This window comes from Ceratotherium simum, chromosome 17 (assembly GCF_057802395.1).
Source record: "Ceratotherium simum simum isolate JZ-2026a chromosome 17, ASM5780239v1, whole genome shotgun sequence".
NCBI classification, from domain to species: Eukaryota; Metazoa; Chordata; class Mammalia; order Perissodactyla; family Rhinocerotidae; genus Ceratotherium; species Ceratotherium simum.
This window is the reverse complement of record NC_141916.1, coordinates 25,588,919-25,710,814: the sequence shown is the minus strand read 5'-3', so window position 1 is coordinate 25,710,814 and position 121,896 is coordinate 25,588,919. Positions and strand designations below refer to the sequence as shown.

Genomic DNA, 121,896 nt, shown 5'->3' with positions numbered 1-121,896 from the left:
TGCCTGAGGAAAGGGAGAGAATCCAATGACCAGAAAGACACAGTGTGCCTAAGTGGGAAGAGTCCATCCTTTGTGACCAAACCCCTGAAAAAGACACATTGGCCAAATGTCTGTGACACCTTCAAGTGGGCCCAGTGCCAGCCAGCTGGGCTTCTCCCTGGCACTGAATCCCAGATGCCCTTCTCTGCCCGTACCCTGCACTTGCCTGATGGGTAAGGTGGGGAAAGCTGAGGCCAGAAGAGATCAGCCCCTAGTGGATGGAGAGGTGTGTGTGTAGGGGGAGGGGTGAGAAGATGCAGTTCCACGGAGCTGCCCCTTACGAGGCTGAGGTATCTGATTGTGCTCCAGCTTTTGATGTGTTTCTTTTCCTGGACAGTACTGAGTGTTAGCCATGCTGTGGGCTCATGCTGCCATGGTCTCCCACCACCACAGCCTGACGACATCACAGCGGGTGGTGGTCTGCTGAACACTGCAGGGCTTACTCGATTGAGAGGTGAGTCTTGTGTGAGAATCTCCTTTTCTTTACAGCATAGGAGCAACCTGACCCACCTCAGGGTCCAAGAGGAGACAGAGCTCTCTCAGCATCTCATCTCCTGGGGCAGCTCGAACTCTGCAAAGGCCCTGCCTCCATGGCCTGCCTCTGAGGTAGGACTGTTGAGTGAAGAGGAGACATTGTGCGCCCACCCTAGTAAGCTGGGGGTAGGGGTTTGGGGCTAGTCCTGCTTTCGCAGGAATCTCCCATTTTTTAAAACTTTGTATTCTGCTACTTCTGTAGCGTAGAATCTAGTGAACCATACTGGCTGTAGCTTAAAATATATTTCAGATTTAATATACTAAATACTTTGTAGGATTCTGAGAAGCACCATTTTTTTCAGTTATTTCACTATCTGAACAAGGTCAGAACCACCATTCTAGTGTTTTTTGATTCATAAACACTTTCACATGTAGTAAACTGATGAGGATTTTATTCTCCTTTTACAGTCAAGGGCAGGAGAAGTTATAACTTGCCTAAGGTCATACAGCTGGAAGTGGCAGAGCCAGAGATTTACCCAAATATTTCAACTCTAAACTCAGTGTTCTAGGAAGAAGTGGAAAAGTTTGGTGGTCATTCAGAATTAGGTTCAAATCCTGAATTCAGCACACGTTAGCTGTTTGATGTATGTGCAGTTAATGTGTAATGTGATTGTAATGGGTAATGTGTAAAATAACTTTACAAAAAACTTATGAGAAAATTCAAATCCTAGTTCAGTAGGTTTTTCCTGTTTTTCCCTTTATCCTCAGTGGCTACTATCTTCCATATTGGTTCCTAGGACTTCTGCTTTGGAGCTATTTTAGAAAACACCTTTGAGGTTCATAAGGGGTAGTTAGTAAGGGGCAAGAAGCCTGTAGGGTTACCTCCCCCATGGCCACAGCACAGCCCAGGACTCAGCTCTTTGGCTGCTGCACCTGGACCCATGGGAACTTTGACAAGAGCCTTTAAGTGGAATGAACCTGGTAATTCAATTTTTCTTCTAGGAACCTAGATTAATTAAACATAGTTAAGACCTTGTCAGCTTTGCTTATAAGACGTTCAGAGATTCCAGACTATGATTGCTGCCAGTAGCAGCCCTCTGAAATGTAGAAAAAAATCTTACTTTTCATCCTGGTAATTGGAGAGAAATAACATGACAGAGGAAAATAGCTTGCCTTCCACATATTCTATGCAACCTCCAGACTGTGCAATCTCCAGACTGTCTGCGTAATGAAGATAAAGCCAGCTTGAAGCATATGCACCGACAGGGAAATAACCATCTCCAAACTTCTTTTTCATGCTTTAGTTTAACCTCTGGCTCATCAGAATCCCAAGCATTACCAAGCCTCTTTAAAGTTCCCAACTCCAGTGAGCCACGGTCTTTGGAGGGATCATCCTTTCAGGAATCCTTGCCATGCTGGTAAATGAAAGAGTCAGAAAAAGGAAACAACACTGTGCTGAGTGGGAAGACTTCTCTGTTGACTGACCTGATAAATTCAGTTCAGTCTGCACAGAATACTGAAGCTGGAAGGAAACCTTTGAGATGGTCTAGCACTCTCATTTTACAGAAGTGGAAACTGGGTCAGAGCACTCCACCTGCTGAGTTAATGAGAGAGGTGAGTCTTCTAACCCAGATCTCCTGAATCCTGTAGTCCAGTGTGCTTTGCACCACTGCAGGATCCGCTTTGTGGTGGATTTATATTAGACTAATAATCATCTTTTCCAGTGTCAATTGCTTGGTTCATTTATTTAAAACACTCAAGTAGCATTTAAGAGAACTGGTTTCATATTCTGAATGGTACTGTTTATATTGCTGCAGTCAAATGATTTCAGAGAGTAGATTGTGAGTTACTTCTAGAGTTGGCATAACAGCACTTTGTGCACATACACCAGTAGAGAGTGAAATTTCCTTTGCAAAAAGAAAAGTTGAGGCTCAAATTGATCCCCAAAATGGGAATACTTGACCAGCTAGCTGAGTCTGTTCAAAAAGAATAAATCAGCTCTAATCCTGTGACTAAGTCTCTATGTACCCAACGTGTTACTTTTCCTACACACTTCCTTCCCAAACCATTTTGTGAAAGCCATCCTTAAACTTTATTCCCCCGGAAAAGTTTCTGATTCTATGGCCTTGGCAAAATGTGAGCTCAGGGGTGCAAAATTCAGTTTGCTCCTGCTTATTTCTCCTTGGCTCAGTTTACCTGGAAGCCTTCCTAACATGTTTGAGAGTTTGCAGAGAACCCATGTGACTGTACAGGAGCGTGCCTTCTGCTTTTAGATAGTTCCAAAGAATGGCCCGAGAATCTAACTAGGCAATTTGACTAATTAAAAAGGATTTTTATCATAATTGTGTTACTAGAACTGAATTGATAATGAGGCTCAATGGAATTTTTTTTTTGATCCCAATAATTTTTTTTTCTTTGTGCATCCAAAAAAGGTCACATTTATATCTATAAACAGTAATTAGTTGTGCCTCTTAGGGCACAGCTAAGGGATAAGGGAATCAGCTTCAGGCTCAACTTATAACCCATGTGTTGGAGACTTGCTGATGGCAAGCTCATTTTGTTCCACGTGTTTCAGAAATGTTTGAATTAGTTGCTAACATTTAAAAACTGGGATATTTCACAAAAGTTCAAATTCTTGGCTTCTCTGGAAAAATCTGAAGGTCTAGCAACACTGATTCTCCTTTCCTTGGCAGTAGTCAAGTGTCCATTAGAAAGAAGCTCAATAAACCAAAGTGTGCCCACACTATGTTACTAAGGCCTGCACTGAAGCGCTCTGGGCACTCCTGAACTACGTCCACACCAATACTTCCAGGTCCCGTCCTCCAGGACTAAGTTGGGCAGGGACGCGTGCACACATGGAAATCTGTTTTGGGTGCCCATTCCAATGTTACTACCCTTTTAAGAAGGCCCATGATTCCTGTCTAAAGTGCGAGGGTTAGACAGCACATGATATCTCCTTTCACTTCTGGTACATTTTATTTAACTCAGGAAGTAGAAAGCAGAGTGTCAAGAATAGCAAATGCATACACAAAACAAATCATTTTCTTTTAATGAGAGCTAAAAGGAGTTCCTATTGACATTCTATCAGCATCACTCCGTGGGCCTTTTAAGCAGAATGTTCTCCAATTTGATCTGAAGTGAGGAAAATGCAACCATTAGGGTTCTGCTTCACCCCTGTAGAGATTAAAGGCAGTGTTTTAACATTTGATATTTATCTTGGGACCAAATTTTAGAGTTTAATAAGAGTGCAGGGTATCTGGTCATTCACTAACTAAATCTACAAACACCTTTTAGCAACTATATGCTTAATTTTCTTGCCTACTTCTTTACAAGACTACAAGACAGTGCTTCCCTTTCTTCGTTATTGTTATGTAGTCGTCTTTGTTAATGCTACTAACCAAGATTTAAAATCTTTAAAGTTTACGTTATTATTGTGAATAAATATTCCTGCATGTCCTTAAACCTTTGGCAACCTATATAACCTTTACCTAAGGAAATGAAAAAATAGGGTGATTGTTGCCAGAAGCAAGAGCAACTAATCTTTTGAGAATGACTTGGAAACTACTGAGGACAGTGACTTCAGCTTATACCTGCACTTCTCCAGGCTAAGTATTACCTGTTTACTATTTGTTATCCATCCTTTATAAGCAACACATTGCAGCAGTCTTTTCTAAAAGGATGCCTACTCTTTGCAGCATAGGTTCTGAAAAGGTCTTCAAAAATCAAGAAATTTGCTAATATGTGAGTCGTGATGGAACAAGCACTCTCATACATCGTTAGTGTAAATGTAAATAAGAATTTCTTTTGGAGGAAAATTGGTGATATCCACCAAAATTTTAAGTGCATAACCTTGGTCCCAGTAATTATGCTGCTCAGAATGTATGTGCACGTGTGGTAGTGCAGGATAACGTATCCATGAAGAAATTCAAGTCCATCACTAAGGGGCTGGTTAAGTAAATTATGGTTTATCCAAAAGTGGAATATTATGCAGTCATTGAAAGAATGAGGTAGACCTATATGCACTAACGTGGAACGTCCACATATAAAGCGAAAAAAGCAAGCCTCAGCGTGTATAGTTTGCTACCATTTTTTAAAGAGATACGTTACATAAATATGCTTTGAACATCTGATGGATACACTAGAAATGGATAACAGTGGTTACCTCTGGGGAGGGGAACTGAGGGACTGGGGATGAAGAGTAGAAAGGAGATACCTGACTGTCTTTTGTTCTCTGAATTTTTTTTTTTTTTTTACCATATGCATGCATTTCCTTTTCATTGCTGATATGTTTTTAAAATGAACCAGACTAGGGAAATGATGATACAGTTATTGAGTAAAGAGCTCTCTCACCAGTGGTGTGTTTCTGAAGGGGCCCTGTCTAGCCCTAATACAAAGCCTTGACTATCCAGGGATGGGTATAGGGGACGCTGTAGACCACTGGTTTACCTGGATTCCTGTTCCTCCTCCCCACGGTCTAACAGCTTTTCCCCATTCTGGTCAATACGGATGACTTTACCTCTGTGCCTCAAGTCCTATTTCCCACCTACTTGTAGGGGCAAGTGGATATGCAGGAGTCACATGGTGGTCTGCTAATGGGAGAAGAATGGCAAAATAACCAAGGAGCAAAACGGAACTTATCTGGATGTGTTTGCAAAGACTTGTGTTCAGAAAGGTAGTTTGTTATTTATTAACCCTTTATTAAATACCGTCCTAAAGGTCCAAGACACTACTGTGACCTTAGTTAGGACTGAAATGTATGTGCAAGAATGGCACATATCAAAATATAAGCTGATTAGTTCAAATCCAAGAAAATTTGAAATAGAACCTCATATTAACTTGATGTAGTCAGTGGCACAGCATCCTCTAATTTAAAGATTTTAAAAGAAAAACATAACTAGAAGGCCCAGTTTTCAAAATTGCTCTTACAGGCGAACAAATTAGCTGGAAGATAAAAAGGAATGACCTCTCTGCAAATAATATATCTACAAAGCCCTCTGACACAAAAAGCAGATCCTTGTAGTTTTGGTCTCTTCCTAGGAGATAATCACCACCTTGCTAAAAATGGGAAAGGCACCCCCTTCCCCCAAGGGGGAAGAAAAACATTCACCCAAACAGCTTCTACTTGTTTTTACCATATATTCCAGGGGTATGTGTGGGTTTTTTTGTTTTTACATTTATACAGTTTACATTGCTTGACCCATAAATAACACTTGTAAGATTAATAGGGCCATAGTTTTAAAGAGTATTTACATAGCCCCACCATGCATACAGAGCCTTGTTAATATTGAAAAATCAAAAAAATTGAACTTTCCATCACTAGGCAATATAAATTTGACCATCTAAACTTATAAACCCTGACTAAAATACAAGCAACCATTTCATCCATAAATGCTGTTTCTGGTTCCCTAACAAATCTAGCACTGCAGTGTAACAAACATCTTGCAATTCAGGGATATAAAAATATCAGCTTTAAAATCTGAACTGTACAGTATGTACATTAATATTTGCACCATTAAATTAGGAATACACTTAAGTCTATGAAATACTACATTATAAATAGCAATGCTTTTTTCAATCTGTAGCTGGAGCTAATACAATACGTTTACCTGGCTACTGAGGACTGAAAGGGGCTGAGGTGGCCTCGCACGATGGGAAGCACAGTGTTGGCTGGGTCAGCGTGACTACGTGCATGCTGCACAACCAGACTGATCAGGACCTGGGCCAACCTGGCGTAGACGAACAACAAACACTATTGCTTTACAAAGGTGGCTGAAGTTCTCCATTATCTGAAATCAACACCCCTGTCCAATCACCTCATGAGAGTTTCTTGAAGATTCTCGAGGATTCTCTTGAGGACTGGAGACCAAAGCAGCTATATAAAACTGTAATGCACCTGACAGGCACAAGATGTTATGTCAACCTGGCGCCATCCAAGGAGGGTAAACTGGAGCAATCACACCTTCCATATGTTAATGTGACACTGTAAACAGCCGTTGGGGTCTCATTTACATGGGCAAAGCACTTTAAACTATTTTAGCAACCTTCCTATGGAAGAAAAAAGATGATTCAAGATGGTTAATGGCTAAGTTTAAACATGATCACCAGCTACTAGGTTAAGAAATAATACAGTTTTTGCCCTTGTGTCCCTTTTTCTTCTTAGATTTAGTTGTCCTCTGACCAAGATGAGGAGTAGGGAGCGCAGAAGTTGGACTAGAAAGGTCATCTGTATAGTAGGCATATCTCTGTGGCCGGGGCTGAGGAATTGGTTGTCCAAGAAAATAGCCTTCTTCTTCTGAGTCGGAGGAGGAGGTGGAGGAGGAACACCAGGAATCATCCTCCTCACCGTAGAGTCCCAGAAACCTGTGCACTCCCGGGTTCTGCAGGGCATAGTCGGAAGTGGCATGGGCATACTGTCCGTAGAGATCGGCATTCTGGATGTATGCTTGGATCTCCCGGGCACTTTTGTTCTGTATAAATTTCTCATAGTTATCAGGGGTGTAAAGCCGCAGTCTGTCCTTGGGAGAGTATTTTCTTTCTGTAACAAGGTTCAGGGCGTTGTCAGAGCGGGACTTCCTGCTTCTCCTGCGGCGATGGTGATGAGACCTGGATCCCCTCTCTTCAAAATGGTAGACCCGTCTCCGAGTCCTCTCACTCATTGGAGGCTGCCGGATTTCGATGTTGTCGTAGTTTCCATTGTCAATGACGTCATCTGAAAACTTGACTTGCTGTGGTCTGGACTGAGACTTGGATCTTCTGAGCACTGGCAGATGTACTGGTTTCTCCTCAGGCAGGATTTTTTCTGGACACAACTCTGAACTTAGACTCTTCAAGGACTCTGCGCTCCTGTGCAGCATGGAAGAGTTCAAAGTCCCCATATTGCTCATTTTCTCACAATCTTCTGCTTCCATTTCCTCAAAGTTTTGCAGAGAATATAACGATGGCCTCGGCTTGCTTTCTCCATCCACTGAAGCCCCTAGAAGAAAAGCCAAGACAAGATGTGATTCTCAATAATCCTAATATTCTGACAATTACTACAAACAAGCTACTGAAAGAAGCATTTCAAAGATAAATCTCCCAAATTTCAATATTTGATTCACACTCACTATGTAAAGCCAAGGTTCATATATACTTAATTGAGAAGAGGTATGAATTTTGTTATTGATACAAAGGCATAGCCTGTCTTATCAGCCCAGCTGTTTTGGAGCCAATTATAGCATATGGCATGAGCGGCCAATGTGTAAAAGCTCTTCATAAAAGTCCCAGCATTAGTTTATTAACATGACACGTAGAACTCCTGCCTCAATCCATTAAAGCCAGACTGCTTCATTTGAACACCTCCCAAATCAATCCCTTTCTTTGCATCCATATGGCTACCAAGATGGTCCTCCTCTTATGGTTGGCAAACCACAGCCCAAGGGCCACATCCAGCCCACAGCCTATTTGTGGATCAAGTTTCACTGGAACACAGCCCCTTCTATTTGCTTACATACTGTCTATGGTTGCCTTCTACAATGACAGCATTGAGTAGTTGCAACAGAGACTATAAGGCCCAAAAAGTACTATGTAGCCTTTTTCGGAAGAAGTTTGCCACTCACTGCCTAGACCTTCATCCAGTCCTCTTCTCCTTCAACCCATAAAGCGATACGCCACTTCCAGATTCATCTTATTTTAAAACTTCTCAAAACCGATATTGCTCTCCTTTGTTATAAATAGGGCCCAGGCAAGGTAAGATAAACGGACATAACCCAGCAGACTGTAAATGACCGTAGGGAGTGGTGCAGACTCTTGTCTACTGGAAACTACGTAACTTCATACTTGCTAAACAGAACCTGTTTTTCAGCCCATTGTTGTCAAGAAATGTCAGCCCTAATACTTTATGCGTACCCAGTGATGTCTATTTTTGATATTAAATGTTAAAACACCTATCAAGGCCTGGCAAACAGGAGGTACTTAATAATTTAGTCTCACCCACCATTCCTTGACTCCCCTTTGTTGTAGATGTGATCTTTGACATGTCCAACAGAAGCCAGGAGGGTAGCTGTCTTATCCCTCCTTGCCACTGCAGCCCCTGGCACAGGGTCATTCCTGGCTAAGGGCAGCTGCTAAAGCCCTTCCTGTCTATATTACAGCAACAGAACCTTTATGAACAGGCTGGATGTCATTTGTCTGACTATAAAACTAGCCATGTAACAGCATGTACCCAAAGACTTAATTGCAAATATGAGATTCAGAAGGGCTGGCTTCTAGGCTCAATCTTGCCTTTAAAAACTCATGTAAAGGGGCCGGCCCAGTGGCACAAGCAGTTAAGTGCGCACGCTCCGCTGCGGTGACCCGGGGTTCACCGGTTCGAATCCCGGGTGCGCACCGACACACCACTTGTCGAGCCATGCTGTGGCAGCATCCCATATAAAGTAGAGGAAGATGGGCATGGATGTTAGCCCAGGGCCAGTCTTCCTCAGCAAAAAGGGGAGGATTGGCAGATGTTAGCTCAGGGCCGATCTTCCTCACAAAAAAAAAAAACCATGTAAAGTTGGGCGTTTAGCCTCTTGGTAACTCAAATTTCCTCATTTGTAAAATGCAGTAATAACTGTATACAGCTCAGGGTCATTTTAAGGGTGAAGTGGATAACTGATATGAATGTGCTTTGAAAACAAAGTGAAATTACGGTATAATCTGGGTAAAAAATAGCTATTAATAGCTAAAAATAGCTTAGCTATTTTTGAGCTATCTATGGCCACAGGGCAATTCAGGAAAATATAAAAAGTGTTATGAGCTTATCAAGGGCACATGCTGATTTTCGTATCTTGAAATTCATATAGCATGATCCAAAGAGTCTAGTGTCTTTCAGATACAGATGCAGACTCCATTACCCAGATAAATCAATTTCCTCCTCTTCAAAATAGGGATAATAAAACCTACCCTAAAAGATTGCACTGACAATGTATTTTATATATATGCATACACGTACACGTTTGTTTTGCTATAGTGTCTGGCATTTAACTGAAACTCCTTCTTCCTTCCCATAGTCTACAGTTTTAAATAACATAGCCCCTCCTGGTGCTGAACTGTAATTTTTGGAATAAACTTTTTAGTGGCTCCTTTTTCAAATATCCCATAATCCCTGGATTACGTACCTGTGATATTAGACAAAGCCAAAGAATCCATGGAATCCCGAACACTTTGCTCTGGTTTCAAGTCTGACAGACACTCCAGGGAATCCTCATACCACTGTGTTTGATCGTGATTATATCCCGAAGCTCCATGGTCCAGATCTAGTTCCTGGAGCCTTCTGCTGCTTGCAGGGCCTGGGTGGCTGCCATAAGCAGAATCGCCCAGTCCATCTTGTGACTGTGCCCAATACATATCAGATTGGTATTTTTTACTTGCGAGGCTCTGGTTATTTTGCTTTAATTCAGTCTTATTTTTAACCATGTTATCAGATATCCAGTGCTCACTGGCTCGAATATCCATCTCATTGGGCTGCTGCTGAAAGAGGCTTTTATCACCAAACTTGAGGAGGAGCTGCGTCATATAATCTTCATGCTCAGCCCATTCTTCAGGGTCTTCCGGGGTTTCGTGCTCTACTCTGCCTTTCCAAAATTCTTCATTGACAAAACTTGCTCCTTGCCCAGAGAGACTCAGATCCTCCAATTTCCGAGAAAGGGTGTCGTCAGCATTGCCTGAAAGGCCAGGAAACTTGTAGTTCAGAGCAGGGGACAAGAGGAGAGACTGTCTACACTGATCCGCTGACCGACTGCTTTTGCCCATCCGGACACTTCTTCTGGAGTCCCTTGATCGGGCTGACTGAAATGCAGAGTCGGAAGAATCAGAGGCATGGACGTCTTCCCCAAGGCTGCATGTTTTTGAGCAATAAATCTGACCTTGTTTGGGAAGGAAGGGACACCCCAATAAAGAGGCTTTACACTGGGCACAAGAAAAGCACGCTTCTGTAGCATGCCAGTGCTGCCCGTCGTAGGTCATCTGTGCATGGTCAACACCTGTTTTAAACAAGGATAGAATAACAGGTTATACAGTTCAATGCTTGAAACAAAAGAATAACAAAGAAACAGAGAGGAGAAAGACTCTGGGCATGAGGGAAGTCTCAGAGGTGATGGAAATGTTCTGTATCTTGATACGAATATGGGTTACACCGGTACAGTTAATTCTCATTATTCGCAGATTCCGTATTTGTGAATTTGCCTACTTGCTAAAATTTATTTGTAACCCCCAAAATCAATACTCGCAGAGCTTCCAAGGTCATTTGCAGACATGTGCAGAGTGGCAAAAAATGTGAGTTGAGACGCATGTTCCCAGCTGAGAACAAAGTGGCACTCTGCCTTCTGTTTCAGCTCTTTATGTTAAACGAGTGACCAGTTTAGTGCCATGTTTTTTCACATTTTTGTGCTTTCTCTTGGCGATTTTGCTGTTTAAAATGGCCCTCAACCATAGTGCTGAAGTGCTGTCTAGGGTTCCTATATACAGGAAGGCTGTGATGTGCCTTACAGATGAAATCCATTAGATAAGCTTTGTTCAGGCATGAGCTATAGTGCTGTTGGCTGTGACTTCAATGTTAATGAATCAACAATACATCTTTAAATAAAGTGTCTTTAAACCAAAACGCACACGAAACAGGATTATATGTTGATTGGTTGATGGAAATGTTATGACCAGAGGCTCGCAGGAACCTAACCCATATTTCCCCTAGGAGCAAAGGTTCAGTGTTCAATAATTCAGTGTTCGTGGTGACTTTACAGAACGTGACTACCACAAATAATGAGAATCGACTATATATCCATTTATCAAAACTCATCAAATGGAAACATTTAAGATCTGTACATTTCACTATATATAAATTATGCCTCAATAAAAAAAAAAACAGTGGACAATCATAGACAGACTAATGGATAAGTGACAGCAGACAGGCTGGGCTATGGACTTACCAATATGCTCCCCACAGGTTTCACAGTACTCGGCATACAGAGACTCAAAGCAGCCACAGCAGAATGGGCGGCCGTCCTTCATGATGTACCTCTGTCCTCCTAGGACTGTTTCACACTCAAGGCAGCAGAAGTGTTTCATGTGCCAATGGCGACCCTCAGCTTCAGTGCACTCATCAGCAAAAATTATCTTTAAAAAGAAATATGAAACCACAGGATGAAAGAAAATCACTGTGAGCTATTTTAAAGGCTAAGTAACTGCAATTTCAGAGCAACTGACACTAGCTGTTCAAAAAAATCACTTAAGATACCTAACCTTGTTTCTCACAGGCTCAAGCTTAAATCTAACTTGATTCAGCTACAAAATAAGAGCAGAAATTTAAAATGTTGAAAAAAACCCTAAGTGTTTGCTTAAACTTCAAAAAAACAGAACAGATTTCTACATTGGAGCTAATTCATTCTGTCATATTTTTGCTCCCCAATCACACTTTGTTGGCATAATCTTGCAAAGAATACATTAACAATGAAATAATTTAGTGGTCTGTGCATGTTTTAATAGAAAGAAAACTCACAAAAACGTGGGGAATCAACAGTTATAGCTATCCCGATACTGGATCATGTGAACAGCCCTTGTGTAGATAATGCTTTGTTTGACCTGATGGCCAACTCCAGATTAAGGACTTTATTTTTTATATTTTTGGTTTCAAAAGAAGTTCAAATAGCACATCATTGAAAAAGCTTAAAAAATAAATAAATTTATAAAAGTATCAATGGAAAATTTACTGTCACTGATTGAAGGAGACTAAGGAGATATAATAAATAAATGCAATGAGTTACCCTGGATGGGATCTTGGAAGAGAAGAGAGACCTTGGTAGAAAAACTAGGAAAATCTAAATCAAGTCTATAGTTAATGGTATTATACCAATGTTAATTTCTTAGTTTCAATGCCTATACCATGGTTATGTAAGATGTTAACAACAGGGGAAACTAAGAGAAGGATATATAGGAACTCTCGATAATACCTTTGCAACTCTTCTATAAATCTAAAGTTACTTTAAAATAAAATGCTTAAGGGAAAAAAAATTTCCTTTCACACCACCATCCCTTCCCACACGCCCCAGGGTAACCACTGTTAACTTAGTGTATGTCTTTCCATATAGTTTCTGAGTGTGTACAAATATGTATACAACTTTGGTTTTTTCCTCCTTTATTCAACAAAAACAAGATCATTTGCTACATACTATTGCAACTTGTTTTTTTCTCACGATCCATCAAGGATATCCTACTTTTCAAGACACAAAGACCCCTGCTGCCTTCTCTTTATTAGCCACATCTTATTCCATTGCATGAACGAATGTACAGGGTCATCTTAAAAATATACAAACACAGCACAAGCAGGAGATATTTATATTTTTCTTAGGTGTGAACAGTGGAATATTGGCTTACTAGAAGCTTATTTTTTCCAGTGTTAAGGGATGAATTTTTTTTTACCTCATCACATGCCGAACACCGTGGCTTGAGCAGTTCAGCATGGTGCCTGCCACAGTGAATTTTTCCATCCTGATAGAAATAGATGAGGTCCACCAGCAGCTCGTTACACGTGAAGCAGACAAAACAGGATGGGTGCCAGCATATTCCAGGGCCGGCACGGGAGGCAAACACTGCAATTTCACCTCCATTTATCTTCAACCCACACTAAAAACAAAAGGATTTGAATTCAAAATGATCCTTTTTAATGACTGGATTCTCAGCCTTTCCCACTTCACACTAAATCCCAAATTTGTCAGGAAAGCTTTTATTTTTGTCCCCTCCTGTTAGTGATTAAATAGCTCTTTAATGCTGGATTATTCGTGATTCTCAACTGGAAGGAACAGGCCTCAGATACACCGCCCCACACTAGACTGACTGTTCTAAGAACGGTTTCATCTGATTCACATTCAGAGTGGTTTTCCTGAGCCGGCCTCCTTTTGGATAGATTCCTATCCAAAAAGTATTCCTATCCAGAGTTTCCTACTCTGAGAACGGCCAGGAAGGATCTGAATGTCTTCAATATGTCTCCGTGTTTTTTGAACACTAGGTATACCTAGCATCTCCCTCCATGCCAGGATCCTACGAAAGGCAGGATTTCCTCCAATGTTTACAGAAGGACAGACTTCCTCCCCCGTCATACACAGCAATGTAGCCAGTTATAAACATGAATCCCCATTCAATAAAAAGCTAAGTTGCCTTTCTTTCTCTTAGTTTTCAGAGGCTTTCAGGGCCCACCCTGTGTTAGCCCCGTAGGCTCCCCCCAACTCACCCCATCCACACCACTCCCACAAGCTACTCATCCTAGAGAGGGCTACCTGCTCGCACACAGCATGCATGACCGCTCTGGACAAGAGTTTAATCGTTCCTCTTCCAAGCGCTTCCTTCTTCCGCTGAGCACTGAACACCTGCAATTCTTTTTTCTCTTCTTCGCTCAATGACTGGCAATACCGCACCTTCACAGAAAGGGAAACAGAAGCACCACACTGGAGCGCAGTCTACCTTACCGATTCTTTTTTTCCAGAGTTAGAGTTTCGGGAATAAAACAGCAAGTTTAGCTGGCTTGGCCCCTGAATCTCCAATTTAAAAATGACACCATACTTTTGAAATGACACCAAATCTTGCAGCCTCTCTAGCAAGAAGGAAATGCTATTTGAAGGAGCAGTCTTTATTTTTTAAAAAAATATGAGATGTTTAAACACTTATCAGCAGAGACACTAAAAACATATAAGACATGAACCTTTCCACAAAAGGCTTAAACTTGTGAATTGCCACTTTCACTCTACATTCTATGGGCACCCAACTCCCCTGCAGGCTTGAACCACCATGAAGCGCTGACTCTAGATGAAGGGCAGGGAAAGCTCAGGAATCTGTGGCCTCCTGATCACTGGAGGGTGGCTGCAAACACTACAAAAGCCCAGTTGTGTTAAGTTTATTGCACTGACACCCTTTTCTCTCTTAAAGAACGGAAAGCTGTATCCTCCAGCCAAATTTTAAATGAAGAAAGGCAAAAGAGAGCCTGAGCCAGTGAAGAGCTGGGGTTTACAAGAGGCATCTCAATGCTTAGTGCATATGTTTTTTCCTAATGAGCCCTCTTCCTGTTATTTTACCTCATTATCATGTGGTGGCAACTGGTACAAAAGCTGTTTAATTCGATGTTTCTCTCCAGGGCTGTTGACATAAGGAACCTTCTCCTCTGGTAAGCAGGCAAAATAGAGCTGGATCTGAGCGAGAGACAGAGAGAAGGACATCAGCAAACAGAAAGTGAACAACGTAACTTATATTCGGCCTTAAATAGTTACCTTTCCCTTTAGGTGCAGGGTTTGGCCTCTTGCAGCTAATGAGAAGACCAGCTGAGCCAACCCAGCAGAACTGCAAACCTTCAGAGAGCTAGCATCCAGCTGCTAAATTGCTCTTCAGGAATGTAAGTGGTAATGACAATTAGGGGCATCATAAATTATGCACCATAAAATATGCACATTTAATGCTACCATTCCCCAGCCACTCTCCCTGGGGTCAAGAGAGTCTGGGTGAATGCTGCAAATGACCACACAGGCTGTGTGGCACTGTCCAAAATCCCGCCACTACACCAACACACCGAATTTGCTCTCTGAATTTTACATGTTACAAAGACAAAAGCTGTTTTGTTAAACTCTATAAACTCCCCCTTATCCGGTTCTCTCAAGCATCAGCTTTCTTTGCTTCCATGGGTGTTATATTTTCTAAATACCTGGAGTCAATTTCCCCAAGGAAACTGGAGGGGAGCCATAATGAGCTATACTCAGTTCATTTTGAAAGGAGAACTCAATTTTTGTTTTCATTTTTTCCTGTTGTATTTAAAGGACTATCCCTTAATGAGTACTGCAAAGCATACTGCAGTGCTGAGAAAGAAGGAAAGTGATTTAAGGAAAAAGAGGGGAGATTAGGGAGATTGGGGCCTATCTGCTTCTTAGTATCACACAAACCTACCCACCCTAAGCTTCAAGAAGGGATTCTCTCTCAAGTAGTTTGTCAAAATATTGCTTTCCTAACTGCTGTGCCCGCATTCCACACTGTATCAGCTACAGAAGCTTTTACAGTTATAAACACTTACTGAACACCAGCTACACGTGTGCCAGGGATTGTGCAAGGCCCTGGATGAATAAGGAGCCACTATTCTCAAGAGTTGCACCATACAGGAAACAAGCATAACTCAGAAGGTGCCAGCTGGGTGTGCAGTTGCTTCGATTCCAAACCATGCCTTGGCCCTTGTGATAATTCCTACCACCAGCAATTTTTAACAAGTTCATCATTATAAGGACATTGGGAAAATAAAAATAGGCATATAGAATGTTCTCATCTTCCTTAACAATACAAACAAAGCACAAAATTAGCTCTTTAATTTTTTTTCCAATCCACGCTGTGTGGTGACAGACTGTTTTATGTGCAAGGTTATCAAAGGTCAAATGTCTAAACAGTAACACTTCAGACGATTTCTTACAGCTCTGCGTTTTCTCTCTTCCAAAGCAGAAGTGTAGCTGAGAACTCGCCTCTTTCCTTTTATTACCTTTTTATTGTTACTGAAGTTTTTAAAAAAGTCGATTCCTCTCATTCTCTCCAAAGGGACTCATCAGAAATCCATATAACATGCATGTAAGTACTCTGGATTTCATTCATTGGAGCAATATAGGGCTTCTGGATCCATGAGTACAAAAGTGATTGAAAGCTTCCTTTGAGAAACTAAGCATGACCCTAAAAAGCAAAAATTTAAAACTATCCAAAGTAGAGCGAGGACTGAGGAGGGTAGCAGGTCAGTGTGGCAGTGATGTTCTACAAATTTTTTTTTTTTAATTCTTAAAAAATCTTAAATCATGTTGAAAAACAGAAAACACGGGATGATTCGGTTCCTACCTGCTCTGGTCTAAGGCCTGGGGGGACCCAGGCATACTCCTCCAACGCACAGCCAGAATCGTCATCTGATGTGGAACTTCTCTGGCACCCAAAGGCGAGTTTGCTCATTTTGGGCTCCATCTCCAAAGGCATAACAATCAAGTGAAAAGCCTTTTTCTCAGTCACAGGACATCAAACAACGGCTGCTTGGACAAAATAAGAAAAAACAAAGAAATTAAAAACCTGAAGATGTTCCTCTTACCCTCCACGAGCTTGTATGGAATTCTTGTTTACACAGAGCTGGACCCAGGGAAAGTCACCAAATTACTAGTGTCTCAACCCCTAACCCCTAGGCCCACTGAAACTTAAAATCTAGGGCTACACAATTCAGAAACAGTCCCCTGACCAGCTCAGCATTTCAGAAAATGCCCCCAAAACTAGTTTAGTTCCAGTTGCCTTTAAAAGGTGCCTCTTGATGCACTGTTCATTAGAAAGGTTCTCAAGAAAATTGCTTTGACTTTCTAACTTGCCCACAGATGAAACCCCTGTGAAGTCGTGTGAGATGGCACCTCCTCCTGCCTTGCCCACTACTATGGGCCGTGAAAAATGGCTCCAGGGACCCCACTCTGCTCCCCCATGTTTCCTATCAGTTTTCCCAACGGAGGCACCACTGCCTGCACAGACTGGGTTCACTGGGCCAAAGTGCTTAGGTTTCAGGCTTCTGATAAAGTTCTGAGAGGCATTAAACTCAGTTTACTCACTGAGTAGAAACAGCACAGGTAAATCCTTACATAGCACATTAAATCCACAAGCCTTTACTATCAATGGGCTAAAGTCAGCCAGACGTTCATGAATGAGTTCCTTCAACAAAAAGTAATTGAATCCAAGCACTAGGTTAAAATAAAATGCAGCTTGGTGACTATTAGTGCTGAACTGTGTTCTTAGCAGGCCTTCATGGAAAGGTTATGTGGTACCTACTGTGTGACGCGCTATCAGCCTGCTGTTGGGCAAAGATGTAAATCCTGCTCGGAAGGAAAAGTCTTCTCAGGTGAAGAGAAGTGTCAAGACAACAGTCCCTGCCCTACAACCCAGGAGCTTTGTCACCACCATTTATGTTCCTTCTAAGTTCCTTCTGATTCTTAAATCATCCCTCATCCCAAGGCACTAAGAAGAAATAAAGATACAAGACTTTCAGAATTAGATGCAGCTTTTTATATCTGCCCCTTTTCCTCCCAAGAAAGAAAATTACAGATAATTAGTCCAACGCATTTTAGAGAAAATAAAGCTCAGGGAAGTTAAATGACTTGCCCACGGTCACATAGCTAAAAGCCAGAGACTAGTCACACTACGTGCCTGACCCATCAGACTTCCAGAAATTATTCTGCCTTAACAAATTCTCTTGCTTGCTGAAACAAGTAGGAAAGGCAGAGAAACCTGAATATTTTCAGCCTCAGACGAAGTCATTTTTCAGCAACTATCTCATTGCAACTCCAAATACTTATAGTATTAGAAAATGTTACCTATTACAATCTATGATTATTAAAACTTAGTTTTTCTTTTATAAATCAAAGGCAATAAAAAATTCAAGTCATAACAGTTCACCAGTGGAAGGCCAAACATCCAGTGGCTGTAATCTTTATTAGCAGTGGGAGCAATGCCACACAGTAGATATTATTCCAACTAATAAATTTAACTTTCATTCACCCTGAACAAAAAGTAAAGATGACCTCATTTCCTACACTACCATTGGGAGGTTACGACCTTTTAAACAAGTCATCATTTCACACAGGTGCAACTCATTCATGTCTTGACTTAGACTTTCTAAACACAGGCACATTCCTCTTACCCCTCAATAAAAAAGGATGTGTTAATGAAAGTCACAAAATTTCTTGGATCTGGTCTTTCCCTTTTGTTTGCAAAAAAAACAACTCCCACATGTCAAAGGAAGAGAACTAGAGGTTAAGAATTTAATTAGTAACTCAAAAACCCCCACCAGGAGAACAGGGTGCCTTCAGTGCAATTTAACCTGAACCATGAAATATGCACCTCTGTTCTTTGCCAAATCCGGCTGAGAAGGGAGACACTAAGGTACTTGCTCTACAGAAACTTACAAAGAACATAAATATTAAATAGAACCTAAAAACTAAATGTCACTATATTATAAAAGAAAACACTACAAATTAAGACAAGCGATGGATTTTCCAAGCTAGCACAAAGATGCAGATTGCTGAAGATCTGAATTACTTTTACAGCTGTATTCCTTGATTAGCCTTTTGTGAAAAATGTACAGTAAATTACTATCCTAATCAAGGTAAATCAACTTGAGCACTAAATGCCACGATCCCCCTCCTCCCAATCATCTGGATGTCCTGGTCACATCTCCAGCCCACCACTCCCACACATTCATTCCAGCCCTTCCACAAACGACACTGAGGACTGTCATTCATCAACAACGTGAGGAATATGACTGAGGGAACACGAGTAACAAAGTTATTTTTATCACAAGCACGGCTTTCAGTTTCATTTGTTGGCACTCTGACAGCTAAGCTACTCCTTCGTGCCTAGCCTGGCATGATTAGTGTGATGACATTTAATCACCATATCAAGCAACCCAAGGAAGGCCTAGCTCGCTTAACAGAGGGGGAAACTGAGCCTCAGAGCGATTTGCCACAGGTCAGCTGCCCAAGGTAACTTAACAAGCAGTGGCCTTAGAACTGGGCCCACTTGTGATCTTAAACCCCTACAGCCCTGCACCGCCCCCTGGAGGTGGAACCAGGTTAAGCCAATTCCTTTTCTTTGGTGAACTAGCCGTGCTACTGCACCACAGACACAAAAAATGATACAACTGATGGGAGACAGTCTGCTTTACCCAGAGGAGGCATTTCAGGGAGAACATACAGTCAAAAAGGATTATAAAAACTCAACGGCCTCATAAGCTGTTGGTTCAGAGTTTATTTTTTGGAGCAAGCCTCTCTTTTTCTATCACAAGAGAATAACTTAAAATGACAAACCATTACATTTATTAGCAAGTTCTCAGAGCTGACCAAAAAATAACACTAAAAAAGTGAAAGTTACAGGGCCAGCCCAGTGGCGCAGTGGTTAAGTTCTTGTGCTCTGCTTTGGCAGCCCAAGTTTCGCAGACCTACACGCTGCTCATCAAGTCACACTGTGGAGGTGTCCCACATATAAAGTAGAGGAAGATGGGCACGGGTGTTAGCCCAGGGCCAATCTTCCGCAGCAAAAAGAGGAGGATCAGCAACACGTTAGCTCAGGGCTAATCTTCCTCACCAAAAAAAAAAAAAAAAAAAAGTGCAAGTTACATAGCATGATCTCCACTTATCAGGCTGTGGTAAGAGATGCAACATCACCAGTAGCTACTTTTTCTTGATAACAAAAAAACTTGAATTTGGGTCTTTCTTTTCTTAAATTACCTGTACCTGTCAGCAGACCCAGAGAGTATATTAAGTATATTACTGTCTCATACTGTGTTGTATGAAAGCAACTGACAGCTAAACAGGGTTCTTACACTTGTAAAAAGTTCAAACAATAAAAATGATAAATAAAAATATGATCTCACAAATATCCCTTACACAGGTATTTACATTACTACATCGTATTTGCTTTGACAGCACAAAAGAAAGAGGGGGCGGCTGGCCATTCCTTATGCTCTGGGTCATGATGAAGGGTCTCCCTAATAACATGTCAACGTGACTGTGCATCGTCTGCCAAAATACCACCTTTTAGGCCAACATGAAACCACGAGTGAATTAGATCTAATGGAAAAATTCCATTAATTTCATTTCCAGGCATTGTCTCTTAAGGTTGATCATGTGAAATAGGGACACATCAGGTTTACAAGTCAGTTGAATCATAATGAAATAGAACTCTTCAAAGTCAGCTTTATGATACAGACTGAAACATTTTTTCAAGTTTTGGGTTTTTTTTTTTTGCAGAATCACACTTAGACGGACAAGAGTGGCACTGTCCTGTGCCCCAGGTTTTATTTATTTTGTATGTCATTTACTTATTTTTCTAAGTTTTTATTTTGTAATTTCAAACCTTAGAAGATTGCAAGAAGAGTAAGGAACTCCTATGTAGCCTTCACCCAGACTCATCAACAGTTCACATTTTGCTGCATTTGCTTTATCATCATCATCATCCTCCTCTTTCTGACAACATACACACACTTTTGTGGGAACTATATAAGTGTGTATTTTTTAGATTCTCCTAACCACAGTTATATTAAACATGATCTCTTTTAAAAAATTTATTAAAAAAACCCAAAACTATGTGCAAGATATCATGTGAGATGCTGGAGATAAACAGAATAAAAAGCCAAAATAACTCAAACCAGTATTCTGTGATTATTCTGACGCAGGTTTATTGTCCTGGTCTTGAAATGCTGTCATAAACGGAATGAACTTAATCACACGTGAATGACAATTATGCATTAGCCAATTGTGTGCTAGGTTGGCCCCTGTTAAGGAAATCAATCAGTAGGGGCCCCACCTCTCCAATGTCTCTTTATAATTCTGGATGTAAATACATTGCATCATGCAGGGAAAGTAAAATAGTTTTTATGGATGGGTTTGTTCAGGCTCCAAACAGAGTCTGACTATTAAGGAAATGTGCAGAGGAAGCAACCCCTTTAATAGCTAGCAACGCCATCAAAGCTGGCACTGAGGTCAAGCACAGAGAAGTACCTGAACTAAACTCTAGCACGCTGTGAGTGATTTACAGATATATTTTGAAGAGAAGACTAAAAGCCGACTATACAAGTCAAGGAGAGAAATGAGTAACAACCAGAAGAAAAAAGCATGGACACAAGGGAGGGGGCAGAGAAGCCTGTGGTTGGGTAGAGAGAGGTGAGATACTCTTTTCCTAGAAAGACAAGGATTATGGTGGGAGTAAGTCCAGGCAAGCCATGCGACAGCAAGTGAAGAGTTCCATTTCCCTCCTTTGTCCTTTCTCTCCCTTCTTCTTTCAAAACAGTTAAGCAGCCACTTCTCACCCTTTAAAAAGACTCAAAGACAAACAGCTCGCAGATGTCTCACTTCTCAATCATCATATAATTGTCAAGAGAACATCTGACCCAAGGGACAGAGCAATACTCAGGGAATGGAATCTGGTGCTCTGAGCATTCAGTCAACTCAGCCCTGAAGTCTTCATGCCTTTGACAAGGCACCACATATCTTGGGGCCTGGTTCTTTAAAAACGCCCACTATTTTCCTTCCAAAGACGCTGTAAGGACACGAGTTTTAAAGAAGAAAAGAATTACATGAATATAATGAGTTAGTGTTACTATCGACATGTACCAATTGGCATTCTTACTTCCACTGTCACTACATAGATTTTCTTGAAGCTGATCAGCAACGTCTGGAATAAGAATATGTTAATAAAACAGACCAAATGTTGACATGTGAGTTTCATCATCTTTTTGAGCTGGGAAGGGGCTCTAGCTTCCTGAAGGGCAAACAATTTTGCCAAATTACTGGCCACCATTCCCAGTTCTCTTGGAATCAGCTTCTAACCATTCCCTACATAAAACCTTTGAGACCAGCACACATAGCATGCATGGGTGCACACATGCATACACACACACACATACAGTGTTTGTAACGGTCTACGGAGCACGGCAGGGTCTTTCCAGTTGTCCTAGGTAGAGCAACAACTGTGAGCACCCAGTGTATGCTTGGCTGTGAGGTGACACTTGGTCCTCAAATTAGACGGTGGCCTCATTCATCCAACACAATGATGTAATGAGGGGTTCCTCATGAAATTTACTTTCCAGATTCATTCACTCCATTCATTCATTCATCCTTATATTTAAAGACCATTACTGGGCCGGCCCCGTGGCTTAGCGGTTAAGTGCATGCGCTCTGCTGCTGGCGGCCCAGGTTCAGATCCTGGGCACGCACCGATGCACCACTTCTCCGGCCATGCTGAGGCCGTGTCCCACGTACAGCAACTAGAAGGATGTGCAGCTATGACATACAACTATCTACTGGGGCTTTGGGGGAAAAATAAATAAATTAAAAAAAAAAAAAGACCATTACTGAGCAGTTCTGGGAGATATCAAGAAGGCAACTGACATTTATTCCATTAAAAGCCGGAACTTAAAAAAAAAAGTATCCAGTGTGATAAAAATGTTTCCAAAATCCATTATATATTTCCTTGCTTTCTTTAATGGTGGTATGTGTGTAAATTATATGTGATTTAGTCTTTGGCTGATTATTTGTTTTCATTTTGAGTAGAAAATGAACAGCAGAAAGAACACTGGCTTCAGGATTCAAGGAACAGGAGTTCTAGTCCAGCCATCCAGCTGGCTGTGACGTGGGAACCTAGTTCCCCAACTAGAATACGAGGGGTTCAGGGCTATCTCACAACGTAGAGCTGATGTTCAGAATTGCATGGCCCCACAGCATGACTTTAAGATGGTTGACAAACTTTTTATAGGTTTTGTTCTCTCTGCCCTCATGATGTTTGGAGTCCTGCTACTTCAGTCTCTTCTTAAGTAAGTGGCCATTTCCCCTTTGTTCACAACTGACAACCTTCAAGTCTTTTTTAATTTGTTGCTTTCAATATTCTGTAAATTAGGCAACTACAGTTTGAAATTTGTCTAAAAGTACATAGAACAATTATGCTGTGGACAATGGCTTAAGCCTTCCTCCAACAAGCACAGTAATCACTGGTTAAATAAGATAACGTACGGTACGTGAAGGTGTTACTCAAGCTAAAAAGCAGCTGTATGCTTTTGCTATGCTATTTTGGTCATCGGGGGATCATTTATTTTCTACTGGGCTGTAGCTACATCCAGGATAGCTAAGGATTATTATTTTGATTGACCTTGACATATATATAAATGAGCCTTTACTAATTTTCCCTACAAAGCTTAATAAGTCAGCACACTATATGAAGGTCCAGAGGCAGTCAAGAGTCAACAGTTTCACTGGAAGGCAGATTCTTCCAAAGAAGCAATAATAGATGGCAATGGTAGCAGAGAGTAAGATTTTCAAGAATTATACACATCAGGTGGAAGACTTTGGACTCAACCCTACAGGCAATGGGAAACAACAAAAGGCACGTGAGTAGGAGGGTGCCACTCCTGGTCTTAAAATATGATCGTGATGCTCAGGAAAGAGAAGAGGAACCTGGGAGGGGCCTAATAGCCCACTGTCACCAAGAGAGCCTAAACATGGTGGCTTGGGGAGAGAAAGTAAAAAGAACAAATAAGAAAGGAGACAACTGAGGCAAAAATAGTTTTGAGTCTTAGGTGATTGAAAGGCCATATACCAATATGGAAATACTCCATAGGCAAGTCAGAAGGGGAGTGAGGATTTGAGGGGGTTGAGGAGAACAAGTTCAATCAGATACATACTGAGGTTAAAAAAAACTGTACCTCAATTCTGGTATGGTTCCTATTATTCATCATTTTCTTGGACCAAGTCACCAAATCAAATCAAAATCATGCAAACAGAAGACAGAATAATTTTCAGTGCCTGCCAAATGAAGTGTAAGATCATACCCCTAATTACAAATACTTTTCCCAGTGTAATTCCACTCTAGTTCCTATGTGAAGACTACCATGGCATCGTAGGGTCTCTATGAAAAAGTATTTCTTGTGTGAACATGCCCAGGGAAGTTAGAAATCCTTTGATCACCAAAACCCAGAACAGATACTGATTTGTGAAGTCAGTTGGGCTAACATTCCCTAACATTCCGTAGGTGTCCCCTGCTGCTAAGTGCCATCCAGTGGGCCACAAACTGCTTAACAACTCCTTTGTTAAACTGCTTGTTAACAAGCCCTTAGTACCTACAAGATGCAGATCACACACACCCATTCAACGGCTACTCTGATTCTGCCAGGCTAAATATGCAGGTGAATTAAATTGAACTACAGACTCATTTGGTAGTAGAGAAACCTGTTACACTTCCCTTCTTTTTCAACACACAAAATACACCACCCTAACGGATAGACATATTTCTTTGTTTATGGTGTCAACTTAAAACTTAAAAAAAAACCCCAGAAACCTAGAGAAGTCATAGGTATAAAAACCATTACAATCAAGATTTGAATTTCACAGTAAAGAGACACTCAACTGTTACCTCTTTAAAGTTGTCACACACCCAAAGAGCACTCAATACCTATTGTCTGCTAAAGACAAAAGTCATTGCCAACCGAGCCCAATTCCATTTCACTCACATTGAAATGAACTGGAAAGATAACTGTAAAATAAAAACATCATCAGGTATCCGGAGATATTGTTTGGAAACATTCCTTTACTAAAAGTACTTCATACCAGCAATTAGCGGCATTAGGCCATGTGCCCTTTGGCACTTGCTCTATTTTCCAGGTAAACCTCCATCCAACTTGTACATTTTCGGACAGCTGAGTGGCCTGTCACGTACCATCCAATTGCCAAGAAGCTCTCCATTTTTCCAAGAGGAAGTGTGGTGCTCTGCGGGGTTTCAAAGCATTCTAATTTCATGCACAAATACATTCCACGACAGTAAGACAGACTGCTTAACAAAAGGAGGAAACATGATGACAAAGCATAGTCCTTTGCCAGGGCGACGCTTTTGGGGTTAAGTGATTTGGCTCTAAACTAGGATAAAAAGACAAAATCCCAAACGCACGCTGTGGTGTGAGGCGGACCTCGCAAGTCGCTGTTCTAATGAACTCACTATTTTTCATAACGGGGGACGCAGGTATTTTCTCCAAATCGGTTCCAGTCAGTCTCCTATTGATTTTTTGAATTTCTATTTTCAACGGCGGCCCAAGGAAACGGCAGCCAGACTTGACTCCAATGTACACACAGACTCAGGTTTCACCCCGTCACCTGTTGGCTCCTGAACAACACTCCTCTTTGTGAAACCTACAGCACTCGTTGGAAACAAGTTTCCAGAGAAAACACTTCAAGAAAGTGTTTGAGAAGTCACAAGACTCGAGTTGTAAAAACAAATTCCACACATAGCCTGGTTTATAGTGACACAGATTAATGTGAAAACCTGAGCTTTTGACAAAGGGGTCGGGAGGGGAGCCGGGGGGGAAAAGATGGCACCCTCGTCGGAAAAATTCAGCTGGCTAATTCTAGATACAGCTGCAGTGATGGCTGTCGGGGCTCCCCTGGGTCAACCCAGGCCCGCATCGCGAAAAGCCACCTTCGAGCAGGCGGCAGCGCCCCCTGCGCCCCGCTGTCCCTGCTCTCCGCGCGGCGGCGGCCGCTCGAGCCGCGAGGGGGCGCCCCGGGCCGCGGGTCGGACCCGGCCCCCTGCCCCTCTCTGCCTCCCCGGCCTTCCGTATCCCGAGGCCGAGCTCCAGACCCAGCGGCCGGGAGCGAACCCCTCCGCGGCGCCGCTGCGGGGCCCGCAGAGAACAGCCCCCCAACCCCAGGGGACAGACGGTGGCCCTCGAAGCCCCCTTACCCACCTCCAGAAGCCAGCCTCGCCGCCTGCCAGCACAGCGTCACCTCCAAGGAACAGCGCTCACCCCGCGGCTGGACGGCGGTTCCGAGCGGCCGCCGGTCTATGCCCCAGCTCCCGACGAGCAGTCCCCTCCCCGCGGGCGCGCCCCGACACGCGCACCCCTGCAGCCCTGGCCGTTCAGTCCCCGCCGCCCGGCTGCCATCAAGCCCCGGGACGCAGACAGCGGCTCCCCACCTGCGGCCGCGGGCAGCGGGGCCGAGCGCGGCCTGCAGCCCCTCCCGGCGCCCCCGCCGGGCCCCCCGGCGCGCACTCGCCGCCCACCCGCTCTGCTAGCCGCCGAGGCTGGGGACCCCGCGCAGTCCTCGAAGGAAAACAGGGCTGGGTGCCCTCCTGCTCACCCTCGCCCACCCATTTCCGGAGCAGACCCTAGCGGGCGGGGACCGAGGGGCGGGGGCGGTAAGCTCAGGGCCCCATTACCCCGCGGCCGGCCGCGCCCCCCGTCGCGGCGCAGCGCGGGCCCCGCCCGGCCGGCGAGGGGTCGGCCCCCCCGCCCCGCCCGCGGTGACGCACTCCCCCTCGGGCCGGTCCTGTGGAGCCCCTTTCGGTGCAACGCGGCGATTCTCACCGGCCGCAGCTCCCTAACCAGCCGTGCGGGGCCCCGCAAAAGGTCCTCCAGGTCTCCGGAGACCCTCCGTCCCCGCTAGCGTCGCCGACTCTGCTCCCCCGTGTCTGAGTCGCCTCGTCCAGGCCCCCGCATCCCCCACATCCCAGCTCTGCGTCTCTCCAAGATCCTCCACCGCGGAGAGAAAACCCCCGTCTCCGCTCTGCGCCGGCAGCCCGCCCGAGGCCGACGATCTTCAAAAGTAACCAGAGCTCGTATTAAAAAGTAATTATTTCGCTTTCTGCCGGTCCCACCCTCCGCGGAGGGCGGCGGGCTGGCCGCCCGGCGCGCGATCCCAGCCCTGATCGGCTCCGTGCTCCCGTCCGCAGGGGAGCCTGATCTCGCCGCTGCCCGCTTTCCAGGAACTGTCACTGCTGACCGTGCCCCTGGCAGGGCTCCACGAGGTCCTGCGCGCACGTTAGTCCTCGAAAAGTTACCCACCCACTTGGCCAGCCTCGTGGCTCGAACACCTACCTCAGTGCGCCCGCTCCATTCCCGGGAACCCTAGTGAGTGGAGCGGCTGAGATGCCAAGACCCCATGATGCTTCTGTAAACTTCCCCCTCCCACAGGTGCACGCGCGGACCACAAAACGCTGGGGTAATATGCAAGCCACTTCTTAAAGAAATCATCTCCACTCTGCCCATAACAATGATGTCAGCAAATGGCACGTTTAACCAAGTTCTCACTTGGAAGGGCTCATTAGCATATGAATTCTCTGCTTAGGGCTTCTCTTGCATTTCGGAGAGATTCCTACTGCTTAGCGCAGGAGATTTATTTTTATCAGTAAATAACAGCAAAAGAAAAGGAGCCAGGTCACGGGATGCACTTAAGTACACGAACAAGAGTTTTTATAAATAGGTTAAGTGAATATCATTATTCAAGCAAGAATTACGCAAGGCTAATCTTGTTTCTGAGCAATTTCTAGGTACACTAAGAGAAAGCGAAGCCTGGCATTAGTTGTCTACAGAAAGGACCAAGGGACGCAAAAGTAGGACCTCAAGGCAAGCCCAGAAAGAAATGATAGATTAGTAATAATCCACAGCAGAGGTCTGAATCTCTTCTGAACTACAAATTTTAATTTCTACTGCAGCCTCCTTATCACAGGTGATAAAATGCCAAGGCAAAGGAGAGAAAAAGATGCGATATTTAAGAGCTTTGTCAATTTATAAAATGCAAGTAAATAAAAGCAACTTAAAATGGTCACCTGTTCCCACCTTTTTTTTAGATTAAAAAAAAATCCTTGCACCATCAGGATCCCTTGGGAGTGATCTGCAACATATATGTTTCTACAGTATACAGCTGAACAATAGCCCATTGGAACTGTGATTTAAAAATACAGAAACGAGTTGCCATAAATAGAGCAGTCAAGTAAATAACTCTGTGGCCAATGTCTGTTATCTTTGCTGCAAAGCAAGGCAGCTGAGAGGCTTCTTTTTTTTAAGACACATTTTTAAAGTGGCAGAGACAAAAAAAAAGTTGTGGCTCTGCCAGTAGACTGGTTTGGAAACACTGATTCAGACAACAAGATTTGTAATTCAAATAGACTCTGTTGGCCAATATAGATTCGTTTTGAAGACAGTTCCCGAACGTTTCTAACACTGAGCTCCTCTAGCCTTCAAATTGTGTGGGGATTTGTGGGAGGATGGGGAGAGGACTTCAAAGGTTACCACTTTCCTCTGGGGAGCTGTGAAATTAACCATGAATACCTAGGTCAGATTTCCTTTCCCCCATTTCATTCCCTTTGGGCTTCCTCAGGGAAGTCATCAGCTGACAGTATCTATAGGACAAATGTGCAATCAGTTATTGATTTAAATCAAACCACAAACTATCATATCATTATGATCAAGGGACTATCAGTAGCCAGTGCTTTAAGCCAAGCGGATCCTTTTTGAAACACTTTAAGGAGAGCTACACATTAGCCAAGGCCTCAGAACCCTCCCAACTACCAACCATAGCAACACTTATCAGTATTAAATGTCAGCCATTGTAAGTGTGCTTCCTCTAAGGCAGTAACTTGTAAATACCATTTGTTATATTTTCAACAGGCACTGTCAGCTTTATTGCCTATTCTAAGTGTTTTTAGTGATGAAGCAGTTTGGAGAGAGTTAAAAGCTTCCTACTAATGTTCGATCTGAATGCAATAGACTTCAGTCTGGTCTGAAAGGCATTATTATTGTTAAGGGTGAATTTATGCAGCATGAGGAGCAAGGCACCCAACCAGCATCCTTTTGTTTCAGCCAGGTGGAATATTCATTGCTTGCAGATTACACTTCAGAGGAGGCTGAGAAAGGAAGCCCAGAAATTCACAGGACTTGGTTCCCTCACCCTATCCTGGCCTCTGCTCTACTGTCACCTCCTTAGAGAGGCCTTCTCCAAGGCCTCCAATTCTATCACCCTTCCTCATGTCTGCGCTCTTCATCTTCATCGCACTTAGCTTTGCTTCATCTTCATCGCACTTAGCTTTGCTTGACGTTATATGTCTATTTGTTCACGTTTGCTGTCTTTGTCCTCCCTGAGAAGGTGGGGACCTTGGGGATTCGCTACTGTAGTCTCCGCACCTAGAATCATGCCTGGCATGTAGCAGACAAGTCCAATCTACATGAGTTAAATGAATGAATGCCTTTTTGGACATTCTTCTCAGGCCCTCACAGCTATACCATACCTGTACAAGTAACTCCGTTTCTAACCTAAAGCCAGACCGAACTGCAGTGTCCTAATGGAGGAGACTATGATAGAAAAACAGAAAAATGCCAAGGGCAGAGACATATAGAGCCAGCGTTTGTTTGACAAATGCCAGCCAGCTCTACTGGGTCTGGAAGAAAGAGATAAAGTACAAAATATGAAGCAAACCTTAGTGCCATTCCTTGGTTCTCCTGGGATTTATACTTAGTGACCTTGAGGTCTTTTCTGCTCCTGGCCTCTGTTTTTTCATTTGTAAAACAGACCTGCTTTTTAGTTTTAAGAGTAAGAGTTGCTCTTGGTCTCAGACATTTGGAAGGATTCGGAACTAAATGCCAGCAATCTAGGAAGAGTCTATTTAAATGATTGGATGTCTTGAAGTTTCTTAATAGAAAAGAGAGATGGAGGGCCCTAACAGTCATCAAATGACACCTCACTCACTAAATTTGAGGGGCAGTTGGCACATGTAATGTTAAGTAGGGTGACAGCTTCAGTCTTCAATGACAGCATAGTCTAGGACAGCAGTTTGGTTGTTCAGACCATGGGTTGTATGACTAGAGATAAGTAACTAAAAGAATCGCAAATAACACCTGTCTGTAGGATGTAATTTCTAATTAAAACGGCTTTTAAAATTAAAAAAAAAAGAATCACAAATCATACAATTGTAGAGTTGACAACATCCTGTGGGATCCTATATCTTGTCCAGATGAATAAATGAGATCCAGAGAAATAATCATAACAACTCCTCATGCTTGTTACCAAATTCATTACCACTGAAAGTTTACGTAAAATGTTTTTCTTTCCTGTTAATTTTAAACATTTCTGTTGTACATCAGATTGGGCAATATACTCTGGTGGGTCACTGAACATTTGCAAATTCTAGCTACCATTAGCTGAGTCTGTCACACCCCCAGGGAAGGGCCCCAAGGCAGATATTAGATCTTCCCAGAGTTAACAGACATTATGTTGTTTTATAATAGGTTGCCACTTCTCTAGGTCTCCAATTACTTTCTTTCCCCTTTGATTATATTTAAAGCAGTGTGATTAGAGAGCACTGGTTCTTTAACATTTTCTACACCCAATCCCTCTTTAGATTTACTACTCTAATCCTCCCAGCCATCGGTTCCCTCCCCCAACTCCAATCTCCTTTGTGAGTGAGGCAGATCCTCCCTTCCAAGTACCCTGACACATTAGGTTTGGAGTTAGGAAACTTAAATATCTATTCTTTGTCAATTACTAGCTCTGTGACATTGGGATAAATCTTTTCTCTAAGGTATTAGTTTTTATCACTTCTAAAAAAGCTAGTGTTTGCGCTAGGTCAATGGTTAGAACTTTTGAGGAGGGAACACAATCCATTTTTCAACTAAAATAGGAATTTCAATATAGAAACAGATGAAAGCGAAACTGGTCTGCTGAAGCTCTGAGTTGGTTTCTTTCCAAACCCCTCCCCAAACCCCTCCCACAACTACCTCCCTTGCCCCCCATTCTTCTAAGGTGGCCCTCAGGCTCCTCCATCTCAAACTAGATGCTCCCAGAGGCTCCACCAGTTCTAATATTTCCTGACTCCCTTAAAACTCAATAGCTGGTTACAACACTAATACCAGATAGGTGTCTACAGCTGTGCTGTGAAGAGTCTACAGCCCACGCTGGGTGGGAGAATATGGGATCAGGTCCTTTTATTTGACTCTTGTTCAGGGTTATAACTTCTAGTGAAAACCGCAGCCATCTTCACCCACCCCAGCCCTGTCTCCCAACTATTCTGAAATACCCCTTCCCCACCCCAGGAAATGTTTGTTGCTTTTCAGGGACGGAGAACTAAACTAGTATTCAAGTAGCTTGACCTTAAGTTCTTCAACATTCTCAACTCCTGTAGATCTGTGGTTTAATACAAACATTCTTACAACTTCACTACTGAACAACTGCCAAAACGTTAAGAAATGAAGAATAAAATCTTCTAATAACTATTAAGAGATCTATACATGCCAAGATATCCAAGATATATTAAGATGCAAAACTCAATATACAGTATGATCACATTGTTATAACTAATAATATATAGGCTAGTATATGCATAGCAAAACTATTTAGAGGAATATAAATACCAAACCATATTAATGGTATCACTTCTGAATTGAAGTGAATTCATATTTGTAAAATAAATGTATCTTCATAGTTTCACATTTATAAACTTTTTCTTTTTATAATGATCACAAAAACTTTTGTAAATGGTTTAAGAAACAAGAAAGCAAATATACTACAATATTACAATATTAATATAAGGAAGAAAAGTTCGGAAGCAGAAAGTGATGTTCCTGATTCAAGTATTAATTGATATGGGAAAATACATGAATACATAATTCCTCTCCCTGCTGTCTTCCTCTCAGTCATAAACTTCAAGAGTGACATCTCTGCTGCATTTATTTACAATACTTTGGGAAGGGGGTGTCACCAGGCCCACCTTTCCATGGAGCCAGACATATTGGAGCAGGAGCTGCTCCAACTGACGCCTCATGTACCCATCCATTGATTCACTGATAGATTCTTTAGTTGAGTCAAAAGAAATTTGTTAAAAGGCAGCACTATTAGACCTAGACCCTCCCCTTAACTTAAGGACTTCATACTCTAAATTTCATATTCTATTCATATCTTGATTTATTTCAAAAAAGAGGCAGAGAAAAGATACACAAGATGAGTAGGGAAAATAAATGATTTTATTTTCCAAAATATATAACAAACCTGGATACATTGTGATTATACTGCGGTTGAGGTGTGATTAAAATTCTAATATAGGAATAAGAGGAAATGTTGATCAATCAATTCTGGTTAGAAGGTGAGGATCAAGGAAGTGTGAAAGTGGGGTGACCTTTGAGCTGGGCCTTTAAGGAGCAGAAGTAGTTGATAAGGGTAATTAATGGAAGGGAGTTGGGACAGGGAGCAGGGCCTAGTCCAAGTTGAGCCAATCAAAGCTTGAGGGCCAAAAGAGTGAGTAGCTCTTAGTGAACCCCTGGGAATGTGATTGGAGGACGGGAAAATAGCAAGGAGGGGCTGGAGACAGTGCCTGAAGGAAGGCAGGACCAGGTTGTGAATGGCTGTACATGCCAGGACCTCTAAGCGATTCTAGGGGCTACCTACCGGGAGCCAGAAGTTTAAGCAGAAGAGTGACATGATTGTATCTATGCCCCAATTAGAGGGAGGGCGGAGAGAACAGTGCAAGGAAGCCAGATGGAAAGAGCCTAGAAGCTGCCTCAGTACTCAAGGGCAGAGAAGACAAGACAGTGTGTCTGAGGGCGAATAAACCAAACTTGGGGTGGCCCAATGTGTATAGTGGGGGTTGCAGGGGTGGCAGACGGGGTGCTGACATGACTAGATGAGTCAGCATTCCCATAGGTTACTTGAAAACAACCAACATGATGTGATGTGAGCTCTAACTTGAAACCACAAATATTTTTCATTGCCCATGGGAGACAAGTCAAGGTAACCTGAAAAATTGACATTTCTAAGCTCAAACTTTATCTTCCTATTGATATTCACCTTTAAAATATAGTATTTACACCCTCTAGTGTTAAAGAGCTCCAGGTCCATCATTATGAAATCAACAGGCACATGATTTTCAGATTGGAAGATAATCTACATAAAAGAACTACCCAACTACCTCCTACTGCAGAGATCAAAATGGCATTGGAGAGTTAGTATGTTGAGTGGGGGTCTACTATCTAGCGGTTAGTGTTTTATACAAGACATCTGAATAATAAATATTGCTTTGTCTTAAATTTTAAAATTATAAAATATTTGCTGCTTTATTTCAGAAACTACATGTCCAAAGCTATTTTGCTCACCTGTGTATTTTCTTAAGCTATTTAAACTCTCCACCACCTCTAAGATGGCCGGTTCTCCACATGGGAAAATCTGGGCCATCAAAGGCATGCCAGCTTTTAACACTGCTATTGTGTGCGATAACTAGTCAAGGTGTTCTTCGAGAGGTGTCAGCAAAGAATTATTCCAAGCAGCCAGAAGCCTCTTGCCAAAAAGAAAAAGGTCAGCAGTGCTTTCCAAAACATTTCTTTATCTTATCTAAGATCCCAAGTCCCTTTCTACAACGGTGGGAATTTAAACAAGGTCATTTTGCAGTGGAGACTGGTTTACAAGCTTTAATTAGATGTGCCAGGACCAGGATTTGGAATTCAAATTGTTCTATTGGTCTGGAATCACATAGTTCTAGATAAGTGATGGTCTTCTGATACAAATTACTTTTAATATTTTCTTTCTCCTTTTTGCTTGGACCTTCTGTCTCTTCAACACTGAGTTTGCATTGAATTACAGAGGAGCTAAGGGCACGGATCATCTGTTTTGTTTCGTGATATATCCCAAACACTTAGATGCACAGGCCTGCTACATTAGGCACTTTGCCTGGTACACAGTGGATTCTCAGGCAATGTTTTTTGAGTGGTGAATGAATGTCTTCTTCACATTTGGTCCTCCATGGAACCTGACTCAGACCTTGCACATACTCAGCACTCCTATTTAAATCGCAATTATCTGTCCTTTGATTCTGGTTTTTTAAAATTTTTATTTGGATAAAAAAAAAAAGTGAGTCAACTAATTTGAGGTTCAATTTTCCAGTTTAATGTTTAAAGGAATCTCATCAAATTTATCATTTAGGCCATTTGTTCTTTTCAGCTTATAAGATCTGATATGAACTCAAACTAATTGGCTAACAAGATCTTGTTAGAAAGCTCAAATTTCTCAATCATGGGGTCCACCCACCTCCAAACCAATATCTTCCTTCCTTGTCTATTCCCAGTCTGTTTTTGGTACCACCAATACTCCAAGTAAGTCTCATTATCACAGATGCCTCCTTCACTCTAGGGGCTCTCCTCCTTGCCTACCCTCATTCAGTTAGTTATAAGATCTGTGTATCTTTTAAATTTTCTCTGTTGACTCTCTATCCTTCCTCCCTACCGCTATGACCACTGCCTGCCCCCTCTTCCCCACCCTGGGATACCACAACAGCCTAACTCATTTCCTCAGGTCTTCTCATCTCCACACTCATTCTTTCACTTGACCACCACAGATCTGACTATGTCATTCTCCTACTTTAAAATCTCCTTTTCAAAGTTTTCCCAACACCTCCATGGGATAAAACTAAGGTTCTTTGCCATGAAGGCCCTCCATTCCAGGCCCCTATTGATCTCTCCAGCTCTATCTCTATCACTTGTCCTACCTCACTTTTGGCTCTATAACTGGTGGTTTCCAACCATATCATGCTGTTTCATGACCTTGGCTTAATCCTTCTTGGAGCTGTTGAGCCACTGACTTTTGTTTGCCTGGCTAACTCTTACTTCAAGACTTAATTCATGATGGGTCCAGGAAAGGTTTCCTGAGGCCCATTAGACCAAGGGCTTCTACACTGCACTCCCACTATTCCAGGACTTTCCTTTACTCCCAAGACTCCCATCTCATTCAGGCCAGTCCCTCCACCAAAATTACTGCTTATTTTCTTTTTCAATCAGAAATTCTATTAACTGGAGCGATGTGACTCTCTTCCTGTGTGCACACAGCTTTGGATAACCTAGAGGCTCAACCTTTTCACTCAACAGCTACACCAATAAGGATGGGCTGTAGTCACTATTTTGGTTAATATTACTGTGTGGAAGCGAGATATCTTTGAGCAAGAGACCTTCTGGTGTTTCTAGGTCCATTCTCTTCCATTCTCCTTCTATGAACCCATCCCAAATGGCTCAGTATCTAGCTATTCTCAGTGAAAACAGTCATGTTGGATTGCTGGATTAACACAGACCACAGCAAACATGATACCTCCTCTTGAGTTGTCAGCTCATAATTTCCTGTATCTTAATCTTGTCTCTAGATTAGATGCTTCTTGAGAGCAGTATCTTCCCCCTTCTTAATTTCACAGTACTGAGCATAATAAGGATGACTTGATGGAGCAGATTTTGGTTAAATACGGTTAATTTTGATAAGGTGCAGAAGCCAGGACTCCAGGAGTGGGCTCTTCTCCAGTCAGTTGCATATGTACCACACCCTGAAGTGGCACGGTCTGTAGTTCCATATGCAAAACTGTCTGATCCAACACCCATTTACACTGCTTCAAATCAAAACCTTTAAGAGACAACCAAGTCATGAACAGCCTGTTGTGGACCACATGGAAGAATAATTTTTAAGACACAAAAATAAATGTAAAGTGATAGGAGATCTATAACATCAGCCTTAGAGTGTGTGGGATAGTGAAATTGGAGGCTAGGTTAGTCAAACACAATCCTTAGGCTAAAGGTGGAACTGGCTGATATAGAAAGAGAAGAAAACAAGGATTTTCAAAGGAAAAGCTGGGTGTGCTTTCTCTGAAGATTATTATGGGGAAGAAGCTATTTGTCAGGGCTGAAAGTGGGATCTGAGTGGATCTGGGGGCTGTGAACATCCTTAACACCCTTTATGGAAAGGGAGCACTGCCTTATAGCATTCCATTGAGTACCTGGTATAAGGCCTTCCTTTCGCTGAATATTCAGTGACTCAAAGACAGTAATGGAATCAGTATAGAATAAGGAGTCAAGTAGGTATTAGAATTGTGTGTTTTGGACACATAGTGTGATGTTACTACATTTTTTTTGGTGATATTTTGAGTAAGAACACAGTAATGCCAAATGAACCTCCCTTGTTATTATTATACAGCTATAATCTATGGTGTACTTGTATCCTAGGCATTGTGCTAAATCCTATACTTATATTTTTTTAAATCTTTAAAACAACATAAGATAGATCTTATATTCCTCATTTCACAAATGAGAAAAGTAAGGTAACTTGCTCAACCATCTAATTATCAGCTAATTAGTGCAAGAGGCTGGATTCAAAACCTAGTCTGACATCAAAGCCCATAGTCTTAAATCACTACGTTATTGCTTTTAAAGCAGAGCTTCTTATAAATAGCAAAATAAAAGGCTTTGCTTCCCTCAACTTGTTCCTCAGCAACATCATCAGAAAATAGAAGGGATAATTCTAGAAGTTTTTAATACCACGTTATTTGAGGTAGAAATGAAGCCATAATTGTTGGTCTCTCTTAGGGGAGCCCAATGACAAAATATTGGCTTTGCTGGCCTCTAGGACCAAAGAGGTGTGCAGCTCAAAGGAGTTGGACACCCCTGCCCCAACCCTGGGGATCCTCAGACAAATGAGACCCTAAGCTTTTGGAAGCAGTTCACTTGTACCATTTTAATTTCCATAGATCCAAAATCATTTTATTGTCCAAATACAACAAAACTAGCCTGTCTTTGAAGATCATTTATATAACAGTTGCTCTGTTGCCTATTAGTCACTACCAGTATCAGGGCGTACTAATCTCTTGCTCAAATAAGGGTATCATTCTTGGATGGTTCAGCAGCCCAACCATCATCTCCTCAACTTAAAGGCAGATGATGCTGAACAAAGGGCAAACCATGAGAATGGTCAATTTATAGTTTGTGGGTGACCCATTCTACTGAACACATCTCACATGACATCCTGAAGGCAAAAGGCACTGAAGTAATGCAGCCATTAATAAAGTTGTCAGACAAAATTGACTACAGCTCAACTCCCAGAACTATAATACATTACCTTTTTTTTTTTTTTTTTTACTAAGGTCCTTCAGTTCAGCTGCAGCAAATGAAAAAAAAAAGACAATGGACTTAATAATCTGTCTGGCAGCATTTCTGGGCAATTCTATTTGCCAATATGTCCCCCCAAAAAAATTTCTTGCAGATGAGCTCAAATAATAGGAGACTATTAGGACTCAATATTACATTACACAAGCTTGTGAAGACAATCTGCTTCCTACTGAAGGGCAAACATTTTTACTTAACACAAACTCTAGTTCCAATTTAAGACTGCTGATTGCATTGTTGCTTACATAATAGATCAAACTATGTTTCCATTATCAACCATTTTTGAAGGTTTTAGCTACTCTTTCAATAGATTCTAACAAGAGTCCAGGAATCTCTGAAATGCTTCTCTCTACCTCTTGGGAGAGAGGAGCAATTTAGTGAAGACTGAAAGTATCATTAGAAAATAGTTTCATGACATATCATGTTTTTAGGATACGAAGTCAAAAGTTTTTTTGAAAGAACCCAATGATATGGTTAGGCAACTTCTTCAAATGGAGCCACCACTCAAAAGATAAAAGAGGAGGGCAAATTCCTACACAAGCAACATTTATAATCATCTTCTTGTCTTTCCAAAAACCTTTAAAATGACTTTCTCGAACATGCAACTGACTGATCCCTAAGAACACCTTTCATGAAGAGCAGCATTTTTTTTTTGCACAATCGGGTAAACCGAAATCTACAGAAAAATGCTTGTCACTCTGTTTCTCATGCCTAATTAAGAAAGTTCTTAGGGAGAAAAAATATGATCACATACAAGAATATTTGGGATCCTTGAAAGCCTATAGTAGGAAGCTTGATGCATTATGATGCTGAAGCTATGTAATAAATTTAATTTATAGTGGAATTATACAGAGAAAAAGAATTTAAGATGACCACTAGTGTGCTATCTATTGCAAATTTTCTGTGCATTGTGAGGAAAATATTCACTGTGATCATCAACACTGCTAGAAGAAATTAGGAGAAAGTGGGCTGGGGCCTCTGCCATGTTACTCCTAGAAGTCAGCCAATAGGTATGGCAGCTATGATCCTCATTGGCTAGATTCCTGGCAACGGTTTTGGTTTTGAGTAGAGGAGGAACCAACAGTTAATTTACAGAATGGGCATTTACAGTTTTGTTTCCACATGCTTCTATGTTTTAGATAGTTCTTAAAGGGGAAATATAGGCACTATTTAACCAGGGTACTTAATAGGTATGATTTAAAAAAAAAAATTATTTCCTTCTCTGCTCCTTTCTCCTTCCAACTCTCAGGGACCCACATTTTACACTGGAATGTATTTTTAGGGCAGAGAGGGAAAAAGGGCCAAGTTTCAGATGTCTCTTTTCTCTATTTCTTTCCTGTGCTGTAAGGTTTTCTTTATGGAGCTCTCAGTCTTAGGTTTCCATAACCTCCTAATGCAAAACAGGCTAAGAAAAGCAATGAATACAACAAACCACATGTTGCTTTTCATTTTTTGAGAAGGAAAAATCCAGCTTACATGAAGACTCTGCAAAGTTAGCAGTTAACTGAAATTAAAGATGTTTTAAAGATTTCTTAACCCCAGTCTTGGCCATCTTGTAATATCTTAAAATATAAACTGAAACATATGATTATGATAAACTCTGATTTTACTTAAAAGCAAACATAAGATGTTAAGACCATGGATAATAGTTTACAAAATTAATTTTGAAGTAGGAGGCAATCTGAATATTTTCACCTAGCCAAAGATAAGAGATACAATAAAAAATTAACTTTAAGGATTTCATTGTGAAATTGACACTAGTGCATTCTGAACCCTGGATTAACAATCTATATCTGGGCTTCCACAGGCTTGCATAAATTATTCAAAAATTTTATGGCTCAATTCAGCTGTCAAAGAGAAGAGCCTCTTGACAACACTTCACACCTGTTACTTATCTAGTGAAGTCCTGGGCTTAGTTACTCCCACCTGGGATGAGCATGTCCAGACTTCTCTCACACTCATTTTACACAAGGGGATGGATTCTTTGGAGTGCCCGGTAGTAAAGAAATTAAGACACACTAAAATCCCTGGAATTTTCCTAAAATAGACTATCACAATACAGATCTTAACCAAAGTAACCACTGAGAAAGCAGCATAGACCTTATAAAACCATCACAAAAGATGGTCTATTTAGAGCTTTTCAATGTAACACATACACACAAAACAAACAATTAAGAGTCACTGACTTCAATATCTGTTCTAAGGAAAGCACTATATAACCAAAAATAAATGAAAAGTAACAGAAATTGTGTAAGCTAATTTTTCTTCTGGGTCTTAGTTGTAGGAAATGTGAATGCCCGAAATCAATGCACATCAGAATATTCTTAGCTGCTGGGGTAATTCTCAGCTGTAGGCATTTCTAATTCACCCCCACATCTTCTTCATACCCCAGCTCAACTCACTTAATAAAGGGATGAAGGCTAGGTCAAGTTGAGGTTCCTACAACCTCCACAAATCCTCCCTGTGGTCCTCTCATCATTAATCTGCATATAATTCCAAAGGGGGTTCTGGTAATTGAATTACGTGACAAAGGGGATTCTTGGGAAAAACAGGTTTGAGACAAACATCTAGTTTAAATTCTGAGTCTGTGGCAAAAAAACAGAAACCAAAACCCATTTCCTCACAAAAATCATACACGGGCTTTCAGAAGTTCTAAATAATAATCACACTTAAGTGTCAATTCTGCTGATGGTTTTTTAAAAAAGGAAACGAGATGTGAATAAAAGTGGGGTCCAAGGAAAAGTCTACATCGTGAAATATGAGGGTACTTAAGAAGCAGGGAATGGCAAACGTTGAATGCAGATTTCTGAAAACAGAGCCAGAGTGAGCTCAGAGGCGCCTCTCCTGGACAGAAGTCCTGGGAGTGGTGCCAGGTAAGAAACTTCTTGTTCAGGGAAATTTGGTGGGCAGAGTACAAGAAAATTGCTTAGTTATAATTCAAGTGTCTTTAAGGAGAACACTCTGATGGGGAACAAATGGGTACCTGCCTCCAAAAAAAAAAGCACACTTAGTGGGCAGAAAATTTGACTAGAAAGAGGGTCACTGACTCCACAGATGGGTCACCTCTCCCTTTTGGTGGCATGCAAGCATGGCAGGTACATTTGGGAGCTATGTTGATGCAAACTGGGCTGTGCTGAAAATACTGAATGAGGTTTGTATTAGTTAGGACTCTATGGTTGTAAGTAACAGAAACCAAATTAATTTGAAAGAGAAAAGGGTGAAGAGTGATCATTCACTGGAAGGATACAGAGGTGTCTCAGGCAACACAAGGCAGGAATGTAGCTGAGCTTCAGGAAATGACTGCAATTCAGAAATAGAAACCCTCAGAAATCTAGACAGAATTCTTCCTCCAGTCTCTGTCTCTGCTTCTTTCTGGTTAAAACTTTTGTGCTTCTCTCCTTGCAAACAGGACTTTGTGGCTCCTCAGTCTATGAGGTTAAAAAATGGCCACCTCCCAATTTTGGGGTTAGAATCCAACATGACTGCCAAGGGCCTGCCCCTTGACCATGTATCCACGGGGACAGATGGATTTGGATTGGGGTGTTTGTGCTTTGTGGGCTGCAGGCCAGTAAGTCCCAGCAAAGTTGGAATTGTTTTGTCCAAAATACTCCAAAAATGTCTACCATATGGATTTAAAAATTCTATTTGTAGAATGGGGCAAGAGTACTTGTGATTAGATATTATGGATGGGAATTAGCTTGTCCATATTAATAGTGATCAAACAGAAATTGATGCTGAGCTGGCTGACAATGTAAGAATCACCTGGAAAGCCTAAAAATATATAGATGCCTGGACCATATCCCCGTAGATTTTGATTTAGTAAGTCTGAGTTAGGACCCAGAAATTTGCATTTCATATAGTCTCCCTAGGTAACTGCAATTTGTAAATGGGCTTAGGAACCATTGGCTTATAGGTACCATTCAGTTTTGTTGCTAGCTTCCCTAAGAAAGCAGTACATTTGTGGAATGAGAAAGAAGAGCTGCTTTAAGCTTTCATTGAGTAGTTGGTCAACGCAAAATTCTACCCGGACACTCCAACGTCTTCAATATTGCTCATGAAGCAGTCATGCTGATGAGTAAATCTCAGATCTCTTTTATGGAAAGCTCTAAGAACATAAATATCATTTTAGGGAGTTGACCCATCTTAGTTAAAATGTCTTTCTCAAGTGAAAGTTAACTTCTCTTTTATTATATTAGGCAAAACTATTCGTTTGGAGTGGCTTGTGGTGCTGGTTTTAATCCACACAACTAACTTTCCTCCCTCCCTCCCTCCCTTCCTTCCTTTGTTGGTGAGCTAACATCTGTGCCCATCTTCCTCTATTTTGTATGTGGGTCACTGCCACAGCATGGCTTGATGAGTGGTGTATGTCCGCACCTGGGTTCCGAACCCAAGAACCTGGGCCACCGAAGTGGAGTGTGCTGAACTTAACCACTATGCCACTGGGCCGGCCCCCACACAATTTTTGAAAACTATGGTTTCTCATGAATGTTAGTGGAACACATTAAAAAAACATGAAATGAGAAATTTAGAAATTGAAGCCATTTCACATCTAACATTTAAACCCATTATTTTTGGGACATGCAAAGCTTAATTTTAATTATGTATAGTTTCTGCAATTTCAACACATTTCCTATGCATAAGCTCCACTTTCATGAAGCTTTTGAGGCAAGTGCTGCTCCCACTGATGTAAATTAACTGCTGTCCTGCTGGGTAGGGCTGTTGAAACTTGAAGGCTGCTGGGCAGCTGCTGTCTCTGAGTTCTGAGTGTTCATTAGCGTCCCAGCACATGGACACACAGCAGGCAGATCACATGTCATTTGGGGGGACAGGGGATATTTACTGAAAATACTAAGCAGATCAAGTTGTGTAGACAAAGCAGAAAAAGAATAAATCACATGACCTTTACAGACATAAGCTGGGAAGGTGTTTGAACCATTCTGAACTAAACAAACTCTCACTGGGACAGTACTGTCTTGGCAGAGGATAGAAAGTCTCTCCTACCCCCCAACTTGCTATTTGCCCCAAAGCGACAACAACGAACGATTCAATCTGTTCACAATTGTATCTCTTGCTCTTCTTTTTTTTTTTTTTTTTTTTTAAAGATTTTATTTATTCAGTTTTTTCCCCCCAAAGCCCCAGTAGATAGTTGTATGTCATAGGTTCACATCCTTCTAGTTGCTGTACGTGGGACTCGGCCTCGCGTTGGACGGAGAAGTGGTGCTTCGGGGCGCTCCCGGGATCCGAACCTGGGCCGCCAGCATCAGAGCGCGCGCACTTAACCGCTAAGCCACGGAGCCGGCCCTCTCTTGCTCTTCTCTGCTCCAGTATTTTTCCTTTCTTCTTGCACCAATTCTACAGCTTTTCTCTGGCTCAGTCTTCTAGTTTGTCTTAATGCATGGAAGAATTTTTCTTGAGCTATTATATTACCGTAAAGAAGAGTTCTTCTGAAGAACTACCCTCCAGTCCTCATCACATCATCAATGAAGGCAGCATTGCGCTGAGCAGGCAGCAGAGCCTAAATGATGTTGAGGGACACTTCCAAAGCCAGTGTATCTGTGTTGATTTAATGCAGAGAAATAAAAGATGACAGTGGCTAGTCATGTGATAGATGATACATGGGGTTGAATCGCAGTATTAACAGTATTAATTTTTCCTCATTAGCCAGAGAACAAGGTAAAGATATATCCGAGGACACAGAGGAGGATAAGATTGCAACTCCTGTTTCTGTGTGATTTTTATCAGGGTATGAAATGCAATTATGTCAATTTCATTTGAATTAATCCATCAATTTGTCACTTTGGGGTTTTACAAAAGTTAACTGTATAAACAAACGAAAGTGAACGTATATTTTAATGATGATTGAGAACACTGCTTTTACACTCTTAAAAAATCATGAAAAGATAACTCTTCTTTTGTAATGGTTAGAGTGGAAAATGAAAAGTATGGAGAATGTGGCTCTGAGGAGGAGGTGGGGGACAGGAAAAGGGGAAGGGGTTGAACGTCGGCCCTAGACTAAGGATTTTTATAAAGGATCCTCCACACTCACACTGCTTAAGGGCACTATGAACTTTATTATACGGCAATAATCTTAGCACAACATACTTTCCTGTTAGAATATCCTGTACCATTACCTTGAACTCTTGGCTTAAAATTGAAGTCTGCCTGAACATTATGTGTAATGTAATTCCCACAAATGAGCTACTGTTTGGGGGGAAAAAAAAAAAAAGGCAAGTGGTAATAAATCTGTAAATCCCTACTGCAGTATTTAGGATAACTTTATTGGTCTGGGCTCAACAGTTTTATACATAGGTATATATGACAAACACCAAATGAGAAATGTAAAATCCATCAACGGAACTCATGGATAAAGCATTGTTGCATCAATAGCTTTATTCTTTAGAGCTTTATTTATTATTTAGGGAGCTATTATAAATAGCTTTATTATTTATTTATTTGTTTGTTTAAAGGAAAAACAATGGGGAGAGAAATTTGCTTTAGGTCAACCGTGTGGGAAATATCTCAAAATTGCCTGGCTTTGAACACAGATGGGCAGAGAGGTACTGAAAGCAGCGAAAAGGAAAAGGAGGATGGATACAGAGGCGGAGTGGGTGCGCTGTCAGGGTCCTCGGGAGGTGGCGGTGCTCCACTCTGAGTCTGGGAGGGAGGGGAGGACGGGGCTCGTCAATGTACTTCTGCTTCTGCCCCTCACTGGCTGGAAGACCTTTACCCCTCCGGGCCTCAGTTTCTCATCCACAAAGTGGTAGATGATCTCTTAAGTTGTTTTGGCTGTGAAACCCTGTAATTCTCTGATTCTTTGGACTAGAAAAGCTAGGAATGGAGGTCAGTTGTATACATAGAAGCCATTTGATACCAAAAGGCTGTCTTAGAATTTGTTGCTACACCCCAGAGTGGTGAAGTAGAAACAATTGCACGTATTCCCTTTGAGAGCGGCAGCCTGTGGGTGGTGGGTCTTGCTCTCACAGAGAAGACTATAGACAGTGAAGGGCCTGAAGGTCTGAGCAGCTGCACAGATGCTTTTTGTCTCTTTGGAGTTCAGACAGTATAAAAACTTCAAATGAAAGTTCCCAGGCATGTACCCTACATTCCCCATCTCATCTGCAGCTCCTTAGTCTGAAATGGAAAATTCTATTTTGGGAAACCGTCTAGAAATGCATTTAGGCTAACATGAAAGAAAAGTTGGAAAGCAAATTTGAACATAAAACATGGAAACTCAAAGAACTGTTGAAAAAGGAAAATGAAATTCTTCCTTTAAAGCATATTCCAGAATAAAGTTCTAAAGGACTTAAAAAGAATGTTCCCACAGCACCTGTCACTTCCCTACCATATCCTGTTCACCCTTTAATTATTTGTTTGATGTCTGTGGTCTCCGTTGGGCTGGAAGACTTGTGAGGAGGGAGAACAAGACTGCCTTGCTCAGCCCTGCATCCGAGAACTAGCCTAACACCCGGCACACAGTAAGGGGTATGCTGAGTGACCAAGTGGCTGAACGATGAATGCAATTAATTTTATGAGAATATCCAACATGTATAACTCAGGATATTAAAATATCAATTAAAAACATGACTACCGTTTATTCTATTTTTCTACTTCTTATTCTACCAATGACCTTTCTTAAGAAAGCATAAGATTTTCTTGAAAAAGTCTTTAAATGGGTTTTATTTGTATTTTATTCCTGGTACAATTAATCTTTTTTTTAATGAGTAGACAAACGAATCCCCGAAATTGATGCTATTTTCCCAAAAATATTTATTGAGACGGGCAATTTGAAGGTTTGCATTTTTTTAAAAAAGAAGCCCATGTCCTATGTTAGTGTTAATACAGGAGAGCTTGAAAACCCTTTATTTACATGCCTAGCAACGACACTAACCTGCTCGTTAAGAGCTCTAATAAAAAGTAGTGTGATAAAAATGCCAAGGCTTACTTATCTTAAAAGATCCTTCCTAGTTCAAAGGGTCAGTTTCACACCAGGGCCCCGAGTCTTATCAGCTGGCTCTTCAGAGCCTTGCCATTGTAAAACAAAGGATTCCTCTAAACTGGCATGACAATGGTACAATCACCAGACACTTCAAAAGAAGCAGGCACCGCGTGGAGGATGCTCTGGGTTGCCCCTCACTGCGATGTTTACACACACGTTCCAACAGCTCCTCCCACAGCAAAGGACAGGCAGGATAGTCAAGGGCATGGCGCCCGCAGAGTAGCCAAGGACTCTCTGTCTTTACCAGCAAAGCCAGGGGGAAACTTCAGTTTAAACACCATTTACTCTAAACACCGTGTTCTCAGAAGACAGGGTCTCATTACTCTACTAGGGTGAGGAAGCTGCCGGGGGAATGGAAGTTGAGCTTCAGGGGTTACATTCTCAGCACATAATTAGAGACAGAAAGAGAGAGAGGGAGAAAGAAGTACGTCTGCAGATAACCCAGAACAATCTGCAGGTGTCCACATGCATTTTGCAGATGTGGAAAGAATAAGAATAAAAGACTATCCTGCCTTGCGGGATGCAAAGAGAAGGCCTACAGATACGAGGATAGCAGAAAGAAGTATTTACTGAATTCCCTCTGAGGGTCTGGCCTTGTGGTGGGGGCTCTGATCTGCTGGCCTCGTTTGTTTAACTTCCCTGGAAATCAAAAACAAAGACCTACTTTCCCAAATCAGATTCCACAGGAGAAGGAAATCCAGTATCTGTGAAAATGATTGAAAAGCTTACCCTCGAGGGTCCCCAGCCCTTTCTTGGAGATATGCATTAGAGATGTATATAAATAGTATTATTTCAAAGAAACCCAGGCACCTTGATGCTGGAAGCAGGAGGCCAAATGGGCAACAGCTTGATCTCTTCTGTATCAAAGGTTAAGTTAAAAAGTTTTCTTTATTTTTCAAAACCTGTGCTTTGTACATTCTAGGATATCAAGGGTGTTTTAAAAACAAGCAACCTCCCATTATTATAGCGAATCCTTTGTACTTTGCAAAGAGTGTGGTGGCCTTGTTAAAGACCAGTAAGACTGTGAGGTCTGGGAAACTAGGATCTGCATCTGATTCTCCTTTCTACCATCACACAACCATCCCCCACTGGGGGGGGGGGGGCTGCTATTCAAGCAAACTTGTCCTAGTTCTTTTCAAGTTTCTTTCTTTGCTTCAACCCTAATGAAGTGCTTGAATACCCAACAGGATGGTCCTACTACTAAACCAAATAAAGAGTTCAGACAAAGTTCCCAGAGAGATGGACAGATCTGTTTTTTATCAAGTAATAATTTCAACAAGCATGATAGTGTGCCTATTATGTATTCATCCTATTTAAAATTGCATCCCCTGCCCTCTCTCTGCCCCACACTCCTCATCTCTTTCTCCTGAGTTAGTTATCTTCCTAGCACCTGTCCCCATCTCACAGACCATGTATTTTATGTAAATATTTTGTTTGGCCCCTGCCTCCATCCCTGCCCCCCCACACCACTAGAATGTAAGGTCCTTGAAGGCAAGGATTTCTATCTGTTTTGTTCACTCATGTAGCTCGAGCACCTGGTGCGTAGTAGGTACTCAATTAATATTTGTTACATAAATGGATATAAGAAACTGTGCTGGACACTGGGGTGTAAAGATGAATAAGAGCTGCTCTTTGCCCTGAAGTAACTCACTATTTCCTCCCCGTATTTATATATCTTTAATACTTTCCTCATTTTTTATGTCTCTCTCTTAAAGCTTTAGTGTGTCTCTTTTTAAAAATTATTATAAAATAAACTATGGATACAATTTCATTGTATATTACGAAGCTATTCAATTTAGTATATACAGTAGCCCCAAGACTATAATCATTCCAAGATACAGTTGTTGCTTTTCAAAATCCTTTGAGGCGTCATCACTGTAATAAAATAGTCCAATAGTTGTATGGTATACAAATATATTCCCAAATCATGAAACATTAATGATCTAATAAAAGCAATTAGTTTCCGGTTGCAGCAACTGAAACTGTCTTCTATTCTGGGATTTAAGAACCTTTTATTTTCTGCATTTCAACCTTTCTTCTGTGTATGCTGGGAAACTATTAAATCCCCAGCAGATAATTCTCTTATCTCATGGTTCTTGGGTGGAAGAAGAAAGATCACCATCTATTTTTTTTTTTTTCTGAATCTCTTGTCAGTGTTCCCATAAGAAATAGTTAGCCAGATGCAGCTTAATTACTGTTACAAAAGAATGATTTCACTAACGCAGGCAGATCAACAGTAACACCTTGGGAAACTCAAGGGCCAATGAGCTAAAATTAAATCTGAACAATTTATCTATTATATGTTCTCCAAGGACATGTCAAATTGAAAGATCCACATTACGAAACTAAAATGACAACAAAGTTTCTTTGCCCATCCTGGCCTATTCTATTTTTAAAATTTAATTTTATTGAAATTATACAAACACATAGTTTAAAAATCCAACAATTCTAAAAGGCTTGTTTTGAAAAACAGCTGTCCCATGCTTCTCCCCTTTTCTGCTTCCCAAAGGCAACCATGTTCAGCTCTTTTCACTGATTCTTTTACTATTCATCTCCACTTCTCTAGATAACACAGAGATATTACTCCTTTGATTTCTTTTTCTTTTTTTTTTTTTTTTTTTTATAAGGTTTTTTTTTTTGTTGTTGTGAGGAAGATCAGCCCTGAGCTAACATCCGTGCTAATCCTCCTCTTTTTGCTGAGGAAGACCGGCTCTGAGCTAACATCTATTGCCAATCCTCCTCCTTTTTTTTTTTTTTTTTCCCCAAAGCCCCAGTAGATAGTTGTATGTCATAGTTGCACATCCTTCTAGTTGCTGTATGTGGGACGCCGCCTCAGCATGGCCAGAGAAGCAGTGTGTCGGTGCGCGCCAGGGATCCGAACCCGGGCCTCCAGTAGTGGAGCGCGTGCACTTAACCGCTAAGCCACGGGGCTGGCCCCTCTTTTTCTTTTTTTTTAATGCATTATCTATTAACTTCTACCCTCACTCTATCCCACATATCCTTTAACGGGAGATAAACTTATTGAAACTTTCCATCTACCCTTAACTTTAAATGATAGTTGGTGGACTACTGAATTCTAAGCCAAAAGTGATTTCTCCTTAGAATTCTGAAGGCACTGCTCTGCTGTCTTCTAGCTTCCAGTGTTGCCATTCTGATTTTTCATCCTTTACATGAAATCTGGATTTTTTCCCTCTCTGAAAGGTTGCCTTTTTTTTTGGTGAGGAAGATTAGCCCTGAGCTAACATCTGTTGCCAATCCTCCCCTTTTTGCTGAGGAAGATTGGCCTTGGGCTAACATCTGTGCCCATCTTCCTCTACTTTATATGTAGGACACCTGCCACAGCATGGCTTAATAAGCAGTGTGTAGCTCCGCGCCTGGGATCAGAACCTGCGAACCCTGGGCCGCTGAAGCGGAGCATGCAAACTTAAGCACTGTGCCACTGGGCCAGCCCTGAAAGGTTGCCTTTTATGTTCCTAGCATTCTAAAATTACCTGATGATGCACCTTAGTATCAATCTATTTCCAAACACTGTACAGGGTTTTTAGTGGGCCTTTCAATCCAGAAATTCATGTCCTTCAGTTCAGGAAAATTTATAGAATTATCCCTTTGATGTTGGATCTCTGGACTGGACTTCCAATTTTCTCATCTTTTCTCTCCTATTTTTCATTTCTTACTGTTTTTATTTTACTTTCTAGAGATTTCCTATATTGTAGCTTCCAAGGCTTCTAGTGAATGGTTTTCTGTTTCTTCTCTCTTATTTTTAATTTCCATGAGCTCCCTGGTCCACAAAGGTTGTTTTTTTGTAGTAGTCTGTTCTTGTTTACTGGGTACAATATCTTCTCCTTTCTCAGATGACATTAATGATATATATTAAAAGTGTTCTTCTCCCTGGGTAGTATCTGTTTTATCTGTTCTCTCTCTCTCTGTTCATTTTATATTAGATATTTCTTTCAATGTCTGATAATCCTTGGCTATCTGTTCATATTTCAGAGTGAGACACTAAAAAGCTGATTGGAAGCGATCTGTATTTGGGAGGATGGGGCCAGTGGAAGAGAGCTTTTTGATCCCGTCTTCACTCTAGACTAAGATAATATAAACTGGGCTCTTTCCTTGGGGAACCTCCCAAGTCAGTATCTTTCGTTTTGTTTCATCTTTTCTTCACTTTGGGCTAACCACATTCTCCAGAGAAGACTTCCCAGCTCCCATTCAGCAGGGTGATACCCGGCTGAATGATGTGGAAGCCACGTGGAGGCATCTTTACCTGATTCCTCTGCTTTTGATTAGGTACCCCTCCCTCAACCATGCCTGGGGTCTCAGCATCTAGAGAGCCTCCGTTCCACTCTCACCAAAGGATAAACTGTCTTGAGCCTTTTGGGAGTTCTACGGTATAACTCAGGTTGCTTCTCAACTTTCTTCACTTCTAGATTAGGATCTGCCCCCCTTGGGTCTTCTAAGTTAGTTACCAATTATCCTGTTTCCAGCCTCCCAAATTTGTTGTTATTTTCTTCTTTCCCATTCTCTTCTTTCTTCATTCTCTTCATATTTGTGGGTTATCTCCTTTCACAAAATAATTTCTTTACTGTCATTTTAGTGAAATGTTACAAGAGGACAGAGCTAAATGGGTGTCTTCAATCTGCCATCTTTAACTGGAGGTCCCTATTTCATTCTTTTCCATGGGCTGGTTTTTAAGGCCATCCCCAAAATACCAGCTTCACGACCTCCTTCTAGGTCACGGACATCTTGCAGTCCTTGAGGTCTGAGTTTGAAAGGAGAGGAGAGGAATTTCAGTCGATAAAAGGCAAATGTGTTTTTAAATACTTAACTGGGCACTTAACAAGAAGAGTGGGGTATTTTCTGTGGTAGTCTGAAAGATGTTTTTTCTACATAATAGATGGGTTTCTTTCTGCACACCAGATAGGCATGAATTTCTGGAGTTTTGATGGGGGGATTAAAAGGTTTCAGAATGTCTCTTTTAGCCTTGAGTTTGTAATACCCAAACTAACAGAATTTAAATTCAGGCCTAATATAATGCCTTCATTCCATTAGCAAGAAAACTGATTTTACTGTGAAAGATGAGCTAAATTAAAAGCATCAGAAGTTTTTCTGAGGACAGATACTTTTGATAACACTATGATTGCTTGCCTGCTAACAAGGATGATTTTTTTATACGCTGGAGAATTTCTCATTTTTTCCAACTTAAGTGACTTTCTCTAATAAGTACAAACAATAAATATACAACATGCTGAAATCCATATGTCGTGGACTTATTTTTTACCCAAGCAAAGTTATTTAATGTCTAACACTAACGACAGCTGCCAAGTTAATTTGAAAGTGTTAAAAATAGCTCAGTGGTCCTTATATTTGTCCTTGCATCTGTCCTATATTTGTCTTTGCATCTGTCTTCCAATTTTAAAACTAAAACACTACTGAATTCACTTATATAAAACCTATAAGATGAATTTTAATCTCATTTTTATTTAGGACTGAACAGTATTCAATATTAGCATCCAGTTAAAATGATCTTGAAATTTATTTGGCATCTACTGATTGAGGCAGGAGTAGTACATCTTATATTTTTCAAAAAGCTAGCAATGATATCTCTATAGCCTTCTGATAAACTGTAAATTGCATGTATTAACAAGATAATCTTGGAACCTTGGTTCCCATGGCAGCTTTGCCACTCACTAGCTGTGTTACTTCACTGTGCCTCCATTTGCTATTCTCTAAAATGGGGACAATAATAGCACATACATCAGAATGTTGTTGCTGTGGGCAATAAAATGATCATAACATATGAAGCACTAGGCCTGCCATGAAATGCACCACGGCTTCATAATTGACAAGGCTCTGCCTTATTTAGGAAAGGCAGACCTGAAATGTTGAAAGAAGGGTTACATTATTTCTCTCTTGTGGGGGCCGGCCTGGTGGTGTGGTGGTTAAGTTCGCATGCTCCGCTTCGGTGGCTCAGGGTTTGCAGGTTCGAATCCCTGGCGTGGACTGACACATTGCTCATCAAGCCATGCTGTGGCGGCGGCCCACATATAAAATAGAGGAAGATGGGCACAGATGCTAGCTCAGGGCCAATCTTCCTCAGCAAAAAGAGGAAGATTAGCAATAGATGTTAGCTCAGGGCAAATCTTCTTCACCAAAAAAAATAATAAAATTTCTCCCTTGTGGTACATAATCCTCAATTAGTAATCATTATCATCTTTAATATTGAAAAGTGTCTTCCACAGGACAAATTCTTAAATAGCATCATTCAGAGAACAAAACTGTTGCCTCCACTGTGTTGTTAACAGGCATTTACTGAATTTTTAGCACGAGCTTTAGACTTTTGCCAGATGGAAGAGATACTTCAGACCTTTGTGGCTTGATGTACTTGATCAACTCCAACCCCTTCTCTGATCTCGGTGAGTGAAAACTGATCAGTGGTGGTGATGATAACAAAACAGCCTTCTTACGCTCAGTAAAATGGCCTATTCTTCTGATTAATCCACAGCTGGATGAACATTTACAGACTGCTCTCCATAATTCTAGACCAGTGATGCAGTAGGTGAAGAAACACCTCCAGAAGGAGTGGCTAAAAGGGGTGGGGTGAAGTTGGGTAGCTTGAAAACAAAGCAGAACTCTGACCCACGGCTTTGAGTGTTTTAATCCAATATTTACTTTATTTAGCAATTTAAATAACATTAAAGGAAGACCTATGTGTTTAGCAACATAGGTATGTGCTTTAAAAAACAGTTGAGAAATACTGATCTAAACCAGAATTTCTCAATCTTCCTTCTCCCTATCTGTAGCTGTAGCCCAGTAGGGTATATCTGAACCCACGACACTCCCTCCCACCAGGTTCTGATATGGCACGCCCTTCCTGCAACCACTGCTTGATGTAGAGTAACCATATGTCCCATTTTGCTCTGGAAAATCTTAGTTTGTGCCTCTTTTTCAGGTTAAAACTATTGACAGCACCTTCTTTCACATTCTCAAGTGTCCAGTTTTGGACAATAAATTATAAGGTTACTCTATATCTATGGATCACCCAATCTAAGGTGGATCTGGAGTCATGGAAGTAAGAGAGTAACGTGGAATCTCCACTGGAGAACAGAGGAGCCCCCCAATATACACTAGCAACTCAACCTCTCACCATGCTTTTCCAACACAACCTAAAATGTGGAAAAGAAGGATGTAGGACCTTGGTGGTCAACATACACGAGAAGAATATTATCAGATAGTGGACTTTGCAGTAGGACAGCCCTGAGTTAGAATCCTGACTCTCCCATTTACTAACTTCATGGTGTGGGAAAGTCATCTCATTCTCTCAGCCTCATTTTTCTCAAATATTCAATGAAAATGTAAAATTTCCTTCACCAAGTTGTGATGGGGATTAAATAAGATGATGCATGGAAAGTGCTTAGCACAGTGAGGAGATACTGCAAAAAAGATCAATGCCAAATAGTCTATTATATTGTTTTAATTTGATTGAGGCTTCACTCTAATTTATGTATTAACTACATTAACCTAAAAATACACTTTCAATTAGAAAGGCTTTATCTTAAAAAAGTTCTTTAATTTAGGCAGAGCATCAAACTGTTGACTGAATTTGGTTGGTTAACAACACAGTGAGGTATTGCAAATGCTATAATCTGAATGTAAGGTTCAAAGAAATGTTAAGATGTGCACAATTTGAATCAGATATAGTGCCATGATGTGATGGTGTGTGCTTGCATCTACTGAGACAAGGATAAACTTAAAGATGTAACTTATAATCGATTTAGATGATTTAAATTGTATTTATATATTTATTGATTATATAATTGCAAGTCCAAAGAACGATGGTAAAAAACATTAAAACCATATTTTGAGGAACATTATATTTCTTTACTAATTATATATTTAATGGATGAAGGGAAATACCTTTAAAATTAAAATGTAATTCAATTTCAAAATGGTTATGAACAGAATACAGTTTAAAGTGATAAGGGTAGAAATTAACCAACCAGCGAAAATTCAGAAGAAATGGTCATCTTGTAATCTGTCCTGTTTCTCCAAGCATTGAGAATGTCTCCTGTGAAGGCCATATACCATATAAATCAACCATGAAGAGTGAGACAATCACCCTCAGAACAACCTAATTTGGTTTTACTTACCTAAATGTTTCAAGTGAAATCAGGGATTTTTAGGACTGCCATTTTCTACTTTGCTTATAAAAATAAAATGATGTGGAATTAAATAGTGCATTTGCAATACAACTAGATCAAAGCAAGGCAAGTTTTACTGATTTTTTTCTCAGCTAATTCAGGCTGTATCTCAGCCTCAAAATTTGCAAGTTTGTTATTGTAAATCTGGTGTCTAAATTATATCACAGCACAGTCCACATAATTACCACCTAATGTGCCAAGACAAAGTGCATTTATCTGAAAATGTGTCTTATTTTAATAAATTAACATATGGTCAAAAATACTCTAAAAATTTGAAGTTGAGAGCCGTGTACATCCAGCAGGGTTTGGGCCTTGGTCATATTAATGCTCCTTTCCTGAGCATCCCACGTGGCATTCTGCCATTGGAAAGCCACCACTGCATCAAATAAGTTTTATTACTTTGCGGCTGGAAAAAGTTTTGTTTTTTCCATTAGCAAACAGAATCTTAACTTAAAGCAAGAAATTGGCAAAGTTATTTTTAAAGTCGATATGTTCCATAAAGTTGATCTTAAAGCATCTAGGAATTTTCAGTGGATTCTCATGAAGAAAGCAAGCTTTATGCTACTCCATCCATTTTATCCTTAGCCACCTGAATATAAAGACTACCCATGTCCCAAAGCAGTTCGTTTAGTTGAAAAAGAGTTTGTTTTTTTTAAAATCCCCTTTAAACTTGGAACAGGCATTTAAAGGTAAACCAAGATGCCCATTTTCTTAATTTTTCTCTAGTCCAATTTACGCAGGGGCAACTCTTGAATTTTGAATAAGGCACAGGAAACTAGATCTTTTCATGGCTAATTTACAAAGGTCATCTGGTAAATATTTCAACAAACTACTTTTTGCACTAGTACATTTGGTCTCAAGCTTGTTTAAAGCAATAGGTTGATATTAACCATTTCTCTTGAGTCTTGAAACAACCAAGAAAGGAAACAAGGGAAACTGGTAAAGGCAATGAATATGTGTCACATACGTGTCTTTCACATATTCAGTGTTTCAGATGGCTCAAGGAATGCCCAATTACAAACAGGAGCTCTCTTGGTGTATGAAAGGGTAAAATTCTGGGGTCACATTATGGAGTACAGGTGGAAATACATCTATAAACACAGTTAGAACAGGTGATTTGGATAAATCTGCAACTTTTATCTATATGCAAACTTATCCAGTAAGACTCTCCTATCCCACACTTAATTGAAATTAAACCTTGTCAACCACAAAGTTCAGGATAAAGACCTTTGATGTCAAACACAACATTCTCAAGCAAGTTTTTATTAACTAGGCATTTTGTAAGTAACATTTATCTTCAAAGTACCAAAGACAGTACCCATCCCAGGTAATAGTAAGTGCTTAGGAACAACTGTGTTGAATTAATTTATGACCCTAAACATTTTTTCCTGTGAAATATATTTTAACACTTTAATTGAATTGACCATGGTTTCATTGAGCTAATCAAAGGCACTTCCTATCTTTAAGCTAATTTTATTTCCACTAAAATGGCCCATGCAACACAGGTAATTTGAAACAGCAAGTACATTTATAATACAGCAACTCTACAAAATGTTGTTCTTTTGTACAGAATATTTGACTATGAAAATCAAGGCTATTCTGAAGCACTGCATTTTGTAGAAAAACAAAGGACCAAGAAGCACGAGCACCTGAATTTTAGCTATATAACCTTGATTTTTTCTTTCATAATTTCTTCCTACTAATCCAGTAGTAGATTTAAAGTTTTCCTGAAATAATAAAAGAAGAACCCAAGTTAAACCATCAAGTAAAAATTGTTGGTAATAATCATTGTTTAAATTTTTTACATTTATCTTAAAATTCTTCTACCTCAGTTATGATCCTTTTTAGAACAGACATTTGTTTGGAAGATAGTGAGGCATAGTAGTTAAGGGCACGGGTTCTGGAATCATCGAGACTTGGTTCATATGGCAGCTTGGCCACTCATGAGCTGTGTCACCTCCCTGTGCCTCTATTTCCTATTCTCTAACATGGGGACAATAGTAGCACCTACATCATACTGTTGTTGATGTGGCAATAAAAGTGATAATACATACAGAGCACCAGACTTGCTACACAGTAAGAGCTCAACAGATGTTAAATGTCACTATTACCAATGGACCAAAGTCCATTATGAAGGACAAGAAGGGGATGATTGCTTCTTCCCAAGAAGATAATGCAGAGCATTTGCACTGCCTTTTGTTTATAACAGAATTATGGGATCTTAAGTGTTTGGAAACATGTAGCAGAGTGCTCTAGGATTTTAAAATGTCAATAAATACAGTGCAAAGCTCAGATGGCCATATCTTAGTGAACCCTCTTACCGGGACTGAACTCAGCCAGTGAGATATATAGGCATCAACTCAGGCCAGAGATGTATTCACATGTATTTCTTGGCACTTTTCTAGATCCTAAGGGACAAAGATAATTTTAAAAAGAGTTTTGTATTTGAACAGTTTATAATCTGGTAGGGGAGACGCACAATTATAAGCTGATGCATTAAGTTATACATGGAGGTATGAATGGAGTGTGAAGAAAGTGCTGAGGAGCAGGTGGTGGTTGGGGTGGGAGGACGGCAAGACTCAACGTGTCTGGGGAGAATTAGGAGAAGCTTCATAGACGACATCTGAACTAGAACTGGAAAGATGAGTCGCAGTATATAAGGCAAAAATGGACATGTCCTTTAGGAATAAGGAGGACAAATCTGGGCACTTTCCTGCCTAGAGAATAGTGAGAGGTTCAGTGTAGCTGAGAAGTAGACAGTACAACTGCAAAATCGTGGATAGAACTGAGTAGACGTGATCCAGAAGGCCTGGAGTTGAGGGCTGGGACCACTTTGCAAAGGCCTTGCATGAGAACTCTGGTGAGTAGCGATCCACCGGCATGTTTTAGCAGGGCCAGGCCGTGATCAGAATTGCCTTTTAGAACAGTGACCATGGCTGCAGTGTAGAAATAGTTCAGAAGAGTACAAAAAGAAGCTGAGGGAGAAAGACCAGTTAGGAAGCTGTTAAATAATGATGATAGTGCCTCCAGCATGGCAATGAGGATGAGAGGAGGGCTTAGATTTGAGGAAGAGTCCCCAAGTAGAACCAACAGTCTATGGTGCTTGAATGACATAGGGGCGATGGTGGAAGGGTCTTGTCAAGGATGATGTGTCCAGTGCCAAACTGAGAACCAGCAGCCTCTCAACACATTCAGATGACTAGAACAGTTAGGAAAGGAAAAGTGAAGAAGTCAGATGGGGCCACTGGGAAAGGATAGAATCTAAGGGCGTGTTTCCTTCTCTCCTCCTTCCATAGTGGAAGTCGAGATGCAACTCGAGATTCACTTAGCAGGCAACAAGATGACACACTACTGGAAGCCCATTTTTATGACAAAGACAACTGTTCCGACTTTACTGGGAGCCCAAGAAGACATGGCTTGTGCCTGGCATGTAGAGGGTGCTTAATAAATGCTTGTCTGTTGAATTTGTTAAGCAGGAAGTGAATAAAGCAGTGCGGCTGGGTCTCAAAATTACCTGAATCTTCTGAACCCCTCTGTGCCTTGATTTCTTTATTTATAAAATGGAGATGGAAATATTAGGAATTAAAGGAAGAAAAATCTTAGAATAAGTAAGACATGATCAAGAAGTATTGATGCTGGGAAAAAGGGGTAAATTTCCAAGTTCTCTATCTAATGATAAGTAATCTATTAAAGATTTATATATACCCTACACTATTTTATGTCTACCTAAAGTTTTTTCACCTTTTTTGTCATAAAGTAATTAAACAAATAAAATGAAGGGCAAGCTTTCTCAAATTTACATGGGAAAGCTAAATCTGTATGGAAGTCTTACTGTGGTAAGGAAAAAGTCCTGTTTAAGGAGGGAATTAAGAAATTCTTCTTAAGTTTTGAGAAAAACTGAACATTTGCAAGAAGTCTTCATATTTAAAAAGAAAAGAAGGGCTGGGCCAGTGATGTAGTGGTTAAGTTCATGTGTTCTGCTTTTGTGGCCTGGGGTTTGCCAGTTCGGATCCTGGGTGCGGACCTACTCACTGCTCATCAAGCCATGCTGAGGTGGCATCCCATATAGAAGAGCTACAACTCTACAACTATGATACACAACCATGTACTGGGGCTTTGGGGAGAAAAGAGGGAAAAAAAGAGGAAGACTGGCAACGGATGTTAGCACATGGCCAATCTTCCTCAAAAATAAATAAATACAAAAATAAAAAATAAAAGAACATAATATAGATAGCCTGGTTTTACATCTGCTTTTAAACATCATTTCATAATAAAACATTATTTTGAAAATTCTCAGTACTATGAAAAAGTTAAAAGTTTATATTAAAAATTTGAATTGCCAGAAATTTATATATTCTATCAATCAGGTAGATTTTGATGTAATCAGAAATGTTTGGAATATAACAGTCAGTAAGACCCCATTTGATATTCTTGCAGTCAACACTCAAAAAATATCCATTGACACACCTATTAAAATGGCCAAAATCTGGAATGCTGACAACGCCAAATGCTGGTGAGGATGTGGAGCAGTAGGAACTCTCATTCATTGCTGGTGGGAATGCAAAATAGTACAGCCACTTTCGAAGACAGTTTGGTGGTTTCCTACAAAACTAAACATACTCTTACCATATGATCCAGCAATCACACTCCTCAGTATTTACCCAAAGGAGTTGAAAACTTATATCCACACGAAAACCTGCACATGGATGTTTATAGCAGCTTCATTCATAATGGCCAAAATTTGGAAGCAAACAAGATGTCCTTCGGTAGGTGAATGGAGAAATAAACTGTGGTACATCTAGACAATAGAATATTATTCAGCACTAAAAGAAAGGAGTTATAAAGCCATAAAAAGACATGGAGGAAACTTAAATGTATATTACTAAGTGAGAGAAGCCAATCTGAAAAGGCTACATATTGTATGATTCCAACAATATGACATTCTAGAAAAGACAAAACTATGGAGACAGTAAAAAGATCAGTGGTTGCCAGGAGGTGGGGGGGAATAGGTGGAGCACAGAGGATTTTTAGGGCAGTGAAAATATTCTGTATGAAACTATAGTGATGAATACACGTCATTACATCACATAGAATGTACAACATCAAGAGTGAACTGTAATGCAAACTATGTACTTTGGGTGACTATGATGTGTCAATGTAGGTTCATTAATTGTAACTAAGGTACCACTCTGGTGGGGGATGTTGATAGTGGGGGAGGCTATGTATGTGTAAGGGTAGCAGGTATATGGGAAATCTGACCTTCCTCTCAATTTTGCTGTGAACCTAAAACTGCTCTAAAAAAATAGTCTTTTTAAAAAAGACCATTGAGTGTGAATGAACTCAAGAAACAATAAGCACATACCTAATATGTCTGTGTAAGCTGTACGATAAACCCGTGAATTAGCTGTGCTATTTAATTTTTTAAAAGGACTGCACAGCTTCTTCTCCATCCTCATAGGTAGAAAATAGTACTTGTAGCATCTCGAAGACATGTTCATGTGAAAAACGAAAGATGACTCTTTGCCTCTTAAATACCACCACTAAGGAAGCCTTCCTGGAAATCCTCCCCTCTCCCTCTACTCTTTTCTTTAAATGAGTGGATGTGTTGGATTTAGACTTTCTGCTCTGTAGCATGACACATGGAAGCATTTACAAAATTACACTAAAATAAATGGCAGGTTTCTTTTTTTAATTAGGAAAATACCTAGCCCTTCAAAACTAGAGATTTCACTTTGATTTTATTTGTAATCAAAATATTCCCCTGGAAGCATTTTCTGCAGTCTTAATTACTCAATTAAACATGTTCCTATGGGACTTTTATGTCACTACTGCACGATAATCCTGCAGATGGCAAAGGTTTAAAATGGAATTAAACTAAGCTATTAATTACATACACAAGTTAAAAGAAATCTAAATGAATGACCTTTAAACATTTTGTAATTGACAAAATGGCAGCTGCTTGTCTACCTACCTGGCAGATAGGAATCAAGCTAGCATAAGAATAAGAATGAAGTGCTTGTACTTTGCTACTTGTTTATGGGAAATAAGATATTGGTCTTTTATTTAAAATGCCACCACAGGATAAAAATGTGATTCTTAGAGAAGTCAAGCCATCTCAGATCTATTGCTACTATATCTGATCTAAAATTGAAAGCTATCCCATGTACAACATGTTGCACTTTCATGTACATTATTTGAAAGGCAGACTATGTATAAAGATCATGTCCACTGAAGACACTTTTTTTTCTTTTTTTTTTTGGTGAGGACGATTGGCCCTGAGCGAATGTCCGTGCCCATCTTCCTCTATTCTGTATTGGGCCGCCGCCACAGCGTGGCTTGATGAGCAGTGTGTAGGTCCGCACCTGGGATCCAAACTTGCAAACTCTGGGCCACCGAAGCGGAGCACGCAAACTTAACCTTTACGCCACTGGCCGGCCCCCTGAAGACACATTTTTAAATTAATAAATGGACAAACTCTCATTTGCAATCAGATGGCAAAGATGGGTAAAGTTTACTGCAAATTAGAAATAAAAGAGCTATGTAAATATTTTTATTTTGGATGATTACCTATTACGGAGGGAAGATAAAGTAACTAAATAATAATCCAAAATGTATAGATGGTAGAGTCTTATATAACATTATCTTTAGGAAGTAAACATTCATTTTTTGTAGTTCTGAATATTATTCTTTCGAAAATTAGTCTTCTCTTCTCCCCTTATTCATAAGGAGAAAAATCCAGCTTGGAGTTTCTGCTTCATGGGGGTAGGGTTGATTCTTCAAATTCTTTAGCCCCAAAGTTAGGATAAAGGAAGAATTTGCCAAGTTGGATTAAATGATGGATTTTTATTTCTGCTTCTTCCATTGGTAGACAATGCAATTCATTATTTTAGATGAAACACTGACAGAGAACCAAAAACTCTTCATTTTATACTTTAGAAATACACCACGAATCATCCCCCTGAATTATATTCAAGTCACTGTTTAGTCCCGTAAATCCTCAATAATGTTAAATTACTGAGTCACACATAAGCTCTATTTCTTGAATCAGCATTTTCTTTAATACTTCCCAGAGGATATGAAAGAGAGTTTGGCAACTTCTAAAGGCTCCTGACATTTTCCCTAAGAACTCCTGAGACATCAGAGAAAAATTCAAAATGCAAAAATCCTAAGTAAGGACGGAAGGTTTTACAGAGGCTCTATTGGCCATGTGGTGCAAAACATTTCAGTGTATTTTATCCAATTAACATTGCAAGAAAAGTACAACCTTGTTCATTGGATATATGCCTTATTGCTAAATATCCTAAGGCTTTGTTTTCAATGTACGACAATAAATAGTGTTAAAATAGTGTTAGGTTATACTTTACACAAATAATAGATCTGGACCTCTGATAAATGATCTTTTAAGCTCACAATCCCTCCCCATCCCCATCATGTAGTATTACAAAGATAAATCAGACAGGTTTAAAAATCTATATATTGTTAATCTTTCCCATTTCATGATTTTCTACAGTCAACAACCTTAAATGTACCTGTTTTAATTCAGGAGGAAGAACAATGCTGAGGTCCGACCCTTAATACTTTGCAATTCACATAAAACAGGAAAATTCAGAGCAGGTTTTTCAAAAACAACTTAGTCATAGCTAATTTTAATTTATTTGAATAGAGTTGACATGGTGTTTTTGATTTGATGCAAAAATGAGAATTGTTAATGACTGGAATCATCATTTTTTCTACAAGGAGAACAACCACCAAATAATGGGAAGCAAGAGCATTATTTTTTATTTCTTCATTTATTTATATCAATATTTCTAATTTAAAAATTTCCATTCTTCCACCAATTCTATTTCTAGCAGTAAATCCTAAGGAAACAATAAGAGATGTGCAAAAAGATATATGCACAGGCTATTCAGAAAGTAATTTTTTTTTTTAAAGATTTTATTTATTTATTTTTTTCCCTTTAAAGCCCCAGTAGATAGTTGTATGTCATAGCTGCACATCCTTCTAGTTGCTGTACGTGGGATGCAGCCTCAGCATGGCCGGAGAAGCGGTATGTCGGTGCGCACCCGGGATCCGAACCTGCGCCGCCAGCAGCGAAGCGCGCGCACTTAACCGCTAAGCCACGGGGCCGGCCAGAAAGTAATTTTTAATACTGAAAAATAAGAGGTACGTTGAAGATTCAACATGATGGAATTGATTAAGAACTGGTTAAATAACTATATTCATGTAATATAAAATTATGCAGCTATAAAATGATTCTCTAGAATCAGTGCTGTCCAACAGAAAGGAATGTGAATGACATTTGTAACTTTAAATTTTCCAGTAGGTGCATGAAAAAAAGTAAAAAGAAACAAGTGAAAGTAATTTTATTAATATATTTAATTTAATCCAATATTTCAACATGTGATCAATACAAAAATTAATAATGAGATATTTTCCCTTTTTTGGTACTGCCTTTGGAATCAGTATGTTTTTCCTACTTAAGCACATCTCAATTCCAACAAGCCACAATTCTAGTGCTCAGTAGCCCATGTTGCTAGGGGTTACAGTATTGAACAGTGCAGCTACAGACAATGTTTAGACTTGGAAAATCATTAATAATATATTAAAATTTAAAAACAGATTATATGACATATGTACAGCATGATTCTAACTGTATGCTTTAAAAATTCATGAATAGAAGAAAAAAGCATAGAAGGGTCTATACCAAAATGCTTAGTGTTATTTGGGAAGCAGGATAACAGTTGTTTTCTTATTTTCTTTTTTATACTTTCTAAATGTTTGACAATAAACCTGTATTATTTTGAAGTTAATAAATGACTCCGTTAATATTCTCCAATCAGCACTGATTAGCTATATGATGACCTTAGACATTCAACTCTTTCTAAGAATGTGATCCCTGAAAAGTGACTGTATTTGTTTTTGTTCTGTATTGCATACTAGCGAATACAAATTTCATTGTCCATAGAGAATAATTCACCATTATGAACAGGACTCATATTTTGAGTGCGGGCCCGCATTTGCCCCTTAATGTGGTGTGTGTAATTACAATATAAGAACTGTGAGTAAATTATTTCATTGCCTGTTAAATAACCATTTGTTAAGTCTAGACAACAATCATAAATAGCCATTATTTATAAAGTTTCCATTCAAAGTACCTGGGGAATTGTATAATAAATAGGCAATGTCACCAACACCTCCTTGTACCCCCAAATCACACACACACACCCAAAAAGAGAGAAAATACATAAAATTGGCAAAGATGCTAAATACAGACAAAATCCACTTTGAAAAAGTGAGACTAAACTGAAATGAATGTTGCATGCTTGGCATCCACTTCACACTGCAGAGATCTTATTCTGCTGACCTCTTCATCGTGTTACACCCACCCAACACTTCCCACCCCCCTCCCCCCCATAAAAGGCTCTTAGGACAAAACTAGCCCACCTTTCCTCTTTAGCCTTCTCTCTCAGTATTTCCCCATCACTAGCTCTGCACTATTTAGCCATTCTGGCATTCCTCATTGTATCCTCAACAAAGTTCCTGCGACACTTAAGTAGGTACAGACAACATTTGATGTTAATTTATTTTAATGAGAAATATTTACTGAGCTCCTACTTACAGTGGGGCTTACAGTCAGTAGGAGAACTACGCAAAAATACCAAAATAAGTACAGATGGTGGTAAGAGCAATAAATAACAAGAAGAGAGTGCTATGAAAGAAAATAAAAGATTGGGGCTTGGTGGGGAAGAGGGGGGAGTGGTTAGGAAAGGCCTCTCCACTGACAAAGGACAGACTCATTGATGATGAGACCTGATGGATGAGAGGCAGCAAGTGGGAAGAGTGCCTTCCTGCCGAGGTGCATGTACCAGTCCAGGGTCAATGAGGACTCAGGTGAATTCAGGATGTTCAGTGTTGGTTGGACCACAGTGAGGGAGGGGAAGAATACTGAAGCCATTTCAGCCTGTGGCAGTCTAGCACAGGGCCAGCAACAGTGTGTAAGCCACGGCTTTTATTATTATTATTAACAACAATAGCAATAGATAATATGCCTTAAGCATTTTCAATGAGCCAGACATATGCTCAGAGCTTTACACATAATAATGGATTAATTCCTTACAGCGGCCCTTTGAGGGAGCTATTATTAAGCACCTGAGAGGTTAGCAACTTGTCTAAGGTGACACAACTTGTAAAGGGCAGAGCTGGGATCTGCTGACATTTGAATCAGAGCTCTTACACTCTTTAGTGGACTGCCTCTCCTTCCCAATTTTATACCCTGACATCCATTGCCCCCAGAGATGTGGGAAAAGGAATTGTTTTCTGAAAGAGGATACTGGAAAAAAACAAAGAAACTGAGATTTATGTTCCCAGAAAGATAAAACCACCTTATGGACACTAAAGACCAAATTCATTCATGTCTAAACCATGGAGGAAGGACAACGAAATACATAGAGCATGCTGTAGTAGATATCTATGGGTTTTGTCTTCCTCACATCAATTTTCCTTTTATCTCGTAAAAAGAATTTTTATTTGGGAAACTATTCCTCCCCCACTCTCAGTCTATGATGGTGTTGGTGGGGCAGACCCTACCCTTGGCTTTAGGGCGTAGTACATGACCCTTCAAACCTAGGCAACTGGAACATTCTATTCCCTTGGCCAGCAACTGGTTCAGAGAGGGTGTATGACTGATGGCATATGAGCTCAATCTGAGACTTTCCTGAATTACTGAGAAAGGTGTAAATTTACAGCTGCTGGTACGTACACCTGCCTCCATGTTGGACAATACTGCCTGAGAATGAAGCCAGCACAGGAGAAACATATGCCTGGAGATGAAGAGATGGAGTCTTTATGAATCACTGAGCACATGGATTCCAACATGTGCTAAAAACAAATTTATTCCTAGACTTTTCAGTTGAATGAACCAACAAATTCCCTTTCTCGGAGAAGCTGTTTTGAGTTGGATTTTCTACCAGAAGAGACCTAGTATGGACCGGAGTCAGAGAAGACTGGATAGAAATGAGGGTCAAAGTAAGGCCAGTGTTAGCCAAAATGGCAGAAAGGTGGTCAGAAAGATCCTAAATTATGCTACCACTGAGAAACTGTCTGAGAATGCAAGTGGTTGGAGTGAAATTGCTCCTCTTCCTTGGAGGCAGGCAGCCAACAAAGTGGAAAACACAACTTTGAAATGCAGGTGCAAACAGCCAGCAGTCAATAAATAGCTATTGGCTGGTTAAGGTGCGCCCGACTCTGCACTAGGTGCAGGAATATGATAATGAACAAGACATAGTCCCTTTCCCCCTTGCAGTCCATTGGCTAGTCTAGAGGGCAAAGGAAGGAAGCACAGGTTAGCACACCTACATCATAATTTACCTACAAATTGAACACAGTGCAGTAAAAGCAGCACCTGATTAGAAAGAAAAGTCTTGGTTCTCTGGTCTAGACATAAATATATTCCACTGAATTGTATAATGAAAGGCTCAAATGTGCAGAGGCCAAAAGAGAAGGAGATCCGAATGATGAAAGATCAGCATCAGTAGTAGCAGTAGTTATGGGCAGAAAGGCTTAGAACTCGAACTGAGGGAATCTAAGTGGACTCTGGTCTACTTCCAGAAATGAAGTTGCTAAAGAAAGAAATCAGCCTAGGAAACTGAGGACAGACTATAAGGAGGGACACGATAAAAGACGGCCAGAATTAAAAATGCCTCTAGCTGCTGCAAAACAACATTAGCTCTGTGAACTTTTCCTGGTTTCTACCACCCCTAGCTCCCTGTAGCTCAGCTCTCCTCCTGACCAATGACTGTATTTCCCCAGATCAACTCTACATCCAGCTCTCTCCTCAGTGAGGTTGGACATGAACTGCTCTCTGAAACTCAGGATCTAGTGCCCCAGAACTAACCGAGAGCTCCTGGGTTCTGGTTTCTTACATTCTCACATGGCTCAGTCTTCAGAACTGAGAATTCTTCTTTGGTCCTTGCTACACTGCTTGGTTCTCACAGCTTCTCTCACCTGGTCCCTGAACGCTCTTGCAGAAGGCTCCTGCAGAAGGCCCTCGTTCCTGAATTCCTGAACTCTGCTCACCTGGCTGAGATGCTGCCACCTCCTTTGGGACGCCTGATGCTGAGGTTGCCTGAACCGCCCCTGAGCTTATCACTGTCTTCTTCTTCCTCTGCCCACTTCTCTTGCCCACTCTTTCATCTCTCAGGCCTCTCCCTTACTTAGTGTATGGGTGTGTAGGTTTCTTACCCTATTTGGTATAAAAACTCATTCAATTTCATGCCCAAATCATGGAAAATTTAATCCATCTTTGAGGTAGGGGGGTGGCACTGGCAAGTATACATATCATCAGCAATGCTCTTAAATTAACTGTTTGGTAAAACTACATGTAATCCACCTATAGAGTTGTTTTGGTTCCTAATTATTATATCTACAAAGTCTCAACATAAAGATCCTATTTAGGTGTTGCTAAATTAAAACACCTCACTCAACTCAAATACCCCTGCTGAATTATCTCAGTTTTGCTTTAACTGGGGCCTGAGATGAGACTATTCTTGAACAAATCCACCAAGGAACAAAAACCAAAACCAAATAAAACAAAACCCAGTAATATGGACCAAATCAAACAGACATGAATACCAACTCTGATTATTTGTGTATTCATTTAATCATCACATTGATTCTTTCATGCAGCCAATATTTAGTGAGCATTGACTGTGTACCAGGCAGTGCTCTGGGCCTTGGGGATACAGCGGGGAATGAGACATTTTCTGACTATTTTGTATGTGCAGAGTATCAAACTATGCTCTCCTCCTTCGGGGAACCACCACTTGGTACATCCTTCTTTTATTCCTTTTTGCCTTGACGACTCTGCTCAGGATACACTCTTAAAATGGCATGGCCATCTCAAGACTCAGTTGTTCAAAGAAGCATTCTTTCAACAGAAGCAGTCTTGTAACAGTAATACTAAAATAAAACTATGAGATAATCTAATTCAAACCATCATCTACAGATGACAAAACTGAGGCAAAAGAAAGTTAAAAATACTTCTCCAAGATGGTCCATATAGTTAGTGTCTGTGTTGAAACAGTATTTAATCTCCTGATTCTTAATCCAGTGCTCTTTCTCCTCCTGCACTGTCCAATATGGTAGCCGCTGGCCCCATGTGGCCATTTAAATTTAGATTTAGAATTAAAAATTCAGTTCCTCAGACTGTATGGTGGTTACCAGGGGCAAGGGGGTTGGGGGCTGGGCACAAGGGGTGAAGTGAGGCATTTATACGGTGACTGACAAACAATAATGTACAACCAAAATTTCACAATGTTATAAACTCTTAAGACACCAATGAAAAAAAAAATTCAGTTCTTCAGCTGCACAAGCTACATTTCAAGTGCTCAAGAGCCATAGGAGCTAGTGGCTATCATATTGGACAGCAAATAAAATAGACTGTTTCCAACACTGCAGACAGTTCTACTGGACAGTACCATGGGGTCTAAAACACACTGCTTGCATTATGCCAGCTCAGCGTTTCTCAAATTTTAATATGCATAGTATTCACCCGGGGATCTTGTTAAAGTGCTGAATCTCATACAGTAAGTCAGGGGTGGGGCCTGAGATTCTACAATCCTAGTAAGCTCTGAGCAAGAGAACTGCTCCTGGTCAGAGGACCACACTTGGTGTATGGAGTATCAAGATTCTAGCTCAATACTACAGCTAATACTGCAAGGTTTAGTGCGCTAATAGTTCCATGTGTATGATCTTTTTGTCGTCTCAATTAAATTTTAAGCTCCTTAAGATAGAGCACCACATCTTATTCCTCACATCCCTCATCATGGACTGCACAGTACAGGGATACACGGGTAATTAATTTTCCTATCTATAAGTGCATTATATTTGGTGCAAATTGCTGCAACGTTACAGATAAATACAGTTTCTTTTTCTTTTTAAAAGACATCAGGTCTTTAGCCTAACCATTTATTGCCTTCGATTTCCCAAAAGTTAGATATTGGTGGCCGTGCTATGTCAACTTTAAGAAAACACATGGCAATCAATTCCATTTAATGGCTTTAAAATGAATTGTAAATTTTATTAGAGCATACATACTTCAGATAATTTAAGAAATAGTTGAGAAAAAATATATATAATGTACATTTGATAGCTGAAGGGATGCTAAATAGTCTCCTGAAAGTACAATTGGATATCCAAGCTCTGTCTTAAAATTAGAAAATGATTAAAATATTTACAAATGTATTACAACCAGAAATTTTATCTGTGTCTTTATATTACTGAGATCTTACATCCTACCCTGAAAATAGAGAGCAACCTTTTTAATGAGACAGCTGACAGCTGTCTTGGTATAAGCAGGCACCTCTTATGATAACTTTCTGTCAGCAATTCTCATTTTTCTAGAAATTTCTATCTGTAATGGGTTATTACTATTACTATTTGTAATGGGTTATTAATTAAGAACTTTGTGATTAGGATCAAAAGGTCATTTTTGTATTTAAAAGTCACATATTTATGCATTAAATTTTTAAAGAAATAAGAGTCCTTTGTGCCTTCCTAAATGTATTCCTTACAAAGCACCAAGAAAAAAAGTTTATTAATGCACAAGACTGAAAGAAATGTCAAGTATGCTAGAGTTCTGGTTTTGATTTTGGACTACAGAGAAAGTTAAAGAAGCAGTGAAACAGAGCATTTTAATTACAATCCAATGTCCTAGAGAAGAATATTTGATATCTCTTCCAGTTGGCATTCTAGCCAGTGTGAGAAGAAAATCAATTGCGATTAGTACAACGTAAAATCATTCCACCCAGTCAACTTAATCAGGGATTATACTGTGTGTACATCATGAACCTCCCTGGTTTTGTTTAAGATCTTGTTTGACATATTAAAAGATGGAAAAGTTTCAAGAGTTAAATCAATGGTTTTATTTATGCTACATAACCTAAGCCAATAAAAGTTTGTGCTAAGATTCCTCAAACTCCCACTTCACTTTGAGGAGGGTAACTAAATGACAGCATTTTTTTTCCCCCAGGAGGAGACTAAATTGCTCTGACAGAAAGATGGCAGCAGTGTAATGGTTGAGAGCTTGATTCTGGAGTCGCAGACTGAATACAAATTCTCCACTTAGCTTCACCATGTTGGCCTTAGAAAAATTAACTCTCTCTTTAGGACTCAGTTTCTTCATCTGTAAAATGGGAATGAGAATGGAATTGTTGGGAGTATTAAATGCAATACTGACCACATGGCACTTAACACGGTAAATAAGTATTTAGCACACAGTAAGCTTTAAATGAATGTTAATTATTTTTATTAGATCTGAAAGGGGTTTATCACAGCTCAGCGGCCATGAAATAAATATTTTCCTCCACCCTCACCAAGCTCTTTTAAGACCCCTTACTTTCTGTTTGTACTTAGAAATCTTTTAAGATATACAAAATATCTATTTATGAGAGAAATAGAAGAGATATTTGGGGATTTGTATATTAAAAACAAGTATTTTATCCACTCACCTGGAATTGCTCTATAGCCCCCATTCAGAGATAAAATGATTCAAAGACATTGAAGTACAATTTCAACAAATGTATTAATATGTAGATACAGTCAATGACATAAGATGTGCTCTTCTAGAAGAAAACTTTTAGTCATGGCATTGCTGAAGTGGGGGTCCAGATAGCTCAGAACAATGTAGAAGTTGGCAACTAAGTGTATAATTGATATTGTATAGAGGAAAATTTTGACTTATTCAGGTCACAAAGAGGATTGTTTTTGTCCTTAATTTTCCTGTTTGGTTGTTGCCTAAACAAGAATCATGCCAACTCTCTCTTCTCTTATTGAGCACAGAACTGACTGAGGTAGAGCAAGAACTGTTTTGCTCACTGGGGGCAAGAGACAGTGTGGTCCCAGGAACAACAGCAAAGGCTGGCCAGGCTCCCATCATCAAACGGGCTTGTGCATCAGCACACCAGAGAGAAGGGATCAGATGTGCACATTCCCTCCATCGGGTTGACCTTTCTCTGAAGGGAGAGTAGTGGACCTCTTCACGTTTACGATGTTTATGACAGTGCTAGTCAATAACAGAGAGTCATGCCCCACTCCAGTCATGGGGCGTGGGGAGCTTGGAGCAAGGAGGAGAAACAGGCTTGAAACTTCACATTCACTCAGCACTTTTCCATTTACAAGGTTATAGCAGAACTCACTTGAACACAATCCTCATGAGGTTGGCATAGTTACTTTATTTCACCAAGAAAATGAAGCTCTGAGAGGAAGATGGCTTGCCTAGGAAATATCAGCAACCGAGTAAATGACAGAGCTGGAAGCTACATCCTGTCATTCCATGGGCAGAGTGTGAGAAAAGATTTATGGAGAGGTAAGGACTGAGAACTTGGCTGTGACAGGACGAGATTTCACAAAGATAGGGCTCTTGTGGCATTCTGCTTTATTTTTCTACATTGCCAAAGCAAGCAAGGTTATAAAACTAGGGCTTTTATATATTTTTCTCATAAAATCATCAAATATTTAATCTACACTCAAAATTTTCAATTTGTTTTAAAAATGTTTTAACCACAGTATTTTTTCCTCCTAGCCAAGATCCAACCAAGGTTCTACATTGCATTTGATCACTAGGTCTCTAGTCTTTTTAGTCTACAATAGTGTCCCCATTTTTTAAAAAATGATATGACTTTTTGAAGAGTCTTGTAGAAGGGCTGACATCATGCAGTTCATTGTTTCCTTGTGTTGTCTTTTGGCACATTCTGCTAGCCTCTCTATTTCCTGTAAACTGTGTAAGGCTTGATGAGATTCATGTTAGATGTTCTTGGAAAGAAGATTTCATTGGTGATGTTGTGTACTTCATATTGTTTCACATCAAGAAATATATCAGGTTACTCCACTATTACTGAATTTAGGAGTGATCACTTGGTTAAGTTGGTGAGCACCAGATTTCTCCATTATAGAAGTATTTTTTTTCTTTGCCAATGTTAGTGTATGTAATTTTTTGGTACTGTGTCGATATCCTATTACTCAACAATTTTTCAACTTTTGTAGCTAATTTTTATGTTATATTTGTAGTCTATCATGTTTCACCAATTGAAATCCTTTTGCAACCTTCATTATTTGGGCTGGGAATCTGGTGAGGCAAAATCTCCTCTACTCCCACCCCCAGTGTTACATTCATGCAGCTGAGTCCAGGTCCAGGGCTTTTTCATCCATGTGCCAAGTAAAGATGGGGGCCTTTTTACAATACGGTTTGTCCCAGGTGGCTACCCATATGCATTCGAATCCAGCTGGGGAACTAAGAGTCAGATGTCCTGGACAGCAAGAAGTGCTCCCTGAGTTGTTCCCTCCAGTGCCGCCTAGGGGTCAAGTCACCCTGTACCAGCACAATAATGAGCTGGTGATGGGTAATAGCTATGTGAGTCAGCCTCTCAACTTCCAGGGCCAGTGGACCAATCTTCCTGTACCAAACCTGACTAAGGATCCCCTGTAGACCCTTGGGATGCTGGACCATGGCACAAGAACTGCCTTCATCCATCACTGGGAGCAAGTATGGAAGAGATGCATCAACATTTGGCATGATATGGGCCTTTTGGGGTGCTGGGTGAAATTGCAAACTCAGAGGAGAAGGTGTTTGAGTGGGTGGAGAGGGGTCCCATGGGGCCTGGCACTCTGTCCATTGGCCTCCTCCCTCCCTGGGTCCCTGTTCCCCATCCATCTCTCAAGAGTGAAGATCTGATTGCTGAATTTGCCTAAGTCACAAATCAGTCCAGCACTACAGTCCCCTCCCTGAAGCACCTGCAGCAGTGAAATGTGGCGGCTCTGGCCTGGAAGCCCCTCGGTGCCTCTGTTCTGGCTGTGGCCTGGTCCATTCTCATCTGGACCCTGAACTCCACTTCTTAGCCTACCCAACCATCTTCTGGCTATGCCCAACTGCTCTCTCACCCTGAGTACACACCTGTCACCAGCTTGGCCTGGGCCCCTAGTTGGGGGCAGCTGCACCCAGGTTCACTTGTGGATGCTGCTATGTTGGTATGAGATGTCTAAACAGAGACCTGTGTCCCCCTTCCCTGGTTTCATGGAAGTGGGGTTAGCAACCTGCTCTGGTCCCTGGATGGCAGCAAAGTCACGGCTACCACTTCAGGTGTCTTTCCAGTCAGAGAGCCCCAGATGTGGCCTACTGTACCAGGGCGATGTCAGACTGGCTGCTGGAGCCCAGACAGAAACCAACTGCTGATCGCTGTATTGGAGGAATCACTGATTTACTCCTTGCCATTCCCAGAACGTTGTAAGGGGGGAAAGGGGTGCATTGGAGGTGCGAAGTCAGCAACAATTGTGGCAGAACTGTCAGAGATAACAATACACACAGCAGATGGAGAAGAAAGACTTGGGGGAGAGGCTCACTCCATGGTCTGGGACCCTGGTGGGGAGTGTCTGGCTGTGCTCATGAAAGGAAATCCACAGGTCCATTCATCCTCCTTTTTCCCAGCTGAAACAGCCCTGTGTTTGAACTACTTCCTTGTGGCATTATTCTGGGGGGCCAGGAGCCTAGGCCCAGCTCATCACTTTCCATCCTTCCTTCAACAAAGGGGCTCTGCTCAGTGTGTGCTGGTCCACAGGCCAAATTGCCCACATCCCTCTGTACTTTGTCAATGCCCAGTTTCCACATTTTAGCCCAGCGCTTGGCCAAACCCAAGAGTCCCCAGCTGGGGGCAGAGGCTCTATTCACAATCTGCTCCTCTTTACTGAGACATCCCCAACCTCTGGCCCTTGAGACTCTCTCCCAGGGCCACCACCTGTTTGGCCCAACTCCCTTCACTTCCACTTCTAATAATAAAAATTTTCCTTTTTTGTTTTCCACTCAAAAACAACAACAACAACAACAACAACAAAAGATGATGGGCCTTACCGTTTGCAGGACAGGAGAGTTCCATCAAGATAAAGACAGGATTCAATCTCTACCCACAGTTGTTCGGCCCCCAGAGTCAACCACTTTGAACTCTTGTAGTTATTTCCTCTGATACTTATCTCCATATTTCTAAATAACATGTAGAACTACTATACTTGCTTTTAAAATTTTAGTCATGATCTCTGACTTCCTGTTATAGTAGATATGGATTAGCTGCTTTTCCTATTTCTTGCTTTAGAGGAGAAGTGGGTATGAACCTAGGGCTACCACACTGAATTGTGACAGCAACTAGCACATAGTTAGCGGGCCTTAAAAATACTTGTTGAAGGTCATTGGATGAATGACACAGATATCCAGATGCATAAAGCAAGGCTGCATTGTGCAGTTCCTTATAACAAGTATGCACTGAGTAGAATATAGCAGAAATACATAATCTCCCCAAATCACATACATTAAATTGGTTATTTGTACCCTTTCAGTATGTTCTTGGACAACATTAAAATTCAACACATTAAAATATTTTTTATAGGAGAACTGTCATGAAACTAATTTGAATGACTCTAAAAGAATCTATGCAGCCAAAAGATTTTTTTTCAAGTAAATTCTCAATTGGCAGCAGAGAAAAAAAGAATTTAGATGTAAGAAAGTAATCTTTTCTAAACAATGATGAGCAAACATGCCTGAAAATATTTGGAAGACTCTCCTTGGAGTCATGTAGGCTCAGAATCCAGCCTTTTGCCTTGCAGAATTTCAAAGTTTGATGCCAAGCCAAAAGAAAAAACAAAGATGTATAAATTATGAATACTCTGAAAAGACTCCCACCTCATTAATATGTCTCAAAACACATTGCTTAAGGGAAAAGTTAATTAAATCACAGCACACATAAATTTGAAATGGACTGGTAATCAATCACAGACAACATTATGTTATATAGAGACAAAACGGGAGTAGTGGACATTAATAAAAGTTAAATGAAAACAGATTCATACAATGGAAGGAACTTTTCACCTGACTTGCTGCTGACTCTATCCAGCTTTCAGGATTTTTTGAGGCAAATTGATGAAAGAATTAAATATTCTTCTTTACTTGGAACCCTTTAAAGTGATGAATCTTCCATTTAGTACTTGAGAATTTTTTAAGCTGACTTCAGTGAGCATCAAATTTTCTAACAAGGCAATAAAACTCTTAAATTTCCTGGCTAAATTATGTAGTTTTGTGAATTTTCCAAGAACTCTACTTCTGTTCTGTCGTTGGGTCTTTCTCTTTCATTGTGTTTCAACTATTTTGCAAGAAGAGAAAAGGAAGAAAGAGAAATTGGAACCAGCCATTTTGATGACTTGTTAACAGTTCTGACAAAATATACCCTGAGTTTTTGGGTTTACTTTTTTTGTAATTAGCTGCAGTTCCCAAGTATTCATGTATTTTTACTAATAGGAGCAATCTGGAGCAGATTTGAAATTACTTTCTGTAGCTGAAATTATTTCTATCCCTGTAATGTTATTTCTCTTATATATCTAGCTTTTTTTTTTTGGTGAGAAAGATGTGCCCTAAGCTAACATCTGTGCCAATCTTCCTCTAATTTGTATGTGGGTCGCTGCCACAGCATGGCCGCTGACGAGTGGTGTAGGTCCACTCCCGGGAACCAAACCCAGGCCACTGAAGCAGAATGTGCTGAACTTAACCACTAGGCCACAAGGCCGGTCCCTCTAGCTTTTACAAACACAGAATCTTAGAATGGGAAGGCTCTTAGAGATCTCTGAGCTACCTCAAACTTCCACCTGAGGCATCCTCCTAGCAAGCACTAATAGGAGGAAGTGCTGTATGGTCCAAAGAGCAAGGGCGCGGGAACCAGACAGATTGAATCATCTGTAAATGAGGCTAAAGGTAGGTATGTAGAAGGTTCTTGGACAGATTAAGTAACGTAACAGATGCACCAGAGCCAGGAACACAATGCAATGGATAAAAGCCCAGGATCTGGAGTTGGAGCTGAACCCAGCCGGGCACATGTCCTAGCTTTGCCTCCTCACAGCTGTGTGTTTCTGGACAGGTTACTCATCTTCTCTAAGGCCCAGTTTCCCCATCTACAAAATGGAGAAAATAATACTCTTAATTCATGATGTTATTTTTAAAGACTGAACTGGAAAACATATGTGATACTCAAATAATATGAGCTATTATTATTAGGCCAAATCAGATTAAAAGCTGGGAAATGGATGAACCTACTTCCAAGGTTCTCAGATTAACAATATTATGTACCTAATAAAGGCAGCTATGTTTATAACCGACAATTTTAATTTATGAGAGGAAAATCAAGGTTAAACATTCACAGTGTAGGTAGTAGGAAAAAAAATATCCTATATCTCTAAATCCCCTAATATATTAACACAAAAGTATTTATTATGTGCTTCCTAAACATAAGCATAATATAGAAGACAAGAGGACATCAGGGCACTCCTCTGAGGAGAGTTCCACCTGGAGTAGAAGGCATCCATGCACACCAGAATAACTAACTGCAAAAGGCAGCATAAGCTAAGTGGCAAATAAGGGGTGCAAAATAATCGGTTCCAAGGAGTGAGGACTGGCTCACTTTCAGAGGGAGGCGGTGGAATTTGAGCTGGACCTTAAAGGTCAGTATTTGGATAGGAGGCGAGGAAGATGGAGGTCATTATTTCAGATGGAAAGAATGTGCTATCCTGTCCAACCCCCATCTCCAATTTCAAGTAATGATAAAGATGCAAACCTGAGTCTCAGAAGGGGCTGTGATTGGTGTAAGAAGAAGGCAGAGCACTTGTGTGGCTTCTAGCTTTCTAGATAAAGGTCACCTCTCCCCATAGGAAGCTAGAATAAAAGTATTAGGAGTAACATTAATTAACAATTTGTACCCATCCCAGCGTTCCTCATTTCCCAGGGTTCTCAGCACGTGTGGCATCAAGGGGAACACCTGAAGCTTGGTCAGGGTAAGAACATACATCGAACAAGCTACAGCAGGATCCACACCAAAGGGAGTTTCTGTACAAAATAACTAGTTTAAGGAACACAAGGGGGAGACAAAGATTAAAATATCTGTTGTTGTTAAGCTTATCTTGACATGGTTTCATGAGTCACATGCAGAGTTCTCAGGGTAGGGCCTATTGTGACTCAAAGCCATATGTGTCCTTTGTGCTCAGGGACCATGTAACACCCTCACCCTCCAATCCCACCGCATACTGACCACGTCCACTTGGATGACTCGAAGGCACCCTTTACTTTCTCCTTCCACAGTCCCTATCTCATAGAATGGGCCTGCCTCCTCCCAACAGTTGCTAAAAGTCACCATAGACTCTCTCTCTTCCCTAGATTTTGCAATTTAGACTGCAAACTTATCTCCCCAGTCTGGTCTCACCTCTTCTAATCTATCTATTCTCCAGACTGCTGCCACAAAGAGTATCACCTACAGGATAAAATCTTAACTCCTCTTGAACAAGGCATAAAAGGGCATCATTATTTGGCCCAGCCGACCAGTCTGACCTGAGCTTCCAACACTCTTCCCTTGAAATTTGCATTCCGGCAACATCTAATTACCTGAGAGGTCCCTGCACCTAGCCTGCTTTTGGGCCCCCCTACCTTGCACACACTCTTCCCTCCCCACCATGCTGAGAGCCTGGGAAACTTCTATTCATCCTTCTAGCCTTAGCTCAAGTACTATCTCTGCTCTGACTCTTGACACCTGCCCATGTGCTGAGATGCTCCCATCCTCATATCTCAGAGAACTGTGATTATTTACAATGTCTCTTTGCACCTGCTTTGTAAGCTCCTCGAAATCAGGAACAAAATCCTTTCTACTTCCAGACCTAGCATCTCGCACACAGTAGGCCACTCAGACAAAAACGTGTTGAGCAAATGACTAAGTTTTAAAATGAAGAGAGGAATCAATATTATCTGGTTAAAATCAACAAGTGTGAAGAAATCCGCTGCAAACACTAGTTTATTTTATTGGGAGGAGAGGTCGACTTGCATGGGGATATTCTCCATCAATTTATCTTTTCTTTGAAACTGCCGATGAAATAGTCTCACACATGTGGTACAACAGGGCAAAAAAAGACAAAGTAGCATTTGTTTAAAAGAAATAACCTCTATGGTACTACCTGAAATTTACAGAAGTTTTGAACTCTTTTCAGCTGATACTCAAATTTATTAGATTATTTTCAACGCCTTCTCCACTACCAAAACAGAGAAAAACACCACAAAAATTTAGAACCAGCCAGGCTACAGGGTTTAGCACTAACTTAGCTCTGAGAACTCTCAAAATTACTTTCAAAGCCCCTCTATAAAGTCGGAGAGATTATAAAATTGTCAAAAGAGTTTCTCTTCTTTGCATCCCTTGAAAAAAAGGGTGACACAGATTCATACCTGAAGTCATAGGACTTAACTCTGAAATACTCAAGTTTTGAGTATTCGGTTAATTGCAATCATTTACTTTCCTTGGGAATTAATAGAAACCATCTGCTTAATGATAAAGCTGAGCTCTGCAATTATTTGAGGAAAAATGTGCCGCAGTCAGCATAAAAGAGCCTTATTGAGGAAGCCTGCTAGACATATGTATTTTTTTTTATAATTAAAGCCAATCACATTCATTACTTTAAAAATGCTGTTGTGATCAGCTGCCTCTATTTTTTATTTATCAGCACCACCCTTGTTAATATGCACCTACGAAACTTTCAATTTTAAACTTACAGTAGGTTAAATAACTATAATTGTACAGATGGTTGTGATCACACATCAGAATGTTGAGGCGATCATGAGAAAAAAATAAAGATGGAGAAATAAATGTCTACCGCGAAGCACATCTCCACCTTCTGGGTCTCCTCCTGTGTGTAGCAGGGTTAGTTTCCTTTCCTAGCAAACAGGAAGATGGCTATGAGCACTCCAAACAAAATTCCTTTGAACTGGCCACCTCTCAGAGCTCCTAGTAATTCTAACTGCGGTTCTGCTAGCAGATGCGAAGGGCCCCAGAAAAACAGGCAACTTGTTACCCAGCAGTCTACAGAACGGGAAGAGCCAACGTCTTCTTTGAATGGCTGTAAATATTGATCCACCTGTAAAGAATAAGGGTGCCATCTCTGTATGGTGGCAAATAAATAAAGAAGGAGGAGAGCAGAGGAAAGAGAAAAACACACATTAGGCCAACAGCTTCGAGCTGGTGTCTTTTCTCTGCGTGTGGTCCAAGGGAGGAGGATGTTTATTTGGACATCCTCCCTTCTGAAAAGACTGCCTGCTTTTGGAAGGGTCCAAAGCTAGAGCCCAGTTAATTTCAGAGGCAGAGACCATAGTGTTTTTAACCAATGTAATGAAGGATTTTGAATTTTTAAAACCACTTGGGAAGAAGCAGCTGATCCATACCACCCCAGCCCACCAAAAACCCCAGTCTAGTTCTATAATGTTTAACTAGTCATCACTACGGTCCTTAACCTACAGAATGGCATGGGGATTAAGAAGATGGATTTTGTAAAGTATGGCAGATACCAATTGAAAGCTATTCAATAGCTCCATTAGCTATTCACTACCTGTATACATTCAAGAGTGTTACTTAATGTCATTATAGCTTATTTTCTATTTCTGTAAAATGGAGACAATAATAGTATCTACCACAAAGGGCTGTGAAAATCAAATAAGATAATGCATGAAAAGTACTTAGTCCAGGGCCTAGAACAGAGAAAGTGCCCCACAAATGAGTTATATTTGTTATTTTTTTTCTTATTATCCTTATGGCCAACCACATTGTAGGAAATAGTGGGAATGTCTCAGGAATCATCAAGATTCCTGAGGGACCACCACTGCCAGGGGCATCACTGCCAGGAAGAAGACATCCTTGCTCTTCTTTGGAAAAGGAATCGAGGGAGCAGGAAGTTAAAGGAGTTGGGCTCAGGTAGCTGTGAGCAGTAGTAGCAAGCCGCAGCTTTATCAGAAATGCATACAAAGAGCTTGTTTTAAAGTTGAGTCAACAGAACAGATTCTCTGGCAAACGGGAAGTGGGGTCTTAGAATATGAATATTTGGATGCTACCCTCAGGTTCTTTCTTTTTCCCCCAAATATGTCTACTGTATTAAGTTATTGAAAAACATAAGGGCTCTAGAATCAGAGGAGCTGGGTGTCTCCCCAGCTCCACCATTTCCCAGCTAGGTCACCTGGAGCAAGTTACTTAACCTCTCTCAGCTACAGTTTCCTCATCTGTAAAATACAGATAACATCAGGCCATCTGAACGTGATGGAGTGAAAGGTACCACAGTACAGCCGTTAAGAGAATGGGTTGTACAGTTGGACTATCTGGGTTCAAGCTTGGTTCTGCCACTTACCCAGGTGACCTGGGGCAAATCATTGACCGTCTGCCTCAGTTTCCTCCTTTGAAAAATAGGGATAATAAAAATACCCATCAAGCTGTGGTAAGCATTAAATAAGCTGATACTATAAAGGGTCTTAGAACTGAATTCATTTTGCTTATTATTGTGAAGATTAAAAGAGATAATGCATGTAAGCCTTGTATGTATTAAGTGCTTATTATACAGTACCTCTCATTCTTGTAAAGAAATTAGAAAACACAAATGAGCAAAAAAGGGAAAAAAGTAAAATAACTCATAATTTTTAAATGGAAATTTGTAGAATGAAGTAAAACACTATAAAAATGACCAAAATTGTAGTTGGAGAAAGACACTATTTCCCAGAAAACTGTGGAAATTTATTTCCCTAATTATCTTTTATAAAAGGAGTCTGGAATAGGATGCTAATATGTTCCAAAGGTGGGAGATTACTTCTCTATTTCCCTTTTAGACTAGTTAACAGCTCACAAGTTATTCAAAGGAGGAGCTAGAAACCAATAAGACAGCAAAAGCATCACACAAGGTGAGGCAAATTCCTACTAAAAAAGGGAAGTTTCAAGTTTAAAAAAGACTTTTAGCCAAACGCAAGAGAATAAAGGGAATGAATATGTTAACGCCAACACATCCAAATTCTATTCATCGTGGAGATTTTAAAACATAGAACTTTCCTCCTAAAATCTAGATTCTTGTTCCCTTCATCAACTCTTTCCCTAGAGCACTTGGCAATAATAGGTGTTAATATAAAAATTCCTCTAGTTTGAATAAAATAGAATGGATCTACAATTTTTTTTCTTACACAGAGTACCTTACTAGGTAGTGCAATACCGACACTTAGATGGGATGGTCCATTTAAAAGTATCGCTTTGGGTGGGTAGCTTTAAAAAGAAATCTTAAACTCTTTTAGAATACACAAATTCTGTTAGAAGATAGAGGAAAACAGAATAAACTTAGCCCAAATTTTTTTTGGATTTAAGTAGTATCACTGTGTTTAAATACGTGGAAAATGATAATCTTTATGTGGGAGTATAAAATCAGTTCAGCAATGTTTCTTTTCTGTGCTTTTCTTACCCCCACCTCTAAAATTTAAGATCTTTCACAACATATGTTTACTTGAGTACTACATACACATAATTAATTTTTTAAATAGAAAAGTACAAAAATAATTATTTCCAATGTTTCGTCATGTTTCAAATGACACAAGAGTTCAGGGTTGAAATTTTTCTCATTACAGTTTTTTATGGTTTAACACAGTTTTAAAATATAATAAATGTATATTTGTAAGTTATAATACATTCTAAATATTACAACAATAAGAAATAAAGGTTATTGGGCCGGCCCCGTGGCTTAGCGGTTAAGTGTGCGCGCTCCGCTACCGGCGGCCCGGGTTCAGATCCCGGGCGCGCACCGACGCACCGCCTCTCCGGCCATGCTGAGGCCGTGTCCCACATACAGCAACTAGAAGGATGTGCAACTATGACATACAACTATCTACCAGGGCTTTAGGGGAAAAATAAATAAAATAAAATTAAAAAAAAAAAAAAGAAAGAAAGTTTACTTATTAAAGAATAGCTTTTTAAAATCTTCCCTCTAAAATCTTTCTAGAATGCCCATTATTTCTATATGGCATTTTTTTTTTATATGCTACTTGGTTACTCAGAATTAGCAATAACTTCACTCCTATTCCCAGTGCACATAAACCTTCCATTATTCTAAGAGGTCCAGAGAGTAAAAAGAATTACACCTTTCAATATTTAATCACCAAATTTGATTTTCTTTACAAATAGCCTGAAGGCAGGTCTGTAATATTATGTATCTCTTAATTCCACTTTGAAGGTAAGCAAACATTTACCACCCCACTCAGTTCCTGAACACAATCCATATTCTTTTCTGTGACTCAGGCATAAAGCCCTATTGATTATGTCAAGTGGCCACTTACAAGGGTGCCTTAAGCAATTGCTTGTTGAATTCACTGAATGAGGTTCTCTGGCCTTGGCAGAGGCAAAAAGCTACAGGCAGACTTCATACCACCCCCCCCCCACCCCCCCCAGCTTAAAAGGTTTCGGTGGCTTCCCAGGGCTGAAGATGAAGCCCTAAACTGGGAGACCTGTATCTCATGACATGCTTGTCTTTGCCTTCTAATAACCACCAACACCCCAGCCACAACAGTAATAACTGATACCTATATAGGGCCTAAGCACTATGTTTAAAGCCATTAATTTAATCCTTACAACAACTCTTTAAGGGAGGGACCATTATTACCTTCACTTTACAGAAGCGGTTAAACAACCTGCCTGGATCAGCCAGTAAGTGTTGTAGCCAGGATTCAGACACACACAGTCTGGCTCCAGGTCTGTGCTGTTGCATCTTGACCCTTCTTCAGAGACAGGGTCTGGCACAAAGTAGGGCCTTAATAAGTCTTTATTAAACGACTGAACAAATGAGTTCTACAATTAGTCAAGTCTGTACAGTCAATCGTGACTTAATTTTCTGCTATACATAAGTGCATTATGGGCTTCAAAGAAGGGTTCAAATGGATAATGCAGAAATTTGCTCAACAAATATTTCTGAGCACCTACAAGGTGCTGGGCACCCAGGTTGGAGGAGATACTGCCCTGCCTTCAAAGAGGTTACAGCTCAGTGTAGGACACACACTGAGAACAGGCCATTCATTTCTACCAGAGTGGTGACTGGGTGCTACTGGGTCCCAGGAAACCTTGTTCTAGCTACATCAAGCTAAGCTTTGGGGAGGGTTCAAGACAATGGTTAAATTCTTTTTAAATAAAGGCAGTTTAGTCAACACATCTGCATTCTGCTTTAACCTTTTGTGGACTGGGCTGGGAACAGTCTCAACTGAGGAACAATGCAATAAGTGTTTGTTAAATGGATGAAGGGAGGGACAAATGAAGGAAGCAAGGGAATTGTAACTGGTCACACCGTTTGTCTGGGAAGATGCATTGCAAATTCTAAATAACTTGCAAGCTCAGTAGTTCAGGTCTCTTTGTACATTAGAGCAGATCAGCTCTAGTTCGCAAACTCCCGACCATGTGCTTCCCTTAAAATTGGGGGGCAGATCAATAATGGAACTCCAGATTTTATATCACCTATTCACACACCATCCTCTCTTTCTCTCTGCAAATGGTCTACTTGTAAAGACGTCCATGTTTGTCTGTTTAAAAGTTGCTTTAGGAGCTGGAAGGGCTGGATCCATCCTTATGTTATCTGTCATGCACAATTCACGGAACACTTGAGTTATTACAACTCAGAGGTTTCTGTGGGAGGCATCTTGTTTTTTATAAAACTGGCAAATCAAAATGTTAGGTTTCAAGACTGTTTTACGTAACCATGCAAACTTTTCCTATCTATATAAAAAAAGCTCTTCAAACACGGTAAGATACTCATTCCAAAAGCATCACAATTTTTTCAATCAAAAAGTGAACAGCTTTGACATTTTAAAATAAGTAACTGTCACTTTCACAATTTGATTAGACTATTCTAATAGCAGGCTGGAGTCATTAAAATTGGCTTTTAGAGAGATACTTTACATGCTTAGTAATTGACACATTGTAGTGATGACAGCCTCCGAATCAGCCTTCCAAGTAAGACAGTATCTCTGAGGATTGGATAAAGGCATGTCCCACAGAAGCCACCCGGTTGAAATGTGTCTCAGTATTGTTTAATCATACAAATTCTACATCTTCAGAATGATGCTATTTTGCATGAATAAAATGTAATATTTATACCTTAGATTTGTGCATACATATTATCTAAGAAATGTAACAGATATTCTGTGACATATTTCTGCCACCTTAATTCAAAAGTAACACACAAAAGAGCATTTTATAATTCTTCTCTTTGTCCATTATTACCATTAAGGGTGAAAAAGAGAGGGAACAACCAATAATTTGTTAATGGTTTAGTACAGAAATGCCAGGTTAATTAAAACAAAAAAAGCACAATGTTTCCTAAGATTTACTACCATTTTATTGAAGGGCAAACTTTCTTTAAAATTCCAGATGTGAAATCGCCTTAGGAAAATTCCGATGCTGTTGTAGAAAATGCAGGGAAGGTCTCCGACAGGACACTGCTTGTCTGGGTCCAGCCGGCTCTACCCTGGGCCAGCAGATGTCAGCCAGGAGTGGGCGCTGGACCACAAGCTCGCGGTGACTAGCACTGCTGTTGCCTTTGGGCCACTAAGCTACAAAGAAACACTCTGTTTTAAAAGTCTTCTTACAGAAAGCAATAAAGTGTTATTCCTTGGCTTTTATGACTTTACTTTCTTTTAAAGAACTTCATTTTCCCATAGAGGAGTCAGAGCTGATATATATGGCGGATACGGTGCAAACCGCAGTCAAGGGAAGCTTTACTGAGAAGGCAGAAGACATTGTTGGAAGTGCAAGTATACTGAATTAGTTAATTTTCCTAGTCAAATAGCTAGCAAAAAGGTATGAAATTAAAAAAAAAAAAAACTGACATTTAACCAGGTGTACTAATTGCATGATTGATTGTATACATTTTTCATTTGTGAGAAGTTCTAGCTTTTAGGCTGCAGTGTAGAGGGTAAATTTCTGTAGAAAATTAAGTAATTGGGAGAAGTAAGGAGTTTGAAAAAGGAGCATTTCTACTTCCAAAAAGAAAATCAAAGTGATAATGAGTTCAGGCCTCTGTGAAGTGCTAGACACGCATCAGAACTCTTACAAAGAAATCACTTTTTCTTCCTTGTCATTGCCATCATATCTCATTTCAAACTGTGTCCTGGTGGCTTTTAGAAAATAACGTTAACCTATATAATCCATTTGAGCTGTCAAAGGTCTTATATTCAGAAGAGTTATTTTGATGTCAAGATGCTTTAATGCACATTCCTAATTAAAACGTACCAAAATAGGGGCCGGCCCCTTGGCTTAGCGGTTGAGTGTGCGCACTCCGCTACTGGCGGCCCGGGGTTCGGATCCCAGACGCGCACCGACGCACGGCATCTCCGGCCATGCGGAGGCAGCGTCCCACATACAGCAACTAGAAGGATGTGCAACTATGACATACAACTATCTACTGGGGCTTTGGGGAGAAAAAGGGGGGAAAAAAAAGGAGGAGGATTGGCAATAGATGTTAGCTCAGGGCCCATCTTCCTCAACAAAAAGAGGAGGATTGGCATGGATGTTGGCTCGGGGCTGATCTTCCTCACAAAAAAAAAAAAAAAAAAGTACCAAAATAAAATCTACTTAAGACTTTCCATGTGAAGGGAAACATCCTAGTCTCCTTCCTTAGATATAGGCAACGGACCTGCCCTTGGCTTTGCTATTGATTCTCCCTGATCTGATTGACCATAATTAAACAGGTCTTTATCAAGTTTGCACAGCAGGGGAAGCTACATTCCAGGTGTGAAATTTAGAGTCTATGCTGAAGAGTTTTATACAATACACAAATTTCATGCAAGTAAGACAGTTTTATCCATGCTCCCTAAATATTACTTCACAAAATTAATGTGCTAACCGATAGTTTTATATAGACCAGAAAAGAAAGAAACAGAAACAAGTTCTTCAAACTTAAGGTAGAGAATTAAATTTTTAGATACCACAGATAAAACGGGAACTCTTTCAACATTTAGATAGTCTTAGTCTTTGAACTCAGTATTCAAACTTATTTAGACCATTTCTATTGTCTGGGACCATCTGTTAGATAGCGTGGAAACAATGTCAGAAACAGAGAGTGAGAGAGAGAACATGGGATCCAATTTCGCATTAAAGGCAAGCATTTATTATTTCTATATTTTATTCTGGACTAGAGAGTTATTTAGTTATGCCTGTACTTTGCCATGGCTGAAGCCAGTGTCCCCAACCCCGGAGAGTCCTCTCACACATGGCCACCACTGTTCACAAGGAAGGTTAGGCAAGAAGGGATGTGCATCTGATTCTGCAAAAAATATCCCTTAATCTTGGCAGGTCAAAAGAGCCATCTTCATGCAAAAAACACATGCACTATTGGCAGTTCTGATAACTGGTAATAATATTGCTAACTTGTGTTAATAATATAAAAAATATTAATAGAGTCCTATCCCCCAAAAGAACAGAAATGTCTTACAGGATTTGTGATGCCTGAAATACTATAAATCTCTGAAGACAGGTTATATCCTTCCCTCCTCCCTGAGGCATTTGTCACACTGCCAGACAAGATTAGAATGGGATAAGCCTCAGAAACTTTTTGAAGATATTAGAAAGATCATGTTAGGGAAGTGGCTTAGGGGTCATACTTTATCAAACCAACATCCTTCAAATGCTGACCACTAATAATAAACTGTCATCTGCTATAGCAAGATGGTGGGTACTGAGTCAACAATGGGACTATATATTTAGTAATAACCTTTATTCTGTTTTCCTTTTGTGTGTGTTTGTGAAGGAAAGATCCATTAAAAAAATAACACCACAGTAGAAAAGTCGCAAGCAGACAAAGGCATTTTTCAGTAAGAAAGCCCATTCTAACCACTCCCAGTCACTTCTCTGACCTCCTTTGTTCTACTAAACTTCCCTGTTACTCCACCCAAGTTCTCCTCCTGAATACTATTTTTTTTTACACCATTGAACTTACAGATTTTATAACGCTCAGTCATAGAATAGCTTACTGATGGCATCTATCTTCTGTGGATATGTTTTCAGAGGCATTATTTACAGTAGAAAGCGAACTCCATTCTGTCCAAGAATTAATGAACTAATTTGGTTTAAATGTAAAGGTCATATTTTTAGAGGCCCCAAAGAGTTTCAATTGCAGGCTAATACATATGTGACAAATCCTCACTAGAGACTTTATCAGAGTGTAAAATGAAATTTATCTTATTTTCTATTTTACATGTCCGTTTTTAATGATAGTGACTCAATGCTTATGTATAGTAACTATGAAAAGTCATCTCTTAAGCATGGCCAAGATATATTGCTAATTCAAAATTACTCTGGGAATTTGTCACAGTCACTGAACCACCATCTGCTCCAAGACAAATAGGTGAAAATGTAATGTCTCACCCATTTTCAAATCAATCAAAGGCAGAGATATCTTATCTCATTTATTGTATTAGAAAATTAGAGTATATATGCTAACATGGTAATATTACAAAGGGAAAGATTAGGAGGGGGACAGAAACCTCACTAGAGATTGTGTAAAAGACAGAGAAATTCAATTTGAGGATGTAAAAGATATTGATAACATTTTTAAAAAGGCAGACTCAAAGTATATGATTTACATATTAGAGCTAAAGGAAGTGAAGAAAAGTTGCTAGTGTACTTGAAATTAGCTGATAAAGTACTAACAACAGTGAGTTCTGAAATAAGGCACCTCTGCAAGATATCTTAAAAATAAATAAGAAACGAAAAAATTAGGACTAGCAATGAAAGAAATGAGAAATGAAGAAATGAATGAATAAATGTAAGAAAAACCGAAGATCTAAGGATTCAATAGCAAATAGACAAGAAAGAACCAAAGCAAGACAGAGACCCGCAGGCAGATGCAGAAAGATAAACTTGAACTCTCAACTTCATAATGTAGAGAAGAGATGTGAACATCCTCCTTACACAAAGAGCAGCTTCAGTACCCTAAATCACAGAAGGAAAAGAGAAAAAATAAATTATATGAATTATATAAAGGTGGAAGAAACTTTACTACAAAGACAGTTGATGCAGATTACTGCTCAGAAACACTGGATCACCAAAGACACAGCTTGCATTCAAATTTTTAGCAGATTTAATTAAAAATTTTAAATTGCGATCGGGACAATTGCATGGCTCTGGAGGATAGAGAGGGAAGTTACTGCCAAAACAGAAACTTACCTGTGGCAAGCCAACGTCAAGCAGGGTGAGTAAGAATACTGACCGCTTTTTTCTCAAACTACGTAAGTATTGGAATTTTTAAAAAGCCCAATACTTTTTTTTTTTGCATTTCCTTGCAAGACTTAATTACAGACAAACAAAAAATCCTGATCTTGTTTGATAATTAAATAGAATATAGATAGAGAAAACATATAATTTATTATGCAAACCACGACACTTTTAGAGTGCAATTAATAATTTCGTTGGGACAACAGGCATAAACCAGGATGTACAGTCACCCTAAATATGGAGCAATTTCTAATGTGAAAGAACATCAAGAAAACTGGACTCATCACGCCCCCCTTCTCCCACTATGAAAAATGTCCCTTTCCAAAACACTACTGAAATCTTTCTTGAGGTCATATTTTAAAATCTAGGAATACCAACATTTCCCAAACTTCACTGAAGTATTCAAAGAAACATCCTTGGAAGGGTAGTTGTAAGAGGATTTAATTTCTTTTTTTTTTTTTTTGGGTCAACTTCAGAATTATTTGGATTCCAGAGTCCTAGTGGAATGTAAACAAAAGCAAAAGGATACATTTACTGTAATGTATCCAGACGTGTAGGGCTCCATGTCACTCGTAACGAAGAACAATAATCCTATTATTGCAAAAGGGATTAACTTGATTTAATTTACATTTATTTAAATACATCTTATTTGGGGCAAGAACACTAGCAGTAGGCAACTGAAAGTAAACAAAAAACCCCTAAAAAGAGTTAACACAGATATTCACTTATTTAAAAATATGATTCATAACTGAGTCAGTACAGTCAAGGACAAATACAAATATTAATATCTTAATTGGGCTTCCCAGATTCACTGAACTCTGAGTTGCCAGTAGATATCACCAGACTTCTGGGAACAGCAGCTCTCTCCATGCTGAGAGAACATTCGGCCAGCACAGCAAGACTGTGGGTGACGGCTGAGGAGGGCCATTAGCTCTGAAAGTTTTAAAACAGGATGTTCTTCTAAACTCTCGTCAGCCAGGCAATTTGGAGAGATACGGGAGAGCAGTGGGTAGAAGGAAAGGCCTGGGGTCACCTTAGGAACCAAGAGACTTCAGAAAGTACTTCTATCCAGAAGGCAGTGCGTTTTGGGGGAAGGAGGAGTAGAGGAGGGACATGAAGCAACTGTCCCACCTCAACCTCCTCCCCCATCCCAAAGTGGTGCTTTTTCCAAGGCCATAACCACCAGGATGAACTGCCGTTAAAGAAGGCAGCATGGAATATACGATGGGATGCTTGGTGGACACAGGGACAGGGAAGAGGAAAGCAGAGAGCCTTTTTTATGGGCTCACGCCCCCAACAACCAAAGCAGCAAATCCTCCTGGGTGGCAGAGCCTGGCCCAGCCTGGTCTTCTCCATTCGTTGTATTTGTTTGCACCAGCTTTTCTTTGCTAATTGCTTTTCACCCATAACCAGCTTCCCTAGCTTCATTTTTTTTTTCTTTTTAAGCTAGCGCTGACCTCAGGATCCCAGAGGCTGGGGAGGGGAGGGTGCTGGAGAAGGACTGGGCTGAAGGAACCGACGAAGAACTACAACTGCCCTCTGAGGAGCTGTGTTGAAGTCTGGCTTTGAAGTCTGATTCTGTGACTACTATATTCACCCAAAATGGGCCAGAATAAGGGACTAGGGATGGGGGGAGGGGGCATAAAAATGTGGCTCTACCCTGCAAGGAGACAAGTGAAGCAAGATATGGGGGACACTCTACTCTAGCCTGTGTTGCTAGAGGTTCAAGGCAAGGGAGAGACTAGAGGGAGATGGTGACGTGCTGGGAGAGCTGGGGCCGTGGAGGGCTCAGAGGGGAAGTACACAGTCAGATTTTCATTTTAGATAGATCACTCTGCAGTGTGAAGGCGGAAAGATGGTCAATCCAAGTGATCTGTTGTGTACTAAGAATGCTCCTGACAGACCCAATCAATTGATGAACAAATATATATTGAATACATATTCTGTGCCAGGCATTCTACTAAATGGCAGAATAGAGTCTTCAATAATCTCTAATATCCCCCAAAAGTCTACAGTGACCCCTTTTTTTTTTAATAATTTTTTTATTTATTTTTTCCCCCCAAAGCCCCAGCAGATAGTTGTGTGTCACAGCTGCACATCCCTCCAGCTGCTGTATGTGGGACGCGGCCTCAGCATGGCCGGAGAAGCGGTGCGTCGGTGCGCGCCGGGGATGGAACCCGGGCCGCCAGCAGCGGAGCGCACGCACTCAACCGCTAAGCCATGGGGCCAGGCCGTGACCCCTTCTGAATGGAACTGCACTTTGCGAGCTTTCTTTATAAAAGCTACTAGAGTACAGTCTGGTATAGAAATTTTCAGTCTTGCCAGATTGTTTCTGGGTGTTTCCCAAATGGAAATAAACTTTTGGTGTATCGTTGCTGTTAATTTAAAAAAATACTTCAATTATTAATTTTTTAATGTTACTTTTCTCCACCATATAATGGAACATTAATTCCTAAATGACATTAAGGTCTAAGACAGAAGGTAAGAAGTATAAGGGTTATCACCCTTAGGAGGGATATGTATTCCTCTTTAAACACACAAACACACACACACGCACACACACTCACTCACACACTGAAGAGAAACGCATTATAACCCCTGCAAACCTTCATCTCCAACCTTACAACCCAATATTTATAATTTCCGATAATATGTGATTTGTACATCTTTGGTGTTTAATAAATGCTCATTGTGGATGGAATCTGGTCCAATAAGCACCCACCTGGAGATAAAACTAAAGAAAATAAATTAAACATAAAAATCGTCCTCGAGATCTGTATAGAACTTGCTAATATGTATAGTATCCTTTTCACCATACTTTGGAACATGAGGAACACTTTTTGCATTATTTTAAATGACAAAACTCCCACAGGTAATACTAACGTACCACACGAAAAACCTCACAAGGTAGGGTGACAAATAGGCCTGATGGAAAAAATGAAATGACAGTAAGTAGTATTTTCAAGAGGCTCATCTTAGGTCAGGAAGGCAATTTTATTCTCTTGTGTGCATTTAAAAAACTCTACTGTATGGCAGAAAAAATACAGTTTTTGGTAGAAAAATAATAAGCAGAAAGAAAAAATCCATATTTCGTCTCCCAGAGACCAACACAGACACACAAAAACGAACACAGATGTGTATATACTCTTCTTCTCCAAAGAGGGACACGTCCAACTTGCTATTTTATGTCTTTTCCACTTAAATTATCCTGAATATGTTTTCATACAACTTTACCTCTGTATCTTTATAACAGCTGCGTAATTTTCCACCTTATGAACATACTACCATTTTTTCTAGCTTTTCAAGTCTAAAAAGGCTCTGACAGCATTTTAAAATGTAAAGTTAAAATGGGCCTTAAAATAACTCAGTCAATAAATCAGTTCAGCAACGGGCCTTGAAAGTATACATGGAATCGTTTTTAATTTCAAAAACAAAATTCTGTCATGTGACATTAAAACCTCATAATGCTCTTAGGTTCCCAACGTTTATAAAGTAGAGTTCAAATCCAAGTTCATTTGGACCAGAAGTGACTGCTTTCAGGGAATGCGTTTGTTTTAAGAAGAAAGGTCATTTCAAGTTTGTGCAAGACTGCCATCTAGTGCCTCCCTTCTTCCTGTTGGATGCGAGAGGCTTCCTTTCGAGCGTTAGTTGAAGGATATTCTACATTTCACTTTCCGGACTGGTTAACTCAGGTTTTCGATAGCAGTAACCTTTTTCAGCTTGTATGTCGTCCTTAGGGTGCCCGCTGTGCCGATTAAGAAAATGATTGTACTGTTCAGCAGTCTTAGAGAAAAAGGGAGGCACAGACTTGAAGTAAAAAGCAGTCATTTATCATTCTTTGCTGACCTATGCAATTAAACATGACCCTCAAAACAAGACAAATTAATTCCTTTGTGGTGATGTAATCCCTGGAACAGATGGATCGATAATGGAAACACATCGCTCCGCCAAGGTTCATGTTTAAGATGAGCAGGGTGGTATTGGAAATTCTGCTCTGGCTGGTATAGCTGAAAGATTATGTCATCAGGCAAACAGTGAAGTTTCTGAAATCAGAGTCCCGCAGAGACACCTGCTATAGACTAGCTAGTCACCGTGTGACCCAAGGCATTCCTTTGTGAATCAATGTGAAATCAATGTCCCAGCATGATGGTAGGTGGCACTGTGCTAATGGACAAGTAAACTAGCAAACGAGACCTCAGCCTTCTGAGCTCATTAGCCAATTCAAACTGGAACAGTTCCAAGACACCTGGGTGGTTATGTCCACCTACCTCCATTACCCTGGAAGTTTCAATTGGATACAGTTCCCTTCCATGAGTCATAAATTATTTAAGTTTTACTACACACTGTTAAACAATTGTCATATTCCGTGCTTACATGGCTACCTTCTAAATGGGGTATGAAGTGATTTAGTGATAAAATTCACAGGAGTCCTAAAGTATGAAAGAAAAAGATGCTGTACAGGTTTTAGATAAAATTCCATCTGGCAGCTCAACTGACCAAGACATTTATTTGATTTCAACAGCTCACAGAATTATGATTAGGCAGTTCTGAATGGCACTCATAGTGCTCCTTCTAGAGAACACCTAATTTATTCATAAGAAAAATGAAAGTTTAATAAAGTTCTTTCATATTTATTTCAGTGGATTTCCAAGTGCAAATGTGCATCTTAAGAAAAAAAATTCCATATTCAGTAAGTTCTTGAAAATTATATAAACATTCATATTTATAGTTAAAATAAAGAAGAAAATATTTAGCTTTATTTTAAAGCTACTATTTTGTATATTTGGGAGATTATTTTCACAAGCATTTACATATTAATGTCAACAATAATTCAGTTCAATTTAATATGCAATAGTTTGTCTGAATTTACCCTTGACCCTAAAGTTTGTTTTATCAAATACAAGTTTACTTTCCTAGACTTTATCATGCAAATCCCCTCAAATCGTCTGACAAATTCCACCTTCATCAGGCCACTGAGAAATGTGGAGTAAAATGGGCTTATCTGAACTGTGAAAGGAAGTAAACATAATTAATATTTAATTTTTCCCGTGTTAATATTATAAAAGGAAAAATATAAATATTTTGGGCTTTATATTATAGATACAGTATGAGTTTCAGAGTCTAAAAAAGACCAATAAAAGGAATTTTATGAAGGGATATTCTAACAATAAAATTATAGGCTATTTCTTGCTCTATGAGAATTCAAAAAGAAGCTAATAGAAAAAATAAAATATCCCTGTAGCTTATATTAAATAGTTGATTAAAAACAAAATCCCTGAACCCAGCCTGGGGGAGATGAACAATCCAGCCCAAACCCAGCCTGTATCTAAAGCTGGTCAGGGGGAGCAGAGGAACTTCTGGGTCCCAGGCCCTGTGTTTGGAAACAAGCAGGGATTCTGATGGCTTTTCAGATCCAGCTCCTGGGATGGGAGTTTGCACTTGTGTTTATGGTGCAAGAGTATGAGCCCCCAATAGGCACCTGGGTGACCCGGGTCTTTAGGTACTGATGGTGACACACAGCCCCATGAAAGTCACTTGCTCTCACTGAGCATCAGAAAGCTCATTTGCAGCCCAGACCTGTGGCCTAGTAGTTAAGTCCATTGTGCTCCGCTTTTCAGCTCCTGGGTGGGGACCTACACCACTCATCAGTGGCCATGCTGTGGCGGCGACCCACATACAAAATAGAAGAAGACTGGCACAGATATTAGCTCAGGGCAAATCTTCCTCAGCAAAAAAAAAGGCTCATTTGCTATCTGAGGCCAATCATCTTTCCTTCCCATTTCGGGTGGACCTGTGTGAGTGTATTTCCCAGCCCAGCCTCACTACATAATAAAGCCCTGAAGGGTGGAGATCAGGGGTTGTATCTTTGGATCTCTCATTCCTTTTCCTTCCACCCACCATACCTTTTCTTGTGACATATAGGAATATATTTATCTTACGTTTCTGTAATAAGTATTTGTTGAATGAATGAACAAATGAATAAGAGATAAATTTTAAGTGTAAACGATTTGGGTAGATTTCACATTACAATTAACCTTCAAAGACATATAAGCATTTGCAAATTAAAAAAAATTATTATCTATATCCAAGATTATCTTCTTCTATACTCTGGTACATTTAAACATAGAAATGTTACTTATGGGCTTTTTTGTTTTTTCAAAAAATGTTTAAGGGGCTGGCCTAATGGCATAGTGGTTAAGTTTGCATGCTCGGCTTCAGTGGCCCGTGGTTCGCAGGTTCAGACCCCGTGCACGGACCTATGCACCACTGATCAAGCCATGCTGTGGCGGCATCCCATATAAAGTAGAGGAAGATGGGCACGGATGTTAGCCCAGGGCCAATCTTCCTCGGCAAACAAGAGGAGGATGGGCAACAGATGTTAGGTCAGGGCTAGTCTTCCTCATACACACACACAAAATGTTTAAAATGTATCACGAATACTTGTTTTTCTTATTTTAAAGATAGCACACATAGCAAAAATTTTGGAAAAACTGAAAAAGGGACAAAGAATAAAATCATACCCATTCCTAATCTAACTACATGAAATAAACCACTATTAACATTTTGCAAACACAAAAAACTTATACAGAATTAGCAGGCCACCCATGCAAGGCATCAAATGCAAAGCCCCTGGGTTTCCAGGAGGAGTCCTCAGTTTCTTGTATGTTCAAAAAAAGATTTTTCATCAGTTAATCCAGGGAGTCCCTTGGGCATTGGAGCATCATTTCACCCTAAACAAACTTAGGGGCTTCTGATCACTAATCAGATTGCACTCAATTACGTGGAGAAATATAATGGCCGAATAACTAAGAATACTCCACGGAGGAGTCAGCTTGAGAAATGAGAGTAATATCCCAGGGCCACTTTAAAATATTGGAACAAAATAACTGAATTACTTTAATGGGTACTGTCCTCAAGCCAGGACCACTAAAACATGTACAGGCCAATTAGACCAAAAGATAAGGATAAGCCCACAAGCATCACCTCTCCCCTGGGCTGCTTTTGAATCACACTCACAAGATCCCATCAATTTTCCTCTTTCTGGACTCTTTTTGGCCAACCTGTAATTCTGACTATAGCCTCAGTTCTCCTTACTCACAGGAGTTAAACTGTTGACTTCTACAAATAGATGATTTAACACACATCGCCCCCAAAGATTGGGAGACTAAAGTATTTTATTCTAAGAAATAAGAAAGGCGAAACAAAGGCAATAATTCTCTAAAATCATGTGCAGCAATGATGCACGATCACAGAGATTCTCTAACATAGTCGAGGAAGTGATAGTATTCTCTAAATTTGGACTGAGAAGAAAAATATATTACTAATTCTCTCTCAGCATGTGTATAGATTTCTTCAATCTGTGTTTTTCAAACTGTGTTCGGAACCAGGACCCCCACCTGGGGAGTAGACAAGGGTGCTGGGAAGATGGGGCTAGAGCCAGGAGCTTTGAGTTGCCAGGTAAGAGACAGGATGTTCAGTTAAATTTAAATTTTAGATAGACCACCAATAATTTTTTTAGAGACATGCAATACTTGGGACACAGTTATACTAAAAATTATTCCCTGTTTATATGAAATTCCAATTGAGCATCTTGTGTGTTTGTTTATTTTGATAATCTGGCAGCCCTATAATGAACCTCTTTTCTGCCTCTCAACAACAAAAGTCCTACTTTATATGCTGCGGTTCCACATAACCTTGGGTTTGAGAAAAGTGTTCAGCTATCCACAAAAAGTTTGAAAACCACTTTGCTAGACAAACCCAGGCAAGACTCTCAACTCCACAGTCTGTGGACTTCCCAATAATAAAGTGGAGTGCATCTGGTTGTTGTGAAAATTAATTAAAGCTTGTAAAGCCCTTTGAAATTGGCATGTTCAGCCGCATATGCTACAAAATATTTATCACATGCCAGACTGCCTGAAAACATACTGACTGCTCACTGAACAATTAGATGGCAGCAATTCCAAAAGATGTTAAATCACAATTTTAATATCCCCACCTATTGAAACACAGAAGAAACTTCCAACATAAGAAGTGAGTTTATCTTTGAAAAACAAACATACACAATTTGCTTTTAAAAGTACAGTACTTTAAATTATATTGTTATGGATTTTTTTCAGCTGAATCATAGTTTTTAAAAGGGGAGTTCAAGAAATCATCAGGAAATGAAGAAAACAGTTCATCTCCTATGAGTCTATCGTCTGCTACTTCTGCTTGTAAGGTTTTTCAAGCTTAAAAAAAGTTTTTATGAAAACAAAACAGAGATACCAACACAATAAAACACATCTGGAGGCCACTTGGTGACAATCAGGCTTCTTTGTTTCCGACCATTAGCTTTCATGAAAAGCTCTTACAGTCCTTAAGCAAATGTCATAAAAGTATAACACTCATTATATAATGTTGTCTAAACACTTGAGGCTGAAATGGAAACCTGGCAGTGAAACCGAAGAGTAAATAAGTTTAGATTGTGCCAACATAACAATGAAAAGACACAAGGATAAATGCCTGACAGGCTGGCCAGGTAAATGCAACATTTAAGGAGAATCGAGAGCTCTTATTCAGAAGCTTAAGTTAACCACAGAAAAGACAGAGAGGATCGCAGTTGTCAAAATTCATATCTTATTTCTGATTGAAACTGAGGTTTTATAAAGGTGGCAATAAGTCCATAACCAAGAGCACAATTAATCTTAGACCCAAATATAAATACTTGCAACTCACTGAGTAGCAGGCTTGTCTCATGTTTCTTGCCCTTGCACATACTTTTCTTTCTGCCTAGAATGAATCATTCTCCAATCTAATGGCTTGGCCAACTCCTATTCAGTTGTTAATACCCAGCTCATCCATCTCCTCCTCTCAGAAGCCTTCCTTAACCATCCACACAGAACAAATGACTTCCGCCTTTGCTTTTGTGCCACTACTCTACCTAGTACGTTTCTCTATTCCTGCCTCTACCACAATCTTTTGCAAGTAAGGGCTTAAATGCGTTCCTTCCCTACAAAACGGAGAGGTATTTAAAGACAGGAACCACTCTTATTTAACGTTTGTATTCCCAGAGCCTAACACAGTACCTGGCAAACCACAGGGGCTCAATAAATGTGTATTAAATGAAAATGATGCTCCTAAACTGAAATAAAAATGGGAAAGTTTAACATTAAATGGTAATGCATTTGTAAGTGCAATTTCTTCTTACTTTTCAGAGAAGAGAAATGGTGGCAGAGAATATGCAAAAGAGCTGCCATTACTTTGAAGTGAATAAATGGTCAGGAAAAGAGGCAGAAGATGAAAGGTTCTGTATATCCACGGAGTTGGAACAACAGAAACCACTGTGAACTGTTCGTAAAACATCTCTGCAAAAGCGTGCCAACTGTAACCTGGAGGGCTGGCCTCTAGACCGAGGAGCATATGCAACTTTATTTCTATTCCACCCTCTAACAGTCTGCTGAGGAGGCCCACAAAGGTGTCATTAAGAGATGGAATGCTTTCCTGCAGTACTTTCACATACTCATTACCATCCGATAGCGTTTGATCTTTGAGTCATGGCTGAAGTGACCCAGATTCCAACTGGTGATCATTAATGTCACATTTATATAGTCTTTCCTATTGGAACAGCACTTCATAGTCATTTATGAATCTGCCGGGAGAGGTGCCATGGCTCATTGCTGTGTTCATCCGAACAGTTCACAAACTCCATCTTCTTAGATATAATACAGATGGTATAATACTTCCCCGTGGGCCATTTGTAATTTCAGGCTCGGCCTAATTAGAATGTGAATAAGATCCAAGGTCCTGAGAATTTGCTTAAAAGTTAGTAATTTAATTAATCACAGTGCTACAAAAATGGAACACCCAGGTCTGTAGATGTGGTGACATAGGCCAACACATAGTATTTATGGTTAATACAGAAAGAGTTTCACCACACGCTGCATATTTAGACCAGCTTTTATTTGGGGAGTGGGGGAGATAAGAATATTATTATGGTTTTAAAAAATAATAGGAATGCAACTAAAATGGATGTTGGGCTATTTTTATTTTCCAGCAAACCCTCTCTAAACCTCCCCAAATTAATTCCAATTTGGTCAATGGACATACACATTTTAAACAAAGTTATAATCACTATGTGATTACATAAATAAGTAAACACAATACTTTGAGTTCCACCTTATAAATTTTCCACATTTCCCATGCATAAAGACAGTACTCACATTTGTAATTTTTATTATGAATATAAGTATGCCATTGTTATAACTACATCAGATTAGTAAGTTACTCTTAATGTTACTGTATTTTTTTAGCTTGTCATATTAAATTATAATGTGACCTATTAAACCAGACTTTTGGTAAGGGGAAATGTACATTTTCTTAGGTCTTTAAAACATAGCTATAGTTGAATTTTGAATTAGCCACACTGAATCATGAATAAAGAGACCATTTTTTAAAGTTGCACTTGGCAAATATGAATAATTTTGAGTAGATTGTTAAATAATTCTAGTCAAGGACTCAGGTAATGATGATAATTAATAATAAAATAATATAGGGCCAGCCCGGTGACGTAGTGGTTAAGTGCTCGTACTCTGCTTCAGTGGCCTGGGGTTCGCAGGTTCGGATCCCAGGTGTGGAACGACGCACTGCTTATCAAGCCATGCTGTGGCAGCATCCCATATCAAGTAGAAGAAAATGGGCACGGATGTTAGCCCAGGGCCAATCTTCCTCGGCAAAAAAGAGGAGGATTGGCAACGGATGTTAGTTCAGGGCTAATCTTCCTCACAAAAAATAAAATAATAATAATAATAATAATAATAATAATAATAATAATAATATCAGCTCCAGTTTATTATCTGTACCCCTGAAGTAACAGCCTCCAAATCCAGTATCTTAGATTTAGGAAATTTTCAGCCTAAAAATTCATCAGGCGCCTCACTTTATAATTGAGGAAACTGAGGCACAGAGTGAGTAAGAAGTCCAGAAAATTAGGTGACTTATCCAAGATCACATGCAAATTAGTAGTAGGAGAGACTATAATTATCTAAAAGCATTTAATATAGAACAAACATACACAGCAATATTTATGAAATAATAAAACATTATCAAACAATTTTAAATAAGCTACAAATGCTTGTTTATTTTCCCTCTCTTTCTTTTGTTTTTTCTTTCTAAACACTGAACTGCAAACATAAATTTATTTAGGAACCGCCAAACCAAAGCTGCATCTTGAGCTAACAGGCAGCCTCCTCATCAGTAAATTGGGGCTAACCTTGGTTAGCCCTCCACACGAAGATGCAGGGAAGGTAAATGAGATGAATGTGAAAGTGCTTCGTGTCCTTCAAAGGTATTAGTCTTATTATTAGTCAAGACCTCTCGAGTTAAAACATGATAATTTCTAGACAAATAAGTTGGCTCAGCTCCTTAATAGGAAAGCTGACTCACTGCCAATTTAGCCCTGGAACCTGAGACATTAAAATAATAATTTCAAGCCAACAAGGTTTCCTAGCAAGCTGGCTGAAATCACTTAGAGGATTAGCTTTTCACCTCTGGAATTTAAGTAAGAGGATTTCTGGAGTGAAAGACAGTCAGTCATCCTTGTTTTAACATATAAGGCAATACCACAAGTCTGTCTGAAGATACTGCCTCTCTTTTTTTCAAAGGTTACAGAGTAGCATGGGTGCATTATGAAGCCGGAAGTCACAGAGCTTCCTTGTTGCAAATGTTCAATCTTACGTCTATTAATATGGCCTCCGTTTGCTACATGATTACATTTCATCGATCACTTTGTGGCGGAGAGAAGGGAGGAGAGGTATTTGATCAATTTCTCTCCTCATACTGTACAGATTTCTCTGGCTTTATTCAGATAAGGGGGAAAACAGTTCAGAAACTCCATTCTAGCTGCAAAAAACCCCATAAAACAAAAACCCAAAAATCTCTGTTCTAGAAATTTTCACTCAGGTAAAAACAGAATACTGGTGTCTATTTGTCTTTGTGTTATATATAATATTAAAATAGTCCACAAATGCCTGCCCTGTAAAATGAGGGTGGCCCTTTAACTTTATAGTCCTATTATAACAATGAGAATAGAAGCTTAAAACTCTCTCACTTGCTCAGTGCCACATATTATTAGATTGGAGAGGGGACGTTCCAATTCGAGGCATAGCTAGCTCCCTATATTCTTGCAGTCATTCATTCTGCAGATATTTATTAAACAGCTACTATGTGCCAGGCACGACTCTAAGATTGGGAATAAAGCAGTAGACAAGACAGCATGGAGATGTCTTCATGGAACAGACAGCTATAATAAGTAAATACCTGGCGAATAGTGAAAAGTGCAATGGAGAACAGGGAAGCAGGTTCAGGGGTTTCTCGAGTGCTAGGTGGCAGCTGGGGGAAGGCAATGGTGCTGCTCTTTTATATAGGGAGATCAGGGAAGGCCTCCCTGATATCAGATGACTTTTGAGCAGACACCTGAAAGGATGGAGTGAGCCACGATCCCACGTGGAAAAACCCACACGTGTCCTTTTCTATTAGCTTGAAGCCTAGCACAAACAAGGAGCTTAGCCGAAAACTTCAGGAAAGTGAAACCTACAAATGACAAGGCTTTATACAATACTTTGCACCAGCTCTCAATAGATCTCCAGTGATCCTTAAACCCTGTTTAGCTACAGCTTAATCTTTTTCCTGACTAAAATGCCTCACAGTATCTCTTCACATAATGCCTAAGAGAGAGAGTTTTCCAGTTACATTGTGCAAACAACCCAAGTAGATAATTCAGGTAGAAATTTCCACTCTGAGGCCCTGATTATTTGATTTGGCAATGAACATAACAGTAGGAAAAAATGAGCTGAAGCTATCTGATTTTGCTACTGGCCATGCCTATACAGTGAAAAAGTTCAAAGAAAGCTGGACATTTATCCAGGTTTCAGAATCGTGAGTTTTTAAAGTTCTTCTTTTAATTAAAAAGAAAAACACCACAAAACAACAACACCCGCCTCCCCACAAGAATGGCAAAATACGACAACAAAAAAATCCAGTAACCTAGGTAAGTATCAAATGTCTCCTCTTGCTTATACTATGTAGACACAGCCAATAGTCACATTGACTGGTTTAAGTTCTCTTTATTTAGTCTATATTCTACAGTAATGGTAATAATGGATAATGATAGGAAATAAATTTTCAAAGACTGAAGAAGAAAAAGCAAAGAAACAAAATGGGCAATAAACTCTTTTAATCAATTTCTACCAAACTAGGCAACCAAGAATTTTCCAATGTTTGATAATAAAACTTTCAGATACATCATAGTTATTATGAGAAAAACTGAGTGTGCTTATTATACTTTATTGAGACTCTGATTTATCTCATCTAGAACAAAAATTATATATACACGGTGGATATGGACCCCTGTATAGTATGGATATGGACAGTTTTAAAGCACTTTATATGTTATGAAAGATATAATATGGAATCACGACTGTAAAAGGCTGAAAATAATTGCTGGCTATAAAAAATAATTATAACTAGCTAGTTTAAAGATTGTTTCACTAATCCAAAAAATGGGAATCAGCATTTCTGTTGTTGAAAAGGACAAAGGGCTTACACACACACACTTTATTAAGAAATTTGTATCAATAAAGATCTATTTAAAATTTTTTACCTTCGTAATTAAAAATATTTAAAAATAAGAAAAATTGTAATAAAGTCGTAAATTTGTCAGATAAGCTTTGAAACCTTTATGGTGATATGATTGGGTTATATTTCTTAAGGTGATACGTTAGGATGACCACAGAAAACTGGACATTCATTCGTTCAACACATACAGGATGGAAAAGGTAAGAAAACAAGAAAAGCTACGTTTTCATAGGATAAACTGTTCTTTAACAGTATATAAATTACATTTTCAAATAATATGCTCAATATCTTTTTTTTGTGGACCCCCAGATATCTTTCCAGGTGAAGTACCTGGAAAGAAACAATCAATACACTATGGAGTATCCCAAAAGTCTGGAAACATAAGGAAAATAATGTATTTATGATGTTGTTTTTCAGATGGAGAATTAATACCCATTGTTTTAAATTTGGAAAGGTGTCTGAAAGGTTGACAAAAAGCATATTGAAAATATTACTGGAAAACATACTATTACATTTTCAAGAAGTTTCCTGACTTCTTGGGCTCTCCGTATTTTTCAAGGGCCTACTGTGTACCAGGCAATGTGTTAGGCACTGGGTGTGCGATGATGAACAAACACGGCTCTTCTCTCACGTTAATTACCATCTACTCACAGGAGCAGCACACAGATTTTCTTGGAACCGAGTTAAAACCACATCTACGATATTTTGACAGCAACACTAGAAATGAATGTAGCCATTAAGAATGAATGAATAAACAAATAAATAATGAACAAGAGAGAAAGGAAAGAAAGAAGGGAGGGAAGGACGGAGGAAGAAAAGAAGGAAAGAAAAGCATCCAGCCTACTAGGACTAGAAACATAAAATTTTAGAACTAGAAGGAAACCTTAGAGATCATCTCATTCAGTGGCTTTTAACCACAGCTGTGCATTGAATTACCTGAAAAGCTTTTTCAAATGTGTAAGACCCCACCCAAAACCTACTGCCTTAAAATCTCTGTGTATTTGTATTTTGAAAAAGCCTCATAGGTGTTTACAATTCAAATCTTTGGTTAATACGCGCTGATCCAGCCTAATTCTCTCATTTAAATATGAGGAAACTGAGGCCCAGAGAGGCTGAGAGGCTGACCTGAAATCACACAGCTATATCATAGGCCAAGTTTTCTAATTTTGAGAAAAAGACTGTAGAAAAACGATCTTTTTCTGCACTATTAGACCATATCACCACTGCCTATTCTTGAATCTCTGCTCAAGAAGAAACAGGATAAATGGACAAGTATTTGGCCCAAAGCTATGAAACCAAAGTAAAAAAGCCAGTGTCTACAGGCCACATAAACATGTAAATAACAAAAAGACCCATCAGGAACCTGGTTGCTTAAGCAGCCAAGTCAAGCTAGTTTAAAACACTCCCACACAAATATCATTATTCCTATCAGTTTCTCATTTCAGCACTGCAATAAATAATAATTTTGGTTTCTGTGGGTAAGGAGGGGGAGAAGAGAGTGATTTTTCTGGTTTATTCCTTAAAACTCAGAAGGTTAAAAAAAGAATATGTTCCCAATACCTCAATATGAAGAAAGCCTGGTCTGCTTTTAACACGTTTGGCAGTACTTGAGGACGTGTTCTTGGCTATTAGCCTGCCAAGCTGTTTAAGCTTATAGAAGGCCCACAAAGGGAACTTATATGATTAAGTTAAACACAAACATCTTCTCTGTATATTTTATTCCCTCCCTTCGCATTCACAAAAACATAAAAGGCTAAAACATTACAGAACTAGGTGAGAGGGGCAAGTTATTTATCACTTCGGCTCCTTTCTCAAGGCTTGTGTAAATAAGAGCTAAGGCAACTCAATGAAATTATTCATATGATCCTTGCAATGAACAAAGCTAAGCATCAGAAAGCAGTTCAAAATTCCTATGAAGCATATGTATCTTCTTACAAGAAACATCTGTGATTCCCTAATGCACTTCAGACCTAACTTTATCTCTTTCTAAAAGTTATGTAACATGCATATACTTCAAGCGCTGAACATACTTATTAATTACACAGTCACAGAAGAATTTAAAATGCCGGCTCTTTTTGACACACATTATAACAAGTATTTCAACACTAGAGCACTAAGTAGTCTTCTTACATTAACATCTAACAGTTCCCTAAATTGTTTGGAAGAGACATTTTATTTTATTTTTTTTTTATTTTTTATTTTTTTAAAGATTTTTTTTATTTATTTATTTTTTCCCCCCAAAGCCCCAGTAGACAGTTGTGTGTCACAGCTGCACATCCTTCTAGTTGCTGTATGTGGGACGCGGCCTCAGCATGGCCAGGGAAGCAGCGCGTCGGTGCGAGCCCGGGATCTGAACCCGGGTCGCCAGCAGTGGAGCGCGCTCACTCAACCACCAAGCCACGGGGCCAGCCCTGGAAGAGACATTTTAAAGCAAAACAAAATGCAAAACTATCTAGCTCTTTTTCAGATCCTTCGATTATTCAAGCATGTAAATAACAGAGTTGGAAATATCAACTACAGTTAACAAGTTATGAATTTCTTGAGAAGTTTACCATATTATTTGCTTATCAGTGGGATAAAAGCAAAAGGGAAACACAAATGCCTTTGGTGAAACTATAACATGGTTTAAATCAGGTTACTGTTGTTAGACTGAAAGAGTGGGGTGTGTACATGTGTGTGTGTGTGTGTGTGTGTGTGTGTATTCAGAAGACAGCATTTTAACTAAGGCAGAGGAGCTGGCCAATATAGAAAAGTGTTTTAATAGACTTTCTATTTCAACCATAGTTACTGTGGATTTTGTCACTATAGCAATGGGCCTGGGTGGGGCGATTGTCTGGCAGGCAGGCTGGTGTGCTCAGCTGGTAAAGCAACATAAACCTCATTTTACCATGAGCTGAGCAAATTTCCTCTAAGAAGGTTTGCTTAATTGAAAGACAGCTTCCAAGGATAAACAAAAAGTCCAAGCATCGGTTGATGGGTACTTCACAGTATACTGCTATACTTAAGGCCAACCTCACACCTCCTCCTAGATTTGATCAAAGGCCTCCACTCTGGTTCATTAGTGGTGGTACTTTGGATTAAGGGAGTAACCTAACCTCCAGGAACTCAACGATCCTTAGCAGCCTGGGTTAATTTCAGCTGTCTCTACAGGGGCTACATGAAACACGGCATTTACAAATTTGGATTATACAGCACTATTTATTACATGATGGAAGATTTCCAAAAATGCCAGAAGAGATGTTGGCATTTATGCAAGTCAACTCCTGTTCAACCCAAAGAAGCACTATATTCTACAGGATGTTTTTGCCAGGATTGAAAGAGCCTATGTGAAAACACCTTAATGAGGACCATCTTAGCACCTCAGCTATTGGATACCCTCTAGCCCTAGGTGTTATGCTTCAAATGAGCCTACAAACTATCCTGGAAACAGAACCCCCAAGCCCTGTAACCAATCCCTTCACTCCAAGTCCTGAGAGTGTATATTTTCTTATTTTCAGATTTAGTAAGTCAAGAATATCTGGTAGCTATTAAAAGATTTAAACCATTACTGTTTTAAAAGGTTTCAGTGTTCAGAGATTTCAAGCCCACAGAGGGGGCAGATCTGGAGGGTTGGTTGCTGTAGAATGGTGAAATTATTTGCTGGTGTCTCCTCCCCATCCCTCCCCGCCCCGCCCCCCCCCGCCCCCCCATTTAAGAATATTCTTATTGACCCCTTTCTACCCTTTTAATGTGTTTTTAATACATGTAAATGGCTCGCAAAAAGAAAAACAGAAGAATTTGAAGGAAAGATCATGCACCAAATAATCTCAGTGACCTAAAAAGATAATTATAACGATAGATCCCTAAAAAAAGAGGGGGGGGAACTTGAAAACATTTGCAACTTACAATATACTATCAGATAACCTTTTCCCCTTTTCTTCTTTGGGGAAATACAAGCAGCTATACAATGTTTCTTTAAAATTTCCTTTATTGAACAGTTTGTTATGTTTGCAGGAAGCAAAAGGCCATCCTAGAAAACCAGGGCCAATATTGTATCACATGAAGTGGTGGCTACTTTCTATCCCACTTTTTTTAAAAAGGCAACAAACATGGTGGGGGGGAGGTGGTTATAAAAAACTTCACAGGAAACCAAATAGCCTTTATTTAAATTAAAAGCAATCACAGCCTGATTCTTGGAACATACTTCGCAATGCTTTTTGGCATGCAGCTGCTACACGCCGCCAATATTGTGTGTAATTGGAAACATTTCAAACAGAATTGTTACCAAAGTCAAAGACCATAATTGCGAGCTGTGGGATCTGCGCCTCAGAGGAAAGAAGGGCAGCTGAGTGAGAGCGGGCTGCTCAGAGAAGTCTACTCATGGGTCTGCATCTGACTGCAATATTTTCACCGGAGTATTGACAAATCTTTCCTTCCAGAGACCCAACAGAGAGCAGCATACACAAAGCAAAAGCTGGTGGGTGCTATAAATCACCAATCCGGACAAAACTCTTAGAAAGAAGTACATGACTTCAGTATTAGAACAACTGAAATAACAGAGCCTCGACTTTTTTTTTTTTTTCCTGAAGTGAAATCCACTAGAAATGAAAGGGGTCTCTCCCAAGAGTTTACCCCAAATCTACTGGTGAGAAAAATGCAACTCCAGTTTAATTGGTCAGTTGTTTTTTAGGCTCACCTAGGACTCAATTTACCAACAGGGGGGAAAAATGTTAAGTAAAGGTAATGATGGCTCCTTGCTAGTATACAGTTCTAAGTTTTAAAATGTTTACATTGGCTTCTGCCTTGGTGACATTTTTATTTTTATTTTAAATTTAAAATCTCTCTTTATAGGGAAATGAACCTGGAAAGGTCTAATCAGTTCAGCTGTATGGACAATCATTCTTGTTCTTAGAGAGGTCCCTTCAAAAGTGACCAAAATGCATTTAGAGTTTAGTCTAAACAAGCACACAAAACAGAGACGCAGGAAGAATTATTACACTCTCTTTGAGAGGTTTGATCCCCCCTAGTAACTGGAAATAGTCAGTGCCAGTGGACCATTGGCTCAGGAATGGTTCTTGGAAAAATTGTGTCATTCTGGCACATAGGAAAGGGATCTGATTATTCTGTTGTATCTCTGTGCCAGAAGTGTCATGACATCAGCGCACTCCAATTTGTAAAGCACGTCTCTTCCCACCATCCCTCCTTCAGGAGAGAGGAGAATGAAGGAACAAAGGTTTAGGTGGAAACCCCGTGCAATTTCTGGCCAGGCCTTTTCCACTGTTCCAAAATGTTCCTTCACCAACACACGTGTAGTTAACCTCTGTGACTTCAGTTCAGCATGGCCATAAACAAGAAGGTGTGGTTACTGGTTACCAGGGGAGCTAAGGTGCTAGACTTGTGTGTGTCCAGGGATGGAGAAGTCCAGAAGCAGGGGGCTCTCGCAGTTCCCCAATGCCATCTGGGTCCCTGGCACTTTGTTCTGGAGTGCTGGCTCCATAGGCTGCCTGAGGTTTCGAGGAACTGCACTGATGCTGGACTTGGCACCTGGATTGTTGTACTTTCCTCTCCCAACTCGTTTGCTCACACCAACCTTCTAAAGATATGAGTGCATAATACGGTAATGCTTTATCCTGTGACTCGAAAAAAAAGCAGTAATGGTCCTTTAAAACACCAACCAACCAGTCAACCACCCAACCAACCAACCAAGAAACACAACTCATTCACATTCCTAACTCCTCTTTATTGTGGAATAATTACATCTGGATTTAAGCAAATTGAATATTCTCACACTAATAAGAGTTAAACAACTGATATTATTTCACATAAAATGGAGGGAAAAAAAGAGCTATTTTTTCCAAGGGCAAGGAGTCTATCCTGGTCAAGTGGCATCCTTAACATTTCCATGCACAGATGAGAATCACTCTGACTTTTTAAATTACTTTCCTTCTTTAAAAGGAAAAATTTACTCTTTATAAACTACTTTAACCAGGAAATTAACTGTAGTAACTAGAATAGTGATAATATTTTCTGAAAATTGTTTTCCATAATATTGGACAACCCAAACTATAGCTATATGCCACTAAAACAGTTACTTAATTACTGGAAAATAATTTTTAAAATTCTTATTCCATTTCATGAGTATTATGAACAATCACTCATAATACTCAACTCTGTATTTTATTTTCAAATAACTATAAAATGTTTTAGAGAAATTATCTTACAGCATTACTTTTTAAAACTTAGATTTCAGCTTAATTTTAAAAATCCTTAATTAAAGAAACTTCAAAATTTAACCTTTTTTTCTTGTATCTTTTCAGAGTTATCACAGGAGAGGATATTAGGAACAACCAGATTTTTACCCACATCTGACTCTAAACTTAATAGTTTATCTATTAACCCTATAAGCATTTTTTTCTTCTCCCCAGCTGATAGATTTCATTTGGGTGGCCACACTGACCCACTACAACCCCCTTTATTATAAAGACAAATGGTGGGTCCATGGACCTTGATTATAAAAACATGAGCAACTTTTTAAGTTTCATTAGCATTGCTGGCAGAACTGATTGAATCTGCCACTTTAGTAAAATATATCACTTTTCTTTAAAAAAACCTATGAACCAACAGGCTCACTCAGTGATAAATCACCAATTAGTACCAAATTAAGGAAGGAAAAATAAATTTACTAAACCCATGGGCTCACATCAATATGGCTACCTCTACGTACCATCCAGTTTTTCCTCTCTCCTTCCTTCCTCCCTCCCCACCTCCCTTCCCCCTCCCCCCTCTCCCTCCATTCCTTCCTACCTTCCTTCTTTCCTTCCTCCCTCCCTCCCTTCCTTGCTTATTCAAAAGAATGAGTCACTACTGTTAGCCCTGACTTATTAAAACAGAGATTTTTGAGTTCCAGCAAGTGCGCTAACTCTGGACTGTGGATAACGTCCATTTATTTCTAGCACCTTTTCATTTTAATATGTAGAGCACATGCATTGTTAATCTTTAAATCCTTTGTATAAACATTTCTGGAAGAGCTTGTAAAATATCTCCTTCCGTGTTTCCTGACTGGCCAGTTGATGGCATTTAGAAACCCTCTGGTACCAGCAGGTGCTGTATTTTGCTTTCTTCCAGCTCCAGCTGGGCTACAATGACAGATTCCCATCCCAGGCCAAGCCCAGCCACCTAGGCTAGGACCACATTGGAGGCAAACTGAACTGGGCCCCACCAGACAGCAAGATAAATGGCTGCTGTTTAAGTTTTAAATCCCCTGGTGGGAGTAAATATTGTTCCAGAGAAAAAGGCTTGACAAATATTGCGTCATCCTTCCAGAGCTGTCTTGATTAAAGCAGAATCTTTGGATTAAGTTGGTGCTCAATTCAAAATGTATCTATCTTGCTGTCATGGGATTTTTCTTTTCCCCTTCCTGGAGTCTGAAAACAGACACATTGTTGGGGATGGTCAAACAAGGCTGCCGCCTCCCAAGGGGCTGGAGTCCGCTCCTGATAATAGAAGGCGGCTGAACATTGACACTTCACTGAGGAGAATGGAGACAGCAAAGGCTTAGTGGGAAAAGGCCAGTTGTCACCTAAGTGACAGGCAACAGCTGAGCTCACACATCTGGAGCCAGACCAGGGCAAACATTCAGCAACTCTCACCCGTCTACACCTTGGGCCTGTCTGAAGGGATGGATAGAAGTTCCCTTCACTCCAAAAGCACATTAAAAATATCTGATGGTGACCACACCAATTATGTAACATCAACTGCAGACACAGCCTTCCGAAGTACTGATTAAAATTAGGAGGTAGACAAAACTATACGGCATGCACAGATACAATTTCATTAAGTATAATCTGTCCTTCACAAAATGCATCCTAAAAGCCACTTATATATGCATGCCTTTTATAAATGCATCTGAACTGTTCCAGATAGGCCAGATCGTTACATGTTCTTTCCCTCTAGGCAGGTTCCCATGGCGTGTTCTTCACCTTGTTCATGGCCGCAGTTCTGCCTCCCATACTCTTCAAAATCAGCAACCAAACGTGTTTGTCTTGTGATTCTGAATCCTCCTTAGGCAAGCTGGAACTCAGTGCATTGCCAGCCGTCCTCCCTCATCCCCACCTCCTCCTTCAGCCGCCCGGAGACAATCTGTGGACAATTTTCCCCAAGTCCCAAAAATAACACGGCACTGCCAATAGTCACTGGCGATGCCGTTTGTTTTTCTTAGAGGGCAATGAAAATTTAACAGCTTTCTGCTGCATCCTGAGTCCCGGTCCTGCTAATTATTAACATGCCCCCAGTTTCTTCAACTTTTTCTGCCTAAAAGGAGGAAGACGCTCCCATTCTTTCCCATATACGTGCTACAATCGGAAAACACCATTGCTGGGGTGGAGGTCGGGGGACAGGGGGTGATGCACCCCTGCCAAAAAGCAATCGGCCCTCTCCCCAGGGAGTTAGGAGAGACTCAGCACCCTCCCTCCGGACGCCAGTAGGTGACAGGCGATCCTAAGCGGCGGACACATGCCAACGCACCCTCGCCTCCCTGCGCCCCGCATCGCCCCAACTCTGGGGCCACGGAACGGGTTTCCACGCAGGAGGGAATCAAGGGAAGAGTTGGTTGTGATGCAGCAAACAGGAGCTATGCGGGTAGCCTTTGCGAAGCCCTCCTGGTGCTGCAGCCAGTATCTGCTTCCACTGTCTACACAGCCCAGCAAACCGATTATGCCCTTCTCCCTTGTTTTCTGCGACACCGACCCAGTCTGGGTGTCACAGACCCCCCGCAGTGACACCGAAGTGCCTGGCCCTTCCCCTGCGGCGCTGGCGCCCCCCTCCCCCCGTCTCCGCCGCGCCCGCAGCCCCTCTGCAGACCCCGCTCGGAGCTGGGCTGCCACTCACCCGCGCCAGGGACAGAGACCTCCGCTGGACGGTCCTCGGCGCCGCGCCGGGTCTGCAGAGCTGCGGTCCGCGGCGTCAGGGCTGGGTGAGGGCGGGCAGCACGCGCACCATCGAGAGCCCGGACAGTCGCCGTGCCGGCCGCGGCGGCCCTCGGGGAAGTCAGCGCAGGCGGCGCGCGGCTGGCATGTCCGGGGCGCGCTGTCGGGCGGCGGGGGAGGCGGCGCTCGCTGCGGGCGGCAGGCGGAGTGCGCACCGACTCCGAGCCCCGCGCCGCGGCGCCGCCGAGCACCCCGCCCTCGGCCGCCGGGGCCGGGCGCGAGCGAAAACGCGGAGCGCGGACGCCGCCGCGGGAGCCAGGCCGCTGGGCGCGCGCCCACCCGGCTCGGCCCCGAGAGGCGAGGTCGGTGCCGGGCTCCGGCCGCGCGGGCGTGCGGCCGGCGAGCTGGGCAGCAGGGCTGGGCGCGCGGCCGGCGGGGCTGAGCGGAGGGCGGGTTACCTGCTAGACGAAGTTCACTCAGGCGCAGCCCAGGCTCTCAAGTGCAGCTCGGTCGTCTCCTCTGCCCCGCCCCCGATTTTATGCCTTTTTAAAAAATTTTTCAAACCAACAATCCTGATGGATTGAAAGACAGGAAGGGTGAAGGGGGAAAAAGAGAAACCCAATTTCCTCTGATCAAACAGTTTTGGGGTTGCCCCTTTGGGTTTCTTTTCCTTTGGTGTGTGCGTGGGGGAGGGGGTGTGTAGTTAATTAAACTCTTAGATTCCTTCCGGCGCGCCTCGCCTCGCTAGGGACCCACTTGGGCTCTACCCTATCTCGTAGAATCCCGCAGGCTGGGCTCTCTCCTCCTCGCAGCAAGAAGCCAAAGATTCAGGCTCTAGTCCGTTCCCTTCCCCTCCTCGGTCCTGGTCATCTCAAGGAAAACCTCCAAGTGTGGGGAGTGCGTGTGAGAACCTCAGGCCATCCCAATGTCCAGAGACCGACCCAAGTTAGCACGGCTCACTTAAAGTCGTGTTCAAGGTATTAATTTGATCATGATAATCATTTTTCATTGGTCAAACTGCTCTCCATGTTTTCAATCTGACCACTTCCCAGGGCTGGGCTCTCAGGCACATTCGCCCAGGATGAACTGGGACTCAGCCTGCTCGCAAGTTCTGCCCTGACGTTTGTGTCGCCTTAGAACCCCTCACTTTTTCCACTTCCAGGTCAGTGGAGTCTCACATCGTGTGAGAACTACTTGTAGAGGGCAGACCCCACGACAGCTGCTAACCCCAATTTGACAGGTGTTTCTGCAAAGCCTGGGCTTCTTGATCTCTCAACCCCTTCCACAACCCTTTAGGATGCTGTATCAACTTCCAAGAAGATGAGGATGTGTGTGTCCCGGTGCGGGGGTGGGGGTGGGGGGCGGATTGTTGATCGACGCCGTTTTTATGCCTTTAAGAAAAATCAAAACTGCCAATTTCGGAATTTTTCAGGGCACCGAGTCTCTTGGGTTTCACTGGAAATAAAACAAGGGAATACTCAGCAAAAATGGAGCTGATGAAAAAGGGGATGTAAGGAGATGACATCTAAAGACAAAAAGAGGAGGAAATGGTACAAATCTAGAGAAATGTTTGGCCTCAGCGCTGTGCTCTGTAATTCCACGTCTGACTCAGATCTCCCGCACTATAGACTCTCTCCCCTCTAGATAACACGAGCTGAGTTTCTAATCCTCTGAGCACAGATCACTCAGGAAACAGGGCTGTTTCTTTTGAAATAACTCCACTAGCTCCTGGTGTTTGTACCAGATGGGAATCTGGGGAAACACAACCTAGGCTGTCTTGCTCCTCAGCATTTTATTGGAGTTGGCCTTTTAAGTTGTGTGTGTTTACCATGCCAGGGTTACAAATGTTTCTATTAAGCTATACACTTTTAGCTTCTATCTAACCTCCAGAACTGCCCAAGGAGACTGACAAAATGATTTATTCCACCCATGGAGGTAGTGAAAATTAGAACTTTTAAGGGCAAAGAGTCCACTTTCTTGGGTAGTGTCTTTGGGTGCCTATCTGTCTATTGTCTCAATGAAGACCTTCAAGTGAAAGCAGTTTTCTAACAAACTGAATGATGCAGTGGAATAGAATGGATGGAGGATGGAGTGGAGGACCACATCACTGAACTCCTACAGCTGCATCTTCGTGAGAAAGTCCTCTTCAGTGGACCAGTAGGCATTTGTAGCAGGCAGAATTGGGTACAGAGAAGCTCATGGAGAAAATATTTATAAAGCCTACACTTGGATCTCCCTGTTCATTGGGGAAAATGCTATTTCTTATGATAAGAAAAGAATCTGTTACCAGAGGGCTTACAGCTCTATGATGATGTCACAAAGGTTTTGTTTATTGAGCATCTATTGTATGAGCAAACATGTTGGGCACTGTAGGGCATCCACAATTGTTCCCTCAAGAGCCTTATTTCCTCTTTGGACAGTGTGCTGGGCAGCATCTTTTGGACCCAATGCAAATGTGAACCTTTGGTCTTCAACTAGGATTCTCATAAAATTACTTTGGGTGATACATATGATGATTTGTGGTCAGAGAAGTCTGAATTCAAATCTCAGCCCCACTGCTTACCAAATGTAACCTGGAATAGGGTAGTGAACCTCGAAGTGATGCTTAGTTTTGTCATTTGTAAATGAGGATAATAATATCTACCTCAGAGAACTGTTGGGAGGATTGAATGCTAGGTGTGCAGAAAGGCTCAATAGGTGGAAAGTTTGTATAAGGCTAATTTATAAGGCATCTTCTCACAACCACCCTTCTCTACACCAGTCTCCATGCACAATCCTAGAAGTTAGAAAAGAACCATTTTTTAATTTAATCTGGAAAAGCATTCCTCATTGTGAACTATTGGGTTTCTTCTGGGTCTTTTATATTAATGGTGCTATTTTCTTTGTCCTTACAAACCAACATGATACTAATACTGAACCTCTTTATCTCAAGCTTGTGTGCCTGATTGATGCACAGTAAGCCAAACACTGAGACATCAGTGCTTGGAGATGGAGAAAGGTTTATTAGAATTGGCCAAGATGAGAAGATGGGAGCATGAGTTCGCTCAAATTCACCTTAACAAGGGCAGAAAAGAGGAGATTTTATAGAGCTAAGGGGCTTGGCAGGAGGAGCTTCAGAGAAACAAAGGGGTCACTCCTGGTAAGCCTGTAGGCAATCTGACTTCTGGGCTTCAGCGTCTGCTGAGGGCCAGCCATCCGTCTATCCAGTGATCACAACCTCCCTGAAGGCAATCTCTCTCTTCTGCAAAACAAGCTCACAAATCTTCTGGAAAACAAGCTCACAAATCCTCGAGACCCCTGAGTCACCCCTGAAGTTAAACACGAAAACAGCAAATTGCTAATTGAGTATCTACAGTAACCCTCAGGTACCCGGTTTCAGTACCATGTGTTTTATAAATAAATCAATTCACTTAGGGAGTGACTACTTTTCTTTTAAAGCCTTGATAACAAATGTATCTTTTTTTTTAATGATACCTTTATGCATTGAATTGTGTCTTCCAGAGATCCATATGTTGAATTCCTCACCTCCAATACCTTGGAATGTAACCTTATTTGGGGATAGGGTCTTTACAGAAATAATCAGGTTAAAACGAGGTCACCAGCGTGAGCCATAAACCAGTATAACTGGAGTCCTTATAAAAAGAGGAGATTTGGAAACAGACACACACACAGGGAGAACACCATGTGAAGATGAAGGCAGAGATCAGGGTGATGCGTCTACAAACCAAGGAACCCCCAGAAGCTAGGCGAGGGATATGGAACAGATTCCTCCTCACAGCCCTCAGATGGAACCAACTCTGCAGACACCTTGATCTCAGACTTCTAGCCTCCAGAACTATGAGACGATATATTTCTGTTGTTTAAGGCACCCATTTGGTGGTTCTTTGTCGTGGCAGTCCCAGCAAATGAATGCAATACCCAACCAAGTCATGACGTGAATGTCTCTTGGCTCCTGGAAGAGTACTTTCACACGAAGATGAACTCTTGGGCCTTAAAACAGCAAGAACTTGATGGTGTTGGCAGACCCCGTTTGATTCCCAGGTCTGTTTGATTCCTAGGCATTGCTTGGTCCCTGTTCCCTGTGTTTGCTCACATCTGGGACTCCTTCCCCTGCCCTGCAGACTCAGCCCCTCTCAGTGTTTCCAAGGTGAATCATCTTGACCATGTAATGACCTAGAGAGGCATACTGTAAGGCAGGTTCCCCTGCTAGAAATCCTACCTGGGCTTCCCAGGGCTTTCTGGATCAAGTGCACCCTCCTTGGATTAGCCTAAAAGGTCCCTCATGTTTGCATTCTACCTATCTCTCTAATTTATTTTCCTACTGCTCCCCACCCTTGTTTGCTCTAACCATATTAAACTATTTACAATTCTTCGAAAGCGTCAAGCTATTCTATGCCTCTGTGCTTTGAACATACCTAGAATGTTATCCACTGATAACTGCCCTCTTTATTAGCTAACTCCTGCTTATTCTTTAAAATTCAACTCAAGCCTCACCTTCCTGATAGTCCATTGATGTGCATATTTGTTGATTTTGTCAGCCTAGTGTCTGTTTCTCCTTCCTTGTAATGCCCCATATTTCCTTTGGGGAACCATCTTCCCCCACTGTCAGTGCCCAAGGTTTTGTTGGAAATTCATCCCTTGTTTTGCTCTCAGGAGCATGTGACCCAGAACTAGAAAATTAGAGCTCTAGATCCCCCTGATCAAATTTGGTTCAGGGATGGGCACGTGACCCAGGTGAGGTCCTGGGATTTTGCAGGAACTTTTAGGAATTCCACAACAATAAATGCAACAAATATTTATTGAGCACTTATGTACCAGCCACCTCTTTGCTGGAAATTCAACAGTAAACCAAATAGACAAAGTCTCTACCCCTATGGATCTTCTTTGAGCCCCTGGATCAAACCCTACCTGAAAACAACAACTGAACTTTTCAGATTAAATTTGTTATTATTGTCTTTTAAGCCAGTTTGGGGTGTAAGTGACTTGCAAATTAAAGGATATTAACTTGTACATCCCCTCACCATTTAGATGCCACTTTTCTGTGTTCAACTTTCTACTCCTTTATCCCTTGTTTATTTGATTAATTATACCTGATCTTATTCCAAAAAAGATTTAAGACCACTTACAATTATGCAGCAATAACATATAGCAAGTTTACTTGAAATTGTAGTTTGAAAGTAGGTATGAAATGAGAAAGAGAAATGAGAGAAATTCATAAAATTCATCCCATAAAAAGTGGGACACAATTTAGCTTTCAGGTTTCTATGGTTACAAGGGTTGCATAATTCTTACACAACTGAAAATGTATCTAAGATAAAACGGTCCTATTAGGAGAAACACTACTATTGCTAAATCAAAGAGCAGACAGAAGCATCCCACCCCAGGTCATCAGGAAGAAGGTTCTAGAAAAATGATGTACAATATCCTCACAGAACACACAACAATGTGTTCCTTGGGCTGTTTCTCAGAGCATCCCTCAATTCACTTTTCAGAAAACTCATTTTTTAGAAGGAGCGATTTAATTCACATCACTTTGTGACAGGCACTTCACAGCATGTATGACAATCACAATAAAGTGAGTAGTCCAGAGTGCTCTGGTAGTGCATAGCAGGGGCAAGCCACGTAGTTGGAGGGGACAGGGGTAGAGTCAGGGAAGGATTCCTGGTGGAAGAGGCATCTCAAAGATGAGCTAACCTAGGGAAAGATGTATGTGTGCATGTGCGTGTAACTGTGTGCACGTGTTCAAGCATTTTAGGCAGAAGGATCATCATATGTAAAAGTGAGGATGTGAGTGCAATATGGTGAATCTGAGAAACCGAAATATGTCCATTCTGACTGCAGTGTGAGGGGCAAAGGGAGAGCAGTGGTGGAGGCTTGGACGAGCCTGGAGAGAGGGGAAGAGGCTGGGTCGAGTTTGGTGGGGCAAGATGATGAGTTCGGTTTTGGATGACAAGAGAAAGTAACCTAAAATTGACTAAGAAGAAGCCAAAGAGATAGGAAGGAGCGAGGAAGAAAGTGGTGTGAAAGAATTCAAAAGAAGAAGGTATTTCAAGAAAAGAGTAGTACCTACCCTCTTCTGCTAAATTTTAGACTGCTCAGAGCAAGCCGTGTTCCATGGAGCCCTAAGAGTTCTATCAAATGCCTAAACTAAGAGGTTGATGGTGGCCCTCAGAGGACCTGACTGCTGGGCCTTAGGGACCTCCAGAATGTTCCACAGTTTACTGTAGTTCTACAGAGTGGACTGGCTAACCTGCATGCCCTTTAGGCCATTCTCCATAAATAAATGTGCACCAGGCTTTCGGGAGTTTGGCCAGCAGTGATCTTGAAATTATAATTTTGAGTAACACTCAACTATTCCCTGCTGGTCATTAAGAAAGGAATTATACATTTTAACAGTCAATTGAGCCAAATTGATCATCTCTTGTGAAAACTGAGCCAACCCAGGACATATGCAAAAATCGAAGGCCATTCCAAAGGTGACTGGAGGAACGACATTGGGTCAGGGTCCACTCCTTTGGTCCAGGTCCACTCCTTCATAATCTTTGATTTGTTGTCTCGTCCTCTAGTCTGCTCCTGGAGGGCAGCGTGCTGCCTAATTCAATGTTGTGACTCCAATGCCTTGCACAGTGACTGGAACAGAGTAGGTGTTCTAATAGACATAGAATGATAAATGACTACTGGGACCTCAAAGGAGGGCTGCTGGGAGAAAGGAGTGAGGTGGGGCAGGTAGGGCTGGTCAGCCCAAACCCTAAGGTGATCCACCAAGACTAGTGTGGTCCACAGTCTGAAGGAGCCCAGGGGCAGGCATTCGGGCAGTGGAGACAGCCATAGATGGGGAGGCAGTGGGCTAGGTGAAGCAGCAATCAGGGTCTAGAGGCAGGGTCTAACCTCCCAAGAAGAGGGAGTATCAGGTTGTCAGCAAAGGAGCTGAGGTTCAAGTGTGGACCAGAGTCCCACTGGCCAAATTAGAAAGCAGGGTGACATCCAATGGTGTTTGCATGTGATAAGGGCAGAGCTGCTGCTTGGAGGACCCCCATAGCAGACCCTCAACTTTGGGGAACAAGATTAATTCCAGACCTCCACCACCAAAATGGAGGGGGTTGGGCATGGAGAATGGATTGGTATTTTATTGATTGTGGTTCTCTGATTCTGGCTTCTTTATTTCTACTTCAAGCCTTAGACACTTCAATTTTGTATTCCTAGGAGTTTGAGAAAGAGAGAGAAAGAGGAAAAATAAACGTCCTTTTTGCTAACAGCTATTAACCCTATCTACTTTATTTCAGGTCTTCTTTGTGCAATGTAGAGACACCCAAGAGTAGTTCATTCACTTTGACAGCTTATAAAAACTTAAGAGAGTGACATGATGGTTTCTAATGACCTTTCTGGAAATATCCTGCGTTAAATGGTGCTTTATTTTCTCTCTCTTTTTATTTTTTGCTGAGGAAGATTAGCCCTGAGCTAACATCTGTGCCAATTCTCCTCTATTTTGTATGTGGGTCGCCGCCACAACATGGCTGCTGACGAGTGGTGTAGGTGCGTGCCGGGGAACCAAGCCCGGCTGCCAAAGCAGAGCATGCAGAACTTAACCACTAGGCCACGGGGTTGGCCCCTTTATTTTCTCTTTTTTCATCTAAAAGGAACTTTGGAACTTGTAGTTGAATCACTGAAGGAAGACTAAAATTAACCCTCTGCCTCTCAAACTCTAGATCTTAGATTTTGCTCTATATTCTCTCCTTTTATAGAAAGCAGCAATTCCTGCTTCAGAATGTTGCTTATTCTTTTGGCTCCAGGCTTGAATATCTCCTATAGATAGCACATGGGGTTCCATAAATATCTTCAAGTATGACCTGCAATGTCTGATTTAGCTTTTCCCCCCGCTGGTGCCTTGGCTGGGGCAGAAGTTCCCAGATGTCAGAGTATAAAGAATTCCACAACTCCAGTCATGCTCCCACCCCACACCCCGACTCCCACCCTCTGCCCAGATTTTGTGGGGCATTAAAATAAAACAAAGCTCAAACAAGCATAAGAAAAAAAATTACATGCTCAATAGTGTGGTTATGAGCTGTAAGTATAAAAAAGGAAAAACTTTCAAATAGAGATTGCTGGATTTACAGTCCATTTTCTTCTGGAGTTTAAGATGGGATGGGGGAAATGGTGGAATGGTGGCTATGTGCCATTTCACAAGCAGAAACAGAAAAAAGGAAACTGTTGACTTTTGCTCACCTGCTCTGAAAATCCAGATAGACAGTCACATGGTAGGACGGGGGTGGAAGCATTCCTGATCCCCTGGGAACTGGCTCCCAGACTGGCACCCTCCACCGGGATGTGGTTTTCTGGTGAGTGAGAGCCATTGATGGGCTTAGAAATTAGCCTTTCATGTTAGTGTGCTGACCGTGTGACTCGAGCACACTCTCCTGTACATGACTGGCCTGAAGCATTAGCAAAATAATGTGTCACTCATGATGTGACTGAGCAAAGTGGATAAAGGAAATTAGTTTACTAACTCCATTAGGTTAAAAGGCAAGTGGGAGCCTGAAACAATAATCAAACGGTAATATTTTAATTTTTGGGATTAGTTATCTGACAGGGAATTTCTCTTTTAATTTCGCTTTCTACATTGTGAAATAATGAAGTTTAAGGAGGCTTGTAGAGAAACAGAGGAAATTAGGATGCCAAGCAAATCAACACACTAAATCTTTTTTATAGAGTTTCAGAGTTACAACCCACTCTTGCTAAAAAGTACTGTTTCAGCCACTAAAGCAGAATAATTCAGTATGAGAAAAAGAAAAAAAAAAACACCCCCAGACCCTACAGAGAAGGGAGCTGACACGAAGTCAAAGAATCAGGAGCATATTCTCCCCAAATGAATGACTCAAGATGGTGAGATCCCAGCCTGTGCTTCTGATGGCACTTGAACTTCTGTTTTGCAAATTGTATGAAATCTCGTCTAATCCGAAATTGGAGTTTGCCTGTGAACCGCTATAGTTCTCTTACTATCTGGTTAAATAGGTTAGAATAGTCAGGCCATCCTGTCAGCGGGGCCTGAGAGAAATGTGAATACAGTAGGATGTTTATGTCTTCGTTCGTGGATTCACTCTGTAAGAATCAGGAAAAGTGTGTGGGTGACAAGTGTTAAGGAGGAAAAGGAAGAGAAAGGAGGAGTAGCTCTCAAAACACAGCCAAGGGAAATGAAGCTCTTGTCACAACCACAGCAGGAATATATTGATACTATTTTTTCCCCACAATTGGGGTGGATGCGTCTGTCAGGGAAGTGCTCTCCATGGCAGCAAAGTCATTGAAAACAGATCTAAGTCATATGATTTTTCATGGTGCAATGCCTATCAATGGACTTGGTGACTGGTGCTTGGCAAGTTGTTATTGTTACTCTTATAAACATTATATTTATTAGGGTCTTGAGGGTTAATACTGGAGGATTGCGTTTTCTTTTCTCCTCACTTTTTAAATTCCATGCTGAAACTGATTTAAAATGTCTAACAGAAAACCATAGATTGTTCACTGATTTATGAGCATCATAAAGATGAGGAAGCTGGCTGTATTATTGCCAGTATTTCATTCTCTCCCTATTCTGTTATGAGTGAGGTTTGCTAACATATCAGCTATGTGGTGTCAAAGTTTTTATGATCTCTCCCTCTCTTCTGGCACTTTGCACCTCTGCTGCTTATAATATTTGGCATATTTTTTATGTTTTAATGCTCTGATTAGATTGTCAGCCCTTTGAGGGCAGGCGTCGTTTCTGAGCCTTCTTTCTGTCCCTCACATGTACCTCTGTACTTGGTACTGTAGCTGCACGTCACCTGAATGCAATAAATATTGGTTGATTACTCTTATGTTGATTAAGTGTATAATTCCACATCCTCAATATGCTCTGACACAAAATTATAGGTTTTAGATTTAGAAGACCTGTGGGAGGCCATTAGTCCAAACATCTCATTTTATAGAGGAAGAAACTGAGAAGAAAGAGAAAAGAATGTGCTCACATTCACATGGCACAGTGGGGATTAGATCTCAGCTGTCAGATTTCTTTTTTCTTTTGTTCCTCCCCAGTTGAGAAGCTGGTGTCATTAAGTAAAGTTCCAGAGACGAGGGACTGGGTGGTCAATGAATTAGTGGCATATATTACAGGCTGGATTGTCACTGCTCTCAGTTTTGTGTATAATAGCTATTATGTAAGGATAGCACAAGTCATTCTGCGTGTCACTCAATGCTGAAGGCTGGTAGGAATGCTGCTCTGCTTTATGCAAGGCAAAGAGAATGTTCCACTAAGTGGTAGCTCCCAGGCATGTGCCTGGATATGAAGAAGAGAACAAGTAGCAGAGTGTGCCTGCTCTTCCTTACCCAAGGCCCATGCTGCATGGTTTTCTGTAAAAGTTCTTTTTTAAGCAGCTATTTCTGGGCCACTAGCCATGGGGGAAATGTTCTTTTCTTTGACCACAATCCAGAGGAGAACACACAAGAGGACTTTTTTCTGTTTATATTCCAGATTATGGCTTCTCTTTTTCCCTTCTTTCCTTCTGAGAGCATTTATGGATCACCTACTATATGCTGAGCACAATGCTACGTAGACAACAGGGAGACAATTTTGAAAAAGACAGCTGTCCGCTCTGGAGCTCACAGTTTTATTAGGGAGACAAATGTCATAAATAGTCACCCGACAGTGAGATAAATGCCAAAAGAGGCATCTCCAAAGTGTTAATGGGAAGCACAAAGAAAGAGACAACTAACGACATCTATGAGGCCAGGATAGTGTTTTCAAGGAAGTGACATTGAGCCTTTACCCACAGTTATGGCAGGGGTGGTATCGGTGGAAGAGAGACGTCCCCGGTGGAGGCGGCAGCATGTGCAGACACAGGAAAACATGAGAGGAAAGGGCATGTCTAGCAAGCCAGAAGCAGATCGGCATGGTAGACAGTAGGGAGTTGTGTGAGGGGAGGTGAAAGCCGAGGCTGGAGAGTAGAAATCTACAGGACGCTACGCACGGTGCTTGGATATTTTAGCTTGCGGTAATGGGAGGAAGGAATCAGCAGAGCAGAAACTGACTATACTCATGTCCCTTTCCTCAAAGTAACACAAGTTGCTGAATATAAATAGCACTGCCAAAGGAAAAAATATATCTGGGCTCATTTCATTTTCCTATAAAAATGAAAATTTGTTCTTGGAGATAACTTTTGTTTTTACAATCATTAGGTTTTTCCAAGCGGTATGCAATAGTAATTTTATAAAGCAAATCATATTGTTGATTGATTTAAAATGTGTTTTCAATGCTAATGGAAAGAGCAATGGACTGGGAATTATGGAGACCTGGGTCTGGGTCCAGTTCTGGCATTAACAGGGGATGGTGGGAATCCTCCTCGGCCTGTCTTACTCATTCATCAGTTCGGGGGATGGGAACAGGAGCTTCCCAGGAATCTTTCAGCACTAGGATTGGAGTGTGTAACTTTGTGTATGTGTGTGATGTGTGTTTGTGTGTTTATCTCTAGCCTAATTCCAATGAGAATATGAAGCAACTGATAATAAAAGGCACTGATTCAATAAGAGTCAAAACCTTAAACCTAGATAAGAAGACGAAGTCAAGTAGTACAGAGTGGACAGGCATGCCAGAGCGTTGCTACCTTTTAATTTTGTCCAATAAGAGTGTTATAAAAATAAACAAAGCAAAGCCAAACAAGCTAGCGATTCTCACCCAAAACAGGGAGGGCATAACAGCAGAATAAGGAACAGTCTTCTAAGTTGCCATCATGTCATCTTACTTAAATTTTATTAATTTTTTAAAATAGATAATACATGTGTAAGTTTCAAAATTCAAAAAGTAAAACATGTAGACAATAAAAAGTCTCCCTCTCACCCCTCTCCTAGCCACCCAGTCTTCCTTGCCAGGCACTATGCTTTCTAGCTAACAAGATAAGGTAGGAAATATGACAATTTGCAAAGCCCTCAAGGATTAGGTTTATCACAAAAGAAAGGCTTTTTTTTTTGGAGAGAGGAGAATCTTAAGCTCTTAAAGAAATTTGTCAAAAGGATACCTACACAAAGGCTCTTGAGTAAAATAATGGGTAAGAAACTCAGTAAAATCTATGCACAAAGTAGAGGATTTTCTCATTTCTGAGCTCTTTATCTGTTTAAGAACTTAAAGAAATACTTAGCTGAATTCCCAAAATTCTGTCCCATTAAAAAAGCAGAGAAGAACAGACTTTGGTCTGGAGTATTTTGAGGGAAGAGGTTACCCAAAACCCAATTTATTTCTGCCCTACAGGAATCTTAATTTAGCTTTTGAATCATGTTTCATTTTGAATAGGGCTACAACCTGATTTGGTTCCAAGATAATTCAGCCCCAAAATGAAGCACTGTGTAACCGAATGGGGAAATCTTTTGGATAAAATTGTTTAGTGTTATCTGTTTACAGTCATGCACTGCGTAATGACGTTTTGGTCAATGATGGACCATGTTTCTGATGGTGGTCCCCTAAGATTGGTACCATATAGCCTAGGTGTGTGGTAGGTTACACCATCTAGGTTTGTGTAAGTACACTCTATGATGTTTGCACAAAGATGAAATTGCCTAACGATGCATTTCTCAGAACGTGTCTCCGTCGTTAAGCTACATGTGACTGTATATGTGACAGTTCATCTGACAAAGGAGCCGAGTTTGATGACAAAGGAGCCGAGTTTGGTCGGGCGTAATTACTATTTAGCTGTTCTTCTAGGCAGTAATGGTCAACAGGTTCGACTGCTTTTAGAGGCCACTCCTGGAGTGTGAGTCGTACCATGTAATCAGCACAGAAAGGATCCTTACCTTTTGTTGGTCAACCGCGGATTTGGAGGTGGCACCAAATAATTTAGGGACAAGTTAAAATCAGAGGAGGGTTATGGTTGACTCCTGTATGTGCCAGTGAAAATGATGCTATGGTTGTCAGAAAGTAGAAAATAAATGCTGTAAAAGCGTGTTAAAAGCCTTGGATCAATGCACATCATGAAATCTGGCCATAAATCATTGCCCGAAGAATGAAGGACTGACACCAGATCAATAATTGCCAGAAAAATAAAATTTTTCATTAAGTGAAACAGAAAGCAACTGTTGAGCAGTTAAACCTAAAACCAGCCTGCTTTTCGGGGGGGGATTATAGACTGTGAGACCCAGGCCTGGAATTGGTTGAGGAGAAAGCTTTGGCATGGAAGTCTGAGGAAAGGAGAGAAGATAAACCGGGTCTATCTTATTTTTGTCTTTAACCGTCTTTGGGTCCATCCAGTTAATGGACTTACAGATTTTTACAAAAATCAGGGCCTGTTAATTACAGTAGAGGTTG

General features: G+C 40.6%; 1 protein-coding gene, 1 long non-coding RNA gene and 1 pseudogene across 5 annotated transcripts; 2 read left to right on the top strand and 1 right to left on the bottom strand.

The window, feature by feature from the left end:
* The first annotated feature begins 229 nt into the window (after positions 1 to 229).
* Positions 230 to 9,080, top strand: LOC147914758 (uncharacterized). The gene is made up of 2 exons (XR_015554959.1): positions 230 to 2,127; positions 5,067 to 9,080. It is a non-coding gene; the product is annotated as an uncharacterized LOC147914758 (long non-coding RNA).
* On the bottom strand, positions 5,636 to 108,717 carry PRICKLE1 (prickle planar cell polarity protein 1). 4 transcript variants are annotated; one of them, XM_087442546.1, is made up of 8 exons: positions 108,538 to 108,717; positions 16,369 to 16,550; positions 14,589 to 14,702; positions 13,797 to 13,934; positions 12,943 to 13,146; positions 11,454 to 11,640; positions 9,648 to 10,511; positions 5,636 to 7,486 (listed from the first exon to the last, which is right to left on the bottom strand). In XM_087442546.1, exons 2-8 carry the CDS (start codon positions 16,498 to 16,500, stop codon positions 6,627 to 6,629), a joined length of 2,499 nt encoding a protein of 832 aa, XP_087298672.1. In that variant the 5' UTR covers positions 16,501 to 16,550; positions 108,538 to 108,717; the 3' UTR covers positions 5,636 to 6,626. The 4 variants fall into 4 exon arrangements, with proteins under 4 accessions (XP_087298672.1, XP_087298671.1, XP_087298673.1 ...); XM_087442545.1 differs by lacking the exon at positions 108,538 to 108,717 and adding an exon at positions 26,909 to 27,051; XM_087442547.1 differs by lacking the exon at positions 108,538 to 108,717 and adding an exon at positions 26,399 to 26,436.
* Positions 70,173 to 71,774, top strand: LOC101399298 (aladin pseudogene; annotated as a pseudogene).
* Positions 108,718 to 121,896: the final 13,179 nt, after the last annotated feature.

Excerpts from the sequence above, each read along its gene's own strand:
- PRICKLE1 (XM_087442546.1), bottom strand. The coding sequence starts at position 16,500 with ATGCCTTTGGAGATGGAGCCCAAAATGAGCAAACTCGCCTTTGGGTGC. Across the intron at positions 10,512-11,453 it reads AACCTGTGGGGAGCATATTG|GTGTTGACCATGCACAGATG; the intron begins GTAAGTCCATAG and ends TGTTTAAAACAG. Across the intron at positions 7,487-9,647 it reads GGCTTTGTCTAATATCACAG|GGGCTTCAGTGGATGGAGAA; the intron begins GTACGTAATCCA and ends CTTTTCTTCTAG.